A 119,613-nucleotide genomic window follows, 5' to 3' on the forward strand; every position below is an offset into this window, starting at 1 on the left:
ATTAAAAATAAACATCTATAAACACTAATCACAAATATTTTCTTTTTAAGAGTCGCATTACTTCTGTTTTTTTTTTTAACTTTTCATTATAATTTGAAAAAAAAATGTTTAATTTAAACTTTGATGAGCATTTTATTAGCCGCGTAAAATTTAAAAAAAAAATATATTTACACTGTAATTTTATTTAAAAAAATATATAGTGGTAGACTTTATTGCATGCAATTATATGCTGCCCCTCGTGCCTCCATGTCTCGTGCGAATTAGGTGTACAATAGTACAAGGTTCGAGAAAACGTTGCCACTCCAATCAAGTTTAAACAATTTTAGGTGCTTAAAATACATAAACTTGTGCAATTATCAAATTTCCATGCTTTTTAAAAATCAGAGAATGACAAATAGAAAAGGAAAATAAAAAATAAATAAAATAAAATAAAATAAAGTGTGACGATTGTTTTGATAATGTGTGAGAAAAGTAGGTGCATAATGCACACAACATTTATGTCGTTGCAATTTAGAAGAAGCCAAACAATGTTGTTAAGGTGATAAGGCCTAGTGAAGTAGTAGTGTCCCAAGAGGTATAGTATACTAATAAAATTGAAATTACAAGTGATTGTGTGGCACCCAATTAATCATGCATTTTATTTCACCAATTTTAATTAATCATGCATTTTATTTCACCAATTTTTCAATCATACAATAATCATTCTTGCAATTGGAAGTTTGTGCTTGAATTTATTCTTTTTTTAAAAAAAAATTTGGATTGATATCTAAATATGTGATGTTGAAAGAGAAGGCGATAGGAACCAATACAAATTAACTTTAGATTATCATTATTCCGTAGTCCCTGTCTATAAATTAGTTATATTATAGTACGGTGTTCCGGCTGTTCCCTATCTTTTTTTCTCGCATGAGACGTAAAAAAAAATGTTAAAATTACAACACACATATAGTATTTGTTAATATCATCATAAGAATGATATAGATAAAAACGATACGACTATAATAAAAGGTCATTCATATTGTTGACTTGTTGTATGTGTTAATTATTGGCAAAGGTTTATAACTTTGTTTGTGTATAAATAAATAGATAAATTGCCCAAAATAATCCCACATTTGCCTCATCCGCTCAAAATAATCCCACCTTTTGATTATTTTTTAATAATCCGACCTTTAATGTATATCCGCTAAAAACGGTCCCAAATGACCGGTAACTTGTTAAATAGGTAAATTTTATTTATTTTTGTTTAACGCATACGTGTCACCACATGATTTGTCTAAATTTTTAAATAAAAAAAATGAGATTAAAAAAAAAAAAATAACGGCAGCCCCCAGCCACCCCCTCCCCTAGCCTTGCCGATTTGAAGCCCCAGCCACCGCCGCCGAATTGCAACCCCGACCACCGCCAATTTCAATCCCCATACACTGATGAAGTCCCAAACATCGCCGACTTGAAGCCCCAGCCACCACCAACGAATTTCAGCCCCAGACACCGCCGATTTGAAGCCCCACCCACCACCAACGAATTGCAGCCCAAGCCACCGCAATGTCATCGCTATTGATGATGGTGGTTGCTTTGAAAAGGGTGACCGAAATCGGGGCACGGAAAGGTGAGGAATGGCGAATTTGAGGTGGGGGAAGGGGAGGAAGACGGGGATTGGGACGGGGAAAGGGGATAAGGGTCGGAATCGAGACGGAGAAGGAGTTTTCGAGGGTGGGGGAAGGTTTTAGTGGTTTTTCGTGGGGGGAGTAGGGGGTTGGTGGTGAGGGGGAGGGGTGATATGTCCATTTTATATAGTATTTTACCCCTGTCCCTTGGTCATAATTAGTAGTACTTTTGGCTCTTTAGAGCCACTTTTATTACTAATATGTGTTTTCTAGTGTTTTCGTAGTTTTGGTTGAGTTTTATAGGGAATTGCACTATTGGAGCATTTTCCCGGGATTTTATGGAGCGACTATGAGCATTGAAGGAGCACGACCATCATTCGTAGCCCAAGATCGGTTAGAGTCATCGAACCAGTGATTAGTAGCCCGAAGTGTCACCGCTCGGTGCAAGGGTCTCCGCCCGAAGACGCGCCAGATTAGGCGCGAGAAGAGAAGCCCGCGAAGGAAAAAAAGGCGTGCCCAATCGGGCGGTGCCTCGCCTGATCGGGCGCGTGTTTCTGAGGAGAAGTTTAAGCGTCGTTTAAGTTGTTTTAACTTAGGATTTTCGAGCTTAGTATATTTTACGCTTTTGTTAAGCGAGTTTAGGATATTCTTTTCTCCCTTCTCTTACTCTCTCTCTCTTTCTCTCTCTAACTTTTCTCTCTCTCTCCTCTTAAACTCTAGTATTATTTTCTCTCTCTACAACTCTTTGTTTAGTTTCATCTCTTGTTTCCTTCAACTTTGGTAACGATTTCTTCTCCTTTAATCTCAGTTATTTATTCTCTCTCTTTCATCATGACTTGTTTAATTACTTTGTTTAGTTTATATTTAATTATGTGTGAGTAATTTTCTTTCTAGGGTTATGGGGATCCATAAATAATATGAAGGGGAATTTATTATTGTTAATTGTCAATGCTTGATTAATTTCTTACTGATTGATTTAATGCTATACGGTTAGATTTGGCCAGATTTAATTCGTATGAGTTTAGCAATATTAATTCGAGATTCGAGAGATGAGAATTGATATTTAGGCTTAGTTTCAATAGGCGGACTAATCTATAAATGGTTAATTCGAGATTCGAGAGATGAGATTTAATACCGGTAAATTAACTCTGTGATTGTAATACGTAGCGAAAGCCCTTTATGATCTGATTAATTGATGCATTGATGATTGATTGTTATGTTTTACCCTGGAATATTATTTATTGGTGAACCTATGCCCTAGGTCTTTTATTATTTGATTTCTCCCTACTTTTATTTCTCCCTACTCATATTCTTCGTAGTATAGTTCCTTTAAATAACAACTTTTGGTCACTTAATAATTTAGATTATAATTATTAATTAGGAATAGAAAGACTTGTTTCCCTGTGGATTCGACCCTACTTCCCTATCTATTTTAGTTAGTGGTTTTAAGAATTACTTTTGATTAGGTGATACGACTTTAGCCTGTCAAGGGGCTCAGCCGCGGCAACCACGCCAGCGCTGGAGAGTGGGTCTGGGTGGCCGGATTCGCAGGGCATTGGAGTCAGGCTGCGGGAAGATGGTTTGGGCTGGTGGCCGGATTTTAGACATTTTTTTTTATTTTTTCTTAAAAATATTTAACTTTTTTGTAAAAAAAATTAAATTAAATTAAATTTTTTTTTTATTTTTTTTTACCAATCACAGTCCGACACGTGCCATATAACTTGCTATAACAAGTTACATGACCGGTTGGGAGCATTTTCAGCGAATTGATATCGAAGGTCGGATTATTAAAAAATAATCAAAAGGTGGGATTATTTTGGGCAGATGAGGCAAAGGTGAGATTATTCTAGGCAATTTTTCCATAAATGGATAAATTGCCCAGAATATTTTCAATTTTTATTTTCTAAAACTTATATCTCATCTAAATTTAATTTATTACTATGTAGAACTAATTTTAGCTTTAAATTCAACATTGATAACACATTTAATTTTTTTTTCTCAACTTAGATTGTGTTCTTTGCACCCCAACTTTTCTTATTAAGCTTGAATAAACCTAATTATTTATCATTTTCATGCTATACATAGTTATATACACATGATTAGACTTAATTAATCAACTAGATTAGACCATATACTTATGTTTTTAAGTTTGATAAAACACTCTCTAAGCTTATTTTTTTTCATGAACTTAATTAACATCTTGTTTTATAATAAGGAAAGAAGAGGTTAAGATATACGGATAATCCCTAATTTTCATCTTATATTAGTTTTCAATCTTTGATAAGACATACGGAGAGTTCCTACGTTCATCTATAACCACTTGTAATATTTATATATATTTTTCCTTTTCAAACAGCATTATAGGCTCTTGGCGAGAGAATGGATGAGCTTGAGGAGCGGGAGGAAAGATATTGGCGTCAACGGAGTAGACAAGGCTGGCTTCATGTCGAAACCAAGCAACGTATGAAGAGAAATAGCATTGAAAAATTACAAGATGAAGTTGGGAACACCTATGACTCCGAAGACCAGATTTCTGAATTGCTTGTTCGCCATTTCGAGAACTTATTTGGCTCGGCTAGTTCGATTGATACTGCTCCGGTCATTGATAAAGTCAAGCCGCTTCTCACTGATGCTATGATTAAAATGCTGGAAGCTCCCTTTGATAGCAAGGAAGTGGTCGAAGCCATTAAGCATATGCGGCCGACTAAGGTCCCTGGCCCCGATGGTATGTGTGTTTTGTTTTATCAAAATTTTTGGAACATTGTTGGAAATGATGTGATTGATCGTGTACTTAATATTTTGAACAATGGAGAGGAGATTGGTTCTATAAATCAGACTCATATAGCTCTAATCCCGAAAAAAGACATTTATGAGTCTCCTGTTGATTTTAGGCCAATTATCTTGTGTAATGTGCTATACAAAATTATGGCGAAAGTCCTTGCGAATAGGTTGAAGAAAGTGCTCCCTGATATTATTCATGAATCTCATAGTGGTTTTGTTCCCGGTCGACTTAGTACGAATAATATTCTTGTGGGGTATGAGTGTTTCCATTTTCTGAGAAAAAAGAAGACAGGGAAAACGAGTTACCTTGGTCTCAAACTGGATATAAGCAAGGCGTATGATAGGGTGGAATGGGTATTCCTTGAACGAATGATGTTGAAATTGGGGTTTTCGAACTCCTTTGTGACTTCCATTATGGCTTGTGTTAGCTCTGCTTCTTTTTCTATTCTGGTTAATGGTCAGCCTTCTCACGAGTTCGTTCCTTCTAGGGGGATTAAACAAGGAGATCCGCGCTCTCCTTTCTTGTTCATCATTTGTGCCGAGGGGTTGTCTACTTTACTGAGAGATTCTGAGTCAAAAAAGAAGATCCATGATATCAAAATTGGTAAACATGTTAACCTAATTTCTCACTTGTGTTTTGCTGACAATAGCCTTTTATTTGTAAGGGCAAATGAAGATGAGGTAGATAATATTTTAGATATCTTCTCCACCTATGAAATAGCCTCGGGCTAGAAATTGAATATGGAAAAATCCGAAGTCTCTTTTAGCCGAAACATTGAGCCAGAAAAGAAAAATATCCTTCAGATGAAGTTATCTTTTAAGGCAGTTGAGGGAAATGACAAATATTTAGGGCTTTCAACTTATCTTGGTAGCTCTAAGAAAAGGGTTTTTTCTATAATTCAAGATCGGGTTTGGAAAAAATTAAAAGGGTGGAAGGGAGGGTTTCTTTCTCAAGCAGGAAAGGAAGTTCTTATCAAGGCGGTTGCGCAAGCAATCCAGCAATCTTGACTTATACTATGCAATGCTTTGAAATTCTGACAAGCATCTTGAATGAGATTGAAAGACTTTGCTGGAATTTCTTTTGGGGGCAATGGAATGAGGAGCGAAAGATGGCTTGGATTGCTTGGGAGCGCACATTTCTCTCGAAGAAGGAAGGTGGTCTTGGGATAAGGAACCTAAAAGCTTTTAATAAAGCCTTGTTGGCTAAACACGCTTGGAGGATTCTTTCTAATAAATCCTCTCTGATGGTTAAAATATTGAAGCAAAATTATTTCTCGAAAGCAGATTTTATGACAGCTAAGTTTACTTCAAACTCGAGCTATACATGGAGATCTGATCTATCCTATCAGCTAGAGACCTTGTGAGTAAAGGGGCGAGGAAGCTCGTGGGTAGTGGTATGTCTATTGCTATTTGGACTGATCCTTAGGTCCCTACGCTGTCCTCTTTCAGGGTCCTCCCTTCACAGGTTAGACAAGAGGAGAAACCTGCTGTTGTGGGACAACTTATTAACCATGGTGAATGGGATATTGAGGTTCTGAACTCTCATTTTTTGCCTTGGGAAACTGAGGAAATCCTGAAGATCCCTACTGCTAGGTATACTGGGAAGCCAGTTGGACCTGGCATCACTCTAGCAATGAGGAACTTACTGTTCGGAGTGCATATTACATTGAGTTAAAGATGATGAAAGTGAATCAGGCCACTTCCTCTTGTGTTACTGATTCGAAGTGCTGGAGTAACTTGTGGAGTGCGATGGTTCCACCGAAAATTAAATTGTTTGGGTGGAAAGCTCTCCATAATAGCGTTGCAGTTAGGGACGCGCTTGCGAAACGAGGGATGAGTGTTGACACAACTTGCCCATGTTGTGGTGAGATGAAGGAAACGCTGATGCATTCTCTAGCTCAATGTCAAGATGCTCGTGTTATTTGGTATGTATCCCCGCTGCGTCTTGATATTCCCAGCAATTCTTCTCTCTCTTTTACAGATTGGTACTACTCTTTAGTGAGTATTTTTAAGGAGAAACGCTGGTGGGATTTGTATTGGTGTATCTTGTGGGGTATTTGGATTAAGAGGAATGCTTTCCTCTTTGAGAAGCGTACAATTGCAATAGAAGAGGTTGTCCAAAAAGCTAGTGGTTTGGTGGGAGAGTTTGCAAAAACAAATGAGAGGCTTGGCACCAGGGATAACCCTGAGCAAGTTGTGCAAAATTGGTCCCCCCTAGACCAGGTATGTATAAGGTTAATGCTGATGCTGCTTGCTTTAGCGATGGTGGGGTGGGCTTGGGGGTTGTTATGAAAGATTGGACAGGGGACATGATGGTGGCAACTTGCAGTATGATGAAGGGGAAGATTAAGATTGTAGTGGCTGAAGCCTTGGTTGCTAGACATGCCCTGACTATTACCTTGGAAGCGGGGCTTTTACATATTGCACTTGAAGTGGACAATCTGACGCTTTTATCACAAGCTTGAGAAGAACATTTGTGATCACTTTGCCCCTTGGTATTATTGTAAAGGACATCCTGCACTTGGGTAGTTTATGTAATTCTATTGAATTTTCTCATATTAGGAGGGGAGGTAATAGGGTTGCTCACAAGTTGGCTAATGCAAGTAGAGAATATGATGAGTTAAGGGTGTGGATTGAGGAGGTTCCTCCTTCTATTGCTGCTGATGTAGCCTTTGATGTAACTTGAGTTTATTTGCTTATTAATAATACGTGCAGGTTTTGTCAAAAAAAAAAAACAGCATTATAGGCACCTTCAGGTTTTCACAAACTACTAGCTATACTACCATTTTTTCCAAAATAGGAACATTTCACGAAGGTAAGAAGTGTACTCTCAACATTATTAAACCTTAACTCAATAATAGAAACATAAGAAATTTACTATCAAAAAATAAATAATGAGTCTTACTAGTTTTTAAAAATTGTATGTAATGTAAGTGTGACCTAACATTGCAACATTATTAGTTGCTTGATTAGCTTCACAAAGATATAATGTTACTGATTACTCCATCAACATACACTGTATTGGACTGTTATTTAAATTTTTTTATTCAAAACAACAAACATGGAATTAATAAAGGAAAAATTGATTCTAATAATCCCACCTTTGGTTGGTTCGCCGTTAATAATCCCACCTTTTGATTATTATTTAATAATCCCACCTTTAGAGGGCATCTTTTTCCAATGGTCCCTGACCTGTTGGTAACCGGTATAATGGGTTAACATGCCACGTGTTACTTTGTGATTCCTTGAAATATTTTTTATATATATTTTTTAAAAAAAATTAAAAAATAACTTTTTATCCCCTTTCCTTCTTCCTTATTCTTTTCCCCTCATTCCTCCATATTTTTCGGCTAAGCTGTTGGTAGCCCACTACTCCCCCTGCAACCAGCCACCCCACCCTCAAAACACTAAAACCCACCCATGCCCACCCTTATAACAGCTTACCCTAGCCGCCCCTACCCCTGAAACACTGTACCCCAACCTATCCCCGCCCAAAACGATTCATTTCAGCCCTCCCACACCTCGAAATGCCCAGCCCCAACCTTCTATAATCCCTGGATAACGACAGCTCATCCCTCCCCACCCTAACAAAGGCGCATTTTGGGTCTTCAAATTGGAGCATCAATAATTGAAGTTGGTGTCAAATAGCTAGATTAGAGGCCATAATTTTGCTTTTAGGTGGCTGAATTGCTGTATTCAGGTGGTTTGAAGGTCGAATTGCTATCGATTGGTGGTGAATTGGAGTTCAAGGATTGCAAAATGGATGAATTGCACGGGTGCTGCGTTGTTTAGGGACGATGGCTCGCTGGTGCAAAGGTGGTGTGGGTTTTTGTGGCCTGGTGAGTGAGCAGGGAATAATGAGGGTAAAGGGATTGCATGTTGTGAGGGTTGAAAAGGGTTAATTGCTGTTGTTGGTGCCTGGTGGTTAGAAATGAAGGGGCACTCGTGGTTGGGGAAAGGCTGATGCGTGGCCAATTTTATTTTATTTTATTTTATTATTTTTTTTTTTTAAAAAAAAAAAAACTTATCCAAAGAACAGGTTACCGGTCATAAGGGATCATTAGAAGAAGATGCCCCCCAAAAGTGAGATTATTAGATAATAATCAAAATGTACAAACCGACCAAAAGTGGGATTATTAGAATCAATTTTTTCCTTTATTAAATGAGGTTGTGACAAGCATTAAAGTTAGAATTTAGGGTTTGGTGGTTTAACAACCAAGAAAATTCATTTAATTTGTCAACTCGTGGACGACGCACATCGAAATTGGTAATAGTGCTTTTCAAATTAATTTGATTGGATTAAACAATGTGACCGACACTTGCCCCAGCTGATAGCAACCTCACTCACACTTGCAAGTGTTCGTTACTATGAGTATTATTTTTAAATTCAGTGTAATAATGAATGCTTAATTACATTGCTTAATTTGTGGTGTAATTGTGATTAGGGGTCAAACCTACATTTCATCATGTTTTGATTATTATTTACATGGAGTATTATATTAGCATGAATATGATGGGTCGTATATATAATAAGACGATCAAAGTTGTCGATCTAGCCTATATGCTTTTACAGTACATACTAGAAGGTTATGTTTTAAATTGAATGTTTGCTTAACATGTAACACTCTACCTGACGCTTGCTATCATGCAAGTCACATTTATAATTTATAAAGTTATATACCTTTCAAAATTCACCCCTAAAAGACCATTTTTTTTGTTTGATATGAAAGTTAAAATATATCATTTAATTACGTATTATCTTTTAATTGGTTTAGTTTAATCTGTGAAGTGGAAGTTCAATCGAGTGCACGACTACTCCTTCGATCACTATGTTCATTGAACTTAATAATAAACGAAATCAAATATAAATCGCATGCATGATACATTCTCGTGTATAATGCGCAAAACACGATGATTACTACTCTGTAAAACAACAAAATTATTTCTCATTCAACGCTACTAAATGACAAATACTGAAATATACCCTGTATATTGTACTCCAGCATGTATGTAACTATATACCCCTTTAACTATATAACTTTTATTTTCATAACAAAATCATCTTGCTTTAAAGACTTAAAGTATGATATTCTCTTTAATTTCTGATTAAAGTATGTTACGTTGAAAAAGTTAGTGAATCAATTTCAAATCTACACACCTGAATTATTCTTGTAGAGTCACAAAAATCATCAGACTAAACAATAAAGAAAGTTGGATTAAATAAAGAAAAGGAAGAGAGAGAAAAAGGGGTGATACACTACTAAATTTAGTGTTGGATATTCGGCAAAAATGTAATGTCGTTATAATTGAGTTGTCACTAAATTAAGTCGTGCTTACGACGTGACTTATGAATCTATGTGTCTCTACTCTCTAGTCTCCTTCTCGTCTAACCGTCGGCAAATTTATACTTTTTCTGTTTTTTAATACTTTGTATTGCATTATTTGTCTTTTTAAAAAGTGGAGTATCATAATACAAAGTATCACACTATTTCTAGTTTATGAAAAGAAATACATGTGTTCGCACTATAACTATCAAATATTTTCTTTTTTTCAACACTTGATTTTTTTGTTTATGTATACCATCCCATGGACAATCTTGTATTTTTACTTTTCCCTCTTATCCTTTTTTCCGCAACACGCCCAACCCCTGATGCAATTAAAAAAAACGGAGGAAGTATAAATAAGATTTTGCTTGTTTATCAAATTACTCACGAAACTGCTTAACAAGTAAGTACATTAATTTTTGATTGATAATAACCTGACTTACTACTCTTCAACCCCTCGATCACTTTGTCAAATTGTATGTGTATTCTATTGTTTGGGAGTAATTGTCTATGAGTAATTGTCACGTTATTCTATTTAGGTGTAGTTTTGGAAAAACCGAAAATATAAATTCATTACACACCTCTAAATTCGACTTCAATGTGCAAATTTATGAAATTTCATTAGTACGTACATTATATATCGATTGCTTGATGTTTGATTGTTTGTACTATACGATAGGAAGAATGCACGGTTTGTTTAAACACATTAGGCCATAAAGGGATTGATCGCACAAGCTAAGATATGAGTATTATTTATTTTTACCACTCTATATATGCTACTATGCTATTCTTGTACATTAGTTTCAAGCTTTCAACAATGCCAACAACAAAAACTCCTACACGAATAGTACATAGTATATTGTTAAAAATGAAAATGTCAGAGTACAAATAATAATGAAACGCTAGGAAAAAATGGAATAACAAATACGGAGTATACAATAGGTCTGAAATTTTTATGATAGATCCCTTTTAATTTACAGGGAAAGCCTAATCATGCGTATATGTAGTTAGCTAGATGCTATGTAGCGCTAAAATTAATGGCCAGTGGATCATAGCCCCATAGAGTAGCATCTATTTAGGTAATTAGGGTAAGCATAAATGCAGCGATACTATCTCAATCCCACTTTAATAAGTCACAATTTGGGTTCGTTGTTATTATGTTGTACGAGTATTATAACCCTTCTATATAAGATCAATGGAATACTCTCTAATCAAAGAGACTCACACGGGCTACTAGATTGTGTAAATTAAATCTTCTTGAGTACAATGTTCTCGTCATAAAGGGAAAATAATAGGTTATGATAAAATGAAAATTAGTCGTTTTTGACAAATTCACAAATAATTTATACCATAATTATGATGAAAACTACTACGAAGTAATATCCTTTATCTTACCTAAAATTATCTTTCATCTTTTTTCTACTACGAAATAATATATATTCAGATAAGTGAGAATAATTTAAGATAAATTAAAGACTTAAATTAGTATATTTAAATAAAACAAAATGGGGAACTATTATATATGAAAATATCTAATAAGGACAAGTAAGTTCTTTTAAAATCTTGAGCTATTTGCTTAATTAAGTGCCAAAAGTAGGCTATTAGAAAATGGAAGACGAACGACAAAAAGTTAGGTGTAAATCGTGTAATGACTGATATTCTCAGTGATTACTGAACAGTTAGACCAAGTTCAAACAATTGAGTCAAGTCTATCTCCCTCTCTTTTAAAAAAAAAAAAATCTACTTACAAACAAAAATATCTCATTAGCAAACCACGCATTAACCAAGCAAGTATTCTTGACAAAACTTCACATGCATTGGAATACAAAGGAGTTTCTTATCTCTAAGCTAACCCTTGTTTAATTTGAAGTGACCAACAGAACTTAACTAGTTACTTGATACGAATCGGAGTACTCCGATCCATAAAGAATAAAGACCGTAATATGACCAATTGTTAGCCTTGGAATACGAGTATTAGCTATTTTAGTCTCCAAATAAATATACATCAATTGTGAAATACTACATCATATATGAAATAACATGACTTTTAAACTAGACACATATAATCTCTTTCACGATCATACATTCGAATTTAATTAGTTGTCATGCATGTTAATTATTACGTTTTTTTTTTTTTTTTTTTTCTTGGTGACCTAATTACGAAATATTTTAAACTACCATCAACATACATGACTACAATATAATGATGCTTCACCAAATACGGTCATTTTGTTTAGGACGTCGGACTAGACAAGCACGTCAAGCAGTCATGCAAACCTTACATACAGAACACACTGATTAAGGCCCCGTTCTTTAGAGCTGCTCTGCTCTGCTGAGCCCTGCTCTGCTCAAAAGAAATCTGCTCTACTCTGCACTGCTCTGCTCTGCTCTACTCTATTTTCAAATAATAATTAATAATAACAATAATAATAATTAATATTCAATAATAATAATAATAATTAATATTGTATTGATGATAATAATTTATTATTTTGAATGATTATAATAATTATTAATAAAATAATTTTAATAATTATTAATATTAATGATAATTAATATTTATTAATCATAATAATAATTAATAATAATAGTTATCATTATTAATATTTAATAATTCAAACTATTAAGAATTAATATTTAATAATATTATTAATTAATAATTTCTAATAATTATAACAATTCTTTCAAATAAATAAATAATAATAATAACAATTAATAACAATTTCTTTTATAAACATTTGATATTAGAATCACAATGTGTAGAAACATTATATGTATGTGGGTATTGATTGTTAGTTCATTGAATTGAATTATTTTTCAAATCTTTCCATACAATTTAAGAATTAAAAAAAAAGAGGTTGTTTTCAAGTAGTACTTTGTATATCATTATTACATTTAGGGTATAAAATATATGATTAAGACAAATTTATAAGTAAAATCATTATTACTCATTAAATCATTTTATTTTAAAACTTTTGTGAAATAAATATAAGTAAACCGTTGTCTTTTATCTTTCTACTATTAACATATGTTAAATATGGTATACATATATTTATGTTTTCACTCACCTAAATCAATGGTATATGAACTTATTAATAGTAATAATAATAGTAATAACAACAACATTAATAATAATAACATTAATAATAGTATTATTAATAATAATAATAATATTGCACCAAAAAATAAAAAATAAAATAAAATAAAATAATAGTAATAATAATAATAATAGTAATAGTAGTAGTAATAATAGTAGTAGTAATAATAATAATAATAATAATAATAACAATAATAATAATAACATTAATAATAGTATTAATAATAATGTTGAAATATACTCTGCTCGGCTTGGCTATGCTCTACTATCCTGAAATCTGCTTTGCTCTGCCCAGAAGTTCAAAAGAACAGGGCGTAACTATGTGATTATAAAGACATGTCAAATAAGAAAATTCTTCAATTGATTTGGTATATTGTTTACTTTTGAATTTACCTATATATTCCCTCCGTTTCATAATGTTAGTCACATATACTATTTTGGTCGTTTCAAAAAGATATACCCAAATTAAATATATTTCATTTATAACTTGATTTTTTTTAGAATTAATAAGTTGTGGATTGATGACATGACTCTACGTAAGGAAATCTTTACCTTAAATTATGCAATTATGACTTGTGCTTTCCTAATAAAAAATTTATAAAATTAAATAAGGTAAACTAATTATGAATTATGTTGTATATTAATGTTAGATTCCAAATATATTTTTTTTTTTATTTTATGTGATTGATTCCATATGGGTCTAACGGATAGAGTATTAATTAACAAAAACTAAAAGAAAATATATCTAAAGTCATAGAAAAACTGTTGAGAGGATACGATTCTTCCAATGATAGGCAGCCGTTAATTGTCCTGTTAGGCTGAGCAATGATATTCGAAAATAAGGCTGACAAATTCTGGAATAATTAGAATATGAATTCCAGCCCATAATGACGGCAAAATTAACGCGGTTAAGCTTTTTCCTTTTTTCTTCTTCCTAGTTAAATATCTCATTTTAATTTTCGAATTTGTATCCTCCTTTTTTAGCTTATTAATTATGGAGTATTATTACACTCTATCTATTTTCTTCTTCGTGATATTTTAATGCTATTTACGTGGACCAGAATTATAAAGGAAATAGAATATTATATTATACTTAATATTTGGATATTTTTAGTAATAAGATTCTTTTCGTGAAATATAATCTTCATTTATATGTAAATAATACTTTTATTACAGTATATATTATGTACAGAGAATAAAGCATTGTATACATACTCTATTACTTTGTATATGCATAGTTGGTAGTTGTCTCGTTTTGATAATGTATTTTTTGGATAGTGGTAAAATAAAGGAAACTTTCTATAGGCATGTCGTAGAAAAATTTAAACATTGAGCTTGGTACATGTGACTCAATCACAGATTACACGTCAAATAAATGATAAGTTGATAATGAACCAACTAGCCTAGCTCAACTCTTCTTCATCCTCATTCTAAATTGCCAATGAAGAAGAATGCTTATGTCCGTAGTATATCATTTATTTTACGTGCATCATATTTCAACATTGCTAGTATCACACTATTATACTTATTTTTATACCATTAATTACACTATATTGCATGCACTTTATATGGAAATATGGAATAGCAATCCAAACATAGGCATAACGTGATACTAGAGAAACAAGCACATGATGTTGCCAACTTAATTGAAAGTGAAGCACTGCCTTTCTACTTTTCATTCTTTAATTTAACGTGTAAAAATGTACTCATATACCGCTAAAAATGTTGTTATTTGTGAAGGGAAAAAATACAAAACCAAAAGGCAATCCTCCTATTCTTTTTCCTAAATTTTTCTTTACATATTTTATTTTTTTAAAAAAAAAGAAAAGAAAAAGAAAAAAAGATGGTGGAGCTTCTATCATTATCCATTAAAGGTTTGTTGCGTGCTTCATTTCCAACTAAGTGATGATTAGTAAAGAATTGACACTTTTTTGCCATATTCACAGATCAAGTAGGAGTATTGTATTCCTTAGATAACCAAGTTCTATAAAAACTTTTTATTTGCACATATCCGTGCTTGCCTATTTAGGTTTGATGTCGATTTTGCACATGGCTTAGCTTGGAGTTGCTCTTTCATTATAGCTTTGGTGCCATCATCACTAGCTCACTGCTACGGAGTATGGAGTATGTACTTTTTCTATCCCTTTATTTTTACCCCATTTAATTTTATATGGTGTTCAAGACACATGTAAAAACGTTTATATCTTTATTTTCATATGTGTAAAAAGTATAGAAAGTTGATATTAATTAAATTTGTAATAGGACGAAAAAAAATGAAGTGAGTAATCAATACTCTATGTAGTTTTGAATACCACTATAAGGTTTACTTCGTTACTAAGATGTTGTGATTTGTGAAGGGAAAAAAATGTTCTAAGTTGTATCATTATCCACTTCGTATTAATGGTTTGTTGTATTCTATTAACTTGATTTTTACTTATTCTATCTTATTATCCGAATTTAACAAAACTTATTACTCTTAATTGTAGATTACACTTAAGTTGTCTTAGGATTATTCTATTAACTTGATTTTTTTTTTAAAAGGTAAGGAGAAGGACCTTGATTGTACTTTAACAGGTCAGATATTTACGGGTTAGACGTACACTTTGAGAGTGAGAAGAAAAGGATATGAAAGCCCTACACTTAAAATGTATCTAGTGGAAATTGAACTCCCAACATCATGATTGAAAAGTGCAATATTTGTCACTAAACCAAGCTTAGCTTAATAATTTTAGGTAGATAAGTAGATGGCCAATATGTTTACATTGTTGTTAAGCTCGATAGTCTAGAAGGCCAAGTTACATGCAGTAGCATTTCTCTATTTCTGTTGAATAAAAAAAAGGTATGTAACTTTCGGTCAATGCATATATATAAAGTATAAACGTATACTCCGTACTCTGTAATCCGAATATAAATCAAGTCAATAAAATACAAATTCCCAAAAAATTAACCCGTCTACTACCCAAGATAAAAGTATATACCACTTCCTAAAACTATAATCCAAATATATTATTGTAATACATGTGTGGTATACGGAGTAGTTTTGGAGCCACCAAAAAAATGGAAAAATAAAAAATGAAAATAAAGAATGATGAAAGTGAGCCAGTGATATTGGGACACAACTTTAGTTGGATTGGACTTGGACCAATAAATGGCGGAGTATTGAAAAATCTACGTGGAACTGTGGATTTATTTATTTATTAATTGCACTTCTTTGAGGAATTATTTATGGCGTCACAAATGGGAAGGAAATACAGAGGCAAATTAATAAGTTCGAATCCCTTCAAGTTTGACTATTCACGCGTATTACATGATTTTTTTTTTTTTTTTTTTTTTGAAATTAAGCGTATTGCATGATAATTACGGCCTTATATATACGTGTATATTTTTAGGTATTTACGGCTCAATAGGAAGGATGATGAGAACTAACTCTAGATTTCTTACACACCTATTAGTTATTGTCACAGTTAAAAAGTAAAAACTACCTCCGCATCAATATTTTACCAGACACGCCCTTAGTCTATAATATTTTAAACGTAAATGACTGAATGTTGTATCTTGCATGGGTAAGTGGTTGACTGTAAAATGTAAAACTCGCTAAACTTTAAGTTTATAACTATCAACAATAAGTTTGTAAAGCTACGTAATAATAATAAAAGTCAGTTAAATGGCAAACTTTTAATTATTAGGGCGGCTAAGCTATGTGTCATAGCTAGCTATGATCGACAAGTTATTTTGGTTTGATCTTATGTCACAAATTTAGTTATTGACAATATAAATAAGGAAAAATATGTGAACGAATATGTTTAAAAGATATAAATGTCTAAACAAATATATTTAGGGATTTAAATATTCGCACACTAATACGGCGTAAGAAAAAGTAACAATTAAATTGTAATCTCATCTCTATTAATTTTATTAGGAAAATACCATAGCAACTATGTAGAGAGTATAGAGTATTATCTTTTTTAAATTCATTACAAATACGTTACTCAATTGACATTTCTTTTCATAGAATACTCCGTATTATTTATCATGGTGATAAACGGGAGTTTGGTCATACAATTCAAATCACGGTGAAAAGAGTGAAACAGTTGCAAAAAGTCACGAGTAAAAAGAACGAGAAAGGCATGAAGTAAGAAGAATGAGAGAAGCATGAAGTGAGCGGCGCTTCACAAGCAAACTCCTCTAATTTATATCTAGGGCATATATGTAAAACACCCTTACATAAAAACGGGCAAACAAATTTATCCATACCCAACATAAACTCATCACCCGACTCATCCATCATCCGTCAAATAGCCCGTTAATTTCAAACATTGGATTCGGATAGTTCGGACATAAATGGATTCGGGTTAAAATGCCAGCCCTACACACACCTATCCCGCTCCCTTCAATTAGCCTTTCATTTTCTCTCTCCTCTTCTTTCCCCCCAGCTCCTACCCACCTTCATTTTTCTCTCTCCTCTTTTCCTCTAACTCTCTTCTTCTTCCTTTCAACCCACCATTCAAATTCACCAGGTTATTTTTATAATTTTTTTTTTTATATTTATGTTTAAATTATTTTCCTGTAACGCCCGAAACAAATATAACGTCTAATTTTGTTGGGTTTTATTTTATTTATTTTTCAGGGGCATAATTATAAAAATGGAGTGCATGAAGGCAAGGGCGCTAAAATCAAACTTCTCGTCGGAAACAGCCATGAAAACCAACAACCCACCAAATTTCTTCGACGATTTTTGGTGTATTTCAGGTTTACCGACTGAAGACTTCTCAATTGACGAATTTTTCGACCTTCCAAATGAAGATAATGTTAATGGTTCGTCGCTTTTGGAGGAAGAAGAAGAAAAAGACTCTTCCTCCTTTTCTCCCTCCTCTCATGACCCTGTTGATGATTCCAACTCCAATTTTTCCCCCGGCCTTGCAATTCCGGTAAAGGGCACTTTCGTCATTTCACTCCCCCCTCCATTTTTATTTGTCCTAAAATTTTCTTGGGTTTGGAAGGGTTCCTTTTTCTAAAAAAAAAATTGGGGGTTGAAATTGAAATTTTAGGGTAGTTCAAATTTTTTTTGTTGGGGGGGGGGGGGTTGAAATTTTTTTTTTTTGGGGGGTGAAATTGAAATTTTAGGGTATAATTTTTAGTTGAAATAATTTATTTTTTTGGGTAGAAATGTAGAATTGAAATTTTATGGTTTTTAATTATTATGAAAAAACTGTGTAGGTTGATGATGTACAAGAGCTTGAATTGTGGTCACATTTGATGGACGATTCTATCCCTTCACCAACACTTGCATGTCCAAAACCAATTTCAGAGAACCGGAAAACAAAACCCGGGTTCAGTTTCATGAACCGGATCGAACCGGGTTTGACCCGAGTGTCTTGCATCGCAAGCCCATCAGCGGTTCCGGTGAAGCCACGGAGCAAACGGGCGAGGACAACAGTGAACCGGACATGGACATTGAGTTCATCCCCAATAACCGATTCAACATCATCGTGTTCGTCAACGTCTTCGCCGGTATCAACCCTTTTATTCCCACCACCGGTTCAATACATGGGGTTGCTGTATAACAATAAACGGTCCATGAAAAAGCCGAAGAAAAAACTGAGTTTAGCGTCTTCGGATGGAGAAAATCCTTTGGTTCAGAGGAAATGTAGCCATTGTCAAGTGACTAAGACTCCTCAATGGAGGGCCGGTCCAAATGGGTCAAAAACGTTGTGTAATGCTTGTGGAGTTCGGTTCAAGTCAGGGCGATTGTTTCCGGAGTATAGACCGGCTTGTAGCCCGACTTTCTCGAGTGAGGTTCACTCCAATAGTCACCGGAAGGTGTTGGAAATGAGGAAGAAAAAGGAGTCGACCGAGTCCGTCACCGGTTTAGCTCAGACGGTTTTGAGTAGTTAAAGAGGGGAATTATGAACCGGGTTTGAGAGATTTGTACAATTTTAGTAGTGGTCGTTTGGTAGGTTTAGTTGTAATAGATAGTATTAGGGGGGGTTAATTTTTAGTAATTTTAGTTTTAGTTGTAGTAGTAATATTTTTGCTTAGTTTAATTAAATTTGTTGTAGTTTCAATCAAACTAGTTACTCCTATAATTTAATTTTAGTTTCCTAGGTTTAATTTGTTTGATTTTTATAGTGTGAGGTTGAATTTTTTTCCCTCTAACTTTTTAGTGGAAGTCTCACTACTACTCGTATATATATTCGTATTTCTATTTAGACTTTAAATTTTAAAATTTTGAATTTTATTTTTGATAGGTTATCATGTCTAATTATAGGCCGTTTGGGAATTTGGACACCTCAAAATCAATTGTTTTTGTTTTTCACTTATTGTAAATGGTACTCCGTACGGCCTACTTCGTGTATGAATGGTAATGTAGAAAGATTTTTGGGGTAGTTTAAATGATTTTAGCAAACTTTAATGAAGTTTCAAGGGACAAGGTTTTGGAGCTGCGACCTTTGAGTCTTTCAAGTCAAAATCTAGTCTTTTTTTAATTTGTTAATAATCAGGGTGTGGTTAGTTATATTGGGCTTTCTCTGTTTTTATTAGTTAATACATATTGACTTTTATTTTCGTAATTTTCTTTGTTTTTTAAAGTAACTTTTAAGAACAAGTATAGGTTGTGTTTGGTGAATAACTTAAAATTAAAAGGTGAAGCTGATTTTGTTAGCTGATTTTGACTATCTGATTGTAGTAACTAATTTGACTAACTTATTTTATTAGCTGATTGTATAAAAGTGTTTGGTAAATAGCTAATAGCTTAAAGTTGTTTGAGTATGTGAAATGATTAATAAGCTAATTGGGGGATAAGTAGTTTAGGTAGGATTTTAAATTAAATGGGGGTATAAATGTCATTTCACCATATATTAGTAAATAAGTAAATTGAAAAAGCTCCTTTTAGTGGAATAAACTATTTAAATAAGTTTCCCACCAAATACTTTGAATTAGCTTTTTAAATAATCAATAAGCTAATATTAGTCAAATAAGCTAATTTTGCTCAAATAAGCTGTTTACCAAACATAGCCATTCTCATATAAGTTGATTTAGTAACTTCTAACTTTACTATGTACTCCCTCCGTTTTAAAATACCTGCTCCATTTCTCCATGCGTGGAGTTATAGGAGAAATAAAAGAAAGTATTAAAATATGGAGGTAGTGGGATATGTGAAAGAAAACAAAATTATAAAAAATAAAAGTAGCGGAGAGAATTGGAGGAGAGAGAATATGAAATTAATAAAATACTTCCTCCGTTCTTTTTTTACTTGACCCGTTTTGACTTTTACATTATTCACCATCCTTCCTTTGACCGTCTTTTGTGAATAATATGCATGTTGGATATTTTTGAATTCGTCTCAATAAGTATTATCATAACATATAACTTTTACATTTTTTACTTAAGGAGAATTAAAGTTATTGATCGTTAAAGTTTTACATTAGCAAGCTTGATAAAAGAAACAGGTCAAGTAAAAAAAATAAAGAAAGTATGATTTATGTTGGGTCCACTAAGTGAGAGAAATGAATTAAATATTGTAAAAGCATTCCAAATAAGAAAATGGAACAAGTATTTAAAAACAATCGAAAAAGAAAAGTGGAACAAGTATTTAAAAACGGAGGGAGTAGTAAGTACTCTCTCTACTCCTTTTTGTACTTGTGTTACTTTGTAATTTTTTATATTTTTTTCGTTGGTAAGGAGAAAGGCTTTATCTGGTCGGAACAGACTAGACAATTTAGAAGTTGGGAGAAAAGATAAGAAATTCTTACCCCAAAGTGCCTTTAGTGGGATTTAATCCTACAACCTCATAGTTGTGGGATAATAATACTACTTCTGTTAATTGTTATCTGCAACTTTGGAATTTTTTTTGTCTCACAAATAATAGTCCAAAGTTGCAGATAACTATTAACAAACGTGGTATTACTCTATAATTGCAATGGTAAATTGATAACTAGCTATTTTGTTATACTCCATTCTAGAAGGCCAGGCTCACATGCACTATGCATTACTCTATTTAGTTATTAAAAAACAAAAATGTGTGTAGCTTTTTGTCAATGCATAAACGTATATGCAATTCAAGTCAATATAATACAACCTCTAAAATTTTAACCGGTCTACTACCCAAGAAAAAAAATACTCTACTCCCTAAAATAAATTATTGTAATACAAGTGGTATAATTTTGGAAACAACTAAAATTGAAGCATCCATAAGAGAATTTAAACAGACAAACTTTCCCAGGTCTTTGAGATGGAAATTCCCTTTCTTCTCCCTCTTTTTCAATGGCTTTACTCGTTAACATGAATTGAGTTGATCTGTAATGAAAAAAAAACGGATAAAGAAGGTGAGCAAGTGATATCATAATAACTTGAAATTATTTTATCAAACTTAAATTATATATTTTTATAGAAAAGGTGCACAGGAAGCCCCCCTGCTGTCACAAGAGGGGGGGATGAGGTTCGAACCCCCGTCACTCGGGGGGAAATGGAGGGACTTGATATAGAATTTAATGGATATAACCTTAAATCGCAATTAAAAGGTTTGGAATCTTGAGTCTCGGTCAAGAAACGCTAAGCAACACGAGCTTTAAACCTAAACTAGGCCAAGAATACACAAGCGCAAGCTTACATAAAACTTTATAAATTTCAAATTGACAAAACTTCTTTTTATTAAGAGCCTAAATGCCATTATATAGGCTACAAATAAGTACTAAGATTTCTAATTACATTAGAAGTCCTAGATAAATCAACTAGCCAAATTCCTAAACACACTTCTAATAAAGATAGAACTATTTAAAAGATAAAATTTCCTAAACTTAATCCTAAACTCAAAAACTAATCAACATAAAAGATTAAAATAAGAAAATAAATCCTAACCACTTAAAACAAGAAAAACCCTTTCAAGTGAAAGGTAAAAACTTGTAAGCAAAATCTAAAATAACAATTAAACTACTAAAAATCGAAAGTTCCAAGAGAGATAAAATTTTCCATTATTATTCCGCATCAGGACTAACTATCCCTCCATCTCCTAGATACTCATTAACTTTGTATATATGAAATATTATAAGTATATTGATAATAAAACTGTATACAATATTTTTATCTTACAAAATCTATTCAAAATTTGCTTGCTTAGCATCATATGTGTCACAATAATACCTATTTATTGCCTACGTGGCACGATAATTGGCGAAAACCTGAAATGCTAAGTGTCGCTGTATCGTAGCCGGCTGCGAGATCTATTTTATTTATTAGTTATACGATATTAGATTTTGAAAATTGACAACAAAAAAGTGAAAACACATTTTTCTTAAAAAATAAATAAAAATAAAAATAAAAAACTAAAAACAGAAAAAACGATGTCAAACAACCATTAAACTATTTTGATCTTTTCGAGGTTATGGATTAAAGTAGTAGACTATTTTGATATTTTAGAGATTATTATAGATCAATGTAAAAAAAAAGTGAGTAACCGTATTTCGCCCTACAAACTATAAAAGATACAATTCTTGTCAAAAAAAAAAAAAAAAAAAACAAAAACAAAAAAAACTAAACTATACAAGATATAATTAAAGTACTAAACTATTAACAAACCAACCTGCTAATTTTCAAAACCAGCTCAAACCGACCCGCTAACAAATGGACCATATGCACACAGCCAAATACGGAACCACCATTCCAAAGTGGCAGTAATACATAAAGTAGTGTGTCTACTGTAATAATTTACCGGCCGTCGGAACACCAAACCTAAAGGATTAAAGAACATTAGTCCATGGTTATAAACAACAATCAGTAATACACAATAATTCGGCTTTCGTATAACATCTTGCCAAATTCGCTGGCAACATATACTGATATATATAATGTATACTATAGCACACAGAAGAAAAGTACAAGGAAAATAAACACAACGCAAATTAACAAATTACATTCCTTCCGAAATGTTCTGTATTCAAACTGAGAAAATTTCAGATCTTACAACCAACCTCGAAAAATTTGATCTTTCCTAATAAAAATTCAAAAAAAATGATATTCCTCGGTGCCTATTGTTTCCTCTTCTTTTGCTTTGATCCTTCCCGCTTACTATTTTTATGGCTTTTGTACTCTTCATGCAATTGCAGGGACAGTGTAGTAAGAGCCAGCTCCCTTCTCAGTTTCTCATTCTCCACTATATCATGAACAACAGTAAAGTGATCTGAAAGCTTCTCCCTCAAGGCTTCCTCATCAACTTCTAATGAAGTTTCATCATCTCCCAACAAATTATTGTTCCCTTTTTTTCGTTTATTATTCAACTTTATGTCACTCTTTATGCTATAATGTTCGCTCTCCAATAGCAGCTCCTTATAAGCTTGCTGAGGAGAAACAGTCGGCATATAAACTTGATTCGAAGAAGTACTGATCTTGGAGATGCTTGAAGCCATGGTTGAAATAGTAGGATGATAATGCTTGGACAGCAGATTCAATTCCCAGAGGACAGAAGCAAGTGCACCACTCAGGTGAGGATCAGAGGAATATGGCTGATATTTCTGCAGGACAACATGAATAATAATTACCCTGACAATCTATTGGTCCATTGAACTAAATTAACATGGTCCATTAAACTACAAGTGTTTCTTTGCTATTACTGAGCACATCACAAGTAACAGATACAGAGTTAATTGATAAAATTTTCTCTGTTGCTGCATCAATAATTGGATAAAGCAGTGTACACAGTCTGTCTTCTCCCCCAATCCCACCTAGCCCAAGAAGAGTCTGTATAGAAGCATTCAGCTTTAATCTTTCTGTAATATATTGGAAAATTACAGTGCTACACGGACGAATGGAGTTAAATTATATGCAAATAAAGAAAATAATTATTCAGACGGTGCACTCCCTCTCTTGTGATTTAAATTTTTCTGGGGAACATAAAGGGGAAACATTGGTAGTGCGAGTGTGTTCCTTTCTCTTCATATTGTTAAGCATAATTGTTGGAAATAAAAGTATGCATACCGCAACTGATCCTGATACTGAGCCACCTCCCACATCATTTTCTAGCATGTATCGGCACTTGAAATTCTTTTGCAGAAGGTTTTTGGCAGTGACGAGTGCTGGAAAGATGAAAGTCAAAAATTAACTAAACGTTCAGGAACTTGCATCATAAAACAATGGGAAAGTAACCAACCGGCCATGGATTCTGGAGAACCAAAGCACAAGGAGGAAGACGCTAAACGCTTTATGAAGGCAGCAGCTCTTTGCATATCATGTTGCCTATCATCACATAACATTATCTTTAAAGCTTCTGCCAAAATTTCACCTTGACCCCTGCATCATCAATATAACAGAGACTTTAAGGGTATCTCAAACTCATTAAATTTTCCAATGTTTCAAAATAATAAACACTTAATTAGATCCTAGGACATAGCAAACATACTGTCAACCTGAAGACATGACGAGGAAATTAACCCAAATATTTTGGTTTTTGATTATAAAAATGCAGCCCGAAATAACCTGCTAATTATTGAATCAAACCCATTCGATTGAAGCATTTTAAACTTAAGCATGACAGTTTGAAAAACCCTTGAACTAGCAATATTTTCCTTGCTCTACTCTGTTCATAACCTCTCTTATTGTGCTCTTCATTTTATAGTAGCACTTATCTTTCCTCTTATGTCTCATTACAGTTAGGAGTTTTGAAACTGTTTCTCCATCCCGGTGTTTGTAAAATGTTACAATAATCCCAGAGATCCCCCTTTATGAAGGTTAAGCATTAGAGAAGTCCCAATCATTGCTCTGATTTAGTTGATCATTATTTGAATATGCTTGTCTCATATTAATGCAATTACGACGTATAAAAATAAAATAGATCCATGAAGAGATAATCTTCCCAAGGCAACATGTGTAAGTATCCCTCAACTATGCTTTGTTGTCTTCCCACTCCCACAACAATATTTCCTCTTGCTCCACAAAGATCTACTCAGCAGACACACATCCAAGAAGAGAGTGTAAAATGTGGAGCTCATGTGACAAGTTCAATAGTTCAGTACTGGAGAAAAGATCATGAAATACTAATGTGAGAAGTGTAAAGTGTTCCCTGCAGTAGGACAATGAATGGTACGAAGAAATTTATATACAAAAATCCGAATAATGTAAAAGTGATTGGAACCTGAGAGTGGGTCTTTGTGGGATAGAGGGTTGTGTATGGGAACTATTTTAATCCTGAACTCTATTTTTACACTGTCAACCCAACTCCCTGTTTAGTGATCTATTATAAGGATACATCATACATAGTCATGAGCGGTTTTGTTAAACTAGTCTTTATATACATTTTCAAAGTATCAACTTTTATAAAGTTAACTAAAAAATAATCAAAGATATTCACGGTCAAAGTTATGCATACCAGCATGAAACTTTGAATGGAACGAGTAAAAAGAGCAGAGGAAGTATGTGGTTTTAGTCCACCAATAGGTATCCTAGTGCGAAGGTGTATAAATATAGGCACAACATAAATGTTCAGTCGATGCAAAAAAATAATGGTCAACTTAATGTGCATGGTTCCACCAACGGATGGTTCTCACCATGAGGGAGATTGGCACATGAACCTCCGATGCGAGTGGTCATGCCTCTATTGATGTATTATAATAAAATGAGCAGCTGACTACATGTAATTCATGAAAGCATGTAGAGTACTAACCTTCCTGGTCTATACTCAATAATGAGATTGTAAAGCTGGATAAAGAACTCCTGTAAATCCACATTCAGAGCATCGAGGTTCTTCCTCATAACTTTAAAGGCAACAATACAGCATTCTATCCGTTCAGAGACAGTCAAAGAATTATCAGAATTATCCAGATTAGAGCCAGAAGCAAGAATCTTGAGGTGCTTCATTAGATCAGCCATGAAATCTATGTCAATTAGGTGAGAGAACATCCCCAATCCCTTCAAGCATGAGCTAAGTAGTGGATGAGCTCTATTTAACCTGTCCAAGAACAAAATCAAGATGTTAACCCATCTAAATCATTATTACTTGTAGAATTCATAATTTTGCCAATGCTACTCCACAAGCCCATGTAATTAACATTGCAATAAACTATAATAGCTGACCGGAGATGTTAAGTCTCTTTAATTCCACTCTCATACAATCTAAAGATCAAATTTTATCAACTTCTCCTTTGGCCCAAAGTGGAGCAAAGTTAACAAGATGACAAAACAAAATCACACCTTATTGTATCTGGCTGTATTGTGTGCTTCAAAACACGGAAGTATGTATTAAATACAGCAGACAACGTCTGAGATTGCATTCTCCTTCGCTCTGTTTCATCTTGGGCAAGTGAAGCAGCCTTGAAATCAGCATTTACCTGTTCATATTTCAAACTTAGTGACACAGCAAAAACAAAACATCAATCAACAGTATTTGCATGTGATGGATAGTTTTCATTAAACAAACACCTCCTCTCTCGTCTTTGATAGTAATTCCTTCTTAGTTTTCTTCTTATCATTGGCTGTAGGTTGAGTTTGTTCCTCGGACTTCTTTCCTTTCTTATATTTCTTTCTTTTACGCTTTTCATCATCATCTGCCTTTTTAGACCTTGCAAGATCTTCATCAAATGACAAAGCCAAGAATACCTAAATGCACGAATAGCCCAATACAGTTTAATTAGAAAGGAATTGGTAGACAAAACAACCAAAAAGTGCGACACATGCATGCAAATAAGAGATATCCTGAAAATCGAGTAACATCTAGAAGGCAATGTAAGTGTAAAGACACCTACTTCTATAGAGTCCGGGTTCAATTGACAATCATGAATTCTAACAAGATCTGCAATCCGCTGTACGGTCTCAACAGTTGCTTCTCCACCATGTTTCCCCTCATTTTTGAAAAGGGACTGGATTGTAGTAGAACATAGCTTCCTGTGAAAGGTTAAATGTCATTCATGTAAACACCAATATAATGTGCAATTTACGTATGACTAAAATGCTAAAAATCACCTATCTTTTAGCATGTAGAATATTCAATTATTACTTAAATAAAACACTTTAAAACATAAACAACAGAAATATTAGAAATTTAATACTGAAAAACATAGTTTAAAAGAAAACCCAAAATGACAGGCAATTCTACACCCGGCAAATTTAAATCAAACCACTACTATGTTAAGCATTGCTTTCCAAATTAGATCACTCCACAAACCATCAGATGATATCCAACACAATAACCTATGTGCTCCAGCCCAAACATAAAATAATACTCCAGCAAAAAAATTAAAGCATTGATTTTATAGGACATGACCCACTGTAGCCGATACAGGAAGCTGCAATCTATCAGTGACTTATAGGTCATGGCATCAAATTCTTTAAGCTCTCTTCAACAGCTCAACCAAGCCAACTGCATAACAAATGTACTGTCCTTGCAGACCACAATGTACACCGCACTCTTATAAGTACCCACTATCATGTATGCTGGACACGCAATGATTATGATCTAATCACTAATTATGTTGGTAGAGTGTGATAACAGCTTTAGGCTAAACCCACACTTTTTATGGGAAAAGAAGCTCAAAGTGTTCTAAAATGAAATTGAAACAGAAACAGACAATAACTTATCTAAAGTCATTTGAGAACAAACTGCAGATACATAAAGCCAGAGAGGCAGAGATTGATAAGGGTAAAACAAACCTCACAACATCATCTGCAGAAGCCAGGCACTTAACAACAGCTGGTATTATGTTCTGACGAAAATTGAAATGTGGGTGGGCATCCAATAAAGTGCAGAGACAACGAACAGCTACGCGATTGAAGTCAGGGAGTGGTTGTAAGGTGAACAACCTCTGCAGATAAGCCTGAAAACAAAAGAAAAGCACAAGTATCTCTTCTCAATCATCTTGAAGGCTAAAGTAATATAAGGATGTACTAGACAAATCAATTTCATAATAAGTTAGCTGATACATCAAATTAGCCTTGCTTTAGAAAGCTAATTCATGAAAAAGGAATGCAACTAAAGTATGTCAAATTTGGGAGTTGAAGTATATGGGAGAGGTCAAATCCTACAACTACCTGTCTTTTGTGATTTTTAACTTTTTGAAAGTAACTTGGATAAATAATCTGAACCCTTTTTAATTCTTTATAAAATAACCTGAATCTAGGTTATCTGAATTTTCTAAAACTAAGTTTGAAGAGAGCATTTTTTGAAGGCAGAGCATTTAAGCAGGCCTTTAATCAAAAACGATAATCCATGAGATTATCATGGCCTATTTCAGCCCTTTTCAAAGCAACAATATAGGCAGTTGGACATCTTTTAGATCGGAGTGGAAACTTTTTCTTTTATTTTCCACGGTGACTTTAAACTGCTAACTCCGCCAACGGGTTTCCCACTACCAATCCTATGGATAAAGGAGGAGGGTTACGGTAGGCAAATGATAGCAGTGTAAAACTTTGTGACATCGCTTGACATGAGCCACAATGATTGAGAGTAGTACTACGATGGGTGACCTACTGGGAAGTCCTCATGTTGGTCCATGTAACCGACCCTACTTATGGGATTAAGACATTCAAGCAAAAGAAGAAAGTGGCTCTAAACTTCTGACTCATATATTTCCATGACTGTATCATATAAAATATATTTACAAAAATTAAAATAAAATTTGTTCCTTTTCTCCTTACTCTCTACTAGTTCAAGCACCACTACCTAACCAACCAACCTAACCTCTAACCACCATATAGATTTCCAATTCTTGCTATTGATGAGGGTGGTGGCATCATCGAGAGTCCAGCAAAAGAGAGAAAGGGGGTGGAAGGAAAAAGATAGAGTTGGTGGTTACACGAGCAAGAGAAGGGAATTCTAAAGGAAATTTGCAAATGGAGGTAAAGAGAGTAGAGGTGGAGGTGATAGAGGAGGAGAGAAAGGTGAGTTGGAGAAGGGGGGTGTTTATGTAGGAAGGGGATGAAAAGATGATTTATAACCCAAAAAAATTACATATCCACTCTTCGAAAATTTACAAGATTAGAGTTCATTATCTACAATTTCCTTAAAAAATAAAAGGAAAAATTCATTTATATAATCACAACTATAGGCGATTTACTTAGAATAATCCCAAATAAAGATTATTAGCTAATAATCCTAACTTTGCTATAAGTTTGCCTCCAGCGGTCCCAACCGATTAACAACCTGTTATAACAAATTACCAAGACACGTGTCAACACGTAATTGGTCCAAAATTAAAAAAAAATAATAATAATAATAAAAAAAAAATTAAAAAAAAAATTCACAGGAAAACGACCGATCAATCCCCCTAACAACCGAAATTGGCCGGCCCTCTACCATCCATCTGACCCACCCCCAAAACCACCAACCTAACCCTCAAAACCACCAACCTAACCCTCAAAACCAGGCCCTCTCCCTTCCTTTGCTGCCTAAACCGCCACTCCTCCCTTCCCCCACCGCCGAAACAGCCGATTTCAAGGGTGGGATAAGGGAGGAGGGGCGGTTTGTTTTGATGGTTGGGGTGGGGTGGGGTGGTGGTTTTGGGGGTCAGGGTGGGCTGGGTGGTTTTGGGGGTGGGTCAGATGATGGGTCGTGGTAGAGGGTCAGCCCGACCGTTTTCGGTGGTTAAGGGGGGCGGCCGACTGATTTCAAGTGAAGTCAAGGGTAAGTGGTTTGAGGGGGGGGGGGGGGGGGGGGGAAGGTGGCTGGGAAATTTTGAGTTCTTTTTTATGTTTTATTTTTTTCACTACAGTGGGAATGATCACAAATCCTGAAAAATACATAGCTTCATGTCACCCCAGCCGAATGTCAACCAAACTTGTTGGAGTAAAGTTTGCTAAAGGTGATATTGGGTCTTGCCTGAGGGCAAAGTGGCCCAATTAGAAGTTGAAAGATTGTGGAAATGGAAAAAACTATAGGCTGGTTGCTCCTGTTACGCATGCAAGGAAAAGTTTTTGGGGTTTACAAAGTTCTTTACCGCCCATTGGGCACATAACAAATCACTTTCATTGTGATTAAAAGGTAATAAAAGTGATCAAGTGAGTATCACTTTTTTTTCCAAAAAGCTTTTCTCCTTCAATGGCTATTCTTAATAGTCGTGATTAATGTCAATAATTGGGTATTATTCCATCATATTCTGTTTATTATCTCCTGACTTTTTGGAAGATTAAAAACCTGTCATTACTCTAGAGTTATATTCTATGTATTATCTACTGATTTTTTTGGAGGTTTGGAAACCTTTCATTTTCTCGAGTTCAATAATAATTTTTCTACTTTCATTAATTAAGAAATTTGGTGATAAAAAATATCATATACTTCTTCTCCTCCTGCTTATTCAGTGTTTTTCATAAGAAAGATGCATACAATATCACTCATCTTCTACCTTTCATCTTCTTTCTTTTCTATTTAAGAGATAAGTTCATGTGACTCCAATCTCTAATTTAGAATGCCATTGTGTGAGAGAGGTGAGTTAACCTCAAGGAACGAAATGAAAAATACATCCAAACACCCCAGTACCGCTGAATTGTCGCTTTCAAATCAGTGGTTCCACATTGCCACAACACCCCCCCCCCCCAATAGTTCAGATGTGAATTCGAATGCAAGGTCCCTCCATTGCTTTGTTTGTTTTGTTCTTAATTTAGGCCTGAGACACTTTGATTCCAACATAACTGAACTAAAACATTAAGTGTACTGAACCTCTTTAAACATCAAATATCAAGTAACCAGATCTTAACAACTAGCTAGAAGTCCTCATACTCCTCAAAATAAGAAAGACAATCAAGTTTTGTACCTTTCTATTTTCACCTCTACAGAAACAGTAACCAAAAGCCAGCCAGACAAGAAACATAAATGACAGTCAAATGACTCAAATCAGCACAAGTCAGAGGAGTAAAGCAGTACAGGTACTGACGGGTCAAGTGTTCATTCACAGCGTTAAACAATGTGCTTAAATTAGATTAAATAAGGGCATAAAGGTAGGACCAACTGCTTCACAAATTAAACAACGCCGTTACTAGTGAGAACAAAACAACTGCATAGACAAAACAAACCTTATATGAGAACAAAAGCGTTGACTCAAAAAACCGCATCTTCTTCACAGCCTTAGAAATAACCATCTCTTGCTCTTTCTCAGTAGGAAGCCTAATGCGATAACTGCAACATACAACCAGCGTGTATAAGAATCAAAGTATCAGACTCATGTTGAGATGCAAAGGAATATTAAATCAGTTTCTTACCCAGGAATGATGTCTCTAAAAACAACTAATGTTGATAACAATGCCGCCTTTGCAATATCTTTATCTCCATCATTACAGAAACTTAGGAGCTCTTTCAGAGACTTAATATTTGACTCAGGATCTTCAAGCAAGGCAGTACCCAACTCTGCAACTTTATGTTGCTTAGTTTCAGCTACTTCTGCAGCAGTGAGATCTTCCTTAACCTCAGCCTATAGTTAACAGTTATAATTAAGTAGCAAAGAAATAACCCTGGAGAAAGAATACACACTCTCCATAATAAGAAAAATTCATGTTACAATGGATTTTTAATTCCTCTAGCAGAGGTGAATACACATATATGGTTGATCAATGTCTTCAATGAGAAAGTTAACTAGGGTTTATACAAAAATATTCAATATTTGCTGGACACTTTGTATAAAATCTACTAAGAGTGTACAGAAGCTTATGCCTTGAAAACATTCATAAGAAAAGCATGAAAGCAAACCATACAATCAAAAACTAGGGTTGGGGACATCCATCTCTGGTTGGGTACAGATTCCTTTCAATGTGTCAGTGCCCCAGTTTAGAGCAAAAGTGTTTCCCACATTGCTACTTACTATGCTTATTTTATTTTGAAGAACATGGGAGGACAAGAATGTATCAACAGCAAGCAAGAGGTAAACGAAAATGACTTCCAAAATATTAACTGGATAGAATTTAGTGATAGGAAAGTGATTAGAATTCTTCTCACTTTTTGTATCATCAAGAGATGAACATGCACAGCCCCATTAGCAACTAAGCATAGATAGAAGTATGCTACTCAATGCAGATACCACTTTATATGCAATCAAGGAAGAACCAAATACACTTCCATCAAGGAATCTATGACTTTCACATGGAGAAAGAGAGATGATTGAACATTAAAATAACAAGAAAAAAGCTCCTCTCAGTGCAGTGTTAAACACTTTAGGATTGTAATTACTCCTAAGGCTTGATGTACATGGTTTAAGGAGTCGGATATCATCTGAATGCCTTAGCATTATTTTGTATTTGGTGATGCATTGGAGCGTGCAAATAACATAACTGAGAGAATTTATGGTCATTAACCTTTATCTCATTCATGTGGTGACCATTTTTATTTTGTGAAAAATTGAGAATCAAGGAATCACACTCAAATTGACAGCATGAAAAAAAAAAAAAAAAAAAACTTACCAAAACCTCAGACTGAGGGTTCTTAGTATCCTCCTCAGACTCAGCAGGTTCCTTCACCTGCTTCTTTTCTTCTTTCTTCTTTTTCTTCAACTTTGCCCTCCTTTCTGCTTTAGTTAATTTAAAAATACCTTTATCTTCATCACTTTCATCTTCTTTGTCAGAAGTTTCAAGCTTTCTTTCTTCTTTTGGAACTGCAAATGTTTAAGCATAAATGTTAATTGGCTAAAACAAATTTCCAAGAACGTAAATGTTAATTGCAAACCTGTCTTGTAATAAAGCTTCCCATCCAAGGTCTTGACCGGAAGCGCATCAACACGATTAACCTCTATACCCTTTTCTTCCTTATTCTCAAGCTTTTTCTTTCGTAATCGTCTCTCATATAGTTCTTCCAGCTCATCTTCCTTGGCATTCGCAACACGATTAACATGCCTACGGATTAACATAACCAGGAAATCATCCAAATATCCAACTTAACACAACAAATATTACTACCAACTCCAACTACTATCTTTTTGAAACATGCTTACTACATTCCATCGATTAATTTCCCACAAATTTCTTCAATTTACTCTATCACTCAATACTATTTAACACTTGAAAAGGAACTATCATGTCGATAATCCAAGTGGGTTCGGGCCGGGTGTGTACCCGAAATCCCAACACAACCATCAAATTTTGATTTACTAAATAACCAAAACATAAAATCAAAATTGAAGAAAAGTTATAAAAAAAAAAAAAAATCATACTTGGTAATGGAATTAGTGTCCAAACGAGAAACAAAACCAGCATAAGCACGATTTTCAGCGACGAAATTGACATCTTCGTCTGAAACAACGATATCTTCATCTGGAATTTCTGGAGGAAGTTCAGGAGGCAGTGTTACTTTAAGCTTTTTCTTCTGCTGTAATTTCATAGTTCAATCCTCAGAAGCTGCTTCAATGGAGGACGTTGAGACTTGAGAGAGATGGTAGGGTTGGAGCCCTATAAAAAGCCATGACCCGCCACAGTTATAAATGGGTTAAATCTGTCGAAAATATAAATGGGCCGGGTCTTAAAAATAAAGACGGATGAAGAAGAAGAATTTGTTATATACACCCGACTATCCGAGTATACCGCAAATGATCCCGTGGGCTCTCTTGAAGAAGGTGAGCAAGTGCTATGTGGACTCATGTTGGATTGGACCCAAGAATTGATATTGAAAAATCTACGTGGAACTGTGGATTCTTTCCATATTCGGGCCTACCCGCATTAGGAGTCCGTACTGCACGCTCAAATTCCTCAATTTTTTTTTTTTTTAAAATTACAGTTGTTTGTCATCAATCCAATTGATAGGATTGATTTTTTACGTCATAAATAAATACGGAGTTGGAAGGAAAATACAGAGCCATTTTAATCATTTTAATAAATCCAAACGCCTTCAAGTTTGACTGTTCACGCGTATTGCATTTTTTTTTTTTTTTTGGAAAGTACGTGTATTGTATGGAAAAACTTTTGTATACATCCGATTTATACTAATATTCCCTCTTTTTTTTTTATTTGCATCACTTTTCTTTTTGAGGTGTTTTTCTTTTAAATGCATCACTTCTATTTTTGGTAACTTTATACTATATTTTATCATTTCTCTCTCTTCTTTTAAGAGCAACTCCAATGGTTGTAGGTAGGGACTTGCTTGCAATATTAAATAATCTCTAACTATCAGCTTAACCATTGAAGCTAAAAAATGCAATTAGCTTGGCCAAGTAAATTAGCTTTGTCAAGCTAATTTGCTTGGAAAAAAACTGCTAAAATTAAACAAATTAGAATAAATAAAATGAATTTTATCAACTTAAATTAAGGAGGTGTGGTCCATTTGAATAGAAAGCTATTAGCTAGCCATTGAAGCTGAAATGACAATTAGTTTAAATGCTTATGTGGTATGACAAGCTAATTTGACAATTAGCTTGCCATTAAAGTTGCTCTAAACTCCACTCAACTTATTTTTTTCATTTCTCTCTCTTCCATGGTCCCCACTAAAATAATAAAAATATTTATCCTCTCTCACATACTTTCTCTTTCATGGTCCCCATCTTACTTTTACTATAATAATTTATTCATCCACTCAAAATATATATTACTCTCCTAAAACTTTGAGCAGTCCAAAGTGATGCAAATAAAAAAATAAAAAAAAACGGAGGGAATATTAGAGTACATCGAGCAGTATAATGGTAACTTTTAGCTAATTTTAGGGTAACTTTTTTTCTTTTTTGGATAACTTTAAACATAATACAATTTTTATATAAATAGATAACAAGAAAAGTTTTATAAAGGTAATTTAATTACATTCAATTACTAATAATTGATTTTTAGTCATTTAAAATGTGATTCTTTATTAATAAAGCGTAGCTAATTTTTATTTGTATTGGGTTACTTTATGCATATTAGGAGTAACTTTTATTCATTTCAGGGGTAACTTTTGATCAGTTTAGGCTATCTTTATAACAGATTTACAATATTTTACACCCAATTTTTTTAAAAAATTTGTGATCGCATGATAAAGTGTAGCTATTCCATATAACACTATTACTCAATTTGCTTAGGATAAATAAATAAAGTGTTAGGCTTATTTGGTAAGTTTTTAAAGGTTCTGTTTTATTCACCTTATTTTCACTTATATTAGGTGTAATAAGTTTAGATAAGTTCATTTTAGGAAAAATAAATTCTGATAAAAATTACCCAATTACAAATTACAACTAAATTTTAATAAGTTCAGATAAAATTTAGAGTTCAAATCCTATCCCACTCTAACTCTAAATTTAATAATGCCCAAACATCCCCACTTGATAGGATTCGAACTCTAAATTTTAATTCGAGTAGAGTGTATTCTATCCACATGATTTTCACTTATCTGAACTTAACTAACGATAAGTTCAGTTCAGAAAAAATAAGTTTTGATAATTACTACTCTAATACAGATTACAACTAAAATAAGTATTGTTAAGTTCAGAAAAGTGAAAATCAGGTGAATATAACACGCCTTAAGTTCAGATAAGGTTAGTTAATTCTCTTTTATCTTGGGTGATTTAGGCAGATAGGAATGAGTGGGTGCTTGAGGGAAAATGTACTCCTAACAAGATTTTGCTAGCAAGGGTTGAAAGATTGGTGGAAGAGCATGGAAAACACTACAAGAAAATTTACAATCTTGTTCGGGTTAAGAGGTGCAGCATCCCTTCAAAATGGGTTGCCCCACCCCCAAAACTTGTGAAGTTGAATGCTGACGCTTACTTAGCGCAAGAAAGTTGGGTTGGAATAGGGGTGGTTGCTCACGACAGTAGGGGGTTGGGTGTTATTTACCTCTGTCCGTACGTAGAGACAACTAGTCAAGGCATACTGGCCGGTGGAGGTGGCAGAAGGTAGAGCTGTTCTTACGGCGGTCAAATTGGCGCAAAAGACAGGGTTTCAACAAGTGATTTTAGAGTCAGATTGTCATGTTCTAGTTAATCGTCTTTTGAAAGCTGCCATTTATTTTTTTGAGGTTAATAATGTCCTGGAAAATATTGTTGGGTTAGTGTGGCCCAAATACCATAAGCCCAATTAATTATGTCTCAAGGTATGCAAAAAATTCTATAAAGTTCTCTCATATTGAGAAACTAATGGAGATTTATGGAAGAATTTAGAATTGGTGAATTGTCATGAAGATTATAAATTGATAAGTATGTGTGTAGAATCTTCCACGCACTTTTTTTCACATTGATACATCACCTATAAATAGTGGTGTTGGGCATCATTTGAGAGCATGTATGCACCTTACATATCCTCCAATACTCCGATACCATACACTCTATGAGTGTCCCTTTATACATATCATGCTCGTCGTTCGTGGTTTTTTTGAAAAATTTTTCCACGTTAAATATTGCGTGTCCATTAATTTACTACTTTTATTTATCTTAACCATAATTATTTTAGCAATCTCTACATCTTTAATTTGCTTCCGCTATGATATTCTGTATAGAACACGTTTTAAGTTCATATATGTTTAGTTTTTTTAAAAAAAAGTTAAAATACGTTCAGTTAATTTTGGATAAATTCAGATAAAAAAAATTATGATGAATAGAGCACACACGTTCAGTTGAGTTTAGATAAATTTAAATAAGTAAAATTTTGATAAATAGAACCCATAATTTGTAGGATAGTATTTCAAAAAAAAAAAAAAAAAATTATAAAATTACATATTTGGAAACAAAAATCTTGACAAGTCGCAAGATTTCTCATGAATATGTTTTATTATATTGCACAAGCTTTAGAATCTCTAAGTATTTCAAGTTTGATAGTTAATTAAAAATCAATCATCAATCAATACTATATACTAATAGAGAGATCGGAAGTGACACATGTCATCTCCTGGTTAAATTTTTTTCCCTCCAAAATGATATTTTATTTTATTTTATATTTTGTTTGTTAAACCTACTTTAAAGCTATGGTATATTATTATATAAAATATCTTTCCTATTTTAAAGTAACATATTTCTTTCATATAAATAATTATGTACCTTTATAATAGGGATTTATAAATCACAATAAACTTATATAAGATAAAATCTTTAAAAAAAAAAAACTAATATACGGTAATATATATTAAAATGATATGATTAACTAAGATTTTTATAATATATTTTTGTTGTAATAAAATTCAAGTTGATTTTTTTTTATATAAAAATACTATTCTTTTTTTATATACTTCGTATGTATTATTGATTGTATATATAAACATATATATCTATTTTGGCAAAGACCGTGCGTTGCACGGGATCTAAGCTAGTTTAGAGAATATATGAGTTTCTTTGCATGAAATTGGGAAGTTGAAATTATTTGGAAAATAGAAATTACTACAAAACATAGGAATTTAATTACCCCACTATACTTTGGGACTGTTTGGTTGAATGTAGGAATTGCAAATTCCTTGGAAAATTGATTTTCCATGAAATTGAACTTCCTAGGAAATTCTAAAAAGTGTTTGGTTAACTAAGGAAAGTGGAAATTACCATGGGAAATTCCACTTACCTAGGTCCCCCTAGGTAATTAACTTCCCCCATTTTGTGGGAAATGGAAATTCATGGGAATTTCTACTTCCCATGAATTTGTTAACCAAACAATTTCAAAGAATTTAAATTCTTAGGATTTCCAACTTCCCATGTTTTTCTTTGGCAACCAAACAACCCATTGTTCAATGAAATTTCCCTTGTTTATCTTTGCATGAAAATACATTTTTACCCCCATTCTTACCCTCTAAAATTGGGAAAGTTAGGATGAATTTACATTCTTACCCTCTAAAATCGAAAAAGGTGCTCTAAAATTGAAAAAGTTAGGATGAATTTACATTCTTACCCTCTAAAATCGGAAAATCGGAAAAGGTTCTTATATTTATGGGAATTACATATGTTAACTTAGAATTTATTACGAAAAATATATGTTAACTGATGCAATTAAGACTTGTTGCAATATTTTATTTTTCATACCTTATTGGCAACATATAATTTTTTCCTATTAAGTTTATTTAAAAATATCTTATCCAATATACAAAATTAATAACTTTGATCCTATAGAATTTCTCTAATTTTACCAATACTATTATTACATCTCATATAAAACCACACGCTTAGGTAAAATCAGGTAAGATACAAATTTCATGACAACCTCATCCCATAAATAAGGCAATAAAATCAATAAAATGTCAAACACTTTTGGTAAAATGTCAATATAGATAGAAATTTCCCTACACATACCTAACAATTTTATTAAAAATAAAATCAACATAATTATTAATTTTAGGAACGAAATCCAAAATTCAAAAATAAAAAAACCCCAAAAAAGTTAAAGAGAGAAAAAAAAAAGTTGTAAAATTTTGAAGATAAACCATTAACTCACCCACCTATCCCGCCCTTGAATTAGCCTTTCTTTTAGTGTTCTTTCTCCTCTTCTTTTTTCCCCAACTCCTACCCACCTTCTTTTTCTCTCTCTTCTTTCTCTCTAAAATTATTTCTAACTCTCTTCTTCATTCTTCCAACCCACAATTTTCATTTTCATTTTCATTCATTCATTCATTCACAAGGTATATAAATAAATTCAGTTAATTAATTAATTATATATGTTGTTATTCTTTCAATATGTATATGTTGGGGAACATTTAATTTTACGAAACGCCCTTTAATTTGGGTCATAATTTAAATTAATTTATGAATTGACAACAAAAACGTTTAATTTTTATGTTTAATTTTGTGGGTTTTTGTTTAATTTTTCAGGGGTATAATTACAAAAATTTTGTGTGGTATAAAAATGGAGTGCATGGAAGCCAGAGCGCTAAAATCGAGCTTTTCGTCGGAACTAGCCATGAAAACGAGCAACCCACAAAGTATTTTCGACGATATTTGGTGCGTCGCAGGTTTACCAAGCGACGATTTTTCAATTGACGAATTTTTTGACCTTCCAAACGAAGAAAATATTGATGGGTCGTCGCTTTTGGAGGAGGAAGAAGAAAAAGACTCTTCCTCTTTTTCTCTCTCCTCCCATGACCCTGTTGATGATTCCAACGATAATTCAACTAATTTTTCACCGGACCTCGCTATTCCGGTAAGGGCACTTTCGTCATTTCACCCCTCCATTAATTTCCTTGTCCTAATTTTTTTTTTTGTCAAAAAATTATTTTAGGGGGTAAAATTGAAATTCACTTTCTATTTTTTTTTTTTGGGTGAAATTTGAATTACAAGTTAAATTCTTTTTGGAGTGAAATTGGAATTACATGTCTTATTTATTAGGGGGTAAAATTGAAATTTAAAGTTTTAACTTTTGTAATTTAATTTGTGTTTTTAATTATAATTGAAATTTGTGTGTAATTATGATTGAAATTTGTGTATAGGTGGATGATGTGCAAGAGCTTGAATTATGGTCACATTTGATGGACGATTCTGTCCCTGAGCCGACGCTTGCATGTCCGAATCCAATTTTAGACGCGCAAAAAACCAAAACCGGGTTCAATTTCATGAACCGGGTTGAACCGGTGAGCAAACCGGTGTTTTATAGAATTTCGTGCATACCTAACCCATCGGCGGTTCCGGTGAAGCCGAGGAGCAAACGGTCAAGGTCAACCGGGAACCGGAGTTGGGTATTTAATTCACCCCCAAAAACCGATTCATCATCGTCGTCTTCACCGACATCATCGCCGGTCTCAACACTGTTTTTTCCACCACCGGTTCAGGACATGGGTGTGCTTTTCAACTTCGGAAAGCCACCCATGAAAAAACCGAAGAAAAATCCGATGGTGAATTCATCGGCCGGAGAAAATCCTCCGGTTCAGAGAAGGTGTAGCCATTGTCAAGTAACGAAAACCCCCCAATGGAGGGCCGGTCCAAACGGTCCAAAAACGTTGTGTAATGCTTGTGGAGTTCGGTTCAAGTCGGGGCGATTGTTTCCGGAGTATAGACCGGCTTGTAGCCCGACTTTTTCGAGTGAGGTTCATTCCAATAGCCACCGTAAGGTGTTAGAGATGAGGAAGAATAAGGAAACTACCGAGTCGATCACCGGTTTAGCTCAGACGATTTTGAGTAGTTAGAGAAAATGAAATATGAACCGGGTTCGTGTTCGTGATCATTGGTTTATATATTAACCCGGTTTAATTTGTACAATTTTGGAGGTGGTTGGCTTGGTAGGCAGGTTAGTTGTAACAGATTTTAGGGGGGCAGTTAAATTTTAGTATTTCTAGTCTTTTTTTTTAGTAGTAATATTTTTGCTTAGTTTGATCAAATTTGTTGTAGTTTCAATTAAACTAGTTTTACTCCTATATTTAATTTTAGTTTCTTAGGTTTAATTTGATTCATAGTGAGGTTGAATTTTTTTTTTTTTTACCTAACTTTTTTAGTGGAGTATTTGTATTACTCCTATTATATATATATGAAATACTTTTATTTAGACTTTATATTTAACATTTTTGAATTGTTTTATTGATATGTTTTCACTTCTAACTTTAGGCGCCTTTAGGAATTTGGTCACTTCAAAAATTAAAACTTTATGTTATACGAAGTGGAGTAAATTATAGTGTAGTCCTTGTAGAAGTTTGAAATAAATTCAGTGGTGGTGGTGCAACATTATTGTGCTCATGCTAATCTATGACTTTGAGTGCCCACTAAGGGCGGTATGCCCCACGTGTCATTCTTCAATTATGTATGATGTGATTTATCTACTTAGATTTTTTATTTTCATTTTTATTTTTAATTTTTAAAATTATTTATTAAACATCTAAACGAGATATTTGTCCTATAACAATCAAGACACTAGTATGCTTGTACATTTGTAAGAATACAAGTTGAGAGTGTAATACAATACACTTCCCTTAAGATGAATGGTTCAACCAAGATATATGTCCCATGATTGCTTAGACTATCGGTTAAACTTTTGAGGTTACACATGCAAATCATATTTAGGGTCTGTTAGCTTTAACTTATTTTCATTTCAACTTAGTTCAGCTCCAATCAGTTCATCTTATTTTTTAATTTTCTTCCCTTATAAAATATTCAGTTCAATTCAGCTCTAATCAATTTAATTCGATTTAATAAAGTAGATCAGGCCCTCACTATGTTCAAATCAATGTTGGGAGAGTGCAAGGTATGTGTAGGTAGGCGCGCCTATAGGCAAGGTAATAGACATTTATGATTTATAGAAAGTATAACGTCTACATTGACAATTCTAACCGAAAGGATTAGTAGGATAAGCTTACAAGTTATGTCAAAATTTCCATGTGCAATTCCCAAATTTTCTGTTCAAAGGGAGGCATATAGATGTTGACATGTTTATTTCAAAATTGTGTAACTGAACCAAAATATTTTCTAAAAGAAACATCTTTCAAAATATTAAAACTCCAAATTGTTTCAAGCTATTAAGCTACACAAATAATATTAAATAAACGTCACAAATTTATAACGTGTCAAGAAATAGACAAATATAGATAGAATTTAGAAAATCATGGCCGCCAAAAGACCATGTCAAAATATTGAAGTTTGGTATTATATGATAAAGACATACATGATACAATGATAGATTGATAGCACTTAAAATAATACTTTAGGTTCTAATTTTAAAAAAATTAAATTTCAAAGAAGTTAAGAGTTAAAAGACTTTTAAGTGAGAGTGAGTGAGTGTTCCATGCAATGAAATTTCCGTGAAATTGCTTTAAAATAAAAGGGAGTGGAAAATCATGTGAGCTTTGTTTTTATGCACAATACATGCCATATTTTAGAAGAAAAGGCATACAAAATTGGTATACAGGTCTGATTACGTTTACTGAACTGAGCTGAGCTGAATTAAAGTGAACTGATTGAAGCTAAACTGAATTGAATAAAGCTTAAATGAATATTTTATGAGAGAAGGAAATTAGGAGCTGAACCGAACTGAACTGAACTGCAATTAAGCTGAAGTGAACAGGCCCTTTGGTACTATATGTTTTTCAGTCATTAAAATTTCTTCATATTTAATTTTTTTTTAGATGATCACCGGCTAAAAAGGAGAATCGAATAATTTCGCTTTTTTAGGTCTAATAAGTTCAGGAAAATAAATTCTGATGAGAGTAAATTAAATACAAATTACAACTAAAATAAGTTTTTTTTTGAAATAACAACTAAAATAAGTTTTAATCAAGTCTAAGACCATTTCCAATGGTGAAACTCAAGTGAGTATTTTTAGGAGAGAGAGAGAGTATTTTTTTTGCAATGTATACCAATAAGTTGGTATCTAGACCTAGCAACTCCAAAAGAAAGTTATTAAGTTTAGATACTCAACTTTGAGTCTCATCCATAACCATTATAAAAATGCAAACTTTGCTACTATTCCTTATGAATAGTGTTTTTTGGTGTTATGACATAGGTGCCCTTAAATTAAATTAAATGCCAACTTTGCCCTTGCTTAAGCCCTTTGCTTTTGCCATCTGTATTGAACAGGGCAAGTGGTCTTCCTGGCTTTTGTTGCAGTGACCGATGATATTTTCTCATTTCCTCAACTCTCCTTTCACCGACTTCCTTCGCTCTCTCTCAAAAACCTAGAGAGAGAAACCTTAGACACCAGTGATCGATGCTCTCAGATTATTAATCGAAATTCAGCAATCACCAAGCTGAATTTGAATGCTTACCAAGCTGCTCAGGTTTGTGTGTTTTCTTTATTTTTTTTTATTTGTTTTTTTTCCTGGTTTTTAGGGTTTAGATGTTCAATTTTGCGGAGATCTGTCTAAATAAAAGATTTAATTTGATTTGTATTTGTTATTTTGAATTTATTCTCTGATTTTGCTGCTCTATATACTGAGATATGGAAGAATAACGTACGTGTATGTAGTGTTTCCATTAGGTAGGTGACCTTCAACCGTCACCTCCATTACAACCACCGTCACAAGCACGAGCCCACTGCACCGCCACGATCCCCACCGTCACAAGCTCATGCTTAAACAAGTTAATGGTTTTTAGGGTCAAATTCGACCATGAAAAGGCTAGATCTAGACTTTTCATGGTCGAATTTGGCTTTATAATCCAAATTCGAGGTGAAATTCAAAGTTCATTCAAGGTTTGAGGTATGTTTTCGTTTTTATATTTTTTTCTTGTTTGATTTTTTCGAATTTGGTTTGATTTTTTTTTTTTCCCGAATTCTCATATTCGAATGTTTGATAATTTTTTTTTATTTATCTTCTTTTTGGGTTTAATTTTTGTTTCGCTTTTTTGTTGATTTTTGGGTTTTGTTTTTGTTAAATTTCAGTTTTATTTTTGTTAAATTTCAGATTTATTTTCGTTTTGATTTTTGCTAATTTTGATTTTGGGTTTGATTTTGTGGTTTGTTTTTAGTGAGTAATTTTGTGGGGTTATTGTTAATTTTGATTTAAATTTTGTATTTTGGTTTAGTTTCTGGTTGTTTGGGTTAAGATTGGCGGTGGTGGTGCGTAGGTAGAGGTGGTTTTGGGTTGGATGTTGGCAGTGGTGGTGCGTGGTTAGAGGTGGGTGTGGAAGGTTGGCAGTGGTGGTGGGTACGGTGTTAATGCAGGCTCAATTATTAGAAGATCTTTACAATACCTTTCAATATATAGTGTTTGATAAGAATTAGAATATTACAAATTTCTTTTGCTATCCTATCTTTTAATTATCCCATGCATCACACAAAATGTTGAATTTTAATATCTAATAAGATGAACATTCATATCATTCATGTATTGCGCTTTTATAGATGATGTTGCTCCTTGGATGATATGGGGCTACTATATTTCTCCTATGATGTATGGGCAACATGCTTTGGTTCTTAACGAATTTCTTGACAAAAGATGGAGCACTGTAAGTGCGCTCTCTTCCCCTCTTGAATGTTTCCCTCCCTTCTCAATTTCGATAAATTGTTAGTTATAGATATGGAGATTTTACGGAGTAGTAATTTTTTGTGCTCAACTAAATACACTATCAGAGTAGTATTAACCATGCTTTGTATCAATGCAGCCTAATATAGATCCTAGAATAAATGAACCAACTATCGGTAGAGTAATCCTTGCATCAAAAGGCTACTTTAAAGAAGAATATTGGTATTGGATTAGTATTGGTGCTCTTTTGGGGTATGCTGTTGTCTTCAACATCTTATATATCGTGGCATTAACATACTTAAATCGTAAGATCACTTGATCACACTTAATCTCTTTGTTGAAGTTCATAATTAATTTTGACAACTCTATGATTAACTGCTTAATCTTATTTGTTACTTGGTTTTCAGCATTCAATGATTCGAAAACTATAGTTCAAGATGATGATGAGACCGATAAGAACATGAAGACATCCTTAGGAAATAAGGAACATAATAAGGGAGGGAGTAGTATTGTTTGAACATAATAAGCATTACTTTGTTGAATTAGTAATAAGAGATAGGGAGATTTTACGGAGTAGTATTGTGGGTGTATTTGTGCGAAATTGCTTCATTATTATTGAGGTTCATTTGATCGATTTGTTTTTGATTTTTGGGCTTTATTTTGGTCGATTGGTTTTCGGTTTGCCTGCGTATGAATTTAGCGGATAAGCCCCCTTTTGATAGAGCTTTTGTGAGTGTTGATCAAGGTTCTTTCACTTCTTTGGTGCAAGTGTACTTTAGAAATCATTGTTTGAACAAAAATGTTTTATTAGCAAATTTGTTTTAAGCAATTGTTTAAATTCAACCAGTTCAAGATTTTTGGTTCTGTTGACAGTTTTCTCACTAGCTGATATTGGTTCTATTTGTAACAGCTACTACAGCTCGTTGCTGAAATGTTCTGGCTTTCAGTGAAGGTTTCTGGATTCGGCTTGCTGCCAGAACTGATACCTGCAAATCAAAGGATGATAAAGCATGGTTTCTTCACTGTTATCATTATTTTTCCGTTGAATACTAAGTTGTGGATTCTTATTTCCATTAAAAATGACCCGGATTTGTTGGCATGCTGAAAGATTATGAAGAATTGGCAGCAACGCTAATGAGTACAGCAGACCGTTTTGTTCACAAAACCAATGTACTGTCTTGTTTTAATTGGGATAACCTTCCATTCAATCCAGTCACCTTGTTCAGTGCTTGATCTTATGTTCTTAATTCTTTTTGTGAAGGAAAAAATTGAGTCAGCTACCGATGTTTTGAAATCAATCCTCAAACATGTGGTGGATGAAGATCAAGAGCTTACCTGGCCACCAAGAGACCCTGAAACTCTCAGTCTGATGGAACAGGCATGTCCATCTTCTTGTATACTGATTATTTTTTGTTATTTTGACACTGTGGTTATTGATATAGTATGTCTGTTGCATGTATTTTAAAACTTTGTTGCTTATCATATTAATTAAGTGTAGTATCTAGAGTATATTTTTTAATAGATTCATCTAGCTATTGAGATTGTAAGTAAATTAAAAATTTCTTGTTTTTTGACGATTTTAAGGGTTATTATTTGTTCTATTTATTTTCGTTTTTTGGGTTGAATTTTAGTGCCTTCTTCGATTGTGTGGTGGTTTTATTTAGGTTGAATTTGAGTGATTTATCGTTTTTTTGGGTTGATTTTTTGTGTTAGTAGCATTATTGTCTGATTTGTAACAGAATTGTTAATCTCCAGGTACAATTCTATCTCCCCTTTCTCTTTCTTGTTCTAATTGGTTCTAACCTTTTTATGAATGTTGACTGTGTGTGTGTTTTTTTTCTCATCCTCCAGTTTCTCTGTTTCTTTCTAAAACAGGCGGAAGGAGTATGACGGAGCAAGGTTTGGTGGATTCGAGTTTGAGGTGAAGAAACTCAGATATTATTGCATCATGGTCGATTTGTGACTTTACTCATCCCACAATTACTGATTATTAAAAAAATAATGATAGTAACTAAAAGATCAGATACTAAAGTATTACAATTTACACTTCTTTATTCTGGTAAAATGTTAAATTAGATGGAAATCAGAGAAAAAATAATGTATGAAAAATGAATATAGCCATGAAATCAAATTCTCTCAAAAAAAAAAGAAAGAGGAAGAAATGAAGGTATATGTTCTGTTACCTCAGTAAGATGGCATGTTTCTATGGCTTAGATACTAATCAATTTTCCTCTTTCACAATTACTGTCATTTAGGAAGCTGCACTCATGACTCTGGATGAATATGAAAAGCTGCTCTTAGAGAAGAGATAGGCGCTGAATTCGCAGAAGACAGAATTGAGGAAAGTGACTATTGACAAGGAATTGGAGGGAATGCAACTGATTGAGAAAAAGCCTGTTGCTATTGATGAGATATGGGTGAGAGTTTAATTCTCATTTTGATTTTCGGTATCTCTATGTGGAGACATGGAGTTCAATTTTGAGTATTTGTTATTTTACAATGTTGTGTAGAAACCTGCTAAGGACAAGCAAAAGATGAAAAATAGTCCCAAGAATCAAGCATCAGAGACTTCAAAGACAGAAGACAATGGAGAGGTTACTGAGAGTGATGTCAATCTGGTGAGTTGGGAGTTTTAATTGTTCGCGTTCAGAACTTAATAACTTGTATGACTTAATTTAGATCTTTTAAATGAACGTTGCTTAAATTTCTATTCCAGATATCTGAGGAGGAAAAGCCGCGGAAAGATGGAAGCCTTGAGAAGAAGGAAAAGAGCCGTAAATTTGTGGTATGTACAAGCTAATGAGATTGATAGTCATTTCTTTTAATTCTTCATGGTAGTTGGTCAATGAATCTTTTAACTTGCCTTCCTGAGTATCTTTAGATTCATAGTTGTTGTTTTTTTTGAGCAGGCTGTCTAGGTACATGAAATCTTCAAGTCAACTTTCCATCGTCGGAGTTCTGCTAGAAGGGGGCAAGGGCGTGGTGGACGTGGTGAGCAAGGTGGCTTCAGTGACCGCACTAACAGTGGGCCGAAAAAGAGACAGAGGGGGCTGAGGAGATAACAAAAGGGAGGACGAGAGAGGGGAGGTCTAGGAGAAAGTGAAAGAAATAAAGGCCATGAGAGAGGAGTTAATAGAAAAGAGAAAGAGAAAGAAAGATGGCCTAAGAGGAAGAAAGTAAGAGAAACAGGCCCAGAAGTGGGAGAGAAAGTTCAAAAGAGATAGCCATAGAGCAATAAGATATAAAGGGGACTAGAGACAGAGAGAAAGGGGAAGGAGGCCGAAAGAAAAAGAGAATTATAAAGAAAAGCTGGGAAAGATAAAGAAGCCGAAGGATTTGGATTGGGAGAACAAGTGCAACTTATAATTTTCAAAGCCTTTTTAAATAAGGAACAGGGACAAGATGGATTAGGAAAGAACAAAAATGAAAGTAGGAGAGAAAGAGTTTCGACCAATAAAAAAGAAGGAATGATTGAGAGGAGTAACTACAGTTTATAATTTTCAAAGCTATTAAAAAAATGAACAAGGAGACAAGGCCAAGGGAAGAGAGAGAAAGAGAGAAGGCAGGATGAAAAGAGATCAAAAGGGAGGAGAGAGAGAGAGAGAGAGAGAGGAGGTCAGGAAGAGAGCGAAAGAAAATTCATTTTACACATTATTGAAAAACATTACGTTTTTTGCCAAGACAGTTACTTTTGCCCAAATTAGATTGTATATTCACTCAGGCAAAACAAATATCGAGAATAAAAAAAAAAAAAACTAAAATTCATTATGCAACTCGAAGAAATAATATACAAATACAAAAACAGCTTTGAAGAAGTGTAGATCACACCAATTATGTAGACTAATAACAAAGAAATACATAATTTTTTCTTAAGTTTTGCATTTAATCCATTTTATATAACTTTAGCCTTTAAAATTGTATTTCCTTATTATTGTTCCTTATTATCACAATCATTTAAGATAGAGCTGTTTGAAAATTATTAAGTTACTCAATAAGAAACCATATAGCGTTTTAAAATAATATCTAAATTAATCGGTTTTTTTTTTTAAAAAAAAAATCTTTAAATTCTAACAAATTGTAGATAACTTATTAAAATTGTTTATCCATAAATATATCCCCGTACAAACTTTATCACTTCTTGTTAGTACTTGTAAATTCTTGTATCCTTGCTACGAATATCACAAAAATCGAACACAACAACGAATTTTACTAATCTTGCCGTCGGGGGCACGCGCAACGCGCGTGCTCCAACGACTAGTTTGACAAAAAGTGTGGACCCTTGTCAATATTCTAATATATTTTGTAATTTATTTAAGTTTTACCTTTTTTTTATTTTTATTTTTTAATCTTACAATATTTGATATTAAAAAAGAAATTATTTGGTGGGGCATCAATTGAAAGTGACATTTGTATAATTAAGAGAGTTTCACCATTGGGAATTTAGATTTCATATGAGTTGCTAAATTGAGAAGTGGGTATGGTATCACCATTTGAGGTAAAAACACAACTCATTTTGTATTTCAATACTCAAACTTGAGTCTCACCATTGAAGATGGTCTAATAAATTCACATAAATTCTTATATATATAAATCAGATAAATAAAATACACTATAAAAAACGGAGGGATTATTAGTAGTATTATTGTACTCGTATAATATACCCCCTAATTTGGGGTAAAGTTTACGCAAAGTTAAAAATTTGTTATAGTGGGAAAGAATTAAAGAGTAAAATAAATGTGGGTGCAAACGAATGAAAACGTTTGCCTTTGCTTACAGCTGAGGCAAGGTTGTTAACATTTGTCAGAATCGTGACGGCTTTGTTTGCTCTTAAAGATTTTTTTATTATTTATCATAAAAATTATTATTGTTATTTCTTTTTGGATTGGATTATTTTTTTAGCTTTATTTTTTGCTTTGCTTTTTTTATGATCAAAGATTGCTATTTACTTCTTCCGTATATTATCTTAGTTTTATGTTTAAAGTGTTGAAACTACAGTGAGGAGACTGAGGACTACTGAGCTACTGAGGTGGCTCCAAAATCCAAAGTTAGGTACACTAGTTTATTGACTAAATTCTTTTGGAGTACTTAATTAATGTTTCTTAACCTTTTGTCTTTGTTTATTTGTACAATAGTTGGTTCCTAAAGGTGCCTCTACGGTGCAACGTATGCTCGTTTGGTAGGAAAAAACATGATATATAAAAGTAATGAATATATAGTTATAGTAAAAAAACATACTATATATTAAAATGTAATGAATATATACCTAGAGTGAAAATAACATACTATCAACATAATGAACATATACCTAGAGTGAAAAGAACATATATGCAACAAAAAAAAAAAATGAAAAAGAACATATGTTTATGTTCTTTGATTGTCATTGTATTATACTTTTATTTGCGACATAATGTTCATTGCTTATTGTGAAATGTTTATTGAATTTTGTCTTCAAATTATGGTGGTTATATATACATAATGTTTATTACATAATATTATCATGTTTTTTATTAATATTACAGATGTTTTTAAATATGAAAAAAAAATATATAAAATTGGATGTTTATTACAAAACAATTTTACAAAATAACTGTATATTCTTATAAAAATAGTTACATGATCTTTTTGCGAGTTTTGGCTGTCCCAAGGTATAGCCGCCTGCAACTTAAAATTTTCATTATTTGTAATGTTAAGATCTTAGGGTGTATTCTCCGTAATCACTTTATATGACCTTCACTTATCTGAACTTATATTAATTTATCTAAGTTTATTGGTTTTCTGGTCCTATATTCATCTAAGCCTCATTGAAATTGTGGATTATTGAACTTTATATTTTCAAATAAATTTTTATGTCCACTTTTGAATTGGATTTGTATAGCTTTTAAAGTAATAGTCAGGACTAAACTTATTCAAATTTAAATTATTATCCAGTCTAAATTAAAAGTTTAGTTTTAAAGTAACTTACTTTATATATATGGACTTTTATTAGCCTTGAAATAATGAAATTAACATTTAAAAAAAAACTCGAAATAATTGAAAATAGGGTAAGGACTGCACTGCTATTAGCTCAAATGGCTATAAAGGTGTTAAAAAAATTGGGAAAATTTGAGTCTAACCTCGACAGAAAAAAAAACTTGTATTGATTTATCACAAAACAATCAAGTCTATATATCTTTAATTCTTTTTAGGTTAGATTGACTAGGATGAATGTAAGGGGAAAAAAAATTAAAGATAAGGGAATCTCAACCACCAAAAAAACCTTGATGAAATTTGTTCCTATGAATTTCAAGTTATATATAGAGCCAAACTCTTACTACCAGGCCAAAACTTGTTCGATTAAATATGATAGCTTGTAATCTTGTATTGAAAAAGGTAGGGATGCTACAAAGTACACTTCAACAAACAAAAAATTAGAAACAAATCATGATTTGGTTAATGACTAATCATTAAGTTTTTTATTTTCTATTTTTAATGAGGGGTTGTACCTTGTACCACATGTACTATGGCCGTAGTTTGAAACTTTACAAATAAGAAAGAAAGATATACCACTACTATTACTAAATGAGTAGATGATATGATAGCTTAAAATAAGATAAAATCAAATTTTATTTCTTTTTACAAGTAGATATGAAAATCACTAATTATTACCAACATTGTAATGATACTTACCTAATCGTAAGGTTAAAATATTATACTCCAATAAATTTTATCACCATTTCTTACATGATTCCACTTATATCAAATGGCTGATTATTGCTATTGTTTTAATAGGTATATTAATCAAGAAACTTTGTTCAATTTATTCTAAAAATTTATTGCTAAGTCTATATATTCATTTGGTTTTACTTATCTGATTTTATCTTAATTTGTCTAATTTTATATGAACTTATCTATTAGCCTTTATTAGAACTTAGAGTCTGTTTTGTTCACCTCAATTTCACTTATTTCGGGTTTAATAAGTTAAGATAAGTCCAGTTCAGGATAAATAAGTTCTAATAAGGGTTGTCCGAGTTCAAATTACAACTAAAATAAGTTTTAATAAGTTCAGATAAATTAATATAAGTTCAGATAAGTTAAGTTAAGTTCAGATAAGTGAAAACCAGATGAATAGAACATATCCTAGTTATAAATTGAATTTGGGTAGCCCTGATTAACCCTTATCACAACTTTCTAAACTTATACTTCTCCCGTTTCTTTTTAGTTGACACGTTTCTTTACTCACTTTTGCCAATGCACAAATTCAACCATGTATATCTTTAATTTCCGATAAGAAAAAATTATAAAATGTTGATATTTAGAAAATATGTATTGTGACGATTCTAACAAAATCCCAAATCACTATATTTTTCATCATATATAAATCACAAAATACGGTCAAAGAGAAGTGTGTGAATGGTGCCAAAGTCAAAACGTGTCAACTAATAAAAAAACGGAGGTAGTATTTCCTAAACTAATTTTATCTAAATTTTTTAACTTATTTTTCCTGAAATAAGTGGAAATAAGGTGAATAAAACCGGGCCTAAAACTTGAAAGTTATATTAAAGAGCTTTACTTTTGTGTATTTTTATACTAATCCTGACATTTCTATTTCTTCTTTACGCCTTTTATACTTCTTAAATTTTGCTCAATTATTGTTCTTTACGCTTTAAGGGTCTGTTCTAATTTACTGAATTAAACTAAACTGAACTGAACTGAACTGAATAAAGCTGAAATGAATTATTTATGAGAGAAATAAATTAGGAACTGAATTAAACTGAACTGATTGGAGCTGAACTGAAATTAAGCTGAAGAGAACAGGCCCATACTTAGTAATTCAGTAACACATAATAATGGAGTAAAAGATTATCCTTTTGTTACATGCAGCTTGCTCTATTTTTTTTAATTTTTATTTATATATAAAAAAAAAAAATCTTTTGCAAAACGTAAAAATTAAAAATCTTAAAGGAGTAAAACTGTAAAAGTAGTATGTACATGAGTACATCATTTATCGTTAATAGTTTTGATTAAAACTTGGAGTACAACATGTACAAACTTTTATTCATTAAATTAGTTATATAGTCAAAAGATTTTATTTATGTTAGAAAAAGGAAGTGAAGTGAAGAAAAAGAAATGAAGGAAACCAAACTTTTTGTTTTTCTTTTATTTTGTTTGGTTAATTGTAAGGGTAGAAATTTAAACATTCCTTTGTTTGTTTGATTGGATTTGTGTTAAAATGAGAGGGAAAACGTCAAATGAGTGATAATTGCTTTCTTTTCGTCCAAAATATCCTCATAAAAAGATAATTAGGTGTTAGAATGGTGAGAGTTCAATATAAATATTTGTCACGTAGGGCCTGTTCATATTTACTGAACTGAACTGATTGGAATTGAATTAAACTGAACTGATTGGAGCTGAAGTGGACGGACTGAACTGAACTGAATATTATATAAGAGAAGGAAATTAGGAGCTGAACTAAACTGAAATTAAGGTGAAGTGAATAGACCCTTAATTAGTTCTAATATCTTTTAAAAGCATGTACTTTTTCACATTCTTCCAAAATCTCAATGCTTGTCTCTCATCGAATCCCGCTTAAAATTACAAACACCATTATTCAAAAATTGAATTCATTCTTTAAAGAAAATTAGTGTACTCTAACTATAAACTGTAGTGATCAAAAGTCTTTCATTCCACACTGTCATTCAAGCCTTCAAAGACACAGTAATTATCTGTCAAAAAAATAAATAAAATAGTAATTAGGTAAAAAGACACATTTCTTGTAGCAGCTTGTCACATCATTATTTCCTAACTACATTAACATGGATAACTAGGATTGATGAACACTTAAAATAAGTAAGCATATATAGTATTTTTCAAAAAAAAAAAAAAAAAAAAAAAGGTAAGCATACATAGTATAGCTATGCATTATCCAATCTCCATATTTCACAATTATTAATTCACTAATAGTAAATTACTTAATTTTATTAAATATTAATTTTTTTTAAAAACATATATACTAATATTAATTCACTAATTGTAGTATTTAATATTTTCTTACTGAATTTTCTTTTTAAGAAAAAAACCAATATTTTCTTACTCTTATCATACAAATATACAATGATACAAATACATTTATTTATTTTTTTGTAGCAAAAGTATCTATTCCTTTTTTTTTTTTTTTTTTTTAATATATTCAAGTCCCATTATTTTGTTTATCATTTCAATATTGGGGCATAGGCAAGTTAGTGTGCTATGGCCCACTGGTGTCTTATCTGTAGTCGTTAGCGTCAATCATGCTATAAATGTACTTAACACTTAACAAGTGAGACATTTCCACCTTCAACCATGTTACCTAGATTCAAAAGAACAAATGCACCATGATTATGGGAATTTTTTTTTTTTTTTTCAAAATAAATATTTTTTTTTTATTTTTTATTATTCTACCCTTATTTCTTAGGTGATAGTGACAACTACCCATTCAAATTGGAAGGGAGATGAGTTTCAAATTTGCATTGCCTCGCATTTCAAATTCATAAGCGCACTCCCTTCGTCACATATGGTCATATGGAGTAAACTTTTACTTAATAAAAATATGTTTAATTACCTATCAACAAAAATTGTAAAAAATTTATAACACATTGTACAAATTCACAAATGATTTAAAGCTTGGTCTTCGAATTAGAAATAGTGTAAGTAAATTATTGACTCATTATTATTTTCTTACAATATATAATTCTCCAACAGACGTGTTGGATTTATATTCGAAGTATTATTTTAACCGGCCTATATAATTTAAAGCTCTTAAACTCTATAAAGTGCCACTTAATAAATAAAATCTGATTAGCTTTATTACTGTTTATGAATTAATCAATCAATAAGTCCAAATAATATAATTGTATAGGACAGGTGTGACTTTGTGAGTAATACAACTAGTATAAAAATCAATATATGTAGCTACGAAGTATATAATAATGCCAAAGAAAAAAGGAATTCAAAAAAAATATATAAAAATAAAGTCCTCATTGTGCCTTTCTAATGCAAATACATACACCATACTCTCTCTATGCCCCTTAAAATTCACTCTATTTTCTTTAAGTTATTTTTAAACAATTGTTCCATATAATTATGCACAGAGATAGATCACAATTTTACTGTCATAATAAAAATTATTTTAACTCTTACGTAGCACTATATTTTTCTCCTATCAATTTCATTTAACCGAAACTTTTCATAAAATTAAAATATGGCTATGAGATAAACAATGAGAAACGAGGATGTAGCATCCAATCAATGAATACATACCCCGTAGTAGTAGCTAGAATAGCATGCATGAATAATGTTTTACTACTCCGTACCATGCATGGGCAGTGATGGAATTATAACTGTGTTTGGGGAAGTGTGATGGAAAGGATATAAGGAGTGTTGGGAGGAACACAAAAACAGTGGTAGTGGCAACAGAGGGCCCCCTGGTAGATAGATAGAGTAAATGAAGATTACATACAAATACATTATATAGTCAAGATAATACGTACTCACTACTCATACACATACTCATTATGTATGGATAGATTGCATAGATTGATGGATAGTGTAGTTGTGAAACTTGGAACCTTCCTATAATGTAGAGTTCCATACACTTGATATGACCAAATATTTGGGCTTTGGGATATTTAATTACTTTAATTGGTTTAAAAAACATAAGCAATTATAAGAAGTTGGAATATAATAGCAATGTGGTCTCGTGGAGAGAAAGGGTGCGACCAACAGTCTTTATTGAAATTGACGAAATGAAACTGGATGGTCTTTGTTGACGTACAGTAAACTTTTGGACTTTAATTTTTCTAAAATAAGTGGAAAAAAAGGATGTGAAGAGGACATAGCCGAAGGAAAAAGTATAGAGACGTGAAATTGTGTTTTCATCCAAACCCTTTCCGTTTCAGAAAAATTTTGTTTATTAAAAAAAAAGGGATATACGTCCATTTTCCTAGTCTTCTCCTACTCAAATTAACTTCTAAATTAAGGAGAATAAACAAGTCACTTTTCCTCCCCCTATTTTCACTTTAAATCCTAATATTCAAATAGATTGTCAAGCAAATCACATTACGTTTTAAACTCAAAATTTGAAACAATCATTTGATTCTCATTGACTTATTTCATAGGAATAGCTAATGTCTTTATTGAAGATATTCCATTACATTTTCTTTTTAAAGTAGCAAGTTGTACAAAATAGGAATATCCTATCCTCATTTCAATATCTTTAAATTCCTTCCATTTAAAAAAAAAAAAATCATTTATAATTATTTTGCAAGAGACACACATACCAAAAAAAAAAAAGAAAAAAAAAGAAAAAAAAAAAAAGAGAATGAATAGAAGTAAATTAAAGTCAAACTTATTCAAAAGACTCCTTGTCCAAAAAAAAAAAAAAGAAAAAAAAAATACAAAAGACTCTCTACGTTTTAATTGGGACAGTTTTGCAATAGTTACAATAAAATTGTGGCCATTATAATTGAGTGAATCTCAACCCTTCAATTAACAAGACCCATCATATCCATTCATTTAGTTGACTTTAAAGATATGGAAAAAAAAAACCCATATAAAATCACTAATTTCTCCACTCTAATTTGGAAAAATCTGTTTAAGAAGGAGTTTTGCCGATTTTTTTTTATGAATTAGCTCATCTATATTTGATGTTTTTTTAATTTATTTATCTTAAGATGGTTGCTTAATTCAAAAAAAAAAAAAAAAAAAAAAAAATAGAAAAAAATCTTTCGCGCACTGCTTTCAATATCTTCCATTCAGTTCTCTGGTTTTGGTTTTGATTTTATTTGCCAGGATGATCTAATATACTTATATACTCCACTCTAATCCCACAAAAATAAAGTGTCAGACATTAAATATCATATACAAACACAATTGTGATGGTCTGATGAACATTTCGTATTTTTACCAATTGATCTTAGGAATCTTAGGAATTGCGGGTAACATCCTTATTTTTATAAAAATCAACAGGAAAAAATAGAAAACCGTTTTGTGATCTATAAGTAGAAAACAGCTTTTTATTTATTTTTTATTTTTTTAATTGGATTGATGGACAAGATTGATCCATAAAAATAAAGGGTCAAGATTAAAGCTAATACAATGGCTACAAAATTATAGCCATTGAAAAGTCTTCCTAATTTGTTCTACTCACTTATATTTTGTGCATTTTTCAAGGTGCATGTTTGACCAACTATAACTTTAATTGTATACGGAGTACTAAAATAAATTATGAAAATTTAGTATGGAGTACTTGAAAAATATACATTGAAACAATTCTAATAAGATTACAAGTAATAAATTATAGATTTACACATTAATAAAAACACATGGATCGTCAAAGTATAAATTTATAGTTTAACCCAATGAATAATAAGCGAGTTAAAAAAAAAAAAAAAAAACGAGAAAAATCGAGATAATATACAGCTCCAATTTATATAACTCAGTTAGCTTCGGTGTAAAACATGATTGAATATCAACATAAAAGGAACCAAATTGGCGGCCCTAATACAACTATACAAGCATACTGAGATAGATTCTGCAACTTAACATCTTGTATTTTATAACAACATTCTCATATAATAAAGCAGACAATATTTTCATTAATTTAATAAATTAAAACTTTATTTGCCTTTTCTCCACATACACAAGGTGTAGAATCTCCGTTTGTCGGTGCTGCATGTGACAAGATTTACGTATATCAATTTAATTTTATTCTATGAAAATCTTAACAGCCGGCTTCATCTTTTGGAAGTTTATACCTTAATTTTTAAGCAATTATATTATTCAAACCCGCGTATTATACAACTGGTATCGGTATGCTATTTACGTGTGACATAATTTAAGGATAATTTATACTTTTATATAATAATAATATACAAATATATTATGTGAACTGTATTATTTTGTTAAAGTATTGAATCTTAATTCGATTATATTTAATTTAAGAGACTGAATCATGGTTACTGATTTACTGTATATTATTTATGTAGTTTTATATTAAAATCGATTATATTTAAGAAGTTATGAGACAGAATCATGTTTATTACTGTCTTATTATCAATTACGAATTATAGAGTATTGTATTAAAATGATATTTAGAATATGTATTTAAACCCCGTCTACATTATTTATTCATCACAACTCTTTTTACAAAATAAAAATAAAAAAGGTTATTCTATGCTGTATAATTGAACCGATCTTAAAGTTGTATTCATAATCATAAGTAAAAGTCATAGGTTATGAATTTGACTGTTCTAAATAACAGAGTAGAAGCTAAGGTAAATAAAAGTCAAAGACTCAAGGTTGTACATATTGCCTAGTAATAATTTACTTAAATGTTACAGTACATAATACAGTTGGCATGTCAAATATTAATCTAGTTAGAATGTCAAATATATAATTAAGACGTGGAGAGGATTATTGAAGGTACTGAGGCCACCATGAACAGGAGAGAGAAAACGCCATATACATGTTGACAACATGGTAATCAACTAAGCCATGAACGAGCTACTACCTACATGCTAGTGACTTGCCTCACCCCCATAATTAACGATAAGCCATTATTAACTAATAGACTTTTTAATATTAATTATTCGACAAATTACGTACTTTTTGTATCGTTCAACTCACTCATGAGCATCTTATATCGCGAAAGTATATATATGAGAAGATTTTACCATTTCAAAGTCGTGGTAAACATGACATCTTATTACGAATTTTCAAAAACACAGTCATTGTAGAAGGTTCAACTGTTCATCATGGTAGTAGTAAGGCATAAAAAAATATTCAATGAAGGTGACATGCTAATCACACAATTGCTGGTAGTCATTCTGTTGTTTGAAAATTGACAAATTTATATAGGTTTACTCACTTATTGACAAACAATAAAAGTAAAGATTTTAAGGTTCTCAGTGAGTTAAATTTACACAAATTTAATGTGTGTGTGTGTGTTTTTTTTTGGTGGGAAATTGTGAATTTGACCCTAGAATGTCATGTTAAATGAAACAACAATGAGACATTTGGATCAGCAATTAAGGCAATGGAAGAACTGTTCAGCCCATTAGAGCTTTGATAGGCCCAAAAGGCCGGAAGTCGTAATGGGCCTTTCCAATAGGCTAACATGGTACCAAATGCACAGTCTCAGCATATCATTGCTAATGGGAACGCTGAGGCTCCAGTCTCCGCCTACAATATCTGTCCTTGGTGAGATGTCCAAGGTTACCAACTTTGGCGTTCTTCTCTTCCCTTGTTCACATCACGGTCAATGAATGGGTTGAGTTCAAATCGGAGTGAGATGACAGGGACATATAACCGCGGTAAGTGCACTAGGATGGACATAAGTTATTTAACCAACACTTGTGAAAACAAGACATTTTAAAATATGAAAAATGATGGGTGGGTCAAGGCATGAATGAGCATACCAAGCAGGCCCCTTGTGGCTCTTTGGGAATCTCGACAAGCACTTTGAGACAAAACCTTATCGGGCCCAAAGACGTTCCACAAGCATAAAGTTAGCTCTTTTATTTATTTATTTATTTATTTTAGGGGGAGGTTTCAGTATTAGGGGTCAAAAACTGAAGTGATGGACTGATGGTAAAGGAGGTAATTAGGGGTAATATAATGTCGTTTGAAATCATATAAATCATTAGTTAATTAAATAAAGGCATGTGGTGATTTTGAATTAGGGCCTGTTCATATTTACTTAATTTCAGTTCAGTTCAGTTCAGCTCCAATCAGTTCAGTTCCAATCAGTTCAGTTCAGTTCAGTTCAGCTCTTAATTTCCCTCTCACATAAAATATTCATTTCAGCTTAATTCAGTTCCAATCAGTTCAGTTCAGTTCAGTTCCAATCAGTTCAGTTCAGTTCAGTTCAGCTCCAATCAGTTCAGTTCAGTTCAGTTCAGTAAATATGAACAGGCCCTTAATGAAGGGTGGTGTGTATATTAGCAGTTAAATCAACAATTTAAAGATATTTTAGACGAAAAATAAATGATTCCTATTGTCCAAGCGGCCTCTCGAGGTTTCATGGGGTCCATAGAAAACGGCAAAATGCCCCGACCTTCAGTCTAAAAGTAAAGGCTATAACCCACACTTTACGACAAATTTCAAAAAAATAAATAAATAAATAAAAAAAAATTGAAAGGAGTCTCATGTGGCCCTTAGGCCCTAAAGTCATTAATTTGATTTGGAACCATACCAGTCCCACAAACAAGTTTATAAAGTCTGGAGAAAGAATTTGGTTCACTTATGTGGCTATTTTTGAATTCTAGTTACATTGGTAGTCAAGCGCTATAAAGATGATTCCATTCACTAATAATCTAATATGACGTCCCAAGATTAAAATAAGCAATAGGTGGCTTTTACTTTTAATTCTTCCCTGTTTCAAATTTCCTTTCAAATACAGATTTTTTCATACAAAAAAGACTACACGGATTTAAGACTACAAATTCTGTACACAGATAACCACTCTTGCACCAAGAAATTAGTGTTAACAAATGAATATGATAGCTAGGATGTTATCAAATTTCGGCTTAGGAAAAAAAAAATACTAAATTCCGGCTTAGAAAAAAATACTGCCAGATAAGAATGAATTTGAACCTTTTACGTACGACTATGGTCATAGGCTCCTAGTGGTCTTGAAAAGAATCATGTATGCTTGTAGCCATTCCATTATTACCAAAGTGCACCTACTTGAACACTCGAAAGAAAGCAAGACCAACAGCAACAGTGGAGGCAAGGGTACCGATGCAGAATCTGATCAACTCTACCTTTCCAGCTTCCAGTTGAGCTTTCAGCGCATTAATTTCCTGGAGGCCAGGGTTTATGAATCAATCATTTAATCCAAAGTTAACCTCAAAGTACTTTTGCCTCAAAATTAAAGCCACAACTCAACTCAAGATACAAGGTAACTTTACACCAATTAATTCTCTTGTCAAGCAATTATTGAATTGAAATGCCAATATGCAATCAGCCTTGCAAAATACAAAATGCAAAACTTCAACTGAAGCTCTAAAATTAATGAGGGCATAATTACTCACTCGATCGAGTTTATTGGTAAGGTTGTTGTTTTCTGCCTTCTGATTAGCAAGTTCATCACGTATGCGCCTGAATGCATATTAACTATTAGCTCAGGCAGAGTAAATCAAGGAAGGTTCACGAGACAAAATATCACCAGAAAAACTGCTAGTTCAAGTAAATAAAGTGTTTTCAGTGCTCACCCTTTTTCAAGATTTAAATCCAAACGCTGTCCAGCTGTTACCTTGTCAACTTCATACCTAATCCAAATATCAATTAAGTTCTAGGCCAAGGACTAAATCCAGATATCCAGTTTAAGTAAACAAGAAATATACAGAGTGATAGAACTCACCTCAGCTCACTACGCAGCTTTTCAATATCATTCTGAAGTTTTTCATTCTCTCTTTGTAACAAGGAAAAATGATGGTCCTGCAAATGATAAAAAGTAGTTTAAAGTAAGGAGTATTGCATTTTTGGTCTCTCTAAACAAGGAAAATAATGTCCCTGCTAATAATCGAACCACAGTTGTTAATAGGAGACAAGTGCCTTATGTAGATGTTATGAAGATATGTACTTAGAATTTTATCTACACCCCCATGCAGTGCCTTAGTCAATTATGTTTCAAAAGTATATGCCCTTCATTTCTCAATCGTACAAAGCCACAGTTAAATTTTATGGCCAAATGTTGGACAAAATTTTGATAGCTAATTTCAATAATTTTGACAAACATAAATCTATCTATGCTATTAGACAAACTCTATACAATGTTGGACAAGTTCATGGTCAAATTTAGTAAATTTCACCCATCAAAGTCACAAGTAAATCTGAAGTAATATTTGGAAAAATAGTAATACTATAAGTTATAAATCAGTCACTTACATCCATCTGAAAGCCACAAGCCCACCAATATTTTGTCTAAGGCATACAGGATAGTTGTTGCCGTTTATTCAGCTGCATACAATTATACTAGCCTATGACAAAGTGTATGCAGCTGAATATATACCTAGCTTAAGAACTAAAGTTGTTTGGGTAACAAACTATATCAAGTAGTGAAAAACTCTTCAAAAAAAAAACAAAAAACAATTCACATATATAAAGTGTACAACACATAAGTTTTTTTTTTTTTTTTTTTTTTTAATAAAAAAATAAAAAAAATTACTCTCCAGTCCATTGTGTTTTCGGTGTTGACTTTTCACAACTCACCAATAGAGACAATTAGTTATATACATACACAGTCATTAACTAATTAGAAATATTCATTAAACATCCCAAAACAAAAAAAAAAATGTACAGGAGGGAGTTGATAACAATGATCCGTTCATCTCATCAATCAAAACGCATAAGAGTCTTTTTGCTCTCAAACAGATACAATTAATGTAATCAACATTTATCATGTACTTTGGCAACATCTCTCTGATAACTAATAGAGAGGCTTTAAATCTCATATTAAAAGCTCTTGCAGTATAATTAATCATATATGTTATCAGACTTGTCACTCTCTATGCAGAAAAGATGGCATTTATATCTTCAATATTTACACTCCAAGATCAATGACCCTTCAATGATGCCACACTACTCACCTTATCAGAAACATAGTGCAACGAAGAAACAGCTTCACCCAGCTAAGTAGGCAAAGAAGTGCAATAAAACTGAGATGTAAGGAGGAGAGTTTTCAACTGGCACTGTTTGGAAGTTGGGATGAATGATATAAGCTCGAGGGTGTGACAAATAATACAAACTTTGTACTAAATTGATAGTCTCACTTATTACTCTATAAGCCTTGAGATAACTAAAATCAAACAAAAAATAAGTTAAAGTTTCAACCTGATGGTGACTGCTAGTTAATAATTCAGCTCAAATTCACCATCTTGCCTTACACTCCCATATTTTCCAAAATTATATCAATATCAACCTTGATAACTATATGTAAAGGGGATTCTTAGGCAGAAAGGGGTGTTAAAAGTGCAAAAATCCTATTGACAATAGACAACAAAGAAAATGTTCTCTGAAAGGCAACAATATGATCTTTACAATGAATAAGAATAACAAACTACTTCTAATCTAGAATTTTAAACAACCGTGGTTAAGGGATATTTCTAATGAACACATCGATACAGCACAAGTATCATCTGCCATGAGAAGGTCCACAATCTCCATGCGAGGAACATCTTTTCCCTGCACTCTTCCTTTTTCTAGCTCACATGACACTATTTTAATGAGTCAGCTTAGCTTTCTTGTCAATAGAATAATTTACTTTTCCTCAGTTACATACAGAGTATTCAAAGACGTAAAACGGTGTAAGACAAGTGACTGTCGCTCTTTATGAAGATCTCTACCAGTTTTATTTTGCTTTTTAAAATAACCATGAAAAGCTCCAGGTACTATATAGGGTGAGAGTCATATTGTAGTCTGGTCCATATGCTTTATTCAAGTTATTGAGAAGTAGAATTATGAGGAGGTGAGGTTTAGCTGGATAGCATAAAGAAGAATGACAATAGAGGAGTTGGAATGAAAAAAATAAATAATAAGGCTTGTAGTTCCTATTATGTGAAAGTATAAGCCTTATCCAGGCATCCCAACTTTTCAGACAGAAAGTGATGTAACACCAATGGTGAGGTAAATTCATCTGTGAGTTCTCACCAACGGTGAGGTAACACCCAATATAAGTGATGAATCCGAAGAAGCAAGTGCAAATGTCCATCCTTTCATTATATGGCATTGCAAAGTTTGTTGCACTATATCTAAAAACTACGGAGTATATTCTCCATATTCCAAGTCAAAAAAACTTGTAGAACAGCTAAAAGTCCATATTCAAAAGGCCCTTTGTACACTAAGTGAATTGTCTCCTTGAACAAATAAAATTAAAAAATCCTACCCTAATTGATGATCTCACAGAAAAAAGTTTTTTTTAAAAAAAAAAAAAGTGCCAAAGGAGACAGAGGAAAAAAAGGCAATGACTAGTTGATAAAAAGACTTCAGATAGAACAATTCAGGGGGAACAAGACACACCTACGGGCTACGGAGTATAATGTTAACAAAAACAAATTGCTCTCCAGGAGAGTACATTCAATTGCTCAAACATGAGAATCTTTCAGACTGTAGTTCTGGAATTGCTACACTAACATATATTTGGATCAATTTGACACATATTCAACTGAATCAAGTCATCCAACAAGATAGAAATCAATCCACATTCATGCAGTAAATATCATGGAATTCCTCCATTACAAAGCACTTCACATAAATGGTAAATGAACATTGAGCTTCTTATTTACATAGTAAAGTATCACTTTATATAACATTTCGTGCTTAATCTTCAATAGATTTTGCAAGGCAAACAAGTATAGACTATAGAGTACATAGCTTGTTTCTATACCTGAGAGGTTTTTACTTCACCTTTGAATCTGGAAATGTTTGAATCCTGAAGCATTTCCGTCTACACCACATTCGAACAACAAAAGATCAGTTCGATAGGAAGCATACGGAAATTTTAATAATACCCGACTACTCGTATATAACAAAGCCCGAAGATATGTAAAAACAAACAATCATTATACCTTTTCCATTTCCGACTTAGAAACAAAGGATTGTGACATATTTTCCATGCTGTCACCCACAACCTGAATAATTGCATTTGTTATTGCCTCAGCCTGCTTCTGCGGAACACCTTGTGCCTCCAAATTCCTCACCTGTATTCATCAACAATAAATTTGCATATTCAAACCTAAAATCTCGATAGATTTGTAATGTTCCGCAAATCAGCCAAATTAACAGTACATGTTTTAGCAGTTAAATCGCAAACAGGCAAAAACAGCATAATATTGCAATGTACTTAATTTTACTACAAAATCAAACAAAATCAGCCATAAAAAGAACTTCAATTCTACATATATATTTGAATCTAAAAGTACAAAATGAAACAAAAGTATGAGTATAACACAATAATTTCAATGCGAATATTTAATATTGATTAACAAGTGAACACATAGAAAATATGCACGAAATCGGATGAAATGTTGAGAGAAATAAGTACCAGAGCTAAAGTATCAACAAGTAATCCACGCCGATTATTATTAGGAGCTTGAAGCTGAGAGAATTGCCGAAAATTATGATTGAATCGGCTAAATTGCGGATCGACAGCAGCAAAACCTCTCGAATTAGACAAAAACCTAGTCGAATTTACACCGAATTGAATCGCGCGCTTAGCAGCTGCCATTGAAGAATCAGATGAATTTTGGTAAAATTTATGAATTTCGAAGAATTTAAAAAGCAGAAATTGCAGGAATTTTAAGCGAGGAATTGCACCATTTTTCTGGAAAATTGAATCGGAAAAATGAAGAAGAAGGTGGCGGGAGATGAAGGGAGAAAAAAAAGAGGAGAGAGAAAGAAACGGAGGAGGAAAAGGGGCGGCCTATAAAATGGGAAGTTTTTCAGGGAAGATATTCAGCGAGTCGTAATATTGGCGTGTATAGTACTTCCGAACCCGGGATGCTATGCTTCCGTGTTCATGTAGTCAAACTGTAAAACGACACCCATTTCATTAGTTGTACTCATGTAATTACGTCTTCTCACAACACCGTGGCTTAATTAAACTTAGGTAAGAAAATACGAAGTACTATTTTAAGAAGGTACAATTCATATTTATCTCCTACGTAAACTTGAGAAGTTTATCCAGCCATATTTTCGTCATTTTTCACAAAAAAGAGTATGGATGTTTATGTAATATCCACTAAGTCAAAATTAATTCTGACGAATGTTTGTGGATGTTATTGTTGGGTAATTAGGACTTAACCCTGGGTTTGTTATTAGGAGAGAGAAAGTAAAAAGTAAAGTAAGTTGGAGAGAGAAATTAAAGTCCCAACTTGAAAAAAAAAATCAAAATTGGACGAACATGAAGAACGCTAACCATGAGAAGAAGATAAAGTAGTTGAACTGAAGGAACAATTGGATGAACACAAAGAACCCTAACATTGGTGGGCACATATGCAAATCGTATATGTTTGGTTACTAAATTTGTGAATTTCACTCTTTAGTTTTCATTTGATCTTTTTAAAACCATGATTCACTCATTTAATTTGATATAATGATATTAATTAAACGCTGCTCCAATATGGCTACAAGCCTACAACTATTTACAAGAATAGTTCTAACTCCTAAGAATAATCGGATCAGTGGTTTAGCTAATCTCATGTGATTAGTATCATACATAATTACTTATAAACAACATTAACGAAAAAGGTTTTTATTACAACACTTGTTAGTTTTACATGGTACATAGTATGAATTCAAATTGAAATTTGAACAATGATCTCGTAAATAATATTCAACCTTATGTACACAATATTCCACAACATCAGATTCGATCAAAATGATACGAGTATAAATAAATAATGTAAAAGTTAAAACTATTACCCTTAAATACTTGGTTGAAAAAAAAAAAAAAAAAAAAAAATCCAGACTAGGTGTAAGAAAAAAATAAAAAAAAAAAATTCTGATCGTTGATATTATTTTGATCTGACGGTTCATATTACTTATTTCATTAATCTTCCTTTTCTTTTTTTTTCCCCTTCGGAGCTTCTCACTTATACGCTGCACCCCCTCTTTCTCTCTCCTCCATTGAAGCGCACTCTGAGTTCTTCATTGAAGCGGCTTCTCAGCTTTCTTTCCTCCATTGAAGCAGTTTCTGAGGTAAGGTGTTTTCAACTTTCTTTTTTTAATCATCTTATCAATTTCAAATTCTAGGGTTTAATTTCGCATTATCGTTAATCTAATTGTTAGTATTGTTGATTTAGGGTTCCTCTAACGTGTGTTCTTTCTTCAATCACTGAATTTTTGATTGCAATTACTGAAGCTATGAATGCTTATATTTTTACGTGCAATTTACGTTGATATGCTTAAGCCAGGAAAGTTTTATGTGATTTTTCGAGACTAATTTGATAATTGAGTCAAATTTGGTTTTTAATGTGTTGCATTATTCAAACCTAATCAGCCTAGCTTGGTTTTTGAGGCTCGTCGAGCTTCGATCTCTAGCCGAGCATGTCTAAAGCCAAGTCGAGCCTACCCCCAATCAGGTTCGGCTTGAAGGTTTAGCAACTATAATGGAAACCTCTTAGTGTTGGGCCTGCTTATAGGTTTCGGCTAATCCGTATACGTGCCAGGCTCAAACTCGGAACATGGTTAAGCTGTCCCAAATATTCCTTCTTTCTTGAAACGTAATCACTTTACTATGATGGTAGTACTTGTTGATCTAAGCTACGCGTTCTGTTCAAACAAAGGATAAAATTACCGAAATGGGGCAAAATCAATTGTTGGCTCATTGTAAAACATAGTGAGTTTTCTGAATAGTTTTGCTTATGCCGGAATCATATATGTGAAGGCCTATTTGTTTCGGGGAAACACTGGGATAAATGAATTTTTATACTTTTTTCCACTAACTTTTTTGGCATGGGGGACTGAGGGAGATATGTTAAGTGATTATTTTAGTGTCAAAATACTTGGGCAGCGCTATCAGTTTCATGCTACTAACATTAATAGTATTTTTCTTTCTTTTCTTTTTTTTTTTTTAAAAAAAAATTATTAGTATATTACTGGTATATATTGCGAACCAAGGGCTTTTCAGCTGAATGTTTAAGGTCACCATGATAATGAAGGGGAAATATGAAGGAATAAATGGGTCGAATTAATAGTCAATTAATCATCAAAATGACAGAATCCTTCTATTTTTTGATGGAAAGTTAATACTTGTCCTATCTTTGCAGGACACCAATTATTGAGAGTGGACTCTTTAAAATTCTCCCCCTTTTTTGGAGTATAAATGGCTTCTTTATTCAAGGTAAGACCCCCTCATACCCCTTTTATTGTACTGTTTGTTGTAGCTGCCTATCACATGTAGATATCTTAAGCTTATTGTAAAATCTTAGGCATTCATGTAATATTGAGCTTTTGATCGTTAGCTTGTAATTGAAAGAATTGGTATTCTTTGTGAAACCCAAAATTTTGACTTGATCCTGTTATCACGGGTCAAAGCTCAGTTCTATTAGATGATTGAGGCATCCCTCAGCTCTAATTGTCTAATTGAAATGCTGCCCACTTTTGTTGTTCTAGATTCCCATAATGAACGTCCTGTACTCCTGCCAGAGTAGTACATGTATTGGTTAGTGTGTAATGTTTCCTTGACATATCTTCATTACTGTATTGTAATTAGGATTTAAATAAGCTCTCAGCGTACCGAGATAGAAGATTTCCTGGATCCCAAGAAGAATTTGAGGAAGCACTCAAGAACTCAACGACTGTCTATATTGGAAACATGTCTTTCTATACAACAGAAGAGCAAGTTTATGAGCTATTTTCTCGGGTTGGAGAGATTAAAAAGATGATTATGGGTTTGGATAAGAATTCGAAAACCCCTTGTGGTTTTTGTTTTGTATTGTAAGGACCACTTCTCTTCATATATACTAGTCTGAGGTGTAGGGAATTTGCAGTTAATTATACAGAGTACATTATTTTTTTAAGTATGCTATGCTAAATGTGGAAGTCCTTCTTTATTTGATCAACTGTTTCCATGGCATACTTTAACAACTTGATGTGTATTTCTAAAAATTGATAAATGATTTTATGATACATGATTTGGCTATACCTTATATGATTGGTATTTTCTTCTCAAGCTACTTTTTCATTCCAGTTTAAAGCTCATCTTACATTATGAACAAAGAATATATTTTTATAATTATTATTATTTTGTTCCACCCTAGCTTTTATAGTTTCAAAATTTCACCCTCTTTTTTCCAGATTGTACTCAACAAAAACGAACTTATGGTGTACAATAATTTTTTTTTTTTTTTTTTTTTTTTTTTTTTTTTTTTTTGTATAAAAACTCTCTTTTGGTTATTTGATAAGTACGCATCAACGAACTTGACAATTGTTTTGACTTGTGGCAAAATATGTGATTAAATTTTCTGTACATCTTATTAAAACATCAAATTATATTTGACAGATATTACTCCCGAGAAGATACTGAAGATGCTGTGAAGTATATAAGTGGTACAATTCTTGACGATCGCCCTATCCGTGTGGACTTTGACTGGGGTTTTCAAGAGGGCAGGCAATGGGGACGTGGTCGAAGTGGTGGTCAGGTCTGTTTGTGATGCTGTGTCTCATTTTCTCTCTTTTTTTTTGTTAGTTTTTTTTTTGAGGTTAGATATCTCCTTGTTTAGCTCTTACCTTTCTGCTTATTCTTTCACTGCCCATTTTTCCAGGTGCGGGATGAATATCGCACTGACTATGATCCTGATATCCTTTTTCTATTTAAGTCAAAATCTCAGTTAATATTCTCGGTGCGTGATTATTGTCCTATCTGAAGGTCGTTTGGTTTATGTTATTCCTTTGATAGTGTGCTGTCATGTCTTATCTCATATACGCTTTACTTCAATAGGATTTAGGGTTCTGCTGTATCTTAGCAGGACCGGAGTCAGGCCTCTTGATTATATGCTCACTTTTTGTTCATTTTTTATTGCTTTCATGCCCTTAGATATGGTTTTTAACCAGAGGAAGATCAGCTTGTACAGTGCTTATACATCACAACATCATACCAAACCCATTGCCTTTTTCTCGTCTGCCATTACTGTTGGGATTCTTGGGACTGAGGGTTTAAGTGCTGGTTAATTTATATGTTTTACTAACCTTGCTAACTGATGTACCATTCTTGTAATTGCTCATCATTCAATCAGTTACCTTAACTCATCGTACGTAGGGGTGGTTATGGAAAATTGGTCCAGAGAGAGCTTGAGGTGCAGAGGACACTTGTGGATTATGGTGCTGGAGCTCTGGGAGCTTTTCAGCCTGTTATGCCATCTAACAACTGTAAGTTCTTATATTATATCTTGTTAATTTTTGGCGCATCATGGCAAACGAAAGAACTCAAATGTAGGCCATAAATAGCACTAATAGTTAATTAGTATTTCAAATTCGTGTTTGTTAAAACTCACTAATACTTACTGCTTGGCAAGTATAAATTGAAACAGTGTATAGTTGACTTACTTTTTACAGTAGTTATCTTTTCAACTAATTACTTCAGATTGTTTACATTGAAAATGATGACAAATATTAATGCAGATGGTAGAAATGAAAGAAGTCATGGTCATGGAGGCTCCTACCGGCACAGCAGAGGTAAGTCCTACGTGACTTCATATTTTTCTTTCACTGCGTCCTATTGGTTAGTGAGTCAACTTTTGCTTTCTCTTAAATCTAAAATGATTTGTTTTTTGGACTAAAAGATTTCCAGCGGAAGCGACACCGTGAGGATGATCGTCATCCTGTTGACGTGCCAAAGAGAAGTGAGCATGAACCACGTAGGAACGTTGACCATGAATCTAGACCGGTGGGTTTTATGTCTCTTTTAAACCTTGGTTGTTATTCAGTTGTTCCGTCAATGGCTTTACCTCTTAGAGGTAGAAGCCTGGCAGGTGTGAACCACCAGCTATGTTTTGGCATTTTTGAGGAGGGCTGCCGCTAATTTATTTGCAAATTATGCAGGAGAAAAATCCACGTTTCCGTGAAAGTGGGGACTCAGATGACGATGAAGATGAAGACCGGAAGCGTCGTACTTAGGCAAACTAGGTAATAGCTGAAAGCATTGTTGACGACGATTCAAGCTCAAGAGTGTTTAGATTGCAATTTAACTGTAACTTCTGTTATTTTGATAGTTTATCTTTTAAATGTTGTACATCGGTTTAGGTTTGAAGATCCCAAAAATCTGTTCATTCAGCCTCTGAGTGTTGAAAGTTGCAACACTCTTGATATGAGCATGTGAATTTTTTCATTGCGAAATCTTATGTCTCAAAGCTGTCATTGAATTTATTTATGTTATGGACTAAGAAGAAAGTTTGTTACGAAGTTGCTATCTGGACGAAGGAATTAGTAATATCCTTGGATATCTCTACTGAGTGTCCAGAAACGGATTTATAATTTTGGGATATTTTGTCTGGCTGGCCTAAAAAATAAACAGGGGGGTATACAGAATAACTCGAAGAATTAGTATTGGGATGCAGGGTTTTGTCCTACCGGATCTTGATTTTGAGTGAGCAACTGTCATGCTACTTATCTAACACTGTAATAACTAAGTGAATTGGTAAAAAGTTTCTTTTGTGCGTGCCCTGAATTTTCACAATTCCTCCGTTTTTTGAAGTTGGCACGTTTTCTTACTATCTTTTAGGTAAATAGTGAGGCAAGGTTTGAATAAAAGGAAATACATTTAATTAAGATTATTTTGATACAAAGTTTATATTGTAAAGAATAATGGATTATACAGTGGAATTCATTTGAAAGTCGTACAGGTTAAAGTTTCTTAAGAGTATGTATCATTTTTTTTTTTCCCATTTGAGTCCTATTCCACTTATGGTACAAGTACCATTTTATTTTACTCTTATCATTAATGGGGTTCACTATTTTACTATATTACCATCTCGCCTGAACCAAAATAAATAAAATGTAATTGGTGAGCCATCAGAAGTAGCAGAGCACCGCCATTAACAATTTATGTTTACACTAATCAAGCATAGAGTTCTCAAATCCAAAGGGGTGAAGTAAGAAGACTGAACAATTTAATCGCTCCAACAGTCTAACAAGATAAACGTTAGTTATATTTAGCACAAAAGGTGTTTCAGTAATTAAATGACCAGTGAACTACTTCCTCTGCTCCCCTAAGATTGCCTTGTTGAAGTATTGTAGTTAAATTTCTGGTTGGGTGAAATTGTTGAAATAAAAAGATCAATCAGATATAGTGTGTTAAGAGCAAGGCTATGGTATATCATAATTAATTACGGTAAGAGGTAAACCAAAAGAGACAAATAAAAAAAATTAGGGCAATCTTAGAGGCAAGAAGACAACACTCTTATGCTTTTGACTGGTATTTTATGCTTTTAACATCTACCCAATAGCTTGCATCAACCAAATCTGAAAAAAATCTAATACCCAGTAACCATTTTTTTTACTGTTAACTGTAAGTCCCCCTACAAAATCCACTATTACACTGGTCAGAGAACTGACAATACCAAAAGGGAGGAAAATTAGGGGTGCTGCTGATAATAATTATTTAAGCATGTGACATACAAGTATCTATAAAATTAATGAGCTGCTACCAAGCCAAGGACGAAAATTACTGTACATGAGAAGATACTACCTAGTATCTACTACTGTTGTGAAAATTCAAGAGTGCATAAAATCACATGACGAACCCTTCCTGCAATGGCCGTTTTCATGGAATCTGCAGACTCCTCTTTGTCCTCCACTACCAAATGATGATTGCCTGTTCCATTGAGCCCCTCCGTCATTGCGGTTCTGATCACCTCCCCATGCACCAGTGTTCCCAGGTGCAGCAACCCAAACCATGTTACTGTTTCCAGCAGAGGGACTGGGTCCTGTACCCGTCCAACCCACAGTTGGCTGCGCAGCTACCATAGCCGGTGCTCCTGGAGAAGGGCTAGTCAATTGTTGGCCCATAGCAACAGCCAGTTGTCCAGCCCATCCTACGTTTTGGTTAACTGGCTGTTGCTGTTGCGCGCCCCATGGTATGTTGGCCTGAGTAGGTCTCCAAGCATTGTTTGCAGGCATAGCAGGAAAGTTTGCGGCAATATTTCCTTGTCCTGGAGGATATCCAGCAGCATAAGGTGGAGGCTGGTTATTTACAGCAGCACCAGTCCACTGACTATAAGAGACTTGTGCGGGCAAAGCATTTTGATTATTGGATGTCGTCACATTTGCATTCACCATTTCTGGTCTTGCAACATAACCAGTTCCCCAATTGTGAGTATAGACAGGAGGATTTTGTCCAGTGCCTGGTTGAACCATGTTGGAGAAGCCCTGAACAGCACCCAAAGCATTGGGTCCCACATTTGTTTGGTTCATTGTGGTATCAGAAGGGACAAATGGCTGATTTGCTGCTGCATGTAGACCTGTTTGTGATGATATTTGTTGGGCATTTACCATACCTGTATTGGAGACAAACTGAACAGGAGCATGTTGAACTGTTCCTATAGGTGCTCCCACATTTTCTGGCTTGTTCCCAGCTACTTCGCCCTTAGATTGCTGAGAAATTTTGGCCTTATCCACACTGCTTGGATTGGAAGCAGGTGATGTGGGGGTAGGAGAAGGTAATCGTTCATTCCCTCGAAATTGATTAGTCGACTGAAAAGAACTAGAAGTTTGCATTCCACTCCAGGCGGCTGGGCTTCGTCCAGGAGTTGGAGATGGGAGGTTAGAGGAATCATATCTGCTACCAGAGAGTTTGGAAGCATCCGTTATAGGCAGTGTATTCCTAATATTTGAGCTAACATCTAAATTTGATCCTACGGGGCGGGAATCCTTCTGAAACTTTCCAGCTAATGCTTCAGTTAGAAGAATAGAATCATCTTCAGTTAGTGAAGCTCTCCAAATTTTTAGTTCAGCAGGAAAGTATCCTGTGCTACTCCATTTACGAAGCTGTGTCATTGAGAATGGTCCCTGGACCTTTCCAGTTGGATCTCTATAATGCCACATTTTTTCTTTCTCGTCAATTTGCCCATCAGTTTGTACTGCTGCTGAAGAAAAAGGCAGTGTAGGTTCTGATGCAGCCGCCACAGATAAATCTGATCGCATCCCAGAATGTTCAGCTCGATTGCTCATCAACGAATCCGGAGTACTCCTTGTTTTCTCCCAACTATTTGACTTAGGTGTACCCTTGTCTACCCCATTATTCCAAGTATGCTCACTTCTCTGTGGGGAACGAGTAGCATCGTCCCTTCTGTTTGAGAAACCCTTACTGGACAAATTTCTGCCTGGTTCCCAACTCTTGTTCGGAGGTCTTGCATTTGCACTTCGTGATGAATAATGATCTCTACCCCTTCTGAAAAAACCACTTTCTCTTGGTCTCGTGTTACTTGCTGCATGCAAAAATACAAAATATAAATTTCAAAATAACAATCACTACAATCAAGTTGACTTAGCAGGTCATGGACATACCTTGTCTTTTATCATGTTCAATCTCATCATCAGACTCACAGCTAGGATCCATTTTTGGATCTGCATGAACTTCTGGAATTTCATTCAACCTACGTTGGCGTTCTTCTGGAGTCTTCAGAAGCTGCAATTTCTCCACACATTCTCTGAGCGTAAAGGTCAGTTAAGGACAACCAGAAAATATCGATGTCATCATACCAAACAAAAGCTTTAATAGCATACTACATGAGCAAAGCAAGACTTGAACTTTATGCATATGTCACATTATCCCAAAGCAAAACTCAATCGCACACTCTGCTTCTAAACGATGATATTGAACATTCTACAGAAACAGGACCTATTCTCCAAAGATTCTGCCAAAATTAAATGATATCCATAACACAAACCTCCAAAGGAACCGTCTCAAACATGCACTGATTTTACAATGTTAGGGAGATATCAGTCAAATGTTAAGAAGACTTCAAGCAGTAATAGTAAAAGACAGATGGGGTGTTTAGTTCACAATATCATGAAATATGGGTTTAGAATAGTTTGAACCTATACCATGTGTTTGGTAGATGATTTTAAGACGTTTAAATCATACCTCAAACCCACAAGGTGTGGGGTTTGGAAACTATTCATTCCAGGTACTTTCAGGTATCATATAAAAGAAAGAAAATATTCATTCCAGAATTGAACCAAGCACATGATATTAAATTTCAAGTCCACAAGGCATGGTATTAAGAATCAAGTTTCAAACTCAAGTTAATCAATTCAGCTTGTTTGTGACAAAATTGTGTGTTGAAAATAAGGGTCAAATACAACAGAATTGCAGAAATGCTTTGGGAATAAACACAGGCTAAAGCAGTGGATGTAAAGAACGCAAGTTACATATCCAATTAAACTTAACTATAGCAGGCATGCACAATGAAGAAATACTCTTCTAAATTTTTATCAGCTGCTTAATAGAAGTAATTTTGGCTGGTACAGACTACAGAGTGAAGAACACAAAGATAAAACTAAAGGCAACACATACGACAGAAGGAGAAGGACTCAATGTGATAGGCAATTCAAAAGAGGTGTTTCAAATTTCAAAAGTAAAAACAAGATACTGATCAGATATTGGAGTTTCCCTGAGATAGATTTCAATAGAAAAAAAGAAACCATGGAACAGACTCACAAATTGAACAAGGAATCTTTATTTGGCTATAGTTCACAATGCAACAGTCAGAACTTATATTGTCTCACTCACATAAACAAAAAGAAAGAAAGGAGAGACAATATGCACAGATTCTAGTACAGCATCTTCATGATGAATATGAAAAGGAATAGGAACTTAATTAAAAAAATGGTAATTAATTTATGAATTAGAAGGTTCCATTAGTTATCGAAACCCTTTCTCCTCTATTGATTGGGCAACAGAAGGTTCTATTGATTGGGCAACAGAGGGGGAAACATTAAGAAACACATTTCTATCTTCTACAGTACTCAAATATTAAAAGAAAAAGAAAAACATGGCTGTAATTGCTCCTGACATTTTTTTTCACGTCTCAATACATAACCTAGACTAGTTCAATAAAGTTTCCTGGTTTACCCTTCATCAATATGCCCAGCAAAGCACCTCTCTTTGTACCCTGTCATACGCTCTAAGTCAATATAAACACGAGCACAACCTTCTTTCTTGTCCTATAATACTCTATTATTCTCATAAGGGCAACTTTGATACATACTGTTACTCTTTGTTTGGTTAGGGATCAACCCAGCATATCATTCGATATATTAATACATTTCCTCAATCAATAGGTTCAATCACTCTTTTCCAACACTTCATTGTATGACATATGAACTATCCTTGGATAGTTTGAAAAGTCTTGGGTATCTCCTTGATTCTGTGGATCTTAATTCTCATAAATAAGTACAAAGTGGATTTACAGGCAAACAAATCCATTGCCAACATAATTCGTGCATTTCCAAATTTTTTGTGCCATCCAAATCTCCTCACATAGTCCATAAACTCACAAGCACAGGGGCACAAAGGAAATAATCCCTAACCAAACAAAGAGTAACAATATAATTCAGTTCTGATCATTAAAAATATTCAAAGGGTTTCATTATCTTTCCAGGCAACCTCAATAGATATACATATATTAATAATAGTATGGGCCATCTATAGCTACAGAGTCATCTGAATTTGTCCATCTAATTCCCAATGCTTCTACACTTGAAAGGAAAATAACTTTTTACAACCTTGACATAAGCCACTAGGCCATTGAATAATGGACCATCATAAAAGACAAACAACACAATTACATGTCCAAGTCTTGCCCTTTGGCCAAATACTTCATTTCTTCCTATTAAAAAAAATTAAGAAATAAATAAAAATAAAAATAAAAATAAAAAAGAGAAAGAAAGAAAGAAAATTACTCCACGTACCACAATTTAAGGCTGTAGACTACTTAAAGGTTATAAACTTAAAAGGTGACCCCTGTGACATTTTTCCTCTATGTTTATCTTACACTTAACTATATATAATATTTTATAGGTTTAAGTATCAATGAACTGCTTGTCACTTTGAAATTCCAATTTAAACACCAATATACTAACGAATTTTTCTTTAGTTTGTGTGCACGTAAGATTATTTTTTGAAGGAGACACTAAGAGAGTAGCTCATTACTGAGTTGAAAGCTTGCAACAAAATATAAAAACCTTTTAAACATGCAGAATTCTATATAGAAATCCAACTATTATTCCTGCACATGCATCACCATCTACATCTTTCTCCACAACTACAAATTTCAGAAAAGACCAGCTCAATAAAACCAGAAATAGATCTGAAAATCTGAAAAAACAAGGTAAAACAATATCGTGACAACTAGATGATAGAAGAGCAAAAAAAATACTATTCAAAGATGCAAGGTTTGTGATCAGAAGATGGGATTGTAGTGTAGTGTAGTATAGTGTTGTGAGCATTTTCTCATTGAGCACGGATAGCATAACACAATCTAACATTGGAAAAATTGCTTGAGGACATATCAAAAATAAATATTGTTTGTAATATAGAATTAATGACCAAACAAGCTAATCCTCTTTAGTGTTAGTGTTTAAATCTAGATTCTATTCTCACCATTTTCACCTCTCCCCTCTCTCCAAACCTAACTGCCTTAAATATATCCTCCTCAAAAAAGCTTCAATAATTAACAGAAAATTTAATAATGGCAATCTAGTCAATAGTCTGTAACATGTATACCATATATGCCATTTAAACATTAGAAAGATATTACCAAAAGATACAGACTATACAATGATTGAAACGCAAGCTACTTTACAAACATTGCAAGTGCATAACAGATGTTATAGTACTATAAAAAGGATATTCTTTCTTACGTCCAGTTTCACTAGCTCGATCACGAAGATGACTAAGCCTCACTATCTCAGCTTCCAGCCACTGTGAAGTTATGGCAAAAGTATTACTTGTTGAGCCTTGTGAATATATAATACAGACAAACAAATAATAATAAACTTTAAGATTTGAACTCCACAAGACTTAAACAACACCTCACTGAACAGGTGTTGGTGAACAAACTAAATAACAAGGACCACCACACAGGTTCAAACAATAGCAACTCCATCTTTACAAATCACCTTGCCAACAACAATAAAGTAAATAAACCATATATTATACAAAACAACAATAAAGTGAATAAAACTCCACGGAATGTCAACAGTATTGTTTAGCCTTAAGGTTGCTTTTAAAGATGGAAAAAATATTTAGAGAGATTATTGTTTTTTTTTACTAATCCCCCCATCTATAAGTTTTACTGAATACAAAATAAACAACTTTGACAAATGACCTATATAATAGAGTTACAGCTAACCCGAACAATAGTACAACACCTAAAAGAAAATAATATGATAGTTTGAAGCTACTATAACAGGCGCTTTTGGCAAAATAGGACCTAAGGCCGAGAAGAAGCAAGCAACAAAGCTTCAGGAAACACAACATAACCCACTTAAAGCAAAGTACTCAAACTCAATAGAGAGGAAGGTGCTTAGTTACTCACATCAGTCACTCTGACTTCCTGCAGTTCCCTCGCCTTTTCCAGAATATCACCCTGAAAGAAAATAATACATCTCAATAGCATACAAAGTCTAAGCATTTTAGTCCTCATGTTGAGCAAAATAGCCTTACCACAGTCATCCTGCTGATAAGTCCACATTTTATACTCTGGCGCAATCTCTTGCATTCATCCTAAAATCAAAACAAGATAAAGTTTACACTCTCTCTTAGAAGGAAAAGGGAATCTTACAGGCTTACAAATACTGGCCATACTGCTGCATGTAAAAAAAACACACCATTGGTCACTACCTAAGGCAACAAGCAATGCATGAAACTGCTTCCATGGTAAGACCTCCACATGACATAGAGTACACAGTCCTGCCTATAACTGTATGCCTCAACAAAAATCAGAGTGTCCTACTACTTCCTTAGTTTCTCAATTCATGCATCACTTTGCCTTTCACATATGCCAACATACAATTTTGACCATTAATAATATTGATTATGTTACCAAAAAATTATAAAATAGTTTTTTGAGAAACACATTGAAATTAACCCAACAGTTAAAATAATAACATTTGTTTTAACATAATAGTAAAAAAATGTGGTCAAAACTAGTATATGAATAGTGAATAAAGTTAAGTGATGCTTGTATAAAAAACCCAGAAGAAATTCTTTAAAAGAGATGGGAAGTAGAAGACTTAGAACGAAATCTAATTGTAGCAAGTTTGTAGATAGTGAATAATAGCAGACACCATTGATCACTAATAACTCCCAAGTTGAGGCAAATGATTACACAAAACCATGACTGACAACCATCCCCTCAATCTCATTTCAAATATAAGCCACTTTCATATTTCGAGGCCAATGTTATACATTACTTTCTTTAACCAATTAAAGAAACTTCCACTGATAAGAGGGAATTCAAAATGTTTGGCTGAATATATTGACCCTAAAATGTATCATTGTAGAAATTGGAAAAGCATTTTGGATACATTAAAGTAGAGAAATATTTATATAATATAGTTATTACAGAAGGGTAACAACCCATTGGTAAGAATGCTTCAGTTGTTTTCAAATTAAGTTAATCCACCCCCACCCCACTTCACCCACCCCCTTCAGGAGGATATCTTGTATACAATAGACCATATATCTGCATCATTATTATTCCACTTTGGAACCATGCGGTCATGCTCAAGTCACTAGTGCAGAGCAGCCATAAAAACATCTAAACTTTCACACACAAAAAAGACTGCCAAAGGAGGTTGATTCAATCAATCAATCAATCAATCAATCAAAGCCTTAATCCCAAAAGTGGGGTCGGCTAACATGAACCAAATTTGATTATTCCGTGTAGTCATCAACATAAATCTTTCTCCTCCATCCCTTACGATCCAAAACTTCATCCTCACGTAAATCCATGCACTTCATATCCTTCCTCACTCCTTCCAACCAAGTCATCTTTGGTCTCCCTCTTCCTCGTTTAATCCAAAGGAGGTTGATTAAACAAATAAAATATTGCAATGTAATTAATTACCTCTGTAAATTCCTGATTGGATATAGTATCTATTGATACGATCTCTGTCTTGTCCAAATTCAAAATCTCAAGCATAACATCAGTTGTCCTTTTACCAACTTTGTACGATTCAGGTGCCTTGCTTGTACCTGATTCAGACAAAAAAAAATGAGTCTTCATTTTATAGAAGACTGCATTACAGAAAATAAAACATCATAAAAATATTGGTTACCAATGATTTGCACAAGCCTGTAAATGTCCTGCTTTTGGCTGCTGCCAGATATTCTTATTCTCACAAAAGAACCGACAATTTTGTCATAGAATGTTACAGGATCATCCATGAGAGGCTCCATTAAGCTCCGGCGCAAGTAAATTAAGTTAATATTATGCATATCTATGGCAGCATAATCATCGAGGTTGGACTGCCCCCTCTCTTCACCTCTTTTACGAGATTTTTTCCCCTTACTTTTTCCTGAATCCCATAAAGGATCAGTATGATCATCAACATCATATTGACTGACTTCAGTATCAATAACACTTTCATGATTATCATCTGCACGAGCATCCTCCTTCAGAAAGAAGTGTGATTCAAGCAGCTTCAACATTTCAAAGTGACCAACTCGTGCTTTTCCAAACAGCTTTTGAAGCATTGAATCACAAAGTATTTGGCTTTGTCGACGCGGATCACGAAGTTTATTTATTTTTATATATTCTAGCAAGAGTCCCTGCACATCAAACTGAGTAAGAACAGAGCTATCACCATTTTTCATGTGCATCACAAACTCCAATAGCTCCTTTGATGCCCACTCAATATTGCCTTCAGCAGTAGCAGATCCACCACCCTTTGAACGGGACTTAGCCAGCCTTCTGGCCCTGCTCCCCCTCTTTGAACCCTGGTTTCCTGAAGAATGTTCTGAATCTGAATATGTTTCCTTAGCCTGGGATTTTAACCTCCTTTTAGATTTTCTTTTCACCGTGCCTGTTTCCTTCTCAGAAGAGCTGTCTGTACCAGAATCTACTGGCTTTGACTTTCTCTTGGCCCTCTTCCTTCTTAAATCAGTCACTTCTACGTTTGGAGGAGAACTGTCAGAATCAGTTCCCACATCATTACTACCCTCAAGTAGTTCAGCTGGTGTTCGTCGTCTATTAGTTGCATCAGAATTCTTCCATGGATTTTTTGCTTTTGCTAGCTCATCAGATGTAATACCCAGTTTCCCTTTTTGTTCAATCCAGTAATCTTTGAAGAGATATTCCCAGCTACTCTTGTCATCAAAAGCAGCATGACTCTGAAAAGAGAATGAGAAAGAAAGAAAGATGAATTCAAATAATGCAGAGGAAAATACTTTGTAACAAATTTAAATGATCTTCATTCAGTCAACTAGAGGCAATGTGAAATACATATTTGACTGCAAAGTCATCTATAAGTGCTATGTTGCATCTTCTTTTGCCAGCAAATGAAGCCAAACTCCAATAATAATGCAGGGCATGGTGCAAGGAAAGAGTACAGAAAAATCCCATATGGTAAATACTCATTTAAAAAAAAAAATTCAAACCACCCACCCCACCAAGCACATAGACAGTAGACAAACTACGGTAATTTTGAAAAATTTATATCCCCTCTAATCACATCAAACAAATCATGAAATAAAACCCCCGTGTCACCAAAATCAGATGTAAAAGTTTCTACTTAGCACCATTATGTCTAAAAAGCAAAGTCACAAATAAGAATTAATTCCAGATATCAATTTCACAATGAAGACGAAATGGGGCAGAATTATCAAATCAAGCTTACAAGCAGTAGTAGGACTAGCTAGCTGGCCCTGTATAGCTCAACATCATATAAACAAAATAGAGGACTCCCTCATTTTCCCACTACAAATTAGAACCCCAAAAGAAATTTGTGAAAATACTTCAAATCCGTCAGTGTATAGCCTTTAAAGGAAGAGATGAATTATAAAGGTCCAATCTACCTAATAAAAATAGAGTGGGAACATTAGAGATACTTCAGCGTCATGCTCCTTTCAAATACTTTGTTTTTTCAAGCAAGAGCACATCTCATTAATAGAAGCTCGCTTTCCTTTGTTAGCAGAACTAGCTTCCTTTGATTTAGATAGGGCAACAGTACGTGTTTGATGAGTGCAAACTAAATCTAGACTTTTTACTGTAGACATTCACGATATACTCTGAAACAGAAAGAGTAAAACTCCTCTTAGCACAAAGACATGTAGCTTTCACTTCCTTAAGCAAGTTCCTAGCTTCACATCACTACATAAGTAACCAGTTGATCATCCTCATGGCCCTGAAATAATCTATGTTTGGGATATGTTAGGTTCAGCCATTGAAGAACAAATAAATAGCCTACAAAAGGAGGTAAAAAATAAGAATACTTCCATCTTCATTTTCCCAAGAGTTCCCTAGAGTGCAAAAACATGAAATGATAAAAGCAGATGTGACCAACTCCAATCCCTCTATCTCCTTCTCAAACTTCCTCCCCATGCTTACGGCGACTCTTAATGAATCTGTCTCTGTTGTTGCTAGCCAACGGCCAGTCAGGATCTACAAGTCATTGGTAAGAACTCAACCGGTAACTCCTCTCCTCCAATCCTCACTCCCTCATTTATATCTTCCCCCTGCAACACTTCGACAAATTCTTTCTTTCCCCACCCAAGGCAACAGGGCGCGACATGAGACAGCCAGGCTCACCAATGGTAACAAGATCATCCAGGGATCTTTGCCCCTCTCTCAACCAGTTCCCCATCCTTAAACATGAAAGTTAAGAGTTTAATTTCAAATGTTTGAGTTGGTGGAACAAACAGATACAATTTAAAATAGTTTGACAGGCACATATTGTTAAATCCATGGTGATATTCTACTTGCTTCATCTCTGTTTCCTTCTCATCTAACATCATTGTAGGGATATCAGCTATATCATTGGTGGTACGACAATAGCCCATTTTTCTAGTTGTTTTGACTATTTCTAGATTGTTTAGTTTCAGTTTACACTCTCAACAAAGATAGTCTCTCTGTATGTGGAAGTTTTTGTCTTTGTGGGACTTAGTTCTTTGTCTCGCTTGTGGTCCAATTATCACTAATGTTCTCATAAGATTTCTCTTTAGAGCAATTATAGCATGATTGTTGACTCTATACAATCAAGCATCTCAATAAGTCTTCCAAATCCTTTGTACTTTCAGGTAAAATGTAAAGATAGTTTTCCAGAGATATTATTAGAATGCAATATTTCGAGTTAGCATGTTAAACCTCAGAAATTTCAGATAAAAACATAAAACTATTAACTTCAGAGCTTAAAGTACTCTAATCAACATTTTAGAAACAAAAGGGGGTAAAAGGTTTTCAGGAAATCAACAAATTAGGAATATCTGGTGTTGACATTGCATATACGAATATCACTAAGCAACATTTACAGGTATTTCTAGCTTTGAGTAGTGAGTTGAGACCTAATCAAAGTCCTTCCTCTGATGGAACCAAGATGATCACAAACACTTGGATGATTGGATCTGCTAAATTATAGACTATTTTGATATGGTTCACTGAAACTGTCATATCCTTCTTATTGATAGAGATATATCACGTGGACGTTGCATTGTGAAACAAGTGTAGAAGAGGAAGCTCTAAGTTGTCACTGAGGTATACCGACAAGGTCTCACAGACCATATACGACACGCATTTGTGTTGATATCCATGCCACAGCCAGAGAACACGTTTCAACGGAATAGAAAAAGAAGAATCATAAAAAGAAAGGAAACGAATACGTACCATCGCGTTTTGTTCGCTATTTTCAATCATCATTACAGCTTTCATGCAGGATTCACAAAAGCCTTTGGTTCCTTTAACACAAAATATAGAAGCATCTTTACTGCATCCTTTGCACAATGAAAATGTGCAGGTATAACACAAAAAGTAGGCGTTCTTCCCACATTGATTGCAGAGATGCCAGCCTGTTCATAAAGTGAAAAAAAATAAATAATCAGTCATTGTGATATTAAAAAAAGGAAAACAAAGTGGTATAGGGGAACATAATACGGAGTATAAGATAAATTTGACATACTTGAGAGTAATGCAAGAATACGAAGCAAGAAGCAATTAAAACATCACCAACTAGCTAAAAGTACAAACCAGAAACTCTTAGAAGGTTTCATATTTGTGATGCCAACTGCCAAGCAGCAAAGAAGCAAGGAATCTGCATTATGGCTGATTATAAAACTTACACTTATCATTTTAATATCAGTAATTCAGGTTCAGACACTGTAGCTTTGCTACTCATCTAAAATCATGAATATGTATGAACTCACATTAGCAGCAAGCCAGAATTGCTGAAACAACATCAAGACACAAGAATGTGTAGTCAGCAGCACAAACCACAGCAGACATTGTGATTGCACTTTAAATATAGTAGACCATGAATCCCAAATCATGAAAGACTGTAAGGGCCTAAGGGGGATTATTGCAAAACACAACCTAAGAAGTGTAATTGAGTACTGCAGACTGTAACATGCATAAATTTCAGATAGTTTGTAGGATAAAGAATCAAGGATTTTCAAATGGCCACGATATGAAAGTACATTACCAACATGCAGTTCTTGCACATAGCTGCACCAGTTATTCTATTACAGCCTTTACACTCCCCTATCGAACAGATTATAATTTTCATATAGGATTCTAGATGTATATTTCTCTTCTATAGTATCACAATATTCAGGCCAAGGTTTATTACCTAGAATTAGTATATATCTGTCTCTTTCTCTTCCTTTATTATTTTGACTAGCCATTTACTCATAAAGGTAATTAAATTGAGAAGAAAGGAGTACTTGAAAAGTGGAACCATTTTGGTAAAGACAGGGCAAAGGTAGGATTATTAGAATTAAGATGAAAATTACTCTAACAGACTAACAGCAGACTTTAGGATCCATCAGTTGCCCTTCCCTAGAGAAAAAGATCTGAATTGACAGTAAAAAGAGGAGTCTATAAAAGGTACAGGCCGTACAGCTACACAAGATATATCTCAATTATATCCTCAAAACTTCTTACATGCCCATAATCTTTTGGTTTAGGGCCTAGAATGAAAGCTTAACATGACAGTAGTTCTCTCAGGCAATAACAAAATAAACACGCCTTAAAAACGCCAAAGTGCAGGACAAAAAATCAAAATATAAACTTTCACAAAATCAACATAGAGCCTGCATACCTTAGCGGAGCCACAAACAAAATCATATGGGATTTTTTAACAGCCATAATCAAGTATTCAAGAATTCTAATAGCCTAAAATCCTTATAGATAACAGCCTTGCAAATTGTAATATGCATGAGCAATGTCCAGTGACATATTATTATCAAAACAAATTCAAATCTAAATGTTATTCCCACTGTTTTTTTTATAAGCTAGAGTCAAATTTATACATTTGCTGAGACACAACTTTAACCATCAATATTTTGAATGTGAGATTAGTAAAAATTATGAAAAAAATTAATTTATAAAAGTAGACATTATGACAAATCCAAAAACATATTGTATGATCATATTTATATATTATATATTGGTTAAAAATTTAAGTCAATGATGACATATGAATAGTGGAAAATCTCAACTCTAACTTGTAAAAAAAATGGAGGGAGTATTAACTTTCCCGTAGTCAAGTACTAGGAACAATGTGCAAAACTAGTTTCAATATAAAACATCTTAAAATTAAAACTCATGTAAATTGCTAATTGGCACCGAGATTATACAACCATATTACTCCCCTTGTCATCAAACCATTATTCTATATACCATATAGGTCCATTCATATTTAACTTCAATGGAAATTTTACTTTATCCAAGCAACTCAACCCATGTGCTATGGGATTCACTATATGTGTATTTCATGTGATGTGGAGCCCACCACAAACACTCTCATGTTTTATCCTTACTTTAGTACTAACAAACAACAATATAGTTCCCTATTTATACTCTTGATTGGTAAGCCTAACTTCAGAGGGCAATTATATGAGGATGATGGGAGTAGCAAGACTAGCAACTATTATGGATGTCCCAACATAAAGCATTTAGGATTTTAGGTTAAAACAATGACAGTTAAATGAGACCAAAGGAGATGATTTCAAATAAACAAGCAAAAGACGCACATGAGTTTTTGGTGTAAACAACACATCCAAAACAACACAAAATTAATCAAACTTACCGCAATTCCATTTACCCTTTGATTGGAAAAATTCCTCATCATGATCCACGCATGAAGGATGATATGCCTTGGGGCAGCCCCTGAACCACCAAGAATATAGACTTAATATATTAGCATCCTTCAGTAATCCATCCTTTTTCCTAAAATTTGAGACATCTGCTCGTTATACAAGTTCCCTTATTTCAAAACATCTATTCACATATAAGTACCCATGCAGCAGTACTTCCAAAATTATATAGTCAACCTATGTTCTGCTAAAATGAAAAGCCAATGCATGTTACCATGCTACATCATGCCCCCTCACTAACACTACGGAACATGCCAACTACGAGAGGGCATGTCATTAACAAACTGTTATCAGCCCCAAAACTCCCTCCAATCCAAAAGGCTAGACCACTCAACTAACTTTTTTCATCCAAATCATTTGCCTCTTAAAATATAAATGCAATATCCCTTGACCACTTAAGTTACAAATACAATCTTAGTTGCAGGTTTAAATACCAATGAACTAACGCCCCCTTTAAAGTTCTGTATTACTTCAAACAACAATGAAACTGAAACTAAAGGTAGTAATCATACAAATTACAAATGTAATAACTAACAAGTTCAGCATAAATGCTTAACATTTTTCTTTAATATATTGGAAAGGACCAAAAGGTAATAAATGGAGTATAAAATATCAAGCATTCAAATTTGCAAAAACTAACAGAGATATAACTTCCTATTCACAAGTAAAGGTACAAACCTCCGGTCACATAGCACAAGATCCCCTCCATCAAGACATACAAAGCAAACATCTTCACCCACAGTCTTCCTCACTGGAGCCTTCGTTGGAGTGGGCGCCTTAGAATTCCGCCCACGTCTCCGCTTCCCACCACTACCACTGCCACTACCAGGCTTCTCCACTTCCATTTCTGCATCAGCAATTGGCGTCTCTTCTCCTTTCATTAGCTCCTCGTCTTCTGCCACAATACATGAATCCTCCATTCCCCCACCTTCTCTCACATCCTCTTCCATTTTATCAGCTTCCTCCACTCCTTTTGCCATAACTGGCGAATCCTCCATTTCCCCACCTCCTTCTCTAACATCTTCTTCCGTTTTGTCAGTTTCCTCGCCTTCTTCTCCCACTACCTGTGACGCCTCCTCACCTCCTCCTTCTCTCACGTCTACTTCCACCTTGTCAGCTTCCTCCCCTTCTTCTCCCATAACCGCCAATACCTCCTCACCACCTTCTCTCACATCCTCTTCCACCTTTTTAGCTTCCTCACCTTCTTCTCTCACATCCTCTTCCACCTTGTTAGCTTCCTCACCTCCTCCTTCTCCCACAACCGCCAATGCCTCTTCACCTCCTCTTACATCTTCTTCCACCTCTTTAGCTTCCTCACCTCCTTGTCCAACAACCGCCCATACCTCCCCACCTCCTTTTCTCACATCTTCTCTCACCTTGTTAGCTTCCTCACCCTCTTCTTCTTTCACATCTTCTTCCATCTTGTTATCTTCCTCACCCCCTTCTTTTCTCACATCCTCTTTCACCTTTGTAGCTTCCTCACCCACTACTTCTCCAACAAACTCATCCACCTTGTCAATTTCCTCACCTCTTTTATCTCCCCCAAACTCATCCACCTTGTCAGTTTTCTCATCTCTTTTTTCTCCCCCAAAATCATCCACCTTATCAGTTTCCTCACCTCTGTTTTCTCCCCCAAAGTCATCCACCTTATCAGCTTCCTCACCTCCTTTTTCTCCCCCAGCCTCTTCTACCTTGTCAGCTTTCTCAACTCCTTTTTCTCCCCCAAACTCTTCCAGCTTGTCAGCTGCCTCACCTTCTTTTACTCCCACAGATGGTTCCACCTTATCAACTTCCATACATCCTTTGTCTTCCACAACCTCTTCCGGCTTCTCAGCTTCCTCACCTCTTTCTTGTTCCACTAAGACCTCATCTGCCTTCTCAGCTTCCTCACCTCCCTCTTGTTCACCCACGACCTCTTCCGCATTCTCAGCTTCCACACCTCCCTCTTGTTCACCCATGACCTCTTCCGCCTTCTCAGCTTCCACACCTCCCTCTTGTTCACCCATGACCTCTTCCGCTTTCTCAGCTTCCACACCTCCCTCTTGTTTCCCCACAACCTCTTCCGCCTTCTCAGTTTCCTCACCTCCCTCTTGTTCACCCATGACCTCTTCCGCATTCTCAACTTCCTCACCTCCCTCTTGATCCCCCATGACCACGTCCGCCTTCCCAACTTCCTCCCCTCCCACTTGATCACCGGTGATCTCTTCCGCCTTCTCAGCTTTACCTCCCTCTTGTTCCCCCGTAACCTCCTCCGCCTTCTCCACTTCCTCACCTCCTTCACTTCCCAACACCTGGAATTCCTTCTTAGCTTCCTCACTTCCCACCTCTTCTTCCTCCTCCTCACCTTCCTCGCCCCCTACTTCACCTCCCACACCGACCCGTCCCTGATCAAGAGCAGGCCCAGGGAGAAAAGGTCCATTTTCATGGCTTTTTCGCCCTGACATTAAATAGTTATACAAACCAAAACCTGCAACACATTAGCAACCAAAGTTGACACAATTATCAAATTAGGCTCAAAAACTTGCGATAAATTCTTCTCGCTTAAGAACCCTAAATTGACTATACTGATAATCAAATTAACGATAGTGTGAAATTAAACCCTAGAATTCGAAATTGATGTAACGATTAACAATGAAAGAACAGAAAAGAAAAAAATAACATCTAACCTTGAAAGCTTCTTCAATGGCGGAGAGAAAGCTCACAAGCCGCTTCAATGGAGAAATTCAGAGTACGCTTCAATGGAGAATAGAGAGTGCAGCGAGGCAGCGCAAACGTGAAATGGAGCTAAAATATTAACGAGGAATTACGATGACATGTCTATAAAAATATTAACTGCTGAGGGTTAAAAATTAACTCGATCCGAAAATTTCATACTTCGTACTTCGTTTTGTTTTTATTTAATTGCAACACATTCTTTTGGCACGCATTTTAAGGATATTAGATTAGGTAAACATATGAATTAATTTACAAAATTTTAACACCTATAAGAAGAAAGGGATAAGTTGCTACGGTTTAAATTTCACAGCTTAATTCATTCGTTTATTTAATTTAATCACCTCATCAATAAGCGTGATAAAAAATATGTTGCAAGTATAAAAACACAGAGGAAGTATTAAATTAAACCTAAAACAACATAAATACTAGTATTAATGGTTTGATTTCAGAAACCTTAGATCCAAATCCATTTGTAATTTTGTAAGATACGAGATATAGCTGATTATAATTTTAGTTGAAACCGGTTAAATAATGTACAACGAAACTCAATCTATAACGGAATATAACTTGATAATTCTATAACTAAACTCAATTTCACTAAATGATCAAATTGTTTAGACCCACAAATTACCTTATTTTACTCGAACTTGATAGTACCTGACCCACTTTATTTAAATTGTTTTGACCCAACCTAAAACTATTTGTAACTCAAATAGACTTGACAGTTATTTAACCCAACATTACTTAGACTCCACATCAAACAAATATATTATATAATCAATTTACGTAATTTTTATAAAAAAAAAATTACTTGAAGTCAAATAAAAGTTTGACAAAGATAAGTTACGTTTAGTAAAAATATTTTGTAGTTATTACGTCAATAACAAATATAATTGAAAATTAGTATATATAAGTACTAATTAATAAAAATAAGTTGAGTTTACTAAAAATAATTCGAGTTCAAAAAAAAAAATAGTTTTAGCTTAGCAAGTATAAATTAATATTGATAAAAAAAAAATTTAATTTAGCAAAAATAATATAAATTCATCATAAAAAACAGAGACTAAATGTTATTTCTCTTTAATTAATCCAAATTACGTAGTATTAACATTGCTCAACCAATTTTTTGTTAACTTTTTTTTCAACATAAACCGACATTAAAAACTTCTTATTTGTAATAAATTTTTGTTGTTGTTGTTGTTATTATCCTTGGCAAAATTGGCAAGAAAGAGTATCTTAGTCAATTCATGAACTAGTTACTTAGGGTTTGTTTGACATTGTTTTTTGTTTTTGATTTTCTGTTTTTTTTTTTTTTAATAAGAAAAAGGACAAAAGGTGTTTTCACTTTTCTGTTGTCAGTTTTCAAAATTAGCATGAGTTTAATGATTTTGACTAATTTTTTATTCATTATATGACATATATCATATGATTTTATTTTTATTTTTATAAAAAAAAAACATAAAACCACAGTAATGCCAACACAAACCCTTAAATTTTTTTGTTGAAAATAAACACATGCTTTATTTTGTTTTCCCTAACTTTCATTAAACTCTACCAAGCTAAGCTAAGTCTAGTAGAAAGGGTTATACCATCTAATTTTGAGGTTGGGGGTTCAATCCCCACTAGAGGCACTTTAGGGTGATGATTCCCTTACCCTTCACCCCACTCCCAAAATGCCTAACCCACTAACCTGAGTCGGGAGGACTTGTAAGAGTTCCAGCCTGATAGGGCCTTACTCCTTGCCAACCAAAAAAAAAAAAAAACTTTTATTAAACTTTGGGAAAATTAAATTTAGGGAATGCTTTATACATTTGATATTTATTAAAAACTTTTGTACAAAATACTTAGGTGACCTTAATCAAAACTTATTTTTCCCAAAATTATCTGAATTTTTACACTTAAAATAAATGACAATAAGGTGAATAGACTAAACCTTTAACCGAAAGTTTGAGATAAATGTGACAGAATACAAAGAAATACAGAGTAAGTTCAGATTATACAAGGTTAAAAAAAAATATAGTACTTCGGTAAGTTACAATTACTTCGTAAGTTCGTAGTTCTAATATAAAGATAGTTAAGGGTCATCTAAGTTTAGTTTTGCGATGAATTAAGAATAATTCGTGCTTTTAAGGTTAGGTTAGATTAGATTAGATAAATGCAATTAAGGGCTGGTTCCAAAAAAAAAAAAAAAAAAGTACAATTAAAGACCTGTTCTGATTGACTGAACCGAATCGAACTGAACTGAACTTAATATCTAAATATTTTATGAGATAAGAATATTAAGAAATTAAGTGAAATGAAAGTAATCTGAAGACAATGGCCCTAATTGGATGCGTTACCAAATCAAGTGAATGGAACTTGGATACGAATACATGCTTCTTTCTGAAACCCTACATCAGCAACGACAACTCTCCAGTTGAAGCATACGTAACTTAAAGTTGTGAACCCAGGTATTCTCTCTCCTCACCTTCTTAATTTTTAATTTCAATCCAATTTGTTTCAGTTCAATGCAATTTATCTTCTTTAACTGCAATTAAGAAATTGAATACTTGTATTTGAATTCTTTTAATTTGTGTCATACTCTTCCCTTGCCTGTATAAATTCAACATGTAAGCGTAAATTTCATCGAATCCTTGTTTTTTATATTCGTAATTTGATGTCATTTGATTTGTTCGATGTTTAATTGATTGTTTCGATGTTCAATTGATTAATTTGGTGTTCAGTTGGTTGATTTGATTAAAAACAAGAAGCAGTGTGACGGATACAGGGCGTTGTAGGTAATATCATATTCTTTGTTTTTTTGTTGAATATGCAGATTAAAATGTCAGAAGTGTTATGTTGGATTTTGTGGAAAAATGAAATTGAGTAGATTTGAGTCAGTTATTGAGTTGGTTTTTTTGCAGCTTGTGAAATTAAGGGTTTGAGTAATGGAATGGGTTATTGCTTAAATATCGGCTGGGTTCCGGGTGACTCATCTAATCCCCGAAAACCACAATATAACAATGGGTTCGATGTAAACTTTAACATGATTAAGGCATTATTATTACATGTGCATTCTGGTTTCAAGATTTTGTTTGTGACTTTTTGACAGTGCGTTCGAATTGTCAATTAATCATATCTTGTTTCGAGCACTCATAAGTGGTTCATATACCTTACAACATTAATTGGTAACATGCATGTTGTTGCTTTTAGCATAATTATATGCTTCAACTTTTTTTTGAGTATATCTGGCTGCTTGTCTTATAATCAACTCTTCATTGTCCCATAGATGATTTTATAATAGTGGATTTGTAATATGTATAGCTTTAATGTCATTGCAGTTGAGATAAGTTGATGATTTTGCATTGTTATGTGGGCTATGTTGAGGTATATAATCCAAAGGAATATTACTTGTAATGTCGTGTTCTATGTTTGGGCACTATTCTTGTGCACGATGGTAGGATTTAATTGGAGCTTTGCATACTCAAGTGACCAATCTGACCACACCAGACAAACTTCTTATACTGGGAGCATCTGGATTTTCTAGTGTGCCTGTTTGTATGATTGTGTTTGCGTAATGCTGTTTTGGTTTACCCTATATCACAGTCCGCCTTCGTAGTTGATAAAATCTCAAGGTGGACCCATGGTAAAGAAGTTAAGAACTGATGGTGCAAGGATTGCTTTAATGCTAAATAATGTGATATGCGGTTGGTAGATGGCTTGTTTTGTTATTTTTTGTTTTTCTGTAATGGAGAAAGTAGAGGAGTTTTATTGCATCTTATAGAAGTGGCATTGGGTGTGCTGTATGATATGGACAGGGAGAAAGTTGCAGCTCGTGGGGGTGTTTTTGTTTTGGCATTTGTATACACCGGAGGCGGGTAGTTGGCATACAGAAGGAAGGTTGTGAGAATGAGTTCAGATGGGGACAGGAGCAGGAGCAAAAGTATGAGCAAAAGTAGAAGCAGAAGTAGAAGCAGGAGTCCAGTAGATCGAAAGATTCGTAGTGAACGCCAGTCATTTCGTAGTGCACCTTATGGGAGAGACCAACGTCGGGGTTTCAGGTTTTTTGTTTTTGCTTGTTGGGCTGTTCAATTACCTATTTGCCTAGTCTTTCTATGAATAGCTGTGGAGAGTTGGTAACTTATTCTATTAAAACAAAATATAATGGTAAAACTGACGTGAGATTCTCCTGTTGTGTGTGTGTGTGTGTGTGACCTCTCTAAAATCATTTCTTTGTACCTCAATGTCTTATGGAATGAAGGGTCTGTCATGGTGTGCTAGTAGTTATAGTACGATGTTCTTCATTAGGAGTCCTAAAAGTTTGGCGCTAGTACTGAGTCTGCTGGCTTTTGTTTTAGTTATTTTTCCTCCTCGATATATTTTGCAACTATTAATGAATTTCTTTGTAAGTTGATTTTATATAGGGACTTTGTGTGAAACTAGTCACACATCATATTTGGGATAATTTCTACAGATCTTGAAATTATTAATTGATTATAGTGTCTTGATAATAATTCCTTTGAAACCAGTTTGAAGTGAGGTTACTTACAATATGTGTGTTTGTGTGTCAATGGTTTCTGACATGATTATTTGCATGCAACAAACTCTTTACCTGCACATTTTCCATTTTAATTTACAATTGGCGTGCCTCAACTCTTACTTTGGTAAGTTGCATAACAGCCAACATATATGAATGCTGGGATGTAATGTTCTAGGGAAGTCTGATGTTTTTAATAATCGGTCAATTTTTATGACTAGCCCTTTTGGCTAAATGATTTTAAAGAGAAAAGAACTGTGATCGAGAAGTATTTTTGTGGGACAATTCTCTCTAGCTTCAGTGCCTCTGTGCTGATGTGAACTCTCTCCCTTCTCAGTGGACTTTATAATCTGTGGTTTTCTTAAATACTGAGTGAATTTAAATTGGATTACATTAGGGTATAGTTTTCTTGAATACAAGAGTGAAATTCCCCCTTCTGATATTTTTCCATACATTCTTTATGGCTAAAGATGTTGAAAATATTTTTTCAAGAAAAATTAATATAGTGTCTCCATATCTTATTAAGTCGGCCTTAAAAGTCAAGTGGACTTCAAGAAGACAAGGGAAAGCAAATAGTTAGTGTGGCAGCGCCATGAAAGAAGAAATATATAAACGCTTAAGAGAATTATTGCTAAAACTGATAATAATGAAGAGGCAAAGCGAAGATGATATAAATTGTAGAACTGGTTGTAAATAATATCAAGGTGATGCTATGTTCAACGGAGGCTGCATGTGACGTGTAAAAGACCCTTTAACAATGTTTTTTTGTCATGTAGGCATTGTTGTTATTAATGGTTAAGTGCTTTTTTATGATTCTTGAAACACTTTTTTTAGTTGAAGTAAATATTCATGGATATAGGAAGCTTATTGCCAAATATTTATGCTCCCCCAACCCCCCCCCCCCCCCTCTCTTAACTGAGGATTATGACTTTTCTTGATTGTGTATTTTCTTTCAGCCAGAACAATCTGTGCAAGAATTGCAAGCGCCCTGGCCACTTTGCTAGAGAATGTCCTAATGTAGGCATTTGTCATAATTGCGGTCTTCCTGGGTAAGTATGCTGCATAATTATCATTTGCTTTGAATTACCAGCACAATCTCTGTTTCTTTGTTTACCTTGTATTTCTTTTGCTTTTTGTGTGTGTGTGTGTGTGTGTGTGTGCTCTTTATATTTAGTTTGTGTGTGTGTGTGTGTGCGCGCGCGTGCGTGCGTGGGTTGGGGGGGGGGGGGGGAGAGAGAGCTCTTGGTAGACCTTGTTTTTTGAAAGTTAATCAAGAAACTTCAAACTTGTATAAAAATCTCCTTTCCAAGTTTTGCTGCTTTTCATAGCAACCTTACCTTGAGTTGATAAACTATAAAGTTCAAGGTAATAGTTTATGTGCTTGACCAAGGTTCATGTTTTAGGAAGTTGTAGGGCAATTTACATAGTGCCGTTGTCCCTTTTTCCTGCTGCTTTACGGGGCTCTAAGCTTCTAATTGCCCTAATGATCTCTGACTTAGAGGGTTAGTGCCTTATTATCACTTGCTGTATGTAGTGGGATTGGTTGAGGGAGTTCATTATTATTATTTTTATTTTTTCTATCCTGTTTTTCAGAATTGTGTTTCTATTCCCTCCCCCTGGCCACCGATCTGCCACCTTTGAGCAATTGAGCTAGTCATAAATACTGTTATGAAAATGCTGTTAGTTTTTTGTTTGTTTGTTTATAACATGTATGGTTTTATCATATTTTGTCTGGTTATTTTCTACCAGGCACATTGCCCTGGAATGTACCACTAAGTCTCTTTGTTGGAACTGTCGAGAACCTGGCCACACAGCCAGTAGCTGCCCTAATGAGGGCATTTGTCACAGGTGTGGCAAGGGTGGTCACCAGGCCAGGGACTGTCATGTCCCACCACCGCCACCTGGTGATGTGAGGTTGTGCAACAACTGTTACAAACAAGGCCACCTTGCACCGGATTGTACCAATGAGAAGGCCTGCAACAACTGTAGGAGGACAGGTCACCTTGCTCGAGACTGTACTAATGAACCTGTCTGCAACCTGTGCAACTTGTCAGGACACGTAGCAAGAGGTTGCCCTAAGGCGGATGATCTTGCTGGGAGAGGAAGTGTGGTTCGAGGTGGCGGTGGTGGTTACAGTGGTGGTGGTGGTGGTTACAGTGGTGGTGGTGGTGGTTACAGGGATGTTGTATGCAGGAACTGCCAGCAGCTAGGGCATATGAGTAGGGACTGTGTTACACCAGTGATCTGCAATATGTGTGGAGGTCGTGGTCATCTGGCATATGAATGCCCTTCAGGGAGGTACTTGGACCGCTACCCAAGGAGGTACTGATTGTTGAAGCTTATCGTGTAATGGCTATCCATGAGAATTAGGTGTAACGGCATATATTTTGCCAGTTAGTTGTGTTACCAGAATCTTGAAGTAGACTTTTTTTAGGTTCAGCTGAGGTTTTAAGTTAACAAGTTTCAATTTGGTCTTTGAGTGCTGTACTAGTGAATGGAACTTTTAGCATTATTTGAAGTTTGTTGAAGTTGAGATTTGAATCAATCCATTTTAATTTTATCATGTCAAGATTATTTAAAACTATCTTGTTGCTTTTATCTCAGTCGTGATTTCTTTTAAAAGCTTCTTGTTTATTTGTTAGCCTCATTACAGATTTCACCCTTTGGTAGAAGCCTAGAAGGATATGGATGAGTCTTATTGGCTTTGAAGGTGAATATATATTTTAAAAACTCGATAAACTTCAAGGTTTAATGTTGAGCTCTTCCTTATGGGCGAGCCTTTGCTTGATTACGCTTGATAAATACATTAGCTGGTGTGTTTTTAAAATGCCTGTTTGGAGCAGCTTACACATACCTGGATCTGTGCTACCTATTTTGTCAAGGTACAATTACTAACCCTTGGAAACTGTCTGCATTTCAAAACTTATGTGTGTCTATAATTCTTACTCCTATGCAATTATATTATGATATCTCAGTAAGTTATGTAATTTGTATGCATTAGTCATAGGTGGCTAAAACATAAGTTCTTGTGGCTTGGTGATGAGAGTGCAATATTGTAGCAGTAAAAATGGCCTGCTTGATCGTTACCCCCAAACTTCTTATAGAATGAATATGATTGTCGATAGGCAATTTGGCACGTTAACGATCTAAATACAATTTTCTTGGTTTTTTAGGACGTTTGTCTCCTATTAGTTGCCTAATTAGTCGACAAATAGATGTCAGAAAAGTTGTTAACATTGAGTAGAGTACAACAATATCTTACTCATGTTATCATCTTTCACTATAAACACAGGAAAATCCTGAAAAGTAGAATAGAAAGCAAAAGAAGCTTAATTAAGGTTTCAGTAGTTAACTCCTAGGTCCCTCTGTATTCTCTTACTTGAAACATCCGCAAAGGTTTCTTATCAAGAAACTTGCAGACATAACAACCCTTAAAAAGCCACTAAAGAGTCATCTTGCTTACTGCAGACTGAAGATTTCTGCTGTACAACTCTGCTTCTGTTTCTGTTTCTGTTTCAATTGATTAAGTAATTATTAACAAGAAAGCGAAAAGATGAATCTACCATCTACCAAAACATGTAGAAGCCACTAACATGCAGTTTGATTACCTAAAAAAGCAAAAAGTATTTCTTACAAGTTATAATATAAACAAGATTTGGAAGAATGTTGTTGGTAGGATGACAAAAGTGTGATCCAAGTTTTCTCAGTTGATTCTTCTGATTCAGTGAATTACTGACAAACAGCTGATTGTATGACCACAACTTTTTTTTATGCTTCGTTTGCTTCCACTCATACTTTTGCACTCCACTCTCACATTATACAGTACAATTAGTTGAGGATAATAGCTTATTTTATGTTGTAAAGTTTTTGTTAGGCAACTTTGAATAATACAATGTCGAGCTGAGTAGTTTGTGAACGGATCATCTCATTTACACCCCCTTATGTTGCATCTATTGTTAGCTTGGAGTACAGTATATGTGATTCATACTAATACGATGATCATAAAAGACAATTGTTTTAACTGTTGTTATGTTTTTGATTGTGCAATTCTAGTCGTAAAACTTCTGTCAGACGATGTTGTCTGGTGTGTGAATCGTTTCTGTACATGAGATGGATAGAAGAATGGAAATCGTTGATCCTTATGAATATGAGATACTAACTCTAATTATCAAGGGCTAACAATCACTGAATTTTCAAGGATGCAATGTTTGGAATGAAAAACTTGTATGAATTGACAAGCATGGTTACACATTCTGATATATAACACTTTCCTATTAGAAATGTAAGCCAGAAGTGCTGGTTGTTTCAGTCTTTGTGTTGCTAACTTGTCACAAGCTCAAATATATATTCTACATATTGAGGCTTGGCGATAAATTAACAAATACGAGTACATATTATCACATTACGTATTCCGTAGTGATAAAATAATACTTTATATGACACTTCTGCATACCATTTTTTATATCACTGTTTAATACAATACATACTTTCTCATGAATTCTATTATCGATTGGTTGTAGTTAAGAGTAGACTTTGATCTAATAATTGATGATAGCCATCAAGAGTGAAGACATGACAATTGTAGCAATAACAACACATAAATCCAAATATAATTAGAATATGTATTTATGTGTTATAGTCTTTTTATCTGTATTTTTGGTTGTTAGTGGTAAAGTCATTATCTCATAGCTGAGGAATCTCCAAGTCTGAAGCAAATACAAAGGTCTGATGCAAACTGGGTTTCACGTGCAGCCGCTATTTACTCACAAGAACTACCACTATTCATGCTCTCTTGTAAATTCTTTCCATAGTAAGTAAAAGTAAATTATTTTAAAAAAAAAAATGATTTTAAAATAAAAGAAATAAACAAGAATAACTAATCACTTTTTATAGTAGTGAGTAATACGCCATATTAAATACAATATTATATGTCCCACACTTGTATTACTTGAGAATCTGCTAACCAATCAATATTAAATTAAAGTACAACTTTATTAGATAATCAAGTATACGCAATACTCCTTTATTTTTCTATTATTGCAACATAATACGGAGTAATCGAATTTATGCTTTTGAACACAAAAATTAAACATTTAGTATCTTTACTGTAATTTTCAATAAAAATTATAAAATATTAATATATTGAAAGTATAAAATCAACTATTCTAACATGCATGATCTTAGAAAATTGCATATTATCTTATGTTTGAATTACAATCGATGGTTAGTGAATAAAAGTCCGGTTGATGCAATATTATTGGGGAAACGGGCAAGTAGTATATTTAATTTAGCAGCCTGCAACCATAATATTGTTTTCCAAAAGCGTGAAGGATACATCAAATTTCATCACATTATTCTCATCTTATTATTTGGAATGATTGAGTTTGTGGACAATTGTTTTGTTTAATGGTTTATTATCTAAATCTCAAGTTGGAAAGAAAGTGACCATCTTGTATACTGCTAGGTTTTTTTTTTTGTTTTTTCATCTATTTATTTTTTTTGACAAGTGCTAATTAAATACTACTAATTTTAGTTAAATATATAGTTTGTTGCAATTGCAATATGTTTAGTACTTTTTATCATTTTATGTAATTATTCATCGTTGGCCTTATTTGGTAGGCAAAGTTTGGTGGCAACTCAGTATATTCGAAATTCATGAATATCGACATTAGTTTTATGTCTTCTTTTGAGTTTAGCCTTTATCCGAAAAAAATACACATATAAAAAAATGATAAAATTAATACAGATAGAAGAAATTAAAGAAGAAAGATTGGTAGTTTGATATAGTGAACATAATTGAATCATCATAATTTTTATCCATTATTGTAACCAAAAATAACAAAAAAAAAAAAAAAAAAAAAAAAAAAAAAAAAAAAAAAAAGTGTTTAGTTGCCCCAACAGAGACAAACATTCCATTTGGTTCAATACTTCAAACTCAATTCTAGATTTAATTAGTACAAAAAGATACTTCATGAAAATTAAACTTAGATTACAATTTATACGTACACCGTACCATTGGTTTCTATGTTCTTCAAAATCCTTCTTCCGTTTTAAGTTGCTCGTTAGTAGTAAAATTTGCATGAAGTAAAATATTTCATTCGTTTAAAAGACGCTCATGTTTACAATCAGATCATGTAACACTTCAAAAATATTAATCATAAATTTATAATTATTGTTGTTTTAAATAATACTTTATGGTGTGAAGCTTAAGCTAACTTGTTGAACTTTACTTCAATGTGAAATTTTAATTATCAACTTTATATTTTACCAATAGGATTAAACGAGTACGATATAAAGAGTAAATCCTCATAAATAAGTTGTAAAAAATACAAGATGGAAAACAATAGAGTAAAGCCTACTAACTTCAACTTTATGCTTATTAATTGGACCTACATATAATAAACTATAGTCTTGAATATCCTTTTTATCAAAATAATTTTGTGACTCATATTTTTGCTATGCATGTGACTTCCCAAATTAAATTACCCATCTTGTCGGTTATTACAACCTTCCCACCCCCACCTCCTCTCTTCTCTTTTTCTCGTGAATAATCCCATTAATATTAAAAATAATAATAAAAGACTTAATTTATATCCAATCACAATTTTACACGCAACTACCACCCCCCTTAATTTGGCAATAAAAGCCAACTTTCTTCTCAACTAACAAACACAAACTAAACCTCTCCCTCCAAAAAAAAATAAACTAACTTATTAACAACCTTTACTAAGAAAATGATGAAAATGAAACACACATTATTTCCTCATTTTTTTGTTACACTTCTAATGTTGTTACTTACTAGCATGCCATATTTGGTGTACTCGTATCATGATTACCATGAGGCACTTGTTAAGTCTATTCTTTTTTTTGAGGGCCAAAGGTCGGGTAACTTGCCCCGAGACCAACGGGTCGAATGGCGTGCTCACTCGGGTCTCGGGGATGGGTTCGAGCACGGGTTGGACCTTACGGGCGGGTACTACGACGCCGGGGATAATGTTAAGTTTAATTTTCCTATGGCCTTCACCACCACAATGTTGGCATGGAGTGTGGTGGAGTTTGGGGAGTTTATGCCTCCTAATGAGTTGAGGAATTCTTTGGTTGCTATTAAATGGGCTACTGATTACCTCCTCAAGACGGTTTCCCAGCCCAATAGGATTTATGTACAGGTAATTTAATTGATTTGTTAATCTTATTTTAATTTATTTTTATTGGTTCGTATGCATGGCCGCTTTTGGAAACATTATCTCTAACAGTTCATACGAAGATTGATAGGGATAAAATTGCGTACATCTGTTTGAATTATGTATATTTTGTTGAGCGAAATTATGGATTAATATTGGGTTATTGTTGTTGTAGTAGTATGCATGGAGGTTTTGTAATTTTGCATTTGGGTTGAGGGTAATATTGGAATTTTTTGTTTGTGTAGGTGATTAATTGGATTTAGAATCCATAATTAAGTGGGATTAGCCTAATAAGCCATTAGTGGTAATTAAGGAGTGTGTTGTGGTTCTAGTGTTTGTGAAAATATTATCCTATATTGGACCCACAATTTACTTGTTTATTCACCAAAAAGGTTGAATTGGTGGGCCATAGTGAAATATATAGCAATAATCTTTAGCATTAGGGAGGAGAACTTAAACCAGATTGATAATTAAGACATAAAATAATTCACCTAAACATAATTTTGCTTGTTTGTTATCAAGTAGCCGTAAGCCATGCAACAAGCCAAATTAGCCATTTTGCATACAGAGTATTACTTCTACTCCTTCCGTCTCATTAGAATTATCTTATTTAACAATTTTTATGAGAGTTTTTTTTAGTCAATCTTAGTGTAACGGAAAAAGTATATGGTTAATTTTCTATTACTTTCCGTCAAAAAATAAAAATAAAAAAATAAAAAATAAAAAATAAAAAATAAAAATAATTCCTAGTACTTGAAGCACAACTATAACTATAAGATGTTTAATAATTGAAATGTAAAGACAAAATGCACATAGTTTGAGATGTTTAGCATAAATGCTGTCCAGATACAAATTCTAGGAATCTCGTACATAGACAAATGAGTTTGGCAGGAAATGCATATTTCTGCCCCCATTTTTTTTTTCATAGTTACTGATATTAGATTTTTTTTCCCTATAAAATTACATTTAAATTCATTACCATTTACTATCATTTCTATTGGTCTTCAAAGTATTCGTAAGATGTTTAATGATCCGTAAATTATTTTATACTATTATTTGTGTTTCATATTATTTGTAACAATTTGACATAAAATAGAGAGGAAAAATGCTTAATCGTTGAAAATAATATGAAACGGATGTGGTATTAGAGATGCGTGAATCTCTCACCATGATCGTCAATGCAATATGGGACATAAGTCCTGCATATATCTTTGGTTCCCTTTCCTAAAAGATCCGCCATTCTCACAAGAGAGGGTCACCCCATATCGTGTTGGGGCTATGTTTGTTTAGCCATTTATTACAAAGCACGCGTGGAGAGTATTAATTAGTACGAGTACTATTTTATAACCTAATTATACGGATATTCTTAAGGCTTAACGATATGTCTCCTTTATTGCAATTAAATTTATCACTAATTATACCATAAAGTCACGTGGGTGTCAATTAGTTTAGTTGATATTAAAATTTATAGCGAACACTTGTCTTAAGGATTGTAAAAGCCAAATGTTTATGATGATACCGACATTCTTGTTAGTCGTTAGTTCGTTACTAACTTACAATGTTACGTTATGTTACTTGTGTACGTACATGCAGGTAGGTGATCCAATTAGTGACCATAATTGTTGGGAGAGGCCAGAGGATATGGACACTAAAAGGACAGTCTACATGGTTGATGCACCAAATCCCGCTTCCGATGTCGCTGGTGAGACCGCGGCAGCCCTGGCAGCCGCTTCAATGGCCTTCCGATCAGCCGATCGTGGCTACTCGGAAACCTTATTAAGAAATGCCCAAAATGCATTTCAATTTGCAGATAGCTTTAGAGGAGCTTATAGTGACAATTCAGATGTTAGAGGTGGTGCCTGCCCTTTCTATTGTGACTTTGATGGGTATCAGGCAAGTAATTTTAAGATAATCCTTTAATTAATTACGATTGTAATTAGATTGTTGTATAAACAAACACAAACTATTAGGTGTAACGAGTATATGGCGTGGCCAAACAAACGTGTCACATAGTCGAAACTTAATAATTAAATAGATTTAAAATTTACTCCGTATGTAATAATTATTGATTAGACTAGAACAATAAATAAATTAGGTGACATTATAGCTGAATAAATCATTTCATTATCTATGAATAATACTCGGATAGTTATTAGAAATTGTCTAATCAATTTATTATATATATATATATATATATATATATATATATATATATATATATATATGTATATATATATATATCTTAGTCAATTAACTAACTTTAAAATTTATTTTTGGCAGGATGAACTACTTTGGGGAGCAGCATGGTTGAGAAGAGCAACTGAAGATGACACATACCTTAATTACGTAGCAAGTAATGCCCACACTCTTGGGGCTGATGACAATATCAATGAATTTGGTTGGGACAATAAACATGCTGGTCTTAATGTACTAGTCTCCAAGGTTGGTAACATTTTTCTAACCCTACCCCTTAACCCTTTGTTCTAATAACTTCTAAATAGTTTTGAAATCATACATAGGACATTGTTATGGGTTCGGTATTGATGTACATGCTCAAATTTGATACTCAGATGCATTCTTAGTTTCTTACTTTGACGGACCTTGATTTAATTCTATAATATCCCGTTTCATTGTTTGTTGATCGATCAATTTTCATTGATGATAGAAGATTTAATGTGTTTTACATGCATGAGGTAAGAAATAAGGTCAATCTCCTTTCGAAGTGTTGGAGTTGGACCATGCAATTTATCATAATGCATGCATCTTGAATTCTTGATAATCTGTTTTTGTTGGGCCTACACGAAATATGATAGCGTATTCCTAGGAACATGTTTGGTAGAGTCAAATTTCTTTCTTCTTGTACATTTATTTCTAAGTTGCTATGATTTTTTGTGATGCTCAAGGCAATTGAATTTACATGTCTCCCTTATAATCTTTATGATAAATTTTTTGCAATAGCTTTTTTGCTAGGTAGTTTTACCGATTAGAAATAAGGTTGCGTATATCAAAATTGTTCTAAACCATTTGCGAAACAAAATATGTTTTTAGGTTCTTATCGTCCTATTGATTGAAGTAACATAAATATTTATATATGTTGCAGGAAGTGCTAGAAGGAAGCACATACTCTTTACAACTCTACAAATCATCAGCAGATAGTTTCATGTGCACATTAATCCCCGAAACCTCGTCTTTCCACATTGAGTACACCCCCGGTGGCCTCATCTACCGCCCGGGGGGCAGCAATCTCCAACATGCCACAACCATTTCTTTCCTCTTACTAGTTTATGCAAAATACCTCGACAAAACATCACAAACCGTGAATTGTGGTGCCGTTAGCGTTGGGGCCGACAAGCTCCGGCGGATAGCCCAAAGGCAGGTTAACTACATTTTGGGTGAGAACCCCTTGGGAATGTCCTACATGGTAGGATATAGTCTCAAGTACCCTCAAAGGATTCACCATAGAGGTTCATCATTACCTTCTATTAAAGACCACCCTCAGCCCATTGCTTGTAAAGAAGGGTCCATTTATTTTAACTCGACCCAGCCCAACCCAAATGTCCACATCGGTGCTGTTGTGGGCGGGCCTGGAGAGGATGACTTGTACGACGACAATCGGGCTGATTTTAGAAAGTCCGAGCCCACCACCTACATTAATGCCCCATTAGTTGGGGCCCTCGCTTATTTTACAGCTAATCCAGGCCCAAATTAGTGATAATGGGCTACTAATCACATTTTGTATATACAAAAAAAAAAATCAGTAGCGATTACATCTTCCACCACACTTGGACAATCTCCCGTCCATACTCTAGTTGAAAACTCGAGCAAGGTAAGGTGAGTCATAGCATGTGCTACACGATCCTCAATAGTTCTTAAGCTCAACCCATAGGTTTTTTTTTTAATGTACATGGGATTATGGGAAGCGTCTCTCATCTTGTGTGAAGCCGAGAAGGAAGAGGCTTATACATCCATTTTTTTTTTTTTTACCTTTTTTTTTGAAGAGAGAAATTAAATTTCGATCTTCTTTGAGTGAGATTGAGGAAGGGAAATCCTCCTACAAGTCACAATAAATCATTGTGATTTTGCTTTAATGATGTTATCAATTTGATTTGTGTTTGATGTATATAAATATAGTACTATTCCACACCCTTTTTTTTTTTTTTTTTTTTTTTAATGCTTAAATCTTACAAGTAAATAATAATATTACAAAAATGGCTTTACCCAAAAGATAGTAGAAGTAAGAAATTTACCCAAGTTAAACACCTTAATCGACATAGTTACTAATCGATTTTGTTTATATTTTAGAGATCAAAACACTATACTCACACAATAATAATGTATCATTTTTTTTTTAATGACAAAACAATTAGATGGTTCAAAATGCACTTTGATCTATTCAACAAGATTAATTAGAAATAACTATTTTTTTTAATGTATTATGTACACCTAACTAATACGAAGTATGTCTTATTAATGACTAGATTTTCTTGAGTCTTGACACACTCTTAGGGCCTGTTTCTGATTTACTGAACTGAATTGAATTAAATTGAATTGATTGGAGCTGAATTAAACTAAACTGAACTGAATATTTAATGAGAGAAGGAAATTAGGACCTGAACTGAACTAATTAGAGCTGAACTGAACTGAAAATAAGTTGAAAAGAACAGACCCTTAATTAATATGGAGTCATACTTAATGTAAAAACAAATAAATGTCTTGTACTCGTATGTCAATAGAGTGTGCAATAGTTTATTGTATGATCCAATATATTTATAAGGAGTTACAGTAACTAATAACTTCCATAAACGTAGGTTACAAAACTAATTTTCTAACAAGAATTTCAACTAAATTAATAAATTATAGTTAGTTTCCAAAAGTAAGACAATTATGTTCAAAAATTTGGAGACCATACACATTAAATGAGTGGGGAATTAATTTTGATTGAAAGACTGAAAATTGGACAAATAAGTCAATTAAATCGGTGCTCGCCCGATAAAATTCGTGGAGAAATATGTATGGATCAAAAAAATTAAAATTTTAGCCATTTTTATTCAAGTACTCGTATAATTAGGACAAAATGTTTAAGATATTTAATTCGAAATGACGCAATGAATAGAGTGTTATGCTTGGAATTGAAAAATAATTATATAACATCCATAATATTATTAAAATTCAAAGGTACAAGTGCATAACCACATAACATACTAACATCATGTGTCGGTGTTACATGTCTCAAATGTCTGTCATCACTCTTCTCTCATCGCGTTGAATTGTGTTAATTCATGTTTAGTCTTTTTAAAAAACTTTTTATTGGCGTAAATTTAATTCTTTATATTTTTATAATAGTGTTTAATTTTCCATATATATAACCTCTTATTATATTTTTATTTACTTATTATTCAACATTAACTAAATTAGTTTTGATTAAACTTATAAATTTATGATGATTCGGAACATCACTCGGGCCAATAACTAAGGCGAGTAATTAAGAAAGTTGGCACTTGAATATTAGTTTCATAAAAGAAGGATATAGAAGTTGGCATTTGATTCCTGTCGATTAGCAGAACTACATGCATTAAATGACTACTTTACGTACCATTGACGTATTGTACCGTACGACTACATTAATTGTAGTTATTAGTAGGGTATACGGTACGGTTGGGTCAAGTAACTAATTAATCAAGCTTGATGTGATTAGCAGCCAGCAAGCATTTCAAATGTTGTCTATATCATTTTTTTTTTAGTAAATCTCTTTTTTTTCTGTATGTTCTACAATCTTCTTTTTTTTTAAAAAAAAAAAAAAAAAACCTCATAATTTTCAATATAGATGTGTATCCAAGTATCAAACTCGACTATTTTATTCTGCGTTTTTTTTTTTTTTTTTAAATAGCGAAAACTAAAAGGGATGAATTAATAAAAGAGTAATATGAGAGTGGAAAAATATACACATTGCTTAAAATTAGATTATTAGAGTGCCAAACAGCCAATGATATTTTTATAAAAATAAAATAAAATAAAAATGCGAGTACCAAAATTGAGTCACATGAATACATGCATGATGCTTTGAAAAATTGATGATAGTGCTTAATTAAACTGGTAGCCCAAAATTATAAGACGCGTCTAAAGATATATCATATATACATGTAGTTTGCCAGCCCAAGATTTTGCCTGTGATTTCATTTTCAATTCAAAAATCCTTTGACTGTCAACACGTGTCACAATAAGAACACTCAAGAGAGCTCACCTGTTTACATGACTCAGCCTCTGTTACAGGTAAGCTACCAATTATCCGACGTGGCCCAATTAAATTTTGCCCAATTTCATCTGGAAAACTATCAAAATTAATTGAAAAAAAATCTCAAAAAAAGAAAAATCTTATTCTCACCAATTAAAGAGATTCTCAATATTAATTAAGCCTAAAACGTGAGATGAGTTATAATTTTCTTAGCACATCTTTTGTTAGTTTGTTGCCATTTGTATTTTTGAGATATGTTAGATTAGTGAATCTTTTACTACTGAAAAACTTTTTGAGATGTTGATTGTTGACATGGAATGTTAAATAAATTGCAAAAGTATATATACCAAAAATCAAATTGACTAAATTTGCATATATATATATATATATATATATATATAATATATATATATATATATATATATATATATATATATATATATATATATATATATATAATATATATATATATATATATATATTGTTCATTCAATCGGCTATATCTTAGATCTTGGGCAACCCAACAACAATTATATATATATATATATAATATATATATATATATATATATATATATATATATTGTTCATTCAATCGGCTATATCTTAGATCTTGGGCAACCCAACAACAATTATGAGGGCTCGATCTACTTACAATATTATAAAGTGATTTAGCTCTTTTATTCTCCAATATGCAACAACTTACATATTAAGTAGAAAACTTTACACTACGAACGACTATGTGTAAGCTAATATCAATCCCTAATAATGTACTCGTGCAAAGGCAACTAAAAGGCCCTAATTAGTAATGAAATTGATAGGGTGTCCAAAATAATGATTCTTATATTGAAAAGCTACCGATTTATTTTTATATTTTTTTTTTGTTGGAACCACCAATTTATTTTTATATAGAACCACCCTGACATGCAATTATAAAAAAAGTCGTCTTGCCTTGCGTTAACCTATGCTAAATTTTAAAAATAAAAATCCATGCATGATGTATGAACACTATGACCCGCCACCTTACCTCTCATTAGAGTTGTCAAAACCTAATTCGCCCGATCTCACCGTATTCGATCCGAACACTCGAATTAATACCTATACCTCTCATGCCATATCAAATCAATTTCTTGATTAGCATCAATGACTCTTAGTGCTTGTCCCATGTCAAAGTCCAATAGTATTGGGCTTGAAAATGAAAACCAAACAAAATGGGTTGGATCATTTTTATATGCATGGCCGCATGGCTCAATAAGTCTCAATTCAAAAACGTTGACCAAATAAAATCTTTAGATTTTTTTTCCCCTTATAATTTCCTTTTTGTGTGTGAGGGATATTATAGGAATAGTGTTACTGTGACATAGTAATGAAAAACACGGGTAAGATCATGTCAACGTTGTCAAAAAGCTAAAAATTGATCAATCTTTCACTTACCAACTATCCCTACTGTAATACTACGTACTACTATTCATAAAAATGACTGTGCATGTTTTTAATCAGTCAACTAGTCTAAACTATGAGCTGGTATTTTGTTGTAACTCACAAGTTTATTTATGACCCTTTTTTCTCCTTTCCACCCTCATATAAAGGTTACCATACAATTCACCCAAAAAAAAAAAAAAAAAAAAACATCTCACCTTCCAACATATTCCACTTCTAAGAAAAACCAACTACCTTACTCCCCACAAAATGTCAATAATAACATTCCTCATCCTTTTCCTCTTCCTCTCGCCCTCCTCGAACCTTGTCGAGGGCACGAGGCCACTAGGCTTGAGCTTCAAGGACGAGTACGTGTCATTGTTGGTGCCACAACCAATTGGGACTCCGGCCGTGCCAGATGGGTATACCGGGAAGGAATTGGATGATTGCTTACCAAAGCACTTTCGGCGCAACTCGGCCCCTAGCCATTATGTCAACTACCACACTATGGATGAAACATTGTGCTCCAACGATAAGAGGACGGTACCAATTAAACCTTGAAGATGTGATGTCGTATGTGACTAACGGAATTTGCGTGCTCAAGTGTTGATCGGTCGATATTTATTTATTCACCCAAATGACTATGCATTAGAAAGACAATTATTGCTGTTTATAATCGTTCATATACTATACAACAACCAAATGTATGAAATTATATATGTATGGGTATATTACATGTTCTGAATTTTAGTGGAACGAAATATATGTATTAACCTCTACGTATTGTACATAAATTATGTTTGTTTGTTTGTTTGTTTTTTTTTTTTTAAATTGACATTATATGGCTTTTAATTAGTGATTAATTATTGCTAGAATTACTATAACATGCAAAATTTCAGTTTGAATTTTATTACCGGTAGAATTTAATGAGAGTAGAGATATTTCGCCTGGATTGGTATATTTGACTATTTGAGTGGAGGAGGCTTAATTTATTTTTACGTACTTCATGAATTCATTCATGCTATAACTCTAAAAGTTGACGTCTTTTTGCCAATCCACTTTTTTGAGTTTATTGATCGGTAGAGAAAGGAAGGCCATTGATATTTTTTTAAATAGTAATAATAGTTAAACATCATATCAATGTATGAAGCTAGTATCTTTAATTAGAATGATGGTACACAATATCCGAGATCAAATTATACTACAAGTATTGATATATGTTATATATACATACGCGTATTTGTTTGAGATTGCAGGGTGCAGTGCATAATGCATATGAACATATATTATAGATATTATAGTAAATATTTAATTTAATTATATAAAAGACGTTATTGAAGAAATCATAAAAGATGATAAAATAGTCATTATCATTGGTTTTTTGTCAATTGGAAAACAGCCGATCATTTTCAATGTTGAAGCAACTTCATTTATGTTTATACAATTATCAAGCTAAGTCACGTACTCATGTTAATTTATTGTACTATTTACACTAGTTCACATATACTCTTTTTTGACCATCCATTTTTTTTTAAATTGATCAATCCTTGTTTGACCATTTTTTGGTTTATGCATAAAATAATGTCAGAAGTTATTAGATTTGTCTTAATATCTATTGTGAATATGATGAACTTTTTATAATCTTTATTCATAAAGAATTAACTTCTTTTTTTTTTTTTTTTGAACAAAATCCAGGAAGGATTAAGTTATTAAATAAATAATCAAAGTTCTTGTATAGGAATTTGATTGACCTAAATAAGAAAAAAACAGTAATAATTATTATTATATTTTTGGGGTGAGAATAAAATGATTATTCATATGTATAATCTCATAGATTGTGAGAAAAAATTAGTTATAAATAAGTGTAAATTGTCAGAGAATTGAAAACAACAAATCCGTTGTAGTCTAGTTGGTCAGGATACTCGGCTCTCACCCGAGAGACCCGGGTTCAAATCCCGGCAACGGAATTTATTTTTGCCGCTTCGAAATTTATCGTCTTCTCCAAATATCTTTCTTAAGCTTAAACCCTTTTATTTTGCAAATCCCTATTTTCTCTCTCCTTTGATTCCTTTCTAATTCCCTCAATTTATCCCCAATTTCATCTCTTTTTTTTCTGCTCTTTTCAGATAATTTCAAATTTGGTTGATATTCAATTATTCTTTCCTTTTTTCCAGAAATCTAAAGGTAAATTTCTAAAGTTTTTTGTTTTTTTTTTTTTTTTTCATTTTAATTTCATCTAAATTCAAGCTATTAGTTCATTATATGATAATTTGTATGCAGTTTAAAATCTGTTTTTCAATTAAAATTGTATGATTGAGGGTTTTCTATCAATTCGAACTGTTCATTCTTACTTAGGGTTTACTTTTGCGTCTAATTAACCTACTTGATGATTCTACTCAGGTTCTTAGTCGATTTTTGATTTTTGTTTTATTTGAAACGAAATTAAGACTCCTCACAAAATCATGATATATTAGATGTAGACGGGATTTGATACGAGGTCTTAGGTAGTGTTGGCATCCTCAGAATCATGAATTGTTACTGTTTCATGGTTTTGGGCATCCTTTAGTAGTTTTGAACTTTTGATCACAAAATTGGTGTAAGATTGTTTCTACAATATGTGTGTACTGAATACTGATTTTAAGTTTTAAGGATCATAATACTGTATTTAGTAAATTGAGAATCAAATGAATATTGAAGGTAATTATAAAAGGTCCCTTTTATTGGCTGTATGTTGGTGCATCATCGATTGTCGTTTCTTGGATACATACTGAGATTTGTTCGAATTCGTCTAGGATGAGGTTAGGTATACTGTGGTAGTTCATACAAATATGGAATTTATGATTTCTGTGGCTTTTTTTCTTTTAGTGTTTAGATGTTGAAAAATGTGGTGTACATAATAAAATTATGAATGAGGGTCCATTAAGCTTTTATTAGCTATTAAGCATGTTTTGCTGTGCTCATATATAAGGTTCATCTTGTTATGGAATGATGCATGTTGATTTGCTAGCAATGTCGTTTATGATACAGCACGCGTTTTAGCATTGAGTTGATCAGACTTAGGAATCACTTAAAAGATATTGTGAACAATTTATAATTTAGTAGTTTTGCATAACTAGAGTTAACATGTGTTGGTAACTGATCTTTTTGTCATTCCTTTTCATGGAATAGAGCCATCTCTGGAACTGCTAACTCAACATTATCTGAAGTTCGAGCTTTAAGTTTTTGTAAAAGACTGTTGTGCTTTTAGTGACCTGCTCTTGATAATTATGCTTGGGATGTTCAATCATATCTTACCTCTGATGTTTGAATTTTCTCTTTTGATTAATTTTTCATGGGATATCCATCTTTTTCATTACATTGATGATTGCTTGATGTTCTTCTTTCGTATTCTGCGTATGCCTAAAGTGTTGTACAGTTGTTCTTGCCTGCTTCCTTGATTTTGTTTAACTTTAGTTGATTAAAATGGTGAACTTTTGAAGTTGATGGTCGGCAATGTGGAATCATGCTGCTCAAGTACTCATCTTTCCTTCTACTTGTCTGCTTGCAGGTGTGGTTATTTCATCCTGAATACTTTCTACCTATCATTAATTTGATTAATAGAAGGCTAGTCTTGCAGCTTATGGCTATAGTAGATGATGACATGAAGGAAGACTCACTTCATTCTGTCTTTTTGAACTCTCTAATATCCAATGTCGATGAAGAGAGTCTCTCTCTTGAAGATGTAGCCTGGGCTGATTCATGCCTGAATAAAGATGTGGATGATTCGGATACAGACTGGAGTTCTATTAAAGATGCATTATTGGAGATTATCAGCTCTCAACCAGAACCTCCAGCCACGTCAGTGGTGCAGAGCAGTATGCAACTGTCTGCTGATGAAATTCCTCAATTCAGAGAAAACCTGACTAGTATGGATTTTGGTGGAGGATCTGATGAAGATGAGGATCTCATAGATGGTGATTTTGGAGAGATTGAAAGCATTGATTTATCTGAAGATGATGAAGATGATTTTATAACCAGAAATAAGAGAGGCAGGGTGAGAGGAAAAGTTCTTAATGTTTTCCGTCCAAATTATTCTGAAGATGTAAAAGTAGAGAACCTTGATTCTGATTTGAACTCGAGTTTGACAACATTTGAGGTGAATACTTCATTGGAAGATTCACTGGAAGACATCTTCAAAGTCTGGGATCTTGGGATTTCAGACGAGCAAGATGAGTTTGGAAAACAATTGAACAAGGCCCTTGCTGATGTTCCTTCACAGATTCAATCAAGTTCCAGTGATTCAGCTGTAGCATTAAATGATCCGATGCAGGTGTCTATAGATGATGTCATTGCTGGCATTGGTGATCTGTCTCTCAAGCAGTATACAGAATGAGTTGTTCGTTTGCTTCTAACTTTTCTTGTTCATATACAGAATGAGTTTTTGGTCATATATTCATCTGGTAGTTTTACATTTCTGCCTTCTACTTCTACACTATGAAAGGCGAGTTTCTGTAAACTTGTTTTTGGCCTTCTGCTTTTTTTAGAAATCAGAAATGTGCTGTTGAAATGTTCTGCTTTGCTGGTAAATTGTTTATCTTCAAAGTATTCAATTTCAATGGAAGTTGAAGAGCAAGTGTTCTTTTTTAGAGCAAGTCTGTAATTGTACACTCCTTTTGGATTTTTTCATCTCTATTGGAAGCTCATAAGTTCAGTAATCAGTATCCATGTCATTTAAAATTGATTTACAGGGACTTAAATCTTTTGAGTATTATAGCATAACACGAACATTAACTTTATGTTATGTGGTAACGATAACTTGTAGGGGAGGAGAAGGAAAGAGGGGGAGAAAGGGGTAGGCTAGCCTTTTCCTTTCTATGCTAGCCTTTTCCTTTCTATCGCTCATAAGCATCCTGTTCTCTTTCTTTCCAAATTCCTGAGTCCAAACACACTGCAACTTCTTTTTGAAGGAAATGAGAACCAAGTTCCATGATTTTGACATAGTCACTCACTGTTAGTGATACCGTAACTACTTTCTGAAACGGGCATTGAATGACATATTCGGACATCATGATTAGCACGAGGAATCATGTGATTATACGGTAATTAAGCATGGTACTATTGTAAGTATTCTATACTCTTAAAACTTCATAATTTGTATATCTTAAATGTCTAGCATTTTTTTATTTTTTTTTGATGTGGATGAGAATATGTCAAAAATGTATTTGGTTGTGATAGTATTGCTACTGGTATCCATACTGATGTGTAAAATCCCATTTCTTCAAGTTGAAAGATAAAGCCAAGATAATGGGACATAGCCAAGGGTGGGCCCACATCCTTGATCAACGAAGATGGTTCATCCACATGGTTTTGAACCACAATCTTTGATTTGAAATGGCCAATTATTAACCGTCAAAATGTAGTTCATCAAACCTTACCCTCAAAATCCAGTGATTAACTAATAACCATTTATCTCTAAAATACTAAAAGACATTTTTTAGAAGGATAATAGCCTCATATTCACCTTTCACTGATAGGAATACATTGCAATCTCTGCATCATCTGTCATTTTTTCCCTATTTTTTATTTCTATTTAGATTTTCTCGCTTATTGAGCTCGAGGCGTGCCAACTAGGCAAGATTTATCATCCACATGGCGGTACATCACTGGCCGAAGCATGACAGCCTCTCAAGCAAGACATATTATGATAACATGCATAACTAGACTTATATAAATTTGTAGCACTGAAGCATTGATTAGCCTGTGTGGTAGAGTTTGCTAAGAGGAGGGATAAGACTTTGCATATCTTTTGGCTAGTCTGTTCTGTTCTCTTTAGCATACACAGTTCATTGAAGAAAAATGGCCTCAGCTTCTCTTCTCAAGACCTCACCAGTCCTTGACAAGTCTGACTTTGTCAAGGGCCAGACCCTCCGCCTTCCTTCCGTTGCTGGTGTCAGGTTTGCTCCCTCGGTTCCATCTTCTCTGACTGTCCGCGCCAGCTCCTATGCCGATGAGCTTGTTAAGACCGCGGTACGTTAACTTTGCCTTTTCTATCTCTTCACTGATTAAATGTTATGATGTTTGCTCATGTACGTCTGTTAGCTACAGTATATAGTTATGATTGCTTCTGAAATTTATGCCTATGATTCTGAATAGTACTTCCTCTGTTCTTAATTAGTCGCTACATTACTTTAGTCATGTTTGCCAACGCATATTCTCAACCATTTATACTTTTAAATATCAATAAGGAATCACTATAAAAATTGATATCAATAAATTACACATGGAGATTAATCTGATTTAACAAGAGCTCACGTGACTTTGTTTTTATTTAACACAAAGTATAGTCTAAGTAGATTATATGGATAGTGTATAAAAGAAACATAGCAACTAAGTAATAAAAAACTAAGGTAGTATAAAAATAGAATATAATAGAGAATAGAAGTAATAAAGAAGAAAATAAAAAAGGAGTTTTTGTAGACATATATAATGACCGGGAGAAGTATCTAAGTGGAGATTCTATGATTCTCTGACACTTGTGTAAATGATTTTGACTACCTTAAAAACTTATCCATGTTGAAGAATTGTAGTGGATGGTTTACCAAACTGATACTAGCTCTAGTAGTTATACTTGTCTACTGTAAGATTATTGGAAAAGAATTCAGAAGCAAAGTTGTTTATTTGTGGGGGTTGTATGCAGAAAACTGTGGCATCACCTGGCCGTGGAATCTTGGCCATGGATGAGTCGAATGCCACCTGTGGGAAACGTCTTGCCTCAATCGGTCTAGAGAACACCGAGGCTAACCGCCAAGCCTACCGTACCCTTCTTATCAGTGCCCCAGGCCTTGGTCAGTACATCTCTGGTGCTATCCTCTTTGAAGAGACTCTTTACCAATCCACCACTGATGGCAAGAAAATGGTTGATGTCCTCATTGAGCAGGGCATTGTTCCCGGTATCAAAGTTGACAAGGTTCGATATCTTGCCACTCTCTTACTTGTAGATTAGATTAGAGTAAGAAAGTAAGTATGCTAGTGTAATAATGATATGTGAGCATTTATAATGTACTATTTTACAGGGTTTGGTGCCACTTGCTGGTTCAAACGATGAGTCATGGTGCCAAGGTCTTGATGGTCTTGCTTCCCGCTCTGCTGCTTACTACCAGCAGGGTGCCCGCTTTGCCAAATGGTACATAACATGATTTTACTCAAAGTATGACTAATTGACTATGTATTTGCTTGTTAGATAATGTCAATATTCACAACAAATATTGGATTGTTGATTTTCTACAGGCGTACTGTTGTGAGCATTCCCAATGGCCCATCTGCCTTGGCAGTGAAGGAAGCTGCTTGGGGTCTTGCTCGCTACGCTGCTATCACCCAAGTAAGCAACTAAAAACCAGAACCTAAACTTTTTATTTTAAACTATTTCACTTTTATTGGTTCTTATAAATCATGTGTTGTATTTAGGACAATGGATTGGTCCCAATTGTTGAGCCAGAGATCTTGCTTGATGGTGAGCATGGAATTGACAGGACATTCGAGGTTGCTCAGAAGGTTTGGGCCGAAGTGTTCTACTACATGGCAGAGAACAATGTGCTCTTTGAGGGTATCCTTCTTAAGCCCAGCATGGTTACCCCAGGTGCTGAGTGCAAGGAAAGGGCCACCCCTGATCAAGTTGCTGACTACACCCTCAAGCTCCTCCACAGGAGAATTCCCCCATCCGTCCCTGGAATCATGGCAAGTTCCTATACCTTCATTACACTTAATAATAAAATGCTGAATTTAATTGACTTAAAATTATTCATTTATTATCTGTGTACTTTTATCATACATTTTAGCAAAACATCATGTACTGCCTTCGACCCTAAATTGTAGGCCACATAGTACCCAATAAGTTCTGTTGATTAAGGTTTATCTCTTTATTGTTCATGGTTTCTATCCCGTCCATTCATTGCCCCTTAATACTTGAATGTTGAATATAAGGTTGACCCCTAAATCGTTTAGTTATTAATTGTGTATGTTTACCGATATCATACATTTTATAGAAATGTCATGTATATTACCTCAGTGTAGGAAGAATTTAGTGTTTCACCCCTTTGATCATTTCCTGAGAATGTTGTTGTGATTTTTGATTTGCTTTGACTGGCAGTTCTTGTCTGGTGGGCAATCTGAGGTGGAGGCAACCTTGAACTTGAATGCCATGAACCAGAGCCCCAACCCATGGCATGTATCTTTCTCCTACGCAAGAGCCCTTCAAAACACCTGCTTGAAGACCTGGGGTGGAAGACCCGAGAATGTGAAGGCTGCTCAAGATGCCCTGTTGCAACGGGCCAAGTCCAACTCTTTGGCTCAGCTCGGTAAGTACACTGGTGAGGGTGAGTCCGAGGAGGCCAAGAAGGGCATGTTCGTCAAGGGCTACACTTACTAAGAAGATTATTACTGAGTGGGAGTTGTTATTAGATTAAGTTTGTTTATTTTAATGGAGGTTGATCATGGACCTAAAATTTGTGTATTTAAGTTTGAAGGCCCTAATGATGTGATTAACGGCCATGAAACAGACTTTTTTGGTAATTACTTAAATTGTATGTACCTTATACTCAAGTTTTAATAAGATTGTTCAGCTACTAATGAGATTTACCTTAGCTCTTGGTTATTGCTTTTTACAAGGGTTTGAAATGAATATGAATTGAATCGATTTTCTTCTAAACTTAAAGTTTAAGTATTCTTTACTTCTGCCACCATTGTTTACAGATTTGTTTCCTTGGTGCTTGCTTCATGTTGATTTGCGTTTTAGTTACATTAAACATTTCTATAAGATAAGAAAACAAGTAATAATTCGGAGTCCTCTCTTTAGGGGAGCGTCTAGTCTACCCATGATGTATAATCGAGAGAAGATGCAGACTATTTCAAAGATTTATACATAGGGGAAATTACAAGATGATCAATGTTAGCCATACTTTCTTCAGAAAAATGTTAGCTATACCTGTAAACCTTTGTGTAGCCGTTGTCATTGCTTCAATTCTGACCAAGATCGTAAGAGTCGTGTTGAAGTTGTTCATGTGGGCTGAGACGTGGTTGCTGTGATTGTCGTGGATGAAGCTGATGAGGAGTTGGTTTTACACGAGCCATCAAAATTAAGGTTGTAGCATCAATCCCATGGAGGAAGTAGTTGGTGAACCACCGAACAAAGGTATGAGATACGTAGTGTTATGGTTGATGGGATTAAAAGATGGTGTTGAAAGTGTTTGAGGTAAAAGGGTATACATGATTACAACTTACAAGCACATGAGCAAAAAAATAACCTTAGTTAACATGCATAAGGTACAACCGATTGTACATTAAAAAATTCACTAATCTAGCATGTTTCAATTGCACATTCGCAGTACTATATTAGATTTTTTTTTTTTGGATTTACGATATGTGTAGGCGGTAGAACTATTGAAATTGAAGAGCATTTTTCTTACCTAAAAAAAATTGAGAATGCAAGCATATACTCATGTGCTCCTTGTATATAAGCTTTTTATTTAATAATTATATACTGTATGAATTAACAAGTAGCGTTTGTAGTCCAACGGTTAGGATAATTGCCTTCCAAGCAATAGACCCGGGTTCGACTCCCGGCAAACGCAATTTTTTTCCTTACCATCCTCTGTTTTATTAATGTCTTCATTGTTTGCACAAGCACTTCTACTAGTAATTGTGATGCGAGTCCACTTGTTGATGCGGTTGCCTACTTTCATATCGCCATTGGTTTGCTCCCCGGAGCCATTGGTATTGTTTACAATATTGATCACACAACCCCCGTGAGACGGAGCATGAACGGAAGGTAAAGGATTATAGCCATAGTCCGGGTTGTGAGGAGCATGAAAATGAGGATGATGATTATATAGTGATGATGGTGGAACATATGCATGAACAATATTAGGACGAGCTTCTCTTTGAGTTTTAGGAGCAGAATTATTTTGGTTTGTTTCTTGCACTTTTGAAGTGAATATATTGATGATACACTTCTGAGTTGGGGAGGAAACCATGTCGTGTGAGATGCAAGAGAACGAAAGGGTTTTGATCATAGAAGCAGAGGGATGAGTAAAAAAAAATAAATTAGATGACTCTGACACCATGTGAAGAGAGTAATATGCGTATATTTTAGGTCGAATTAGAGCTAAGGTACATGTACAATTATAAGCTTCATTTAAATTAATTATTATAATAACTTTTAATTTATGATTCGTCACTAATCAATGTCTTCAAATAGTTACGATTCTATATACTACTATAATTGTAGGACAAAGAAGAGCTAGATACTATTCTTCTTATTTGTAATTAATTGGCTATTTCATTGTCACAGAGATTCGTCCCATGGTGTATGCAATATGCATGTAGTAATGTTTAGTACTAATTAACCTAATTACATTATGCTCCTTTACATAAACTTTGCACTCGATTTTTTTTTTTAAAAAAATTTGGCCCCTTCTTCTCAAATGAATTAAAATTTTCACTCCATGTATTTTGAATTTAATTATAGTACATAAACGAGAGAATCACAAAAGTTCATTGGATCATATTAATAAGAGGATTCATATTATTCATGATTTATTGCGTGAGATTGTGAAAGAGAAGAAAATTATCTATATATGACAAACCAATGCTTATGATCATTTTTCTAAATAATGACAACTATTAGAACATAATTTCTTACGTAGTATATGAAACCTTAAAAGCTAGCAAGAACTTAAAGCATACCTATATATCTCAGCTCGTTACAAAATTATTACAAGCCCTATTATTATTATTATTATTATGTAACACGTATGTGACAGTCAAACTAGATATGGATAGTAAAGTGCGTTTATGTAAACAAGATTCACTTAATCCGGCCAATATCCCCTAGGGTAACATCCCCGGATTTGTTTTGGCTGTCTTTATTGTCATGATTTCCACCAATACTTCCTATTTTGACATGACTCGAACTAGTGCTGCTATTGTTGCCAACTGTTGTATCTCCGTTGGTTTGTTTACCGGAGCCATTGGTATTACTTCCGGAATTGAATCCGTAGCTACCTGGCGATGGGGCATGGAAGAAAGGAAAATGATTATAATTGTAAGGGTAAAATAGAGGAGGATAACCGTAGTTTGGGTAATAAGGAGTACCAAAAGGAGGATGATTGTATAATGGTGGTGGAAAACCATGACTAGCATTAGGAGGAACTTCTCTTTGATTAGTAGGAGCTGGATTTTGCATATTTGGTATAGTTTCTTTTTATTTTGGTCATGTAACACGAGAAGACTTGTTTTCACCTTTTATAGACATCAATGAGACGTACTAATGGTGGTATTAAGTATTATATTGTTTTTATTTGTTTGTTTATCATCATATATAAAGAGTTATAGACTAAAGAGCATATGCTTTAAAGAACACTACTAGATTAGTAAATGTGCATGCATGCATGATTTTTCTTGGATGTTGGCTAGAGGTCTTCTCTTTAGATTTCAATCTTGGATATTTTCGTTTTAATTAAATCACTCATAGTTTTGTTCTTTTATTATGGAAAGATAGATTAGTGGATTTTATTAATTTAGTTCGAGCTAGTTTTGCCAATGTTACAGGTTTTAAGAGAAAAAAGCCAATATACATGTGATTTGAACACAATTACGAGTATCCCACCTACCTAAGTAGCTAATAGACTTCTTGCATATGTGCAATGCCTTCCTTCACCTATAAATTCCCCAATTGTGTTATCTAATGGTACTTCTTGTACTAACAAAGTGCATTTATATCTTTAAGCTAGAACTTACCTGTTCAAAAACTCCACAATAATTTAAGCATGCTTGGTTAGGAATTTCAGATCATTGTTAATAATATATGGGTGACTTAATTAGCTAATTAAACCTAATTGTGCATTAAATAACTATGGAACCACAACAATTTGGGAGAATAAAATTAAGAAGATGGTGATTCACACATTTTTAAAGTTTTTTTTTAAGGTTTTTTTTGTTTTTGTTTTTTTTTTTTTTTTTGACAAGACACATTTTTAAAGATAGACAACGTTAGCTAGCTCATAAGGCAAATTAAATTTAAAAGAAATTTCACATATTTATTTGAAAGATAAAACAACATTTCATGATTCATCACATGTTTATTAGGAGATTATTTATAATTAATTATCTTAACTTTTGATAAGATTATTCTTCTTTGATACTTGTATGAAGAAAAATGAACCAGATACAATTCTCTTTATTACTGATTGGCTTTTTCATATAGATACGTCCCATGGTGATTCATCATAATTAATAGTTTAATACAATATTTAAAAACTAATTAGCCTCGTTATGTTCCTTCTTACATGGAGTTTGTATATTTTATTTTGGTCCCTTATATGCTTCTCGAATGGAATTTGTCTTCCATAAATTGATGTTTACATACCGTTATTATTAGAGCAGTTGGTGATACTTAAAATAATTATTAGGGGTCAAAGTAATTTGGATTAAAACAAAATCGAACCGAATAATTAGGTTTGGATTTTTTTTTTAATTTTTTAATTTTTTAAAATTTGGATTAGATTGATTTGGAATATATATATATATATATATATATATATATATATATATATATATATATATATATATATATATATATATATGGATTACGATTTAGAGACGGTTTGGGGGTTAAAAAAACTAAAAACCGAATTACAAACCGAAATTTTAACCCATTACATTAAGCCTATTTTCTTTTACAAAATATCCCATGTAAAAGATAATTGGTGAGATGTATTTCTTTGCATAAAGTTACAGTCTATAAATATACAAACTAAAGACTATTTTAAGTACATAATAAATTACAGCTATGAGAGGGGAGGGAATTATGGGATATAATTTACACAAGTCAAAGATGACAAAATGCACAAAATTACCATATTTATCTTTGTTATGTCAAAGATATGTTTGGAGAATAATATCAAGATAATTTCTTCCTATTATTCTCTTCATCCCAACCCCTTTTCCCTTTCATATATAAACCCCTAAAAAAAAAAACCCTAATTCTCAATCATCCTTTCTCAGTATCTCACTCTCTCACAAAAAATAATGTATTAATAAGAAGAGATTGAATGATTGTAGGATTTTTCTAGGTGAAATTTGGTTTTCGGGTTTAAATGTTATGAAAGAAGAGAATAAATTTTAGTTTGGATTGAATTCTAATTAGAAAAATCGAATTAATTTGGATTGCTTTGGAC

General features: G+C 33.7%; 10 protein-coding genes and 2 non-coding genes across 13 annotated transcripts; 9 read left to right on the plus strand and 3 right to left on the minus strand.

Moving 5' to 3' along the window:
* Positions 1–17,108: 17,108 nt before the first annotated feature.
* LOC145589882 (GATA transcription factor 7-like) lies at positions 17,109–18,917 on the plus strand. Its single transcript, XM_081646580.1, has 3 exons — positions 17,109–17,323; positions 17,434–17,734; positions 18,024–18,917. The coding sequence occupies exons 2-3, from the start codon at positions 17,450–17,452 to the stop codon at positions 18,699–18,701; spliced, it is 963 nt and encodes a 320-aa protein (XP_081502706.1). The 5' UTR covers positions 17,109–17,323; positions 17,434–17,449; the 3' UTR covers positions 18,702–18,917.
* Positions 18,918–22,597: 3,680 nt separating this feature from the next.
* On the minus strand, positions 22,598–33,186 carry LOC145589883 (nucleolar complex-associated protein 3-like). The gene is made up of 13 exons (XM_081646581.1): positions 32,915–33,186; positions 32,431–32,597; positions 32,169–32,359; positions 30,978–31,186; positions 30,792–30,894; positions 27,438–27,601; positions 26,534–26,672; positions 26,211–26,387; positions 25,983–26,119; positions 25,456–25,740; positions 23,947–24,086; positions 23,775–23,872; positions 22,598–23,311 (listed from the first exon to the last, which is right to left on the minus strand). The coding sequence occupies exons 1-13, from the start codon at positions 33,079–33,081 to the stop codon at positions 22,829–22,831; spliced, it is 2,460 nt and encodes an 819-aa protein (XP_081502707.1). The 5' UTR covers positions 33,082–33,186; the 3' UTR covers positions 22,598–22,828.
* Positions 33,187–38,031: 4,845 nt separating this feature from the next.
* Positions 38,032–40,113, plus strand: LOC145589884 (GATA transcription factor 7-like). The gene is made up of 3 exons (XM_081646582.1): positions 38,032–38,253; positions 38,444–38,771; positions 39,058–40,113. Exons 2-3 carry the CDS (start codon positions 38,478–38,480, stop codon positions 39,748–39,750), a joined length of 987 nt encoding a protein of 328 aa, XP_081502708.1. The 5' UTR covers positions 38,032–38,253; positions 38,444–38,477; the 3' UTR covers positions 39,751–40,113.
* Positions 40,114–58,881: 18,768 nt separating this feature from the next.
* On the minus strand, positions 58,882–63,969 carry LOC145588177 (protein FMP32, mitochondrial-like). The gene is made up of 7 exons (XM_081644821.1): positions 63,572–63,969; positions 63,096–63,227; positions 62,915–62,974; positions 59,891–59,967; positions 59,742–59,798; positions 59,562–59,628; positions 58,882–59,330 (listed from the first exon to the last, which is right to left on the minus strand). The coding sequence occupies exons 1-7, from the start codon at positions 63,752–63,754 to the stop codon at positions 59,211–59,213; spliced, it is 696 nt and encodes a 231-aa protein (XP_081500947.1). The 5' UTR covers positions 63,755–63,969; the 3' UTR covers positions 58,882–59,210.
* Positions 63,970–65,078: 1,109 nt separating this feature from the next.
* LOC145588178 (nuclear cap-binding protein subunit 2-like) lies at positions 65,079–69,363 on the plus strand. The gene is made up of 9 exons (XM_081644822.1): positions 65,079–65,226; positions 66,297–66,370; positions 66,743–66,966; positions 67,532–67,670; positions 67,794–67,827; positions 68,284–68,397; positions 68,650–68,703; positions 68,811–68,914; positions 69,070–69,363. Exons 2-9 carry the CDS (start codon positions 66,353–66,355, stop codon positions 69,142–69,144), a joined length of 762 nt encoding a protein of 253 aa, XP_081500948.1. The 5' UTR covers positions 65,079–65,226; positions 66,297–66,352; the 3' UTR covers positions 69,145–69,363.
* Positions 69,364–70,590: 1,227 nt separating this feature from the next.
* On the minus strand, positions 70,591–87,142 carry LOC145589885 (zinc finger CCCH domain-containing protein 19-like). The gene is made up of 11 exons (XM_081646583.1): positions 87,007–87,142; positions 85,019–86,807; positions 84,274–84,353; positions 81,855–82,036; positions 78,313–79,366; positions 78,102–78,229; positions 76,697–76,756; positions 76,569–76,619; positions 75,882–75,952; positions 72,532–72,680; positions 70,591–72,452 (listed from the first exon to the last, which is right to left on the minus strand). Exons 2-11 carry the CDS (start codon positions 86,782–86,784, stop codon positions 70,741–70,743), a joined length of 5,253 nt encoding a protein of 1,750 aa, XP_081502709.1. The 5' UTR covers positions 86,785–86,807; positions 87,007–87,142; the 3' UTR covers positions 70,591–70,740.
* A 2,227-nt stretch (positions 87,143–89,369) lies between these two features.
* LOC145589887 (uncharacterized) lies at positions 89,370–94,169 on the plus strand. Of its 2 annotated transcripts, none has more exons than XM_081646584.1 (4): positions 89,370–89,505; positions 90,853–91,095; positions 92,528–92,620; positions 93,321–94,169. In XM_081646584.1, the coding sequence occupies exons 2-4, from the start codon at positions 90,944–90,946 to the stop codon at positions 93,898–93,900; spliced, it is 825 nt and encodes a 274-aa protein (XP_081502710.1). In that variant the 5' UTR covers positions 89,370–89,505; positions 90,853–90,943; the 3' UTR covers positions 93,901–94,169. The 2 variants fall into 2 exon arrangements, with proteins under 2 accessions (XP_081502710.1, XP_081502711.1); XM_081646585.1 differs by lacking the exon at positions 89,370–89,505 and adding an exon at positions 89,779–89,832.
* A 3,940-nt stretch (positions 94,170–98,109) lies between these two features.
* LOC145588179 (endoglucanase 24-like) lies at positions 98,110–102,881 on the plus strand. The gene is made up of 4 exons (XM_081644823.1): positions 98,110–98,737; positions 100,346–100,645; positions 101,033–101,194; positions 101,853–102,881. The coding sequence occupies exons 1-4, from the start codon at positions 98,306–98,308 to the stop codon at positions 102,459–102,461; spliced, it is 1,503 nt and encodes a 500-aa protein (XP_081500949.1). The 5' UTR covers positions 98,110–98,305; the 3' UTR covers positions 102,462–102,881.
* Positions 102,882–108,296: 5,415 nt separating this feature from the next.
* Positions 108,297–108,369, plus strand: TRNAE-CUC (transfer RNA glutamic acid (anticodon CUC)). Its single transcript has one exon. It is a non-coding gene; the product is annotated as a tRNA-Glu (tRNA).
* A 73-nt stretch (positions 108,370–108,442) lies between these two features.
* On the plus strand, positions 108,443–111,099 carry LOC145588180 (uncharacterized). The gene is made up of 2 exons (XM_081644824.1): positions 108,443–108,586; positions 109,882–111,099. The coding sequence occupies exon 2, from the start codon at positions 109,905–109,907 to the stop codon at positions 110,772–110,774; it is 870 nt and encodes a 289-aa protein (XP_081500950.1). The 5' UTR covers positions 108,443–108,586; positions 109,882–109,904; the 3' UTR covers positions 110,775–111,099.
* Positions 111,100–112,130: 1,031 nt separating this feature from the next.
* On the plus strand, positions 112,131–115,020 carry LOC145589888 (fructose-bisphosphate aldolase 1, chloroplastic-like). The gene is made up of 6 exons (XM_081646586.1): positions 112,131–112,408; positions 113,079–113,348; positions 113,455–113,564; positions 113,669–113,759; positions 113,846–114,115; positions 114,528–115,020. Exons 1-6 carry the CDS (start codon positions 112,238–112,240, stop codon positions 114,804–114,806), a joined length of 1,191 nt encoding a protein of 396 aa, XP_081502712.1. The 5' UTR covers positions 112,131–112,237; the 3' UTR covers positions 114,807–115,020.
* A 915-nt stretch (positions 115,021–115,935) lies between these two features.
* On the plus strand, positions 115,936–116,007 carry TRNAG-UCC (transfer RNA glycine (anticodon UCC)). The gene has a single exon. It is a non-coding gene; the product is annotated as a tRNA-Gly (tRNA).
* The last annotated feature ends 3,606 nt before the right edge of the window (positions 116,008–119,613 follow it).

The sequence above is a fragment of the Chenopodium album genome, chromosome 17 (genome assembly GCF_948465745.1).
Source record: "Chenopodium album chromosome 17, dcCheAlbu1.1, whole genome shotgun sequence".
NCBI lineage: Eukaryota > Viridiplantae > Streptophyta > Magnoliopsida > Caryophyllales > Amaranthaceae > Chenopodium > Chenopodium album.

Excerpts from the sequence above, each read along its gene's own strand:
- LOC145588177 (XM_081644821.1), bottom strand. The coding sequence starts at position 63,754 with ATGGCAGCTGCTAAGCGCGCGATTCAATTCGGTGTAAATTCGACTAGG. Across the intron at positions 59,968-62,914 it reads GTGAAGTAAAAACCTCTCAG|GACCATCATTTTTCCTTGTT; the intron begins GTATAGAAACAA and ends TATCATTTGCAG. Across the intron at positions 59,629-59,741 it reads GATTTAAATCTTGAAAAAGG|GCGCATACGTGATGAACTTG; the intron begins GTGAGCACTGAA and ends ATATGCATTCAG.
- LOC145589884 (XM_081646582.1), top strand. The coding sequence starts at position 38,478 with ATGGAGTGCATGGAAGCCAGAGCGCTAAAATCGAGCTTTTCGTCGGAA. Across the intron at positions 38,772-39,057 it reads CACCGGACCTCGCTATTCCG|GTGGATGATGTGCAAGAGCT; the intron begins GTAAGGGCACTT and ends ATTTGTGTATAG.
- LOC145589883 (XM_081646581.1), bottom strand. The coding sequence starts at position 33,081 with ATGAAATTACAGCAGAAGAAAAAGCTTAAAGTAACACTGCCTCCTGAA. Across the intron at positions 32,598-32,914 it reads GACACTAATTCCATTACCAA|GCATGTTAATCGTGTTGCGA; the intron begins GTATGATTTTTT and ends GTTAATCCGTAG. Across the intron at positions 24,087-25,455 it reads ATTGAGTATAGACCAGGAAG|GGGTCAAGGTGAAATTTTGG; the intron begins GTTAGTACTCTA and ends TTGATGATGCAG.
- LOC145589885 (XM_081646583.1), bottom strand. The coding sequence starts at position 86,784 with ATGTCAGGGCGAAAAAGCCATGAAAATGGACCTTTTCTCCCTGGGCCT. Across the intron at positions 76,757-78,101 it reads CCAATCAGGAATTTACAGAG|GATGAATGCAAGAGATTGCG; the intron begins GTAATTAATTAC and ends TTTTGATTTTAG. Across the intron at positions 72,453-72,531 it reads TGAACATGATAAAAGACAAG|CAAGTAACACGAGACCAAGA; the intron begins GTATGTCCATGA and ends TTTTGCATGCAG.
- LOC145589887 (XM_081646584.1), top strand. The coding sequence starts at position 90,944 with ATGAGTTCAGATGGGGACAGGAGCAGGAGCAAAAGTATGAGCAAAAGT. Across the intron at positions 91,096-92,527 it reads GACCAACGTCGGGGTTTCAG|CCAGAACAATCTGTGCAAGA; the intron begins GTTTTTTGTTTT and ends ATTTTCTTTCAG. Across the intron at positions 92,621-93,320 it reads CATAATTGCGGTCTTCCTGG|GCACATTGCCCTGGAATGTA; the intron begins GTAAGTATGCTG and ends ATTTTCTACCAG.
- LOC145589882 (XM_081646580.1), top strand. The coding sequence starts at position 17,450 with ATGGAGTGCATGAAGGCAAGGGCGCTAAAATCAAACTTCTCGTCGGAA. Across the intron at positions 17,735-18,023 it reads CCCCCGGCCTTGCAATTCCG|GTTGATGATGTACAAGAGCT; the intron begins GTAAAGGGCACT and ends AAAACTGTGTAG.
- LOC145589888 (XM_081646586.1), top strand. The coding sequence starts at position 112,238 with ATGGCCTCAGCTTCTCTTCTCAAGACCTCACCAGTCCTTGACAAGTCT. Across the intron at positions 113,349-113,454 it reads CCGGTATCAAAGTTGACAAG|GGTTTGGTGCCACTTGCTGG; the intron begins GTTCGATATCTT and ends ACTATTTTACAG. Across the intron at positions 114,116-114,527 it reads CATCCGTCCCTGGAATCATG|TTCTTGTCTGGTGGGCAATC; the intron begins GCAAGTTCCTAT and ends TTTGACTGGCAG.
- LOC145588180 (XM_081644824.1), top strand. The coding sequence starts at position 109,905 with ATGCTGCTCAAGTACTCATCTTTCCTTCTACTTGTCTGCTTGCAGGTG.
- LOC145588178 (XM_081644822.1), top strand. Across the intron at positions 67,671-67,793 it reads GTGGTCGAAGTGGTGGTCAG|GTGCGGGATGAATATCGCAC; the intron begins GTCTGTTTGTGA and ends CCATTTTTCCAG. Across the intron at positions 68,915-69,069 it reads TTGACCATGAATCTAGACCG|GAGAAAAATCCACGTTTCCG; the intron begins GTGGGTTTTATG and ends CAAATTATGCAG.
- LOC145588179 (XM_081644823.1), top strand. The coding sequence starts at position 98,306 with ATGATGAAAATGAAACACACATTATTTCCTCATTTTTTTGTTACACTT. Across the intron at positions 98,738-100,345 it reads CCAATAGGATTTATGTACAG|GTAGGTGATCCAATTAGTGA; the intron begins GTAATTTAATTG and ends ACGTACATGCAG. Across the intron at positions 101,195-101,852 it reads TTAATGTACTAGTCTCCAAG|GAAGTGCTAGAAGGAAGCAC; the intron begins GTTGGTAACATT and ends TATATGTTGCAG.